At 43.8% G+C, this 116778-nt stretch overlaps 2 protein-coding genes across 3 annotated transcripts; one reads left to right on the forward strand and one right to left on the reverse strand.

Annotated features, from left to right (window-relative positions):
* Window positions 1-6122: 6122 nt before the first annotated feature.
* Window positions 6123-32378, reverse strand: WDR13 (WD repeat domain 13). Of its 2 annotated transcripts, none has more exons than XM_073600008.1 (10): window positions 32254-32378; window positions 27486-27572; window positions 24079-24316; window positions 22316-22425; window positions 21865-21995; window positions 13970-14277; window positions 11548-11728; window positions 9283-9424; window positions 7118-7236; window positions 6123-6413 (listed from the first exon to the last, which is right to left on the reverse strand). In XM_073600008.1, exons 2-10 carry the CDS (start codon window positions 27524-27526, stop codon window positions 6229-6231), a joined length of 1455 nt encoding a protein of 484 aa, XP_073456109.1. In that variant the 5' UTR covers window positions 27527-27572; window positions 32254-32378; the 3' UTR covers window positions 6123-6228. The 2 variants fall into 2 exon arrangements, with proteins under 2 accessions (XP_073456109.1, XP_073456108.1); XM_073600007.1 differs by having other exon boundaries at window positions 32238-32370.
* A 371-nt stretch (window positions 32379-32749) lies between these two features.
* ZWINT (ZW10 interacting kinetochore protein) lies at window positions 32750-88455 on the forward strand. Its single transcript, XM_073600009.1, has 10 exons — window positions 32750-32907; window positions 56118-56214; window positions 69273-69390; window positions 70115-70281; window positions 74395-74415; window positions 74512-74648; window positions 76477-76636; window positions 78069-78208; window positions 86853-87012; window positions 87088-88455. Exons 1-10 carry the CDS (start codon window positions 32888-32890, stop codon window positions 87157-87159), a joined length of 1092 nt encoding a protein of 363 aa, XP_073456110.1. The 5' UTR covers window positions 32750-32887; the 3' UTR covers window positions 87160-88455.
* Window positions 88456-116778: the final 28323 nt, after the last annotated feature.

The following is a 116778-nucleotide window of genomic DNA, read 5'->3' on the forward strand; positions in this document are numbered from 1 at the left end:
GGATGTTTGGATAATTCATCCAAAGAAATTCTAGTAGGAAAATTTACCCCCTTTTGCCATTTAAATAAAGGAGTAAATATTTTTTAAAGCTCCTTCGTTTGTGCCAGGGGCATCGGCCTCCAGGCAGTCACGATGGCTTCCGCCGTCAGGTTCAAAAGGTAATCCTCAGAATTTAACCCCAGGGACAAAAGAGGTCTTGGGGGAGGAAACCTACAAGATACTGAAGCCTCCTTATGAGGAGGCGTCCCGCTTGCTCAATAGGGGGAATTCCTCTGCAGTTCTCAAGGCTCTGACGGGAAGACTAATAGGGGACATCCTCAATAACTCCAAGGTGCAAGCTGGAGTTCCAAAAATTCCCATCTCGTTTTTTCTCAGGTCAAACGTTCCTAAGGATCCAGAGAAAAAAAGAAGACTTTCTCTCAAGCATTTTTTTTTTTTTTTTTTTTTTTTTTTTTTTTTTTTGGCAAAAGTCATGGTGGTCCCCATGTAAGAGCAGAGGTTGGGGTTTGGTTAAATCCAAATGGACATTCTGGATCTAAACTCTTTTTCGCATGGAGGCTATCTATCCGATCAGGGGGAGAGCGTCTGTCGTCGATCGACATCAAGGATGCTTATTTCCATGTGCCGATCTTCCCTGCTCACCAGAAATTTCTACGCTTCAAGGTAGAAAATCTTAATTTCAAGTTTGTAGCTCCTACCTTTTTCAGGCTAGCTACTGCACCTCGAATGTTTTATAAAGATCCTGCCTCCTCCTTTGGCCAGGTTAAGGGCTCAAAGTATAACGATACTAGCCTACTTGGACGATCTACTCTCGGTAGCCCGTTCTAACCAAAGTCTGGTCACCGCAGTCTGCTACCTGGAATACTTAGGTTGGATCAACAACCTAGAAAAATCCTCCTTAAAACCATCAAGGAGATTGCAGTACTTAGGGCTGATCATAGATACAGTCTAGAAAAGGGTATTTTTGCCCCAGGAAAGAATCGGTTCTTTAAAGGAACTGATTTGGTTGGTCAAAACAAAGAAGCCTTCTATTCATCTTTGCATGAGTTTATTGAGAAAAATGGTGGCTTTTTTTTTAGGCCGTTCCTTTATGCGCAGTTTCATTCAAGACTGCTGCAAAACAGTATCCTGTCAACTTGGAACAAGAAGGTCCAAACTCTGGACCTCCCAATGCGTTTATCCGCCAAAGTGCGTCAGAGCCTCAATTGGTGGTTAATATCCAAAAATCTTCAAAAAGAAAAATCCTTTCTACCGGTTACCTGGAAAGTAGTAACAACAGATGCCAGGCTTTTGGGCTGGGGAGCAGTCCTGGAAAAAGCGTCTGTCCAAGGAAAGTGGCCCAAATCAGAGTTGACCTTGCCCATCAATATTCTAGAGATTCGAGCAGTATGTCTGGCCCTAAAGGCCTGGACGCTCAGACTATGGAATTATCCTGTCAGGATCCATTTCGACAATGCCACAGCTATGGCTTATATCAATCACCAAGGGGGCACGAGAAGTTGTGCGGCCCAGAGAGAGGTAAATCTTATTCTTCACCCCAACATCTTTCTGTCAATATGCCAAAAATGGGGAGTTCCAGACGTGGATCTGTTTGCATCCAGGTTCAACAACAAGATCGACAACTTTGTGTCAAGGACAAGGGATCCGATGGCATATGGAACAGATGCCTTAGTCTTTCCATGGGATCCGTTTTCACTGAACTATGCGTTCCCTCCTGTTCTGCTGCTTCCGCATCTCCTACGCAGGATCAAGCAAGAGGGAAAGGAGGTGATTCTGGTGGCCCAGGAGATCTTGGTTTGCCGAGATCATAAAGATGGCGGTAGGGGATCCTTGGACCCTGCCCCTGTGGCCAGACCTTCTCTCGAAAGGTCTGGTGTTCCATCCTACCTTAGAAACGCTAAATTTAACGGTTTGGCTATTGAAACCCACATTCTAAAGGACCATGGGCTGTCAGCTTCAGTAGTTTCTACCTTGGTTAATGCTAGGAAGCTGGCCTCCAGAATCATATTAGAGTCTGGAAGGCATATGTCTCCTGGTGTGAATCCAGGGGTTGGCACCCCAGGAAATATCATGGGTAGAATCCTTGAGTTCCTACAGATGGGATTAGAAATTAAGCTGGCCTTGAGCACTATCAAGGGCCAGGTGTCGGCCTTATCTGTGGTTTTTTTCAGCGACCACTTGCTGCACATTCTCTGGTTCATAACCTTATTCAGGGGGTAACGCGGATTAATCCCCCCCAATTAAGTCACTCCTGAAACCTTGGGACTTGAATTTAGTTCTGTCGGCTTTACAAAAACAGCCTTTTGAACCGATTTCAAGATATTACCTTGATCCTCTTGACGAGGAAAATAGTTTTCTTGGATGCCATATCTTCTGCAAGAAGAGTATCAGAGTTGGCTGCTCTTTCCTGTAAAGAGCCATATTTGATTATTCATAAGGATAATGTTGTAATTGCGGCCTCATCCTAATTTTCTAACGAAGGTAGTGTCAGGTTTTCATTTAAACAGGATATTTTTCTGCCTACATTTTTTTTCCAGAACCTCGTTCTGTGAAAGAAAAGTCACTACATTCTCTTGATGTGGCGAGAGCGGTCAAGGTCTATTTTTTAAAATCGACTGCTCAGATTCGTACAACAGATGTTTTGTTTTTGTTGCCAGAGTGTCCTAAAAGAGGACAGGCGTCATCGAAATCTACCATTGCTAAATGGATTTGTCAAGTGATTGTTCAAGCTTATGGTTTAAAGGGGAAAATTTCTCCTTTTGCTATTAAAGCGCACTCCACCAGGGCTGTTAGTGTTTCTTCGTCAGTGTATCACCAAGTCTCAGATCTTCAAGGCTGCAACTCGGTCTTTAATACATACGTACATTTACCAGATTCTATCAAGTAGATTTAAAAGGTCATGAGGATATCGCCTTTTGGGAGCAGTATATTGTAGGCTGCAGTATAAGTCCTCTAGTCTCTTGGTGCCCTACTTTTGTTGTCTCCCTCCCTTTCAGTTGGCATTGCTATGGGACATCCCACATAGTAACTACTATGGCTCTGTGTCCCCTGATGTATGGAAAGAAAATAGGATTTTTAAAATGGCTTACCTGTAAAATCCTTTTCTTTGAAGTACATCGGGACACAGAGGTCCCTCCCTTCTTGGTATACACGTGTATTGCTTTGCTACGAAACTGAGGTACTCGTAGTAGTGGGAGGGGTTATATAGGGAGTGCACTCCTATTTTTTTGCAATACAGCACTGCAATGCTTTTAACTGACAATTGCACAGTTGTGCGACATTGTACCCAAATAAAATTGATTACCCCCCCCAAATAGAGCTTTCTTTTGGTGGTATTTGATCGCCCCTGTTTTTTTTTTTTTTTAAAAGTCGGATTGTGCTGGACGGATCAGACACTTTTTTTTTTTCTTTGGGACCAATGACATTTATTACAGTGCTTGGAGCTAAAAATAGCCACTGATTTACTATATAAATGTCACTGGCAGGGAAGGGGTTAAAACTAGGGCGATCAAGGGGTTAAGTGTTCCCTAGTGAGGTGTTTCTAACTGTGGGGGGAGTGTACTAACTGGGAGTAGAGAAAAAAAAAAATGCTGTTCCTGATCACTAGGAAAAGATGCTCACACTACGTCAGAACAGGGATTTGCTTTGTTTACAAAGGCAGATCCCTGTTCTGCCTCCGAGGAGTGATGGTGGGCTTGACTTGCATGAAACGACATACGGGTTTTGTGCAATTGGGTGGTCCATAAGTGGTTAATACTTGGTGCAAGTGGGCTTTGTGATCAAAAGGAATTGATGCCCCAGTACATACCATACAAAAGTCCTTTGTGTTCATTCACACTTCAGTTGTATATAATGTGTAAATACTTGCCCAGCAGCCCCAGACCCTTTTAAACACTAGGTCCTATAGAGCAGTGGTTCTCAACCTTGTCCTCAAGTACCCTCAACAGGCCATATTTGCAGGTTTTCCTTTAATCTTGCACAGGTGCTTTAAATCAGAGTCAATGGCTTGATATTTTTGACAGCTATTTTTTATTTAAGAGAAATTCCCAAAGCATGGCCTGTTGGGGGTACTTAAGGACACTGTTGACAACCACTGCTATAGTGTGTACATGTTCACTTTGAACCAGAAAAATAAGTTAAAATTGTGGGTAGTTGATTTTTGTACCATTGAACATAGACAAATTGGCTAGTACACCCTGCAATTTACAGCTTCCTTGCTCTTCTTTTTTTTTTTTTTTTTAACCTGGGTAAGGCTTACAAGGGGTGCTGATATCAGACATGATTTGGTGGCAGCGGTTGGTTTTTATTTTTACACCTATTGTAGACTACCCTACTGTGGGCCTGATTTCAAATGAAGGTGATGTTTGGACTCTAAAAGATGATGACATTGGGCAGAATTCATGAAGCAGTGTTTTACATCAGAGTATGTGGTAAAATAACATGCATCCGTTCTGTTTTCAAATTATGCCTTAAATACTGCATGAAATGTGCGCTAAGTTGTTGCAAGCATCTCTCTAGTGTAAGGCAGCCAGTAATTTAATCCATGGCTGTTCTGCGTTCAGGGCTCAAAGTACCCTATGAGTTGGGTATACAGCTCCACGATTAGTGGAACGTCTTCTTCACGGTATTGGCATCTGAATTTATTCAGCTCTTTCCTTTTAGGAGGACCACTTGAGATCGTCTCCTCTGCATTACTTTAAATTCCAGAAGAGTGGATGGAAAGGGCTCCATCCTCTGTCCTATGCTATCTACCAGCCTCCAAAGAATCTAGCTCACACCTGCTCCAGCTTGTATTTTCCAGCCTATTTTTTTTTTTTTTTTTATATAAACCAATCACGTACCTCAAACCCAAAATCTGACTGTTTTCACAAGCTTGGATCAGTAATTAATTGCCGCATGCATTTATTTCCTTCTGTGAATTGACTTTAATGCAGTATTTAACAAGTGTTTTTAGTGTGTGTGCTAAATACTGCATACAAGCAAGCGTGAATTTATAAAAGTGACATTTTCAATATTGAATTGGGAAAGAGTAGACGTGGTGCTATTTCTCCTTTGATCTAATTGTAAAAATTGAAGTGTTACACCCTCTGCCTGTTGATCAAAGTGTATTTAGAAGAAATATATATAGGTGCAAAACTTCAAAACAGATATGACCAACTACCATGTGACAACCTCTGGTGCAATGAACCACTAATGTGTTACACCCCCTGGGGCGCTAAATTTTAAAAAAAGTGTCACACCCGCTGCCTATTGATTAGTGTATTGCAAAAATACAGGTGTAACTAATGGCTGTGCTACACCCTCTGGTGTAATGTAAACCACCTGGTGTGTTACACCCTCTGGGGTATGCAAACCAAAACCTGATCTGTACGTGAACTAAAATTATGGAGAAATAAAAGTTCTCTATTCCCTGTGTGCGCAGGTTTTGGTTTGCATACCCCAGAGGGTGTAACACACCAGGTGGTTACATTACACCAGAGGGTGTAGCACGGCAGTTAGTTACACCTGTCTGATGTTTAGCACTTTTTTTGCAATACACTCTAATCAACAGGCAGAGGGTGTGACACTTTTTATATTTTTGCACCCCGGGGGGATGTAACACATTAGTGGTTCATTGCACCAGAGGTTGCAACACGGTAGTTGGTCATATCTCTTTTGAAGTTTTGTGCCTACATCGATTTCTTCTAAATACACTTTGTGATCAACAGGCAGAGGGTGTAACACTTCAATTTTTACAATTAGATCAAAGGAGAAATAGTGCCACGCCTACTCTTTCCCAATTCACCTTGTGCTCTAAACAAGTTGTAGTAATTTGTAGAGGCAGCAATTCTCTCCTTTGGAATATCAGGGCATTTTTTTTCTGCCCATTCATATTATTATCATACTGTGTTTGTGGATTCCGTGGTGCAGTATCACCTACGTTTTACATTTTCAATATTGCATGCACTAAGTGGTCACATGACTGTCATAACGCACACCATAACCTTTAGTGAATTGTGCCCAATGAGTAAATCTTACAAACCTGTTTTTCTTCCATCTACATGCAAGAAAATTCAAAATGGAAGAGAGTCAAGTCAGCAGTATATTGTGGATTATTTGTGTAATGATCTTCCTTACAGAGGTTAGCAGGGATTAGAGTTTATTCATAAGACATACAGGAAATATAAATAGGAGTCAGTGATAGTGGTGGATAGAGAGTGCAGTTCTGACCATAAGATAAACGACTGGTTACTTCTGTTCCCGTCTCCAGATAATGACCATCCCCTTTGCATCACTGGAGGCCAGCAGACTCTCATCACAGTTGAAACTGATCCCCAGGACGGCTGCACTGTGTCCTTGTAGTTTATTTACAATGGCCTTTGTGGCCCGTTCCACATCAAAGAAATAAACGCACATATCTTCACTGCCAGTCACTGTAGCAAAGAACAGAAAAAGCTTAGTAGGCTATTAGCCCTGACACCAGCGTGAACAGATTAGGTAAAAGGGAGTAAGGCTCCATTCAGAAACAGGTGTAGAAAATACTGCTCCTCATTTTCCAGAAGCGTTATTATACTTCAAATCAGTCCTACATCAATCTCTCTTCATATTCTCTATCACAGTCAGCCCCCTCTTACAAACTGAAATTTTGGTTTATGCATAAGCAAGTTATTGCAGTCCCCGTGCTAGGCCAACAGTTAGTGTAGGTATAGCAAGCTCACATAGTACTGGTTGTATCTGCACCTGTGCACTTATCAAAGTAGGAGGCTGGCATCCCTAGAACCTTGGGAGCATGTGCTGTAATGCAAGAAGCAATTGAAGTCTTATATCTGCAACTGCTATGAAAGTTTCTTATACTGAACCAAAGCAAAAAATGTCAGCCCCACAGATCTGTGCCAGAATGTTAAAACACTAAATACACCAGCATGGTGACTGGGATGCTTTGACTTGTGACTCAGCTACGCACTCATGAGAACACCTTTGTCAAGGGCACTCTGTTCTACACAAATGTACAATCTGTAGGTTTTTTTTTTCTGTTTGGTAAGAGGTGATATAATGCAACTAGAAGCAATGAAAGACTGATGCAGAGAAGTTGTATGCAAGAGGAACATCCTAGAGATTTGTTACAGAATGTACGTACCAACACAGGCTCCCTGCCTGAATGACATGAGAGGGCAGAAAATACTCCGGATGGCATTGTTGGTTTGTTGTATCTGGAAAGTACGTTTTAACTGTAGTGTTCCCTCATTATCCACAACCCTGGAAAAAAAAAAAAAAAAAAAGGAGATTAGAGAACTATATACCCTTAAAAAAAAACAAAAAAACACATTAACATTTTGCTATGTGTATTGGCAGATTGTTTTAAGAATATGAAAGAGATTGCACCCAGGCTGTACTTTATTTTGCCGCCGTTTTGCCCAGCTTTGGTCAAGCGTATAAGCTCTTCTGTAACAACTGCTAGAATGGCCAGGCATATCATAACTATTGTAAAATTTTGTATTGATGAACCCTCAGACTAGATGAAAAAAAAAAAAACAACTGGCCTAACGCGAATCCTGTTTTGGATATGGACAAGTAAAAGGTGCAATGCACCAGTACCTCGTGGAGTACCCTATAAAGTCCAAAATAATATGGAATGAGTAGTTGATCCAAATACTCAAGGCTGCCACAAAAGAAAACCAAAAGCCAAAATTCCAGAAAGCCGAGAGAGAAACAAGGAGTGGGGCACCTCTGCTGTTAAAATTAAAACACTTTAATAGTAAAATACCAACTCACATGGGAGAAGGTAAGGAACAGCACATCTGTAGGCTGAGAAGTACAGGAGCAAGATGGATGATCAAGTCACAGTTGTTCACTGGTGAAGGAAGGTGGGGGCAGTGAGCTGTCAACACTGCAGGTTCTCGAGTCCACGCTGAGAACTGCTATAGGTGGTTGAGTGGTGAAATGTCCAAAGCGAGGCTTGGATTGCATGGGACAGTGCTCACAATCAAAATCGCGTTGCACGATTGTGACGTCATCGCCCTGTGCCACGCCCATGCACTCCAAGCCTCACTTTAGACGTTTCACCGCTCGTCCGTCTTCCATCCACCCACGGTTCCCAGCGAGGACTCCATGACCTCCAGTGTTGACAGTCAAGGCTTTGACAGCTCACCGCCCCCACCTTCCTGGGATATCTGAGGTGCCTGCCATATCTCCCACTTCACCAGTGATAGACAAGTGGAACACAACTGTGACTTGGTCATCCATCTTGCTCCTGGACTTAGCCTACAGCTATGCTCTTTATCTTCTCCCATGTGAGTTGCTATTGTTTTAATTTCTACATTCAGAGGGGCCCCTCTCCTTGTTTCTAGAAATTAACATTACCACTGTTTTAAAGTAGATGTAAACCCCATTCATAAAAATCTGACCTGGGTACATAGTGTTTGACTCTCTCCAACAGTCCCATGGCTTTCTGCTGCTCCGTTTTGACAAGCTCTCCAACAAAGGAGATAAAAGAAGCTGAAAATTTGTGTAGGGGTGGGTGCATGCATAGAGATTTGCAGAGAGCTTGTCTAGTCACACTGCAGCTTTGCATGTTTCTTCATTCCTCTGCCTATGTGGAGGGGGGGGTGTGTGCCTTCCCTCCAATCAGCTGTCGCACAGTGTATGCTAAGACTCCATACCCAGTGGTGGAACAGCAAGAAAAATTTCTAAGAGGATGTTCCCTTTCTAAACAGTGTAGAAAGCTGAAGACAGCAGATATGGAAATAAAACGTATGTAGGGCGATTTGTTTCATCTACGTGTATCATCTGAGGGTTTACATCCGCTGTAAGTGTAAGCTCTGGCATTGTCATTATCCATATGTTCAGTGCTTGAAGGTCTGTCTGGTCTTGTATTTTTACAGGAATAAGATCCTTTTAAGAGGGCATCTGAGCCTATGTGCAGTAAAAACCATCTACAATGGACATACTCCTATTTGCTGCTCCTTGGTAGAACAGCCATCCAAGTGCAGATGTGCACAGAGGTCTTCAGACTACTGCTTAAGTTCATGAACTTTATTAGTAGTGATTGCAGATATGTTCTGGCTGCAGAGAATATCTCAATGCAGGGTGTGCTCAGATGGCCTCGTGCCAGGCCATCAACACAAGCCAAATAAATATTAGAATTTAAAGTAAAGTTGCATGGGTTTTATAAATGCATGTAGGAGGTGACTGCACATTTTATACCGTCTAAAACCTCTGAGCATTTGAATATCCTTTTTAAGAATCATGGCAAGTTTACTGTGTCCCATATAAAGTGATGGAAACTCTTTTTAGGAGACTCACCTGTACAGCAGCAGTTTGTTGATGCAAGCATTTACTAATAAAGAAGGATCCCGGGCCTCACGGCTAATCCATGAACGAGCAGATATGCTGGTTATGGCACTGCCTTCCGAAACCACCAGACGTTTGGCCTTAGTCAATTTGCCTGCAAGGAATGATTACTAAAATTTAAACAGGCTTTTGTTTTTTAAAGCCCAACTCCAACCACATCCTTTCTAGTTGGGATCTGCCACTTGTGACCTCCTCCTGAAAATGCTGTCTTCTTAATTTGTCTTCAGTACTAACACCGATCTGCAGGCTTTAACCTTAGTACTTTGAGTCGCTGACTGATAAGGAAATGTATTTTCGGAAGCAGTCAGCAATGGCAGCCTATTTCTCTCAGTACCAGTTTCTTATAAGCACATTCTGTCAGTAGAAAGTATTTATGGCCTTCTGAACTGTGGTTCCGCTCATTTGGACTAGCACCCCAACAGAAAAATACAATAATACATAAATGTGGTGCACTGCATGAAAGAAAAAAAAAAAGTTTTTATTTGTGTCCATTACCAAGTACAGTATAAAAAAAATGACTATATCTTGGGAATAAATGTACGGTGACACGTCCCATGTACATGTATTGTCTATTACCATGAATGGGCTGCCTTTATAACGTAGGTGCAACAACCAATCACAAAGGTATAAATGGGCTTATCTCTGGGCAATAAAAGTTAACTGGAAAATTATAGAGGGCCTAAAGTTTGGCCCCCAACATCTGCAGAGGGCCACACCACAACACATTTCTGCTCTTCAACACCCCAAAATTTTGGTCCAACACATTTTTTTTGCAGAGTATCACAATTCACACTGACTAGTTTGAAATACAATAACCCTTCGCATTGGTGTCATTGGCCACGATAACTCCCAGCATTGGTGCCAGTACTATTAATATTAACACACATTGGTGATCAGGGGCAGTGAAAGTTAACCTTCATCTCTCCCCTGCATTGGTAGTCGATGGCAGTGAAATTTACCCCACCCACCATTCTCAAATCTATAGTCATGGTAGGTGAAAGTCTGCTCAGCTGCTGCCCCCCCCCCCCCCCCCATTGGGGGTCATGGCAAGTTAACCCCACCCCCTGTATTGGTGATCTTGAAAGTAAAAGTTAACCCCCCTCCACTTCTGCACTGGTGAATATGGCAGTGGAAGTTAATCCCTATATTGGTGGTCATAGTAGTGAAAGTGTTAGAACCCTCATGCATTGGTGGTCATGGCAGTAAAAGTGCTAAATGCAATCCCATTGTTAATCACCCATCATGCGCTCCCATGCTGCTCTTGTGCTGTACCCAGGCAGAGATAACTGCGCATACTACAGTCTCTGTATGGTGACCAGAAGTCCCAGATATCTGGGAACAGTCGCTGGGTAAAAAGATGTATTCCTGAATTTCTGTGACTGACTAGGAGGTGCAGTTGGCGTGTGTCTGCGGTTCTTATTACATGCTGATATCACCCGGTCTCTCCCTTCATGACTTGTGTATACTTTCCCGAGAGATAAGGATATGGCTTATTTGCTGCCTTGTTCGTGATGGTGACCTGCAGTGCACACCTGGGCCTGAAGACAGTAAATCAACACTACACTAGGGTCCAGGACAAGGGAGTGGGAAGATGCCCCTTGTAGTGGATCGTTTGGGGGGGTGGGGGCCCTAATTAAATCAGTAGCAGCGGCACTTTATACCATTACTATACCGAACTGGATTGTGATAGGAGAATCCTCTGTGGGCAGCCATCTCTAAATGCAGCCTGGGACTGGGATGTCACATGAGCAGGTTGATGATTGCCTGTGCAGAGAAAGGCATGGGAATGCTCCCCAGACTCCTTTGTATCCTACAAGTAAATGGTGCCTGCTGGAGATGAGGGAACTCTTCAGCAGTGGGTAAACTATGGGGACTCACCAAAAATGCCATGTCAAGGTCCGGTAAGTACAATTCAGGGAAGGAGGAATATGAAGGGGGAGGAGGAGGATTGTATTGGGAGGATTATTGTTAAGGAGGCACTCTGTGCTTTACTTCTGGTTTCTACACATTATGCACACTTGACCCAGAGCAAAGTAGGCTCAGGTGTTATTAAACCATACCCCTATAAACCCCTCACAACATTTGGTGTAGCATGCTTTGCTTGATTGTAGGGATGTTCCTGGTTTAATTTTGAAATCCGGTCACCTTACTCTTTACCATTCTTTTATATTACAGCCATTTTTCTATGGATGTTCCCTGTTGTAGCTCTTTGCTCACCTGTAGCCATGTCAAAAAGGAATGAGTATATACTCCCACGATCATCACCAGTCCATAGAATACGGCCTGCAGAATCAAAGGACAGGGACAGTACTCGGCCTGTCAGCTTACTGCTGCCCCCTTTCACTTTTTTACCTGTGGATATGTTCATAACATGGACGTTATGTTTCCCATTGCCTACCTGAAAGAGAGGAGAGCAATGAGGGAATACCATGAGGGTTACATTTTCAGGGTGTATGAAGACATTTGTGTGAATATATTGCCTTCTCAATCCACGTTTTTCTTTCAGAATTGATTAAATAAAATTAAACATGATACAGGTAATCTCTCCTGATCTAGTGTGAACAATACTAGGACAACAGCTGGCCAGAAATGGACTAGTCCGGTCATGTAAGACTCCTCCAGCAATTAACTTTTTTTTTTTTTTTTTTTGTATCTTCAAGATAATTAGTATTATAAAAAAAAAAAAAAATAGTTTCAGAATATTTGCTTTCTGAAAAAAAGGCATACTTAATTAAATCCCTTTTAAGGCTTCTAGAAACCAAATCAAATATGCCTCCTTTTGGGTTTGGGAAGTATTTTCAGAGGACTGTGAGGTTGAGTTACTAAGAGTGCAAAATCTGGTGCAGCTCTGCATAGAAACCAATCGGCTTTAGAGCTGGACGATTCTGGCTAAAATGAGAATCGCAATTTTTTTTGCTTAGAAGATAGATCACGATTCTCTCACAATTCTTATGGTGTAACATCATCTTTCACATTAAACAAAATAATTGGGCTAACTTTACTGTTTCATTTTTTTTTTTTTTTTTTTTATTATTCATTGAAGTGTAGTTTTCCCAATAAATTGCGTTTGAAAGACCACTGTGCAAATACAGTGTGACATAAAATATTGCAACAATCCCCATTTTAATCTCTAGGGTCTCTGCTAAAATATATATATATATATATATATATATATATATATATATATATATATATATATTTGGGGGTTTCAAGTAATTTTCTAGCAAAAAAAAAAATCAGATTTTAACTGTAAGAAACAAGTGTCAGAAAAAGGTTTAGACTTTAAGTGGTTAAACTTCCTGCATATTCACACAGAAGTTTCATTCCATTGATCTAAGAGGGAAGAGTTACAATGTTGTTAAAATCTTGGCAGAATGCCCGGTTTGGCAGAATGCCAGAGTAAGCAGAGAACTCTATACTTGTAACATGAAAGAATCGAGACACTCAGCAACATAGATCATCAGAGGGGGTGAATCGAGATCGTGATCTTTTAACGATTAATTGTGCAGCTCTAATCGGCTTCCAGGTTTTTGTTTTTTTTTTTTTTTGTCAAAGGTTAATTGAAAAAGCTGACGTTAGAAGCTGATTGGCTATCATGCACAGCTGCGCCAGATTTTGTACTCTCCAGTTTTAGTAAACAACCACACTATCCCTTTTTAAAGTGACCCTGAGATCTCTTGAAAAAAAAAAAAATAAAATAAATTGTCTCAAATCTTTTCTACAGCTCTGCTCTGTTAAAACTTTTGGTTTGATTGCAGCTTTCTAACATGGTCATCATCTGTCTGGATTTTGGAGTACCGGGTTTAGACCCCACTGGACATGCAGGATCTGCGAATGCTACTTGTTTAGCATTCGTAAATGCTCCATTTACACCAGGGCGTTCCCAAACCGCAAGCGATTCTGCCAATGATTCCAGATTTGCGGGGGGGGGGACGCGTTTGCGATGCCATTACTTCTACTAGCACCCCAATTGTGGTGCGATTCTGCTGCAGAAAATCGCGACACTTGTCACTCAAAAAGTAGCAGGAGTCTTTTGGGCGACAGCTTTTTGAAGCGCAGCATGATTTATCGGGGCAAAATTGCACTGGGATTGGGGTGCCATTAGAAGTAATGGCATCGCAAACACTTCTCGCATTTGCCGCAATTCTGGAATACCCAGGTGTGAATGGAGCCCGAAGTCTAGTTTTGTACTCTACAACAGGGATGCCCAACAACTGGCCCGTGGGCCACATGTGGCCCACCACCTCCTGCTCTGGGATGGCGGGTGAGCAAGCCCAGATCGCGGGTTCTCGACCCGCCATGCCTTGTCCCTTGCAGCCTGTTGAACAGAGAGGCAGGTTTTATCCCTCCGTTTACAATCATGCTTCAAGTACTGCTTTGCTACCAAAAACTTTGGCATTCTGGTAGTAGGAGGGGTTATCCTAGGCTGCCCTACAGTTTTGTTTTCTTTTCTGTTTGCAAGTGTTCAATCCTCTTGGAGGCATCATGTATAACCTAACTGTTTAAGGCTCCCCATGTCTGTCAACTCAACCCCCTCAATGGACTCCAACAAAAGAATTTTACATCCCATAAAAGAAAAAAACATCTGAGAATGCAGTCTATACATGCAACGGCAGGGGGATGACTATGTTGTACTCACCACAGTGAGATTATTGTTGATTGGCTGGAAAATGCAACACAGCATCTGTGCAGAGTCAGGGTCAGGGATCTGTCGTATGCAGCGGCCATCATGGGTGTTCCATATGCACATGCTGCCATCCAAGGAGGTGGACACAATAATATCATTGGATAAGGACCACGCAAAGTCACTGACCGCACCTGTGTGTCCTCGCAGAGTCTGCAGTACTGTTGGGGGTGTTGGCACCAGCTGGCACACAGATATCGTACCATCCAGAGAACAGCAGGCAAGGAGGTGCTTGTCATCGTTTGCAAACTGCACCTTAGGGACTAGAAACCCACATGGAAGTAATTAGAGAAGCTGAACTCCATCGATCTAAATTCACACATGAAAAACATACTGGAGGGGAATCAAAACTATAGCAGCCAGATTCTGGAGCAACCAACCAGCTTCTATCTTTCATATTCAATACCTAACTGATCAGGCTGAAGATAGACGCTATTTGGTTGCCATACACAGCTGCTCCAGTTTTGATTAATTCCCCCCCACTGTGTATGTGAATTATTTTACTTGACAAAATATTTGTCCTGTGCCCATATTTCTTGAGATCCTGAAACCCCTGCCAGACAGCTCAACCAGGAGGGTGACGGCACACTTTTACAGCTGGCAAATAGTGGTCTCACCTCCTTCTCACAACCTGCAGTGTAAAACTGGAGGAACAGCAGCATCCTGGCAAATTATTAAGTGGAGTTCCACCCACTTTTACAACTCTTCAGCATCCCTCACTAAACTGTGCACTGTAAACAAATTGCATATTTTTAAATTTTTTTTCTCAGCACTTACTGTATATCTGCTGTATTCATTTTTCACTTCCTCCTCCCTGGCCGTGGCCCATTGCATCATTTCCTGTTTGCAGTGCCTTCTGGGAAGGGGCAGCAACTTCCTCTGACACTGCCGTTGCTATGGAAACCTGACCTGAAACCTATTACACTGCTTGTGCTGCACTGAGCATGTGCGAGATCTGCAAGGATGAGATCCAGGAAGAAATACAGTCTGGATTCAGATGCCCAGACTTAAGATGGCCACGGCCTGCTGTAAGTTTATAAAATAACAAACTACTGCTATAAACTAACAAAACAGACCTTAGTTTACAGACTAACTTTACTAGAATACATTAAAGCGTTTGTAAAGGTGTTTTTTGTTTTTTTTTAAAATAACAAACATGTTATACTTACCTTCACTGTGCAGCTCGTTCTGCACAGAGTGGCCCCGAACCTCGTCTTCTGGGGTCCCTCGGCGGCCGTTTCAGCTCCTCCCCGCAAGCATTCACCACCTTAATGCGAGCTCCCTCGCACGGTGGTGAGTGCTTGCGGGCGCGCTCCCGTGATACAGCCGGCGGCTATAGCCGCTCGCTGTATCACTCGGCCCCGCCCCCCGGCGCGCCGCGTCATCGGATGTGATTGACAGCAGCGCGAGCCAATGGCTGCGCTGCTTTCAATCCATCCACTGCAGCCAATCAGCGGCCAGGGTGAGCGGAGGAACAGATGTCGGGAACGCGAAGCTGACTTTCGAGGCGTCAGGTAAGTAAAACGGGGGGGCTGGGGGCGGCGGTTCTGTCAGAAGTTTTTTCACCTTAATGCATAGAATGCATTAAGGTGAAAAAATGTTTACCTTTACAACCCCTTTAAGCTTGTGTATTATATGGGTATTTTTATTTAAAACGTATAATTTCGGCCGGAACACCACTTTAGCTGTGCTCTCCACTCCAGTAAGTGGACATAGCTGGCATCCCCTTCCCCAGAGAAACTAGCCTCATAATCATGTATCCTGGTTTGCTTCTGGGTCCCAGAATGCTCTATAGGAGAATCAAAGTAATGGGCAGGAACATGGTTAATTGTGATTTCAAGGCATTTGGGTCCCATAAGTTTGTGTACATAGTTGGTAAGGTTGAATAAAGACATGAGCCCATCCAGTTCAACCTATGTGGGTGGGTGGATGTATGTATGTCTCAACCATTTCCCATATCCCTGTATATTGTGTTAGTTGAGATGGCCATCTAAAAAGGTTTTTGAAGTTATTAACACTTACTGCTGACACCACCGATTGTGGAAGGGAGTGCCACATCCTTACCACTCTAATGCCGTGTACACATGGGTGGACTTTTCGACCAGACTGGTCAGACGGACCGAATCCGGCGGACAATCCAACCGTGTGTGGGCTCCATCTGACTTTTTCGGTCAAAAATCTGACGGACTTTAGATTTGAAACATGTTTCAAATTTGTCCGACGGACTTGAGTCTGGTTGAAAAATCCGCTCATCTGTATGCTAGTCCGACGGACGAAAAGCCACGCTAAAGGCAGCTATTGGCTACCGGCTATCAACTTCCTTATTTTAGTCCGGTCGTACGTCATCACGTACGAATCCGTCGGACTTTGGTGTGATCGTGTGTAGGCAAGTCCATTCGTTCAAAAGTCAGTCGGACCAGTCCGGTCGAAAAGTCCGCCCGTGTGTACGCGGCATAACTGTAAAGAACCCCTTACGCAGTCTAAAATGAAACAGCTTCTCATCCAACTTCATTAACTACTTGCCTACTGGGCACTTTCACCCCCTTCCTGCCCAGGCCAAATTTCAGCGATGTCATATTTTGAATGACAATTGCACGGTCATGCAACACTGTACCCATATGAAATTTTTTTTTTTTTTTTTTCACAAATAGAGCTTTCTTTTGGTGGTATTTAACTGCTTGCCGACCAGCCACCATATAACGTTATATGGCGGCAGGTTGGCTCTCCTGCGCGAATTGCCATAGCTGTACATCGGCTCACGCAGGCGGGAGTGTGCCCGTTGGTCAAACGGACTCGATGTCCGCCGGCGACCCGCGATCGCCTAGTACAGAGGCAGAACGGGGGACCTGCCTTTGTAAACAAGGCAAATCCCCATTCTGACAGGTGACATGACAGATCTACTGTTCCCAGTCATCGGGAACAGTGATCTCTGTCATGTCCCTGGCAGCCCGTCCCCCCCTACAGTTAGAACACACCCAGGGAACACAGTTAACCCGTTGATCGCCCCCTAGTGTTAACCCCTTCCCTGCCAGTGTCGTTTATACATTGATCCGTGCATTTTTATAGCACTGATCAATGTAATAATGTCACTAGTCCCCAAAAAGTTTTTCGTTGATTTGAGACTATACACCCCCTAAATGGGAATTACTTTTAAGCATTACTATCTAGTGAGAACCATGGTATCTAAGGAACAGCAATTTCATCAATACTAAACGTTCAATGCGATTCTATTTTTGAGCTTTTTCTGCTTCCCTGTTTTTAAAAAATCAACAAAATATACCAGATGAATCTCTCTTTTCTGTTACACCCCTGAAGAAGGACTGAAACAATATTTATCCCAAAACGCGTTGGGTGTGAAAAGAGTCCCTATAAAGAGCATTATCATTTGGTAACCAACCACAAATATGTCTAATATGTAATATATTTCGTTGAATGTAATGTCCAGAATGTTTTTAAACACATGATATCTTCAAATAAATAAAAAACCTTGTTTTTACTCTTTATACGTTGTTGTACTCATCTACTGTTTACAACCCTTTATAAGTGCCGGTAAAGTCCATTTAGGGAAACCCTTCTTTATATGTCAATGGAAACGTAGTGCTTGCATTTTTTATGCGTTTCTGCTGGTTTCTCCCACAAAAATAAAAAAACTCTTAAAAAATGTGCCAAAAACACATGTCAAAAAACTGCACTGGGAAAACATACACCACACAAACTCTGGTTGTGTTTTTGTTTACAGTTCTTACCACAAAAACCCACTCCAGATGCATTTCTGCATGCACGTTTTTGATGCGTTTTCAATGCATTCCTGTGCATCCCCCCCCCCCCCCTTTTCTTAAGGTTTCCTTGGGGTTTTTGTTCATGTGATGCATTCTGGTGCATTTAGACGTATTCCAGTACAGTTCTGTGCAGAAAAAATGCTCTATTTTCTACTTTTTTTTTTGGCACTGGTGTGAACCCATATAATCTACTGTCCATGCTCTTTTGATGCAGAAAAAAACCCCCACAAGACTGCATCAGGTGTGAACGGGCCCTAATGCCCTGTACACACGATAGGATTTTCCGACAACAAAATCCATGTTTTTTTTCCGACGGATGTTGGCTCAAACTTGTCTTGCATACACATGGTCACACAAAGTTGGTTGGAAATTCCGTACGTCAAGAACGCGGTGGCGTACAACACGTACGACGAGCTGAGAAAAATTAAGTTCAATAGCCAGTACGGCACTCCTGCTTGATTCTGAGCCTGTGTGGAATTTTGTACACACGATTGGAATTTACGACAATGGATTTTGTTGTCGGAAAATTTGAGAACCAGATCTCAAATTTTGTGTGACAGAAATTCCTATGGAAACTGTCCGATGGAGCCTACACACGGTCGGAATTTCCGACAACAAGCTCCCATTGAACATTTTCCATTGTAAAATCCGACCGTGTGTACGGGGCATTAGAGTCTACATTTACTTCATGCCCCAGGGACATTTATCAATCCTGTTGCAAAGCAATGCCAAATGGGAGCAGTGAGACAGATCTACCAGGTTACAGCTTGATTCATACAAGCCTCGTTAAGCTGCTCTAAATTAGCACTGCAACAGAAAAAAAAAATCTGACCGCTGTTTAAAATGAAAATCTCTGTCCCATAACTTTGCAAACTCTAATGCCCCGTACACACGGTCGGATTTTCCGACGGAAAATGTGTGATAGGACCTTGTTGTCGGAAATTCCGACCGTGTGTGGGCTCCATCACACATTTTCCATCGGATTTTCCGACACACAAAGTTTGAGAGCAGGATATAAAATTTTCCGACAACAAAATCCATTGTCGGAAATTCCGATCGTGTGTGCACAAATCCGACGCACAAAGTGCCACGCATGCTCAGAATAAATTAAGAGATGAAAGCTATTGGCCACTGTCCCGTTTATAGCCCCGACGTACGTGTTTTACGTCACCGTGTTCAGAACGATCGGATTTTCCGAAAACTTTGTGTGACCGTGTGTATGCAAGACAAGTTTGAGCCAACATCCGTCAGAAAAAATCCATGTATTTTGTTGTCGGAATGTCCGAACAAAGTCCGACCGTGTGTACGGGGCATTACAGTTGGCTTCCCAGTAAAGGTGCACAGAATGCAAATACACTGTAAACCTGTCACAGAGACTTTGCTGAACAAGAGGAAGCCTGATTTGTGACTAATTGTACTGCTAATTTGTTTTATACATGTCTCCCAGTGTAACTTCCTTCTTGTGTGTTATTTTCTCATTCTAAAGTCCAACTCCAGGCAGATCTATGTATTAAAATAAAAAAACTACACACAATATAATGCATTTGTGTATTCCTAGCTGTGCGGTCTTCCAAAAGCGGCTGGGCAGAATAAAAAACCTTCGACTGTTCCCAAACTTTTTTTTCTTCTATTTTGCTATTTGCCCAAAAGAGCTTTAACCGCTTCCTACTGCTCCTTTACCTGGATGTTAACACCAGGCAGCTTCCGGATCACTGCGATTGGCTGCCACAGCGGTCAGGTGATCAAGAGCTGTCAGTATCCTGTGAGCATGCTCTTAGTACAGAACCTTGGTTCCCCCGTGGACGCATATGTGTGGTGGCTGGGCATCAAGGCCCATTCACCTTGCCACTGCAATTCTATGTTACATGGTAAGCAAGAGGTTAACAACCAATTGTTTTTTCATTTCACAATAGGGTCGGTTTATAAATGTTTTCACACTTAAGCGCCTTTCACAAGGGTGCCTCCATGAAGCCGGACCTGATTGCTCAGTGGAGGATCTCTTCGCTGATCCCCGCTGAACAGGAGGATGACAGGTCCATTCCGCTTTGCAGAATTGACACGGACACAGCCCGCTCTCATCTATGGGGCAATCGGATGAAAACAGATCACCTGTCCGTTTCCATCCAGTCCACCAGATAGATGGGGAATAGGTCCCCCCCTCCATCTGTTAGAAGACAGGATCGGATCAGATCGGATTGGCAGCGGGTCATGTGTTTGCTGACATCCACATCACCATAGAAGAGACTGAATTGAATATCATGATACAAAAATTATCATGAGATAAAATAATGAACGAATGTAAAATAACTTATGCAGCCTTGTGCATTGACACTACTATGTTTAATCTGATTATTTGCATACACACGAACAGGAAGTATATCTAATACATAAAGCTACAGTGCCTTGAAAAAGTATTCATACCCCTTGAAAATTTTCCACATTTTGTCATGTTACAACCAAAAATGTAAACGTATTTTATGTGAAAGACCAATACAAAGTGGCACATAATTGTGAAGTGAAAAGAAAACGATAAATGGGTTTCAAATTTTTTTACAAATAAAATATGTGAAAAGTGTGGCGTGCATTTGTATTCAGCCCCCTTTACTCTGATACCCCTAACTAAAATCTAGTAGAACAAATTGCCTTTAGAAGTCCCCTAATTAGTAAATAGAGTCCACCTGTGTGTGATTTAATCTCAGTATAAATACAGCTGTTCTGTGAAGCCCTCAGAGGTTTGTTAGAGAACCTTAGTGAACAAACAGCATCATGAAGGCCAAAGAACACCCCAGATAGTTCAGGAATAAAAGTTGTGGAGAAGTTTAAAGCAGTGTTAGGTTATAAAAAAAAACCTATCCTGAGCTTTGAACAGCTCATGGAGCACTCATCTGAAAGTGGAGAAAGAGTATGGCACAACTGCAAACCTATCAAGACATGGCCGTCCACCTAAACTGACAGGCCGGGCAAGGAGAGCATTATTCAGAGAAGCAGCCAAGAGGCCCATGGTAACTATGGAGGAACAGCAGAGATCCACAGCTCAGGTGGGAGAATCTGTCCACATGATAACCATTAGTCGTGTACTTCACAAATCTCCACAAGAGTGGCAAGAAGAAAGCCATTGTTGAGAGAAAGCCATAAGAAGTCCTGTTTGCGAGAAGCCATGTGGGGGACACAGCAAACATGTGGAAGAAGGTGCTCTGGTCAGATGAGGCCAAAATTGAACTTTTTGGCCTAAAAGCAAAACGCTATGTGTGGCTAAAAACTAACACTGCACATCACCCTGATCACACCATCCATACTGTGAAACATGGTGGTGGCAGCATCATATTGTGGGGATGCTTTTCTTCAGCAGAGACAGGGAAGCTTCTTGATGGGAAGATGGGTGGAGTCAAATACAGGGCAATCTTAGAAAATAAACTGTTAGAGTCTGAAAAAGACCTGAGACTGGGGCCGAGGTTCACCTTCCAGCAGGACAACGACCCTAAACATACAGCCAGAGCTACAATGGAATGGTTTAGATCAAAGCATATTCATGGCCCAGTCAAAGTCCAGACCTAAATCCAATTGAGAAACTTGAAAATAGCTGTTCACAGACGCTCTCCATGCAATCTGACAGAGCTTGAGCTATTTTACAAAGAAGAATGGGCAAAAATGTCACTCTCTAGATGTGCAAAGCTGGTAGAGACATCCCCAAAAAGACTTGCAGCAATAATTGCAGAGAAAAGCGGTTCTACAAAGTATTGACTCAGGGGGGTTGAATACAAAATGCACTCCACACTTTCATATTTATTTGTAAAAAAAAAAAAAATTAAAAACATTTATCATTTTCCTTCCACTTCACAATTACGTGCCACTTTGTGTTGATCTATCACATAAAATCCCAATAAAATACATTTACGTTTTTGGTTGTAACGTGACAAAATGTGGAAAATTTCAAGGGGCATGAATACTTTTTCAAGATACTGTAGCTTTATGCATCAGATACACTTCCAGTTTGTGTGTGTAATGTTTATCAGCTGCAAATTAGAAATCCACACTACCACACTATCCAGATACACCTTCCACGTTTCTTACCAGCTTGGTCCACGTGTTGGTCAAATATATGATACATGCCAGCAAAGGCATAATTCTCACTCAGGGTAGTGTCACCCGCCATCGCTCTGCTTGCTTCAGCCAATGGTGTGGGCACCACGCTGCCAGGAGCCCTGAGGGTAGAAGGAAATTAAGAACCTTGTGAAGGCGTCAATCACCAGTTAACTTACATAATATACTAATTTACAAACTTACACAATATTACATTATGTTCATGTCAATTCTTTGTATTGCTTGTGAGATCTAGGAGTCTGTACTGAAGCAAATATCTGCACTGAAAATTTACAGAATTTGCCCAGCACCTAATCCGGCAAAGAAAATAACTTTAAATCTTTTTTCAATCTTTAGACTAAAAACAGATTTTTGTTGCACACAGGTACAAATATGTGAAACCACAGTGCCACAACTATCATCATTCGTTGGTTCCTCTTACCGTTCCTCTTGAGCCACACGGTTCATCTGTGCCTGCAGTTGGTAGGAGCCGCGACTGACAGACCGCCTGTGACCTCTTGCCCCCTGAGCCCGTGGCTCTTCATCCAGATCCTTAAAGAATACATGAAACAATAATGAGTACTAGGTCATCATCCTTCCATTTGCTCTTTATTCACTTAAAGCCCAACTCCAGGAGTTGGGGGGGGGGGCAGCAGATACCTGTCAAAAGCAGGTACCCGCCCCCACTTCCAGGTAAGATCGCCGCACAGCGATTGCGGCGATCTACAAAATTTCCGGCCCCTCCTCAGCTGCCTTCTGGGAGACACACAGGACCATTCAGAAAGTGCAGCGCAGTAGGAAACAGGCTGGGAAGCCGCAAGGTTTCACTACGTGTTTCCGTTAGTGAAGATGTCGGCTCCTGCACCTGAAGCCGAATGAGCAATCGCCTAGGAGTGCCGACATCGCAGGATACCTGGACAGGTAAGTGTCCTTATATTAAAAGTCAGCAGCTAAAGTGTTTGTTGCTGCTGATTTTTTTTATTTTTTTTTTTTAACAGGCTGGAACTCCGCTTTAATTTCCTAAAACAAAATAGATAAAATAAAAGGTGCCACACCCTGGCGATCTTTACTCTCTTTCCCGTTTTTCAGGTAGATCTCCACCTCTCAAAGGTTGCCTACCCCTGGTGTACAGACAGGCACTTTGCAAATCTATGAACTGGAGTAGAGCTGCACAATTAATCGTTAAAAAAAATCGTGATCTCGATTCACCTCCCCTGACGATCTCTCCTGCTGAGTTTGACAATTCTTTTATATAAACAAGTGGAGAGATTATCTGCTCACTCAGCTGTCAAAAGAAAACATCCAGGCATTCTGCCAAGTTTAGAACTTGAAACATTGTATCTAACTTCCTTCTTAGATCAAAGGGATAGAACTTCTGTGTAAACAAATAACCTGGGCAATCTGCCAAGCTTTAAACAACGTGTAAATGCAGGAAGTTTAACCACTTAAAGTCTAAATCTTTTTCTGACACTTCTTTCTTAAGTTAAAATCAATATTTTTTGCTAAAAAAAAAATTACTTGGAACCCCCAAACATTAGAGATAATATATATATATATATATATATATATATATATATATATATATATATATATATATATATATATATATATTTATTTATTATAATATTTTATAATATGGAATAAAATGGCAATTGCTGCAATATTTTATGTCGCACTGTATTTGCCCAGCAGTCTTTCAAATGCAATTTTTTGGGAAAAAATACACTTCAATAAATAAAAAAAAAGAAACAGTAAAGTTAGCGCAATTTTTTTTGTTTTAATGTGAAAGATGATGTTACGCCGCGAGAATTGTGAGAGAATCGTGATCTATCCTCTAAGCAAAAAAATCGTGATTCTCATTTTAGCCAGAATCGTGCAGCTCTAAACTGGAGGCAATTATTTTTTAATTTGGTGCAGTAATAGCACCACAAAAAAAGCATTTAGCAGAGGCAGAGGGCAATAGAAGGTACTTTGAGTTAAGATAACATACTTGAATAGAATTTTTATTGTAACCAGACTTTGGTGCCACTTTAAGTCTTTGTAGGTACTCTTTAAAAGGGGTTTAAAAGCATGGATGTACATCGAAGGAAACCAGTTTTCTGTTCATTTAAAGCAGACTGTATACTATCAATTTCTGATGGCGTGTTTTGGGTTAGGGACAGTTTCTATACTGCTTCTTGAAAAAGTCCCTAGAGTCAGGCTCACCTCCATGCGATCCAGAGTAGTTCGAGAGCTACGGATGCTGTTACTGTGTGCCCGGAAGCTGCTCTGCTCAGACAAAGGCCCGTAGCGTTGCGCCAAGAGCTGGCTGCGCAATTTCAAGTACTGACGTCGCAAGAGTGGATCATACCCCGCCTTTGCATTTTCGCGGAGGAGCTGGCTGCGTCTTCGGATGTACTGTGTGCGAAACTGGGGATGGGCAGGGGTGCGGTATGCGTTGTACCTGGCAAGAGTTAAAACGTGGGTTAGTTACTGCAATAGTGCAAATTCAACTGTACACACGTCACTAGAGAACAAGTTAGTTACAGTATAGTTGGGCTTATGGCGGAATTTGAGTATTTATTATTAAATGATGCTATCTGATCAGGCTTAATAGTATATGGAGCTTGGAGTCCCCTCATGTCTGAAGAAAAGTTTCTGGCCTCATTAAATATCTCCCAGCTGCTGAGTACGCATAGCAGTGTCAAATAATGGAGCAATGGGTTTGTTTACATTGTTCTTAACCCTTTCGCTGCCGGAGCCATTTTTGCACACGTTTAACCACTTACCCACTGGGCACTTAAACCCCCTTCCTAACCAGACCAATTTTCAGCTTTCAGTGCTCTCAAATTTTGAATGACAATTACTCAGTTATGCAACACTGTACCTATATGAAATACTTGTCCTTTTTCACACAAATAGAGCTTTCTTGTGGTGGTATTTAATCACCACTGGGTTTTTTTATTTTTTGCGCTATAAATGATAAAAAGGCCGAAAATTTGGTTAAAAAAAAAAAGGCATTTTTGCAATTTTTCTTCATAAATTTTGGCCAAAATTTAGACTGCTACATATCTTTGGTAAAAATAACCCAAATTAGTGTATATTATTTGGTCTTTGTGAAGGTTATAGAGTCTACAAAGTAGACAGTCCAAGGTATTTAGTAAGAGGCATGGTAATTTTAAAGTTGTAATTTCTTCCCACAATTCTTTGCAAAATTAAGATTTGTATTTATTTATTTACAAAATTGTCATATATACAGGTTATTTCTCACACACAGCATATGCATACTTGCAATTACATCCAAAAAATACATTCTGCTACTTCTCCTGAGTATGGCGATACCACATGTGAGACTTCTACGCTGCCTGTCCCAGAGGCATAACTAGAATCTTCAGGGCCCCAGTGCAAAAAAACATTAAGGCCCCTTTCACACTGGGGCGGTAGGGGGCGTCGGCGGTAAAACAGCGCTATATTTAGCGCTGTTTTACCGCGGTATTCAGCCGCTAGCGGTGCGGTTTTAACCCCTCGGGCTTTCACACTGAACAAACAGCGGAGGCTGTTTAGGGGCAGTTTGCAGGAGCTATTTTTAGCGCAATAACGCCTGCAAACCGCCCCAGTGTGAAGGGGTCTAAGGGCCCCCACCAGGGGCGTTGCTGGGTCTATAAAAGATCTCGGGCTAGAGCCCATAGCAGCGAAGTAAAGAAAGTCACACACACATACAAATTTATATATATAAAATATACATGTGTGTGTGTAATATATCTTGTTACATATCTGGGTTCAGATCCCCCACTTACATCAGTGTCCCCAGAGGGCCCCCCCTTACATCAGTGTCCCCAGAGGGCCCCCCCTTACATCAGTGACCCCAGAGGGCCCCCCCCTTACATCAGTGTCCCCAGAGGCCCCCCCCCTTACATCAGTGTCCCCAGACAGCCACCCCCCCCCCCTTTCTGAGGTTCGCAGTGTACCTGGCTGGTCTCCGCTGTCTGTGCACCTCCAACCTCCAGCACATCTGTGTACCCCCCACCTGGGGAGAGGTGACGATCGGCAGCTCTATAGTGTCCACGGGTGGCGGGATCTCCCTGGGGCTAGCAGTTCTCTTCCTGAGCGTATACAGTGGAGAGGGAAGGGGCCTCTGACCCCAGCATGATAGATTCCCAGGTCAAGGGCCCCTCCCCTCTCCACTGTTTAGACTCAGGAAGAGAACTACTAGCCCCAGGGAGATCCCGCCGCCCACGAGCAACATAGAGCTGCCGATCGTCGCCTCCCACTGCATTCGAAATGGACAGCCATTTAGAATGCCACATCCGTGATGTGGCACAGATGAGCACTGATGTGGCACAGATCTGGGATGGATATAGCATAGATGAATTCTGATATGGCATAGATGTGGCACAGATAAGCATCAAGCTGCGTTTTCACAACTGTAACGCTGGTCTTCAGAATGCGCTGGGTTTTTTTTTTTTTTGCAGCTTGAAAACGCCTATTCCACTTACAGTTTCTAAAAGCCTATGTTTCCATAAGGCCATAGAAGAACATGGAAAGGCATTTTCAAGCTTCAAAAAATGAATAAACGTCCGACGCTGGTAAAAGCAGCTGTAAAAATGCACTGTCCTGGATCAGTGCCTATTGAAGTCAAGGGATCAGCGTGACAGCTAGACAAGTAGCTTTTTCAAAAGGATATATCAACAGCTATAGACCCCATAATTTGGACTTAGTGGTAACATCCCCCTCTAGGTGATCAATGTACATTGCAGGGAGTCTAGCATTGTAGGAAATCTAGCAGATTCCTACCTTTTGTTGAAGAAATTGCTGTGTTTTTTTCCAATATGTCCTTTGCAGACTGATTCTAGAGTGGGAGGGTCTGGTTCATTATAATCAGCTGGTGCAATCTCAGTATTCTAATGAGAAAAGTTGCAAGGTCTGCAAGATTTTAACCCTTGGGGACTATCTCATCAAAACTGAAATTTCTATTGCAGGGGTGCCAACATTCTGAATTGTCTCAAACTTATGGGAAAATCAGTGAGGTAACCACACAAGCATGAGATGAAGTTTCTGGGGGTGTTCCGTGGCACCAACTGTGTACAGAAGGCCTCCAGGTTGCCACATTGCATTGAATTTTATGGCTGCAGATTGGAAAGGATGTTTTTTAAATAACATTAAATTACAACATAGCTTGTGTAGCAATTGTATATGCTAGATTAAGATTTCTTTCTTTGAAAGTGGAGTTACCCTTTAACTTTGGGGTTCTGTCATTTCAAAAACTCAGGCACACTGAGACAGCATGTGTTACTAGCATGAGGTGAGGTAGTTGACAGGGCAGAAATCAGACATGGGGGGGGGGGGGGGGCATCTCAACTCTTTTCTATGACAAAGCAGGTAAAGCAAAAGGGGCCAATATGAATCATAAGGACATCTGTTTAGTTAGAATAGTTTAATATTTTAAACTCTTGCATTGGCTCCATCATGTCTGGTTCTAATTATTTTAGAAAATAAATCTTACCATCTTCCTACTATAGCCCCCACAATGTACATTATAGAAACAAAAAGGTCATCATATAAAATGGTAGACTACCCAGCAAACACATTACAGGTAGATTATTTTAGAAAAGGAATTCTTAAAGTTTTAATACCTTGCATCAACTGCCAGGACCTGCTGCCAAACTGCAGCCATTCCACGAAAAATACAGGTTTCCTCAGCCCGACAGGACGGAGAGATCCTACAAATAAAAATGAGTGAAAAATTAAATGATTGGCCCTATTGTAATGGCATACAAACACTATCTTCACAAGTCAATTATAAACCTAATAAATAAGCCCTATAGAGATTTAGTAAAGTTTGATCCAGAAATGAGACCCCCCCCATAGTAGTACAGCACCTGTTCTAGGTTTCAGATACATTAAGAGACGGACTTCAAGGCCTCAGCAGCCAATAGGAGGATACCTGCACCCAGGGCCTTTGTTCAGCGGCAAAACAGGGGGGGTTCCAGCACTGAAATTATGTAATGGCAAGGGGTGTTTGGGTGTGCTGCAGGGTCTATTTCTGGCTGCTGGGGGACAATCGGTGGTGTAGGATCTATTGTTGCTGGGAGGGATCTGCTATTGTGGGAGGAGTCTATTGATGCTGGCTGCTGGAAAATATATTGTTGCTGGGGTAGATCTATTTTGCTGGGCGGAGCTATTGTTTTTGGCGACAGGTCTATTGTTGGTGGGGGGGGGGGTCTGTTATTGTTGGGGATCTATTGCTGCTGGCTGCAGGAAATTTATTTTACTGCTTTCCTTTTTATCATTAAGGCTACTTTCACACTGAGGCACTTTACAGGCGATACCTGCCTGCATAGCGCCTGTAAAGAGCCTCTCCTTTCTCTCCAGTGTGAAAGCCCCAGTGCTTTCACACTGGAGCGGTTCGCTTGCAGGACGGTAAAAAAAGCGCTGCAAGCAGCATCTTTGCAGCGCCACAGGAGCGGTGAAATCAATGGGCAGCGCCAGCAAAGTGCCGCTGTAGCGACGCTTTGCTGTCGGTTTTGACCCTTTTTTCAGCTGCTAGTGGGAGTTAAAAGCGCTCCGCTAGCAGCCGAATAGCGCCGCTAAAAATAGCAGCACTTTACCGCCGTCGCCCACCTGCCCCAGTGTGAAAGTAGCCTAACACATTGCATACAAATTACATAGCACCACAAAATGATACTTGGTTCTGTATTTTCCAAAAGGTGCGATACTGGGAGGTGGGTAGGGGGTGGAACCAAGGGATGGTGCACAGAGGTGGGTAGGCAGTGGAGAAAAGCGGTGACTCAGAAAGGAGGAGCACCTGTACCTATTCTCTGAGAAGAAAAGCCCTGCCTTCACCACAATGTACATAGTAGGGGGTGCCCAATTCAAAGCACAGCTTGCTGAGTGCTCCCCAGGTCAGGGGGCTCCCAGGATACAGATATACATGTTCATACAGAAGGACACAGGGGAACTATATGTTAATCTATGATAGGACCACAAAGCCGTGCATATTATAATATAGATAAATAACACTATGAGACCCCATCTAATTATTTTTCGACCACTCAACACATATAGGCGGTGGCAAAAGGTTGGGCTTTTACGCCCACGTGTCATACATATGCGTCCGTGGGCCATTGTTGTTTATGTGTTGAGAGCATTGCAGACAGCTCTCATCCCAGGCTACAGATTGGTAGCCGATGGGACTGGCATCCGATCATGTGACCACTGTGGCAGTGGTCACATGATCAACGTTCCTTCCTCCCCCCCCCCCCCCGGTCTTCAGATCTACTTGCGGGAATGCTGGCCCAGACAGGAAGGGGTTAAAGAAAAATTCCAGGGATTGTATATTTTTTTCTTCATAGCTACAGTTTGGGAGCACTGTATATGCCATACCTGGCTGATGCCCGTGGAAGCTGGAAATACTACCCTCTACCTAGACTGGCAATCCTGCTGTTCAAGAGTGGAGACTCTAATAGTGGCCACACTATTTAGTGCTTTGTTTTTTTTATATGATTGATATAACTATGTATATGACATACCTGGCTGACGCCCCTGGAAGCTGGAAATCATTGAAGCAGACAAACTATTTCAGTCATGTGTGTTCAGATCACTCTTTAGACACATTTGACAGGCAGTGAGTGAGGAGATATTGTACCACCTCATCAGCACCTGCTTAAAGGAGAAGTTCACCTTTCATAATATGTTAGACCCATATTCGGGGTGTAACATGTTATCAATGCACTGCCCCCCCGCACCTCCCTGAACCCTGCTGTGCAAGCTAGCGGGGGTTCTTCTCCACCCACTAGCTGTCAAAATGTTTTTTAAAATGTGGCCATGTGGGGCTCCACTCACCCGGCCGTATCACTCACTTACAGCGCTCTGTGAATGGAAAACTACAGGGTCTGGAAGCCTTTGTGGCTGTCGGCTTGTAGTTTTTAATGAACTACCACAGCGCTGTGGAAGTTCATTTATTCTTCCTGTCATCATGTATCGGCTTCATTGTACGAGAAAGCAGATACACTGACAGGTCTGCAGGAGACCTGCATGACACCAGCGATCTGCTGATCGCTGGTGCAACGCTTTACAGGCTCCTGCAACAACAAATAAAAAATGCACATTTTTTTTACCTGCAAAAAAAAAAAAAAAAATGTGTATTTATAATTTTTTCTGAAAAAGTGAACATAACCTTTAAACTCCTTGATTGCTGCTCAAGCACGCCACAAGCCTGTGCATTGCACACGGTTGAGGGGGCACTTGCAGAGCAGCCCCATTGACTCGAATGGGTCGTGTTTATCGAGCGCTACACCTGCTGAAAGCAACATGGGGTATAATTCCTGCTGTGATGCTTTGCATGTGTACACCACTGACTCTAGGTCAAGGGGGTAGTGGTTGGGGGGGTTTAGTGGACCAGACTGGATCAGATGCCTTGTCCGCTGACATCCGCCGCCCCGTAGAGAACGGGTGGCCCGATTGGGTACACCTGTCTGTTTTTCTGGCAGACCACCTCTATGGGGCAGGAGATGTCAGCGGACATGGCATCTGATCCAATCTGGTCCACGAAACCCCCCCAACCACTACCCCCTTGAGCTACAGTCAGTGGTGTACACATGCAAAGCATCACAGCAGGAATTATACCCCATGTTGCTTTCGGCAGGTGTAGCTCTCGATAAACATGACTAAAGATGGGCTCAGGCGTGTTCACAACTCCACACGCCCGCCAGGAAGCTGACACTGCACAGTGCTAATCACAGGCAGTGAGACATTTCCCTATCTGTGGCTGCACATACTGGGAAATGTCTCATTCAAATCAATGGGGCTGTTCTGCAAGCGCCCACCCACCGGCATCCGATCTGGTCTGCTAAAAACAGACGGGTGGGGTTACGTTCTTTATCCATACAGAGGATCGGATGACTATTGGATGGAAAATGACACACAGTCTGTTTCCATCCAACCGCCCCATAGAGAGCAGCGGGCTGTGTCCGTGTCCGCCCTGTATAGCGGACACGGACCGGTCATCAGCTTGCTCAGTGAAGAGAGCAAACAGATCTGTTTGGACAGATTTCACTCTGCATGAAAGGCACCTCAGAGCAAGTTAAAAAATAACAAAAATGACTGTCCAGACAACCAGGTGAAAGTAGAGGAAGGTACGGCGCAATCACAGAGATTGTACAATCACATTGTAACGTATATGACCAGCAATTGGCTGGCTATCATCTCATTTTGTGGCCAGTATAACAGATGGAAGTAAATGATGGACAGGTGTGAATGATGTATTTGGTATCATTAAGTGTTCTTGCATAGCAAGACCACTTACTGCTATCTCACATATATATTATTATTATAGCCATATTTACCACCCTAACTCCTCCCACAGTTTTTACACTACATAGACAAGTAATATACCGTAACGTGCGGATTGTTTCCGATTGGTATGCTATTACTTTTGTGGAACGTTTTGCCAAATGGTTCACGAAATATCATCGTTTTTGCGGCGAAATTGGTCCCATAGGAATGAATGGGGAAATGTTCAAAACTAGAGTGGGAGGTGACAAAAGCTGAAAAATCAGAACATGATTTCTAAACTGCCACCACTCCCTCATTTTCAAGCCCACCTACACAAATCTTATATCAAAACGTTCAGCTATCCCTGCTGCCACTAAACATGTCCACGGCTAAGCCATAGTCCTGATAGTTTTCATAATATGACCATTTGTTTGTAACTCACGCCGTCCATTGACATTCATTGAAACTTCTCTAGCCCCCTCCAAATTTGAAGGGCAATATCTAAACTGCGACCGTGCCTTCATTTTTAATATTTCAGAAACATACTATGCATCAAAATCTAGGTCTGGGTCTTGTGATTCTCACAATATAAAGATCTTCGCTGTAGGATTTATAGTTTTTAAAATACGACCGTTTGAAATACTGCACAGTTATTACATCTATCATGATCCTGTGTATTGTGTGTTGAGCAGTGGTTGTGAAGCATAAACAGGACATGAGCGTTGCTAGAAGACAGTGGTTGTAAACACTGATTATCATCAAACTGATAGCACACCTTCACCTCCATTCTAAGTCAAGATGCTGAGACCCCCCAAATGTATGTGGTCATACCTTCATCTGATAGGCTTGATAATGCTTGTAGACTACTGGTGGAGGCAAGAACACTTCACACAATTTCCCCAGAAATTGTAGCTTTTCTAGTTATTATTATGAGTCATATGACATTGTCCCTATATAGGAGCACAGTGATGTTCTATAACATAGGAGAGTCCCTGTAGTAGTAGTAGTACTGGAGGCAGGACATAGCTGGGAGACTGCAGCCCCCATCACACCCCCTTCATCCTCACAGACCCCCATCCCTACTACACTAGAGATTACAGGAAAACACACACAATATACACAGATAACCTGCTCCGCCGGAAGCTCCATCCGCCCAGACTCCTGCCGTGATGTCATTATTAGCGGTACCTCCCATTCTATTGGCCCCTTAGCTGTCAAAACCTACGCCAATCACATAGCTCACGCCTGGTTCTTGACCAATAGCTCCCCTCTGTGGGCGGTGCTTCTTGCCATCCGGCTTGACTACCACATGAGGTCGCCTCCCTTTTCTGTCATAACGCAAGGGAGCCATTTTACTGTAGTCTACTGAACCTGCTTATTTTTCCCCATAACAGACAACAATACTGAATAATCAATAGGGGTGTTAATCAACCATCCTGACATCAATAAGAACGATATAGATTTTCAAACACAAGAGGGGAGTTTTACGCGGATTTTAAGTCAGCGAGGAAAACGACATTTTGTTGTAGCCCACAAATTAAACCTTTCAGGTGAAACCTTAAAAATAATGTTTGCCTCTACTAAGATGGCCACCGGGAGCTGACGAGTTGGCTATTTCGACAGAACACCGTCTCCATAACAGCAAGCGCAAGGGCTCACGGGAAGAGGCGGGAATTAGGAATTCTGCGGCCAATAGAAACTTTAGACACGAGCGCTGGTAGCCAATAAAATTTGTAGCGAGGAAGCGGGAAGGGGTGACAGGATGGCAGAAGCGGCACAGAGGTAAGTAGTGAACCTACAGGCGGGCTCCGGTCTCTGTGTATGGAGACAAGTGTCTGGTAACTCATCACCGCCCTGCTAGGTGGCCACTGGGGGCGCTGTTTCATTGCAGCATGAGGCCATAGCTGAGCACTGAGGTGTTCCCTGCTTTCCACAATTGCCCCCCTCAGGATATCACTCACCTCAGCGGTCTGCACCGGAAGTCACGTGTCCCTGCATAGAAATCCTGTCTCCATATCCTCCTCCCTCCACAAAGGCTATGGAGCGTCTAACAAGTTCTGTCTCAGCTGGGGTTTGTTGCATAGCAACCAATCAGCTTCTAGATTTCATTTTTTTTCCATTTAGCTTAGATCTAAAAAAAAAAAAAAAAAAAATGTAATCTGATTGGCTGCTCTAGGCAACTGCTCCAGTTCAGACAGTTTGTCCCGGACACTTTTTATTTAACCACTTCAATACCAGGCACTTAAACACCTCTCTGCCCAGGCCAATTTTCAGCTTTCAGCGCTGTCGCACTTTGAATGACAATTGTGTGGTCATCCATCACTGTACCCAAACTAATTTTTTATCATTTTGTTCCCACAAATAGAGCTTTCTTTTGGTGGTAGTTGATCACCTCTGTGGCTTTTATTTTTTTTGTGCAACAAATAAAAAAAGACCGAAAATTTTGAAAAAAAACCCACGCTTTTCTTTTTCTGTTAAAAATGTTTGTAAATAAGTACGATTTCTTCTTCAATGATGGGTACTGATATGGCTGCACTGATAGGTGGCACTTATGGGTGGCACTGATAGGTGGACACGGTACTGGTGGCACTGATGGGTAGTATTGCTGGGCATCACTGATATATAATGGTGCCAGTTAGTGCCCATTTGTGGGCACTGAGTGGGCATAATTTGCACATGCGGATGGCCATGGGGTACATACCTGGCCATCCACATGTTGCCCCCTTCCCTGGTGGTCTAGTGTGGGCATCCGAGGGGGGGGGGCTGTGCTGATAAACAATCAGAGCAGACCCCCCCCCCCGTCAGGAGTGCAACTGATCGGCTTTCCTCTACTGGCGTCTGTCAGATGCGAGTGAGGAAAAGCCGATCAATGGCTTTTCCTATTGACATCGTGATTGGACACGGCTGATCATGTGGTAAAGAGCCTCCGCCGGAGGCTCTTTACCAAGATCAGTGGAGCGGTGTGTCAAACTGACACACTGATCGCGGCGATGCACGTGGCGGCTGTTATCCTGCTGGATATCATATGACGCCCAGTCAGGATAACTGAACCACCGCCTGGCTGTCAATCTGCTATAGGCCGGGCGGGAAGTGGTTAAAGTTGAACTAAAGGAAAGTGTGTGTGTGTGTGTGTGTGTGTGTGTGTGTGTGTGTGTGTGTGTGTGTGTGTGGTTTTTTTTTTTTTTTTTTTTATATATATAAAGGAAGATTTTTGTCCAATGGCCAAAACAGGAAGTAAGAGGAGATCCCTCCAAAGGGGAGGGGGGAGGTCTCCCCAGAACTAGTGATCCCCCTTGGAAGAATTCCCTTCTGTATCCCTGTTCTGGTGACAACCCAACATTTGGAATTTTCTTTCATTTTTGGTGATCACCAGGACAAATAGGGTGACTCCCCCTAACAGGAAAACAGACAGGAGTAACAATCTGACAGTAATCCCTTTAAAACATAACCCCGGTACCGCTTTTTGTGGCTGGCTTTCTCATGAGTGTTCATGACCTTTTGGCTAAGATCAAGTGTAGTATCTGTTCTTCTCAGTAATCCAGTGGAGGCGCTGTGCTATTGTCCTGACCTGATCAAGGTTGGGGTGGTGGCTATGCAAATCTGCTGGAGTGATGGGGACCTGGAAGGTTGGTTTTGTCAGGAACTGAAACTGGAGCGGCTAAATGTAATTGAGGGGCTGGGAGTAAGTTCTCCCTGAGAAAGCTGGAAAGGTCCATTACCTCCTGGTTTGAGCGGTCTAGCTGGTCAGACCATGGGCTGGGAAGGCAGATGATCCGTGGTGTCTGTGCCCCCTGGGAGAGGTTGCTTTAGGGAAGCTCTTAGTAACACTGGGGTGTGAAACCCTATGGTGTGAAAAGAACTAACGGTTACAGACACCAAAGTGTTTTTTTTTTTTTTTTTTTTTTACTATGTTTTTTCACTTTTGTTTGTTTTTTCACTGGATGAAGGGTGTGACTCCTCAAGCTTACCCTGATGTCTAAGGGGAGGATGTGTGGCCTCCTGGTTCCTTCCTCCCCTGCCTCTGGGGTCTCGTCGGGAAAGCTCCCCTGACTACGTATTCGGGGATGGCTTCAGCTGTCCTAGAAGAATGGTGGTCTGCCAAGCCTTCTGGCTAGGCAAGCCATGTTGAAGCTATGTCCCCGTCAGGAGCCTTGCAATCCGGCGGTCAGGATATGAGTCCTACACCTTCAGGAGGTGGGCAAAAGCACACCCTTAAGTGCACTTTCTTGTGTGTTCCCATGCACGTCTTTTGTACACTTGCAGGTTTTTTCATTGTAGAATTTTTGCACCACCGCAGATTTTTTTCTTAAGTGTTCATGACGTCCCTCTCCCTGCTCACTTGGGCTTACTGTTTCGCCCTATACACAATCCGAGGATGCTGCCGGCTGCTCACATAGGCGATCAAAGAGTGATTGCCTCTATGTTCTTGGAGGTATATACATACACACTTTCTCCTCTTCCCTTTTTTTTTTTTTTCATTTATTGTCTTTTCCTTTAAAGGTAATTGAGACATTTGAGGCCTTCTTATTTTTCAGATTTCTCCATAAAGAGGACCTGTCATCCTTATTTATATTCCTAGATTGTAAGCTCTAACGAGCAGGGCCCTCTGATTCCTCCTGTATTGAATTGTATTGTACTTGTACTGTCTGCCCTAATGTTGTAAAGGGCTGCGTAAACTGTCGGCGCTATATAAATCCTGTATAATAATAATAATAATTACAAGGGATGTTTACATTCTTTGTAATAGAAATAAAAGTGATCCCAATTAAAAAAAAAGAAAACATTTAAAATGACAGTATAAAAAAAAAAAAAAAAAAAAAATTGAAAGCACCCCCCCTTCCCTCCATGCTCATGCGCAGAAGCGCACACATGTAAACTGTATGCGCACCACACATGTGAGTTATCGCCACAAACGTTAGAGCGATAATTCTAGCACCAGACCTCCTCTGTAACTCTAAACTGGTAACCTGTAAAGACGTTTAAAGCGTGGCCTATGGAGATTTTTTTAAGTAGCATAGTTTGTCGCCATTCTGCGAGCATGTGCAATTTTAAAAGCGTGACATGTTAAGTGTTTTTTTTACTTGGTGTAACATCTTTTACATTATACAAAAAGACTGGGGAAATATTTTGTTTTATTAACTAAAGTGTATTTTCTTCCCCCAAAAAAATGCATTTGCAAAACCGCTGCGCAAATAACTTGTGACATAAAAAATTACAACAATCGCCACCAGTACTCAGGAGATTTGGTGATATCACTATTATACAGCTCACTGTTCTCCTTTCTGGAGGATCTGACACGAGGAAGTAAAGCCCCGCCTCTACCAGGATGTCTACTTCCACACTGAGCAGAACAAGGCATAAGTCAGTGATGGGAAACCTCAGGCCATACTAGTGACTAATCAATATAAAAAAGCAGCGCTGTGAGTGTTATATGCTTATAGAATTAAGCCAATGTGAGTAAAAGTAGGCCGATGCAAATGGGATAAATGAATAAACCCAAGATTGGGATAAATGATATCAAAAGTTCATAATTTAAACATATATTGTTTGATAACAGTCCTAATCAGTGATCAAAGTCCAGATGAGTGAAGTGAAGTGGAGAGACATAGGCACAGGCCCCAGTCTAAGGCAGGAATACAAATAAAAAGTGGATAAATCCTTCACCGCACCACTGTGATACCGAATAAAAATGCGTGCTTACCAAACGGCAAGCATGGGAGAGCTTGCGACCTTAACCCGGTCGGGGCCTTTCATGGAATGGAGACACCAACACACCACTTCATACACCTTGAGATAAGCCCGCTGTCCACCAAGTAACAAGCAATCCCTCTACTGTGGGGATAATATACTCCTAGCTGGGGGTTGTTCTCACAAGAGATGCCCCGGAGAGAAAAAGGAGAGCAACATAGCGTAATCCTGGTTGAGTATTTATTAAAAGAAATAAAATCACACTTACAATGTGGTAGATACACATAAGCATAAAGAGCCGGCCGGCTAGAAGCGAACACCCGTCCTGCAGACAGTAGAAGCAGCACGTCAGCACGCCCGACGTACGTTTCGTCACACTCTGACGTCTGGGGCACGGGCGACGCACTGACGTGTCGCACCTAAATAGTAAACCACCGTAACCAAGCCTCATATTGAAAACGAGACCGGAAATCACCTTGCGCTCCACTAAGTAAGGGCAGATGGTACAGGAACGCCATCTTAGATAGGGGATTCTATATTACATCGTATAAACGTTACCAGTACAGAAACCACCAAACGTATATAACCGATGCGGAAAAAGGAGTTACCAGTAGTCTCACACATAAATTACAATGTGAAAAAATATAAAAACGAAAATATATATATATATAAATAAAATTGACAGAACATCCATCTAAATTGTACCAGAGCTTTAATGATTCATTCAAAAAAGGAGCTAGTCATATAGAGGGGCCCAACTAGAACGTACTTGGGGGCTTACCTTTCCATTCTCACTTAAGCGAGAAAATTAGCATAAGAGTTTACCATGCATAAAACACACCCAAATGAATTTTAGACTAGATGGATAATGTTAGGGAAGAGGAAGGTGATTTCGTCCCCCGTATGTAAATGTACATAAAACCACAGTACAGCATAGATCATATACATAATGAAAAATATTAATACAAATAAATCACATAACAGATATTCTTATACAGTAAATTAATCCCAAAAGTCAATAAAAATATTAAAAAGACGTAAATTTATGTCTACAGGTACACTAATGGGGCAGATACCCCATTTAGTAAAGAATCTAAGTGTACACTAATGGGGCATATACCCAACCAATAAATCCTGGATGAGTGGTATTGGCCACTTATTAAATGGGTAAATAAAGGTTCTCTCAGGTGTCACAAGACTTAGGTAAACGATTGATGGATTTAATAGACCATAAAACTGAGGGATTTTTTATGAGTTGTCGATAAAAACATTGGTGTCAGTATCCACATTGTGCCCATGTGGGACATAACACTTAATTTTATGTATCCAGAGCATCTCAAGTTTTGAGATGCTCCTGACCAGAGAGCTCCCCCTCCAGTGGGGCCGATACCTATCGATCCCCAGAAAAAGGGTTTTGGAGGGGTCCTTGTTGTGAGTAGTCAAATAATGCTTTGAAACAGAATGTTTTGGAAAACCATTTATGATGTTGGTAATAGGTTCGTTTAAGCGAACGGAAAGGGGTCGTCTGGTCCTGCCCACATACTGTAACCCACAAGGGCACTGCAGCAGGTAGACGACCAGGCCAGGGTACCAAACGACTGGCAGAGCAGGGAGAGGCACCCGAGGGGGCAGACGTATTTGAGCAAAAAAGAAAAAAGCTTTAGCTGGAACAGGAATTTTCAATCTAAGTACTGTAGTTCTCAGCCAGGAAGAAAAACCGGTACTAGATAAAGGCTTAAAGTTTGCACCACCTAGGAAATTAAATAAGTTTGAAACCTATATGGATATTCATAAATTCATTCGCAAAATCAATATCAAGAGATATATGCTTTCTAACCCTGTTCAAGAGAGAAATGTGTTTTCAAATGACTACCAGCATTCAGGATTGGCTAATGCCTCCCTTTTCAATCCTCCAGGGGCTATGGCACCCTCTATCAAGGTTTTCAAAGAGGTGCTGTTGAGGGATTTAGATAAAATGCCCATTAAGAGGGTAAAATTTGACCGTGAGCTCTACACTGGTCTTGATTCTCTTTGTAACAACAAGGAGTTAGTTATTAGACCTGCGGACAAAGGGGGAGGGATTGTGGTTCTCAATAGAGGAGACTACTTCCAGGAAATGTATAGGATTCTTGGGGATAGAGAGACCTATACTCCCCTGGAATCAGACCCCAAAACCTCATATCTTAGAGAACTGAAAAAGTTGGTTGATTGAGGGCACGCTCAAGGAATTCTCAATAAGAAGGAAAAGGCTTATTTGATACCTAAAGCCCCCCGCACTCCCGTTATATATTATCTGCCAAAAGTGCATAAACATCCCACCTGCCCCCCGGGACGTCCCATTGTGTGTGAGATTGATTCCCTTACGTCCCGGGTGGGCAGGTATATTGATTTTTTCCTACAACCCCTGGTGGGGAAAATGCCTTCCCTTATCAGGGATTCCAAGCATACTATCAATATATTAACCAACTTCACCCCTACCTCCACTATGTGGATGGTTACGGCGGACGTAACGTCTTTATACACGATCATTCCCCATGAGTTGGGTTTTTATCCGGTTGAATATTATTTAAGAAGGGACTCAGAATTATATGATGAACAAATCAACTTTATTATGGCACTTCTAAAATATGCCGCATCCCACAATTATTTTTGGTTCGACAAACATTTTTACCGACAAGATCGTGGAGTCGCGATGGGGGCCAAGTATGCCCCCAGTCTTGCGAACCTGTTTATGGCCCTGTGGGAGGAGGATGTCGTCCATGTTTGCCAGAGGCCCCAGCTCAAACTGTGGGCCAGGTACATTGACGACATCCTCCTCCTGTGGGATGGTAGCCGTAGTGATTTAGACCTCTTTATGGAGGAACTTAACCAAAACAATAGGGGCATTGTGCTTAATTTTGAGGCTAGCCAGTCTAATATTCAGTTTTTGGACCTTAATATCGCTATACAGGGGGACCGGTTTGTAACCTCTACGTTTTTTAAGAAAACGGACCGCAACTCCTATATTCCTTTGAACAGCTGCCACCACAGATCATGGCTCTGGTCTGTACCCAAGAGTCAATTTATGCGTCTCAAACGTAACTGTACTGATGACTCACAGTTCTTGCAACAGGCCGGAGTCTTGATGAACCGTTTTGTTGAAAAAGGGTACACTATGGAGTCTTTAACCCAAACCTTGGATGTTGTCAAGGATATCGACAGGAATCAGTTATTAAGCGAGAGGGTACTCCCCAGAGAGAATTCTGTCACTCTCCCCTTTATTACCACCTATTCAATACAGCATAGTAACATTAAAAGCCTACTTAAACATTGGCACCTATTGGGCAATGATCCTGTCTTGAGAGCGATTGTCCCCGAAAAACCACAAGTGATCTTTAGGGGAGCATCATCCCTTAGGAATAGATTAGCCCCTAATGTTCTCGATCCCCCTGTTAAGGGTATTCAGGGCCTTTTCGATAATTTGAAGGGGTACTATAAATGTGGTAGATGTCGCGTTTGTAGGTTTAATTCTGTGCCGCCTAGGCGAACCCAGAAATTTACCTCCTATAGTACTCACGAGGAGCATGACATAAAACCTTTTATCACTTGTGCAACGGAGGGGGTCGTCTACCTGCTGCAGTGCCCTTGTGGGTTACAGTATGTGGGCAGGACCAGACGACCCCTTTCCGTTCGCTTAAACGAACATATTACCAACATCATAAATGGTTTTCCAAAACATTCTGTTTCAAAGCATTATTTGACTACTCACAACAAGGACCCCTCCAAAACCCTTTTTCTGGGGATCGATAGGTATCGGCCCCACTGGAGGAGGAGCTCTCTGGTCAGGAGCATCTCAAAACTTGAGATGCTCTGGATACATAAAATTAAGTGTTATGTCCCACATGGGCTCAATGTGGATACTGACACCAATGCTTTTATCGACAACTCATAAAAAATCCCTCAGTTTTATGGTCTATTAAATCCATCAATCGATTATTTACCTAAGTCTTGTGACACCTGAGAGAACCTTTATTTACCCATTTAATAAGTGGCCAATACCACTCATCCAGGATTTATTGGTTGGGTATATGCCCCATTAGTGTACACTTAGATTCTTTACTAAATGGGGTATCTGCCCCATTAGTGTACCTGTAGACATAAATTTACGTCTTTTTAATATTTTTATTGACTTTTGGGATTAATTTACTGTATAAGAATATCTGTTATGTGATTTATTTGTATTAATATTTTTCATAATGTATATGTATATGATCTATGCTGTACTGTGGTTTTATGTACATTTACGTACGGGGGACGAAATCACCTTCCTCTTCCCTAACATTATCCATCTAGTCTAAAATTCATTTGGGTGTGTTGTATGCATGGTAAACTCTTATGCTAATTTTCTCGCTTAAGTGAGAATGGAAAGGTATGCCCCCAAGTACGTTCTAGTTGGGCCCCTCTATATGACTAGCTCCTTTTTAGAATGAATCATTAAAGCTCTGGTATGTTCTGTCAATTTTCTATTTATATATATTTTTTCACATTGTAATTTATGTGTGAGACTACTGGTAACCCCTCCTTTTTCCGCATCGGTTATATACGTTTGGTGGTTTCTGTACTGGTAACGTTTATACGATGTAATATAGAATCCCCTATCTAAGATGGCGTTCCTGTACCATCTGCCCTTACTTAGTGGAGCGCAAGGTGATTTACGGTCTCGTTTTCAATATGAGGCTTGGTTACGGTGGTTTACTATTTAGGTGCGACACGTCAGTGCGTCGCCCGTGCCCCAGACAACGTCAGAGTGTGACGAAACGTACGTCGGGCGTGCTGACGTGCTGCTTCTACCGTCTGCAGGACGGGTGTTCGCTTCTAGCCGGCCGGCTCTTTATGCTTATGTGTATCTACCACATTGTAAGTGTGATTTTATTTCTTTTAATAAATACTCAACCAGGATTACGCTATGTTGCTCTCCTTTTTCTCTCCGGGGCATCTCTTGTGAGAACAACCCCCAGCTAGGAGTATATTATCCCCACAGTAGAGGGATTGCTTGTTACTTGGTGGACAGCGGGCTTATCTCAAGGTGTAATGAAGTGGTGTGTTGGTGTCTCCATTCCATGAAAGGCCCCGACCGGGTTAAGGTCGCAAGCTCTCCCATGCTTGCCGTTTGGTAAGCGCGCATTTTTATTCGGTATCACAGTGGTGCGGTGAAGGATTTATCCACTTTTTATTTGTATTCCTGCCTTAGACTGGGGCCTGTGCCTATGTCTCTCCACTTCACTTCACTCATCTGGACTTTGATCACTGATTAGGACTGTTATCAAACAATATATGTTTAAATTATGAACTTTTGATATCATTTATCCCAATCTTGGGTTTATTCATTTATCCCATTTGCATCGGCCTACTTTTACTCACATTGGCTTAATTCTATAAGCATATAACGCTCACAGCGCTGCTTTTTTATATTGATTGTTCTATAGTGTGTGTATCTCACTTTTAGCGGCTGCTTCTGCTATTTAAATTTTATTGATTTTGTCACTTATTTGTTTCAATATAGTTTCTCAATTGTGTTGATTTTCTGTATTTATATAGCGCGGTAGTCTTTCCCTTCCACATACTAGTGACTAGTACCCCCCCTTTTTTTTTTAAGGACATGTTAAGTTTTAACAAACGGGCAAAGCACATGCAACCATCCTACAGATCAGCGATAAGATTCCATGTCAAGTACAATGCAATAACTCCCCCCAAACACACAACAATACAATAGGCACATCTGCATAATATATATTACTCTTATCCCTTCCTTAGCCTAGGATCCTATCCAAGACCAGTTCCACAGGAGCAAGACTTAGCACGGCCAACCAATCCCCCCCATAACCTGTCGAATTTACTCAGGCTCACTCTGTGTTGGGAGTATATTTTCTTCAGTCGGAGGGTATGCCCCATATTAAGTACCCATTCTTTGTGGGTGGGAGTCCTCGGAGCTTTACACAATTGCAAAGGCTTACGGGCCTGAAATAAGGCTCTGTTCACCGCTACCACCTGGAGTTCTGTCAACTGAAGGTCATCCAGGATACCCAAAAGACAGCTGGTGGGCTCAAGAGGAACTGTGATATGAAATATGTGACTAGTACCTTAGCCTGCTTTTATTTTGGGCACAGCTACCAGAGCTCCGTTCCTCTTCAAAGTCCAACTCCAGGGATCAGATAAAATTTACACTTGCGTTGGAGCCCTCTCTGCAAAAGATAGACTGAGCAGTTATCCCTTGTTGTGACAAGGGATAACTTCTCATTCAGTCTATGGGTGCAGGAACAAGGTGTAATTCTTACCTTATTCCTCGCTTCAGCAGTGCAATCAATCCCACAAAGCCTCCTCTCTGAAGTGCTCATGGTCAGGTGATGGTCACACTCCTGCCTCTTCTATATACACAGTACAATACAGGGTTGATAAGCCTGCATTGTATGTGATGATGCGGGAACACCCACAGGCCAAAGATAGAGGAGGAGAGCACCGGAGCTGACCAGAGAGGTGGGAAGGTATTATGCTGTCTCTTTAGTTAACCCATATTTTTTTTTTTTTTTTTTTTTTTTCAGCAGGCGATTCCCTGCAATGTAAAAGCAATCCTAGCTGTTGTTCAGCAGCTTGATTGCTTTTACAGGTGGTGGGAGGTGACGCCGCCCTTCGGTGGTTCTTTCAGCTTGCCTGTGTGATTGGTAGACAGAGAATGAATCACCCGGCAGCGGTTTACCATAGAATGGACCAGATTGTCCCCGTCTATCTCCAACCTTCGGAGGCCAAAGCGATGTCATGATGTTGCTTCTGTTGCAAGCAGATGTAAACGCTTATTTTTTTTTTTTTTCTGGGAAGCCTGAGATTGTGTGGTGAGTTTTGTTGTGTGTTTTTTTTTTTTTTTTTTGTTTTTTGTTTTTTTTTTTTTTCATTCTTCAGCATAGACAGATCTGGGGACTTGTACACCCCAGATTTCTCCATAAAGAGTACCTTTCATGCCCTATTCCTATTACAAGGGATGTTTACATCCCTTAGGAATAAACGTGATCAAAAAATGTTTAAGGTAAAGTGTAAAAATAAAATAAACAATAAAAAATTAACTTTAAAGTGGCCCCATCCCCTCATGCTCGCACACAGAAGCAAATGCATACATAGGTCACGCCCGCATATATAAACAGTGTTCACACCACACATGTGAGGCATTGCCTCAAACAATGGAGTGAGAGCAATGATTCTAGCTCAAGAGTTCCTCTAACTCCTAAACTGGTAACCTGTAAACATTTTTAAAGCGTTGGCCTATGGAGATTTTTAAGTACCAAAATTTGGCGCCCCTTCCACGAGTGTGCGCAATTTTCCCCTTATCGTCTTTTAGGACAGCCACCTGAGACCTCCCCTCTGTAGGAAACACCGCGCCAGCCTTCTTTAAATTTCCTCTTCTCCCCTGCTGGGTCCTCAGTTATGTGTTTCCTCCAGAGGGGAGACACCATCTGGAATCAGGACATGAGAGCCAGGGAGGCTCAGGCAAGAGATCCTAAAAGGTGGCTCCTTGGACAGGCCAGGTAAAAAAACATACCTGGTGAAGATCGCCACCCCCGCATCCCTGAGAGCAGATGGAGGTCGGGGGGGGGGGGGCAAAAACCCTTGGGAAAGGTCAGGCCGATACTCAACCTAAAACCTCTAAACCTATCAAGTTGCTATATGGCTTCCCTAGATCTAAAGGATGCGTATTTCCACATCCCGATAAATCAGAGTTGCCAAAAAATTTTAAGATTAGCAATAAGAACAAAGGAGATCATGCACCTTCAGTTTCAGGCTCTACCCTTTGGCCTTTCCTCTTCGCCCAGAATTTTTCTGAAAATTCTGGCAGAAGCCCTAGCGACACTTCGTATCAAGGGCATATCCATCATTGCCTATCTAGACTATCTTTTCCTCTTTGCAAACTCTCCTGAAAAATTACTAGAGAACTTGAAGTATACAAAGGCATTCCTAGAAAATCTAGGTTGGTTGGTAAACAGAGAAAAATCCAACCCAAACCCCACTCGGCAAATAATATACTTGGGGTACATACTAGATTGAGCCCAACAAAGTGTTTCTACCCAGGGAGAAAATACAAAAGATCCAAGAGACAATGAAAGCATTACAGACCAATCAACCATGCTCAATAAGACGAATGTCAACACTAGTATTACTAACCTCGGCAATCCCAGCAGTACAATGGGCAGGTTTACATTTTCGACCCCTACAGATATTCACATTAAAGTTATGGGACCGCAAACAAGAGTCCTTAGACACACAGGTTCTGATATCAACACAGGTAAAAAGATCTTGGTGGTGGCGGAGATCAGAAAATGTAAACAGAGGACGTATATGGGCTCCACCAATCGCCCGAATAATAACTACAGATGCAAGTGGCGTAGGGTGGGGAGCACATATAGGTTCCTGGGTAACACAGGGGACTTGGAAAGAAGAGATGACAAGATTATCAAATTGGAAGTTGAAGGCAGTATTCCTAACACTTCAATCCTTTTGGCAAGAGTTGAGCGGTCATCTAAAGATGTAAAATTTATGGAAATTTTGAAGCTCGGGAAAAAAAACCCTTTTTTTTTTTTTTTTTTTTTTTTGGAGAAAAAAAAAAAGGAAATTTTGGGAAAAATTGAAAAAAATTAGCACTTTTTTGTCTTTTTAAGATTGAAAGTCATTCTGTTACTTTAGGAACATAAAATATGACTATGGACAATTTGACTTGGCATAAAATTATCACAACTAGCATATTAAAAATATAGTGTAGCCAAACAATTATTACAAACAGAATTTACTTTTTTATAATATTTATTTGTAACAAAGAGAGCAAACAATCTCCTGAACTGCTTACTAGTTTACGTGGAACAGAGAAAAAGCCTCCACAAAACAATTTTCAAAACCAAAAGTAACAATTTTTCATATTTCCTCTCCACAGTATTAAATAAAAATAAAAACCCCATTCTCATAAAAAGAATTGAAGATGGGGGAAGTGTTAAGAGAGTGGGACTAAGTTTCAATGGACATTTAATCAGAATCATTTGCTGAGCTGAAATTGTCAGTATCCGTCTCTGCTTCTGCAGCTACTCTTTTTGTCCGTCATCACAATTAGGAACTTCTAAAAACTTAAGGTTTGACCAGACCGGTTCTTGTTACAATAGCAGCACAGCACCTCCTAAAGGAAGAAATGCATACTGTTCTTATATTGGAGGGTTCAGTTTGTTGCCTAGGACTTGCTTGTCCTCACTCAGTGCACAGAAATTAGAATAATCTGATATCATCCCCCTTTTTTTTTTTTTTTTTATTTAATGATTTGGAAAATATTTGAACACCCTGTCTTAAAATATTTTATTCATTATGTTAAAATAAAATATTCCACTTTATTTATTTATTTTTTTTCTTCTTTTTTCAATGTTTCCAAAAACAAAAAAGCCTTCAGAAAAAAACGGAAACAAATTTTTTCTTTTTTTTTTTTTTTTTCCGGGCCTTCACATCTCTCATCACTTACAGGTCAGGTCTGACAATTCATCAGTAATTGCCTACATCAAGAAGCAGGGAGGAACAAGGAGCAGAACCCTGTGGACCTTAGCAGAGGAAATACTAAATTGGGGAGAGAGAAACTTCCTCTCCTTGTCGGCAGTACATTTTAAAAGGGGAATTAAACAAAGTGGCAGATTTCCTCAGTAGAAAGAAGTTGAGAGCAGCCGACTGGGTATTAAATCGGGAAGTGTTCAAACGGATTACGCAAAAGTGGGGAACACCTCAGGTAGACTTATTTGCCTCAAAAGAAAGCAGGAAAGTCCAGGCTTTCTTCTCCCTTGAAAGGGAAGATGGCACACTCTGATTAGATGCACCAGCACAGAAGTGGGCATTCAACAAATGTTATGCTTTTCCCCCACCAGTGCTCATACCAGCAGTACTAAGAAAATTGCGTACAGAAAACACGTCACTGATTCTCATTGCCCCACACTGGCCTAGGAGGCTGTGGTTTTCTTTGCTCAAAGAACTTGCTGTAGAACCCCTTGGTTTTTACCAATCCCGAAGGATCTCCTCTCCCAGGGCCCAGTGTGTTGCCCCAAGTGGAAAGGTGGAGCCTGCTGTCTGAGGAGCAGCTGCTGAAAACGAAAGGATTCTCAAACCGCTTAATTGAGACGCTGCTGAAAAGCACACTCCACTGATCTTGTGGAGTGTGCCCTGATACCCTCTGGGATCTGCATGCCTCCTATCGGGGCACACTCCACAAGATCAGTGGCAGCGTCACAGGCAGAGAGAGCTGGAGCAACGCCAGAACAGATTTGTAAAGCGGCAACATGGTCCAGCTTCGCCACTTTTGTAAAACACTATAGAGTGGATCTGTGGTCGGCAAAGGATCGGACCTTTGGACGCAAGGTCTTACAAGGTGTAGTCTCGCCCTAGGGGTAAGTGCTCGATTATCCTCTCAGGTGGCTGTCCTGAAAGATGATTAGGGGAAAAATTTAAGTTGCTTACTGATAACGTTCTTTCCCAGAGTCTTTCAGGACAGCACAGGTACCCACCCAAATGTATAAAATACTTGAAATTTCCTTACAGGAAATGTGCTATAGTTTGACTGTGTATCGTATGTTCTTGTGTGTCCCCAGAGGACTGGAGGTGCTCTTTTAAAAAACCGAGGAGCCAGCAGGGGAGGAGGAAAATTTAAAGAAGGCTGGTGTGGGGTTTCCTACAGAGGGGAGGATCCAGGGTCTCTCAGGTGGCTGTCCTGAAAGACTCCGGGAAAGAATGTTACTAGTAAATAACTTTGGAAGAGAAAAGCTGCGCTATATAAAAAATGCAGATCAGTGGTGCGTTGTGTTTCCGGATCACTGAAGTACAGTTCAAAACATATGACACCCAAGTGAGCTAATCCTTAACCGTGCCACCACCTAATAAAAAACTCGCTTACCAGATAGTAAGCAAGAGGGAGCGGATGGCTAAAACCCAGCCAAGGCCTTTAATACACCGACAGAAGCGTCCGGACAGGGGCAGTCACTGGTTGGATCCAACCAGTGACTGCCCCTGTCCGGACGCTTCTGTCGGTGTATTAAAGGCCTTGGCTGGGTTTTAGCCATCCGCTCCCTCTTGCTTACTATCTGGTAAGCGAGTTTTTTATTAGGTGGTGGCACGGTAAGGATTAGCTCAAATGGGTGTCATATGTTTTGAACTGTACTTCAGTGATCCGGAAACACAACGCACCGCTGATCTGCATTTTTTATATAGCGCAGCTTTTCTCTTCCATCTACTACGTGCATCCTTTGCTGTGTGCTGCTGCTTTTTGTTTTTGGGACTTTTTACTTATTTGTGATTAATATCACCTAATTTCAATAAGACTATGTACACTTGAGCGCAGTTTTTTTCCCCCTTTTTTATAGTAAATAACTTTGTTTTTAAAGAGTGACATGTTTGGTATCTCTTTACTCAGAGTAACATAATATTTTACATTCTACCAAACATTGGGCTAACTTTAGTGTGGTGGTTTTTTTTTTTATTGCTGCTCAAATACCGTGTGACATAAAAAAAAAAAAAAAAAAAAAAAAAAAAAAAAACAAATTGCAAAGACTGACGTTTTCTTCCTTTTGGGTCTCTGCTAAATAAGTTTGGGGGTTCTGAGTATTTTTTCCAGCAAAAAAAGATGATTTTTATATGTAGGAGATGAGTGCCAGAATAGGCCTGGGCTGGAAGTGATTAAAAAAATCTATATGCTTTTTTGCCTTTTGTACTTGCCTAAGTCTGCCATCACGTATTGCTCACTGGGAACTCTTGCAGGAGTGGGAGAACAGTGCTGCAGTCTTTGTTATGATGCCCTCATGCTACTGCAGTCTTCTGGACCTTGTGGGGATCCCGCCACTGGATAGTCCATTGGACCCAAGCAGTGACATGGGCACCTGGAAGATTTGGGACCTCCTGCATCACCTGACCACAGATTTAGACACTTTTGGGGGGTTGGAGTTGGTGCCCAGAGAACGGCTTTAACTGTAGTATGGACAAGTTGGGTCATCAGTCATGCTGTCTGACAGAATGGATCAACAAAAATACAGATCCTTTGACTGGTAAATTTTACCAGTGTATTTAGCTGTTCAGTGCTGTCAAAGCATTTCTTATCAAATCCCAAGTGGGGAAGAAATGGACAACCAACAGCTACAGATCCATCTAGTACTTAAGGCTGACCTCACTGATGTGTAAGTAGGCAGATGCAGTGTACTTTCTCAACTGCAGGTGGCACTTTTCCACGGCAGCATTGTTGTTGAAGAGGAAATTAGTTCCTCTATGGTTTCTTGGGTCACTGAGGAAGCTCTCGGTTGTATGTGGCTACCCATGTGACCCTGGTAGTCATCTTGGGTCAGGCAGAGCCTTTTTAAGGCCCTGGCTCCCAGGTTTGGCATGCTTTGAGAGTCAGTAGTGTAGGGAAAGGTACCCCGCTTGTTGGGTACAGTACTAGTGGTAAGGGAAATGTTCCTAACAAGGAGGAAAAGCGTAGAGTTGCAACTCCTCTGGGCTTCATCCCGGTTGGGCATAAGACGACCAGGCCGCAGTCTGCTTTCTGAACAGATGCTGTCAGCTTGGCTGATACCTCTTCACATTATTGGAATTTGCATGTGGTTGGGCAGCCGTTCCACTGGGTTTGTTGTGAACGGTCACTGCATTACTTTAATAAGTTTATTATTGCACCTGACTGTGTGTGTGTGGTGGTGTTTTGTGTTTGTGTGGTTTTTTTTTTTTGCTGCTGCTGCACCGCATCTACATGTAGAGGTTTACTGAGCTGATGCTGAGAAGTTTATTAAGTCTAGATTTAAGAAGGTGTGAGGAGATTGGAGGTTTGCTTGATGCAAACAGATGAATTTGCCCCACATTCCGGTATAGGTTGCATTTGTAGTAGATTTCTGGCCTTGCTAACCTAGATGTGTTAACTTCAATGCTACCTGATAACGCCTATCTAGACACTAAAACAAAAAATGTAGCGCTGTGTGATACCAAACCTTAAAAATGCATAGATAGTGCCATAAACAATGAAAATCAATATTGCTAAAAAATGTAACTATGAACATAAAAATATATATATATATATATATATATATATATATATATTTATTTTATTTTTTGTGTAACAAGCAAGCTCACAGTGAAATATTTTTTTAGTATTATTCTTTAATATCAAGTGTCCAAAAGTGTTTTTTTTTTTTTTTTTTTTTTTTTTTTTTTTTTTTTTTCCCCCAATTTTCATTAATCCACAGACAAAAGTGCAAATTGGGGTATTATACGTATTCCTGTCCAAAAAGCGACTCTCTAATGATGATAATCCTGATCAGAAGAGGGTGACTTCATATACGCGCTCCCTCGCCTCCAACAGTGTGACCGCACACTTAAGTTTGGTCCACATAAGCAGTTGAGCCAGTTTCACTTACAGCCCAGGAGTGGTTCAACAGGATCCCACAGGAAAATCCAGAGAAGTTGTCCTCAATTTTAAAATAAGAGGCTGGATAGTGCATTATCGCTAGTTTAAAGAATTTTTATTTAGAAAACATAACATCAGGGTTATATTAGGTGCTTCCAGCGCACCAAACTATAAAAGCATTAATTAATGCACTACCCAGCCTCTTGTTTTAAAATTGAGGCACTTTTTGGCTTTTCCTGTGGGATCCTGTTGAGCCAGTTTCACTTAGAGCCCAGGAGTGGTTCAACCACTTATATGGACCAAACTTAAGTGTGCGGTCACACTGTTGGAGGCGAGCGCATTCACACGGGTGAGGTGGGCTTGGGGAGCACGTGTGTGTGTGTGAAGTCAGCCTCTTCTGATCAGGATTATCATCACGAGTCACTTTTTTGGACAGTAATACGTATAATACCCCAATTTGCACTTTTTTTTCTCTGGATTTTTTTTTTTTTTTTATCCTGTTCCTCCCCCTTCCGGTGTCACATTTGCCACCTTTCAGGGGGGAGCAGATACCTGTCTAATCCAGGTATTTGCTCCCACTTCTGGCAAAAGATCGCCGCAGTATCTGTGGCGATCTATGCCATGTCTGGCCCCTCCTCCATTCCCCCCGCTGTCTCCAGTCTAGTGTCCCCACAATGTAAAACACACATGTCCCCACATAGTAAAAACACCTGTCCCCCACATATGTAACAGTAAAATCACATGTCCCAATGATTATCTGCACACATGTCCGTGGTCACCTGCGCACATCTGTACATGATCATTTGCATAGATCTGTCTGTGATCACACAAACCAATTATACACTTAACAGATTTTTTTTTTTTTTTTTTTTTTTACCAAAAACATGTAGCAGAATACATTTTGGCTTAAATTTATGACAAAATTTGATTTTATTGGATTTCTTTTAAAATAGAAAGAAGAAAAATTTTTTTTTTTTTTTTTTTTTCAAAATTTCTGCTCTTTTTCACTTATATCGCAAAAAATAAAAAACTGAGTCGTGAATAAATACCACCAAAAGAAAGCTCTATTTGTGAGAACAAAATGATAAAAATTTCATTTGGGTACAGCGTTGCATGACCGCAATTGTCATTGAAAGTGTGAGAGCGCTGAAAGCTGAAAATTGGTCTGGGAAGGAATGGGGTGAAAGTGCCTGGTATTGATGTGATTAAAAACCTGTTGAATAAAAAAGAGTACGAGTCCTTAAAGTGGAACTTCCCCCTTTTTGGGTGGAGCTCTGCTTTAGTGGGAGAAAACAAAACTTAGGTCTTTAAATTCCATATAAAGTAGGTTCTTATACTATTTTATGCAATAGATTGGGGAAACATTAGGAATCCTTGTCAGCGTTTGTCCGTGTCCTGATTGTGGCGATATTTCTTTATTTTCTGTCTCCAACCATTGTCAAAGGGTAAATCTTTCAGACAGGGACAGCAAAAAAAAAACCTGACAAAGGTTCTTATCCCTCCCTACGCATATTTATTTTTTTTTTTTTTAATGAAAGGCTATCCCTACTGGGATATGTGACTTGCATATCCTGGAAGGCACAGTGCAGGTGAGTGGTGTGTATGGGGTGGACATTCTTTTATAAAAGAGGTAAACAAAAAAACCCTATTCCTGCAGAGGAGAGCTGGAGAGGCGGGATTGTGCTTGGGAGGCTGAACTCCTGTTCACATTGGTGTGAAATTGCATGTCAAATGGAATCCATTGCCGGCAATAGAAGCATCCCAATCAGTGTGATGCCAAATTTGTGGCGCGGCACTGATTTCCAAAAGTAGTTCCTGCACTAACTTTTGGCGACTTTGTGGGCGATTTCAATGGACATCTGTGTATGAACCCGCACAGATGTCTTTTCAAGTCGCCTCCAAAGTCGGACTGAAATGCTTTTAGATAAACTTGCATGATTTCAAAGTCATGTTCAATGTGAACAAGGGCACAAGGTCCACTTTGATGGATGTCGCTAACTCAGCATGGACAGTTCTTGTACAGACTGGTTAAGTTACATTGTCCATTTAGGTTTTAGCCTGAAATCCTAAGATCAGCAAAAGCGATGTCTGCATGTCCTCTCTAAAGCTGGATACTCTCATCTCAAATTTCAGCAGTTGTAGCAGTCAGCTGAAATTGGAGCCACAGGTGGCCCTGCTGACACCAGAAATCAAAGGAGCCTTGCATAAAAAGTTGGTCAAACTGACCGCAGCTAATCAGATGTTCAGATATTCTGACAGCTGTGGTAGCTGGCTGTCAGAATACAATAGCCCGCAGCAAAAGATTAGTCCATCTGTGTTGTTCAGCATGCATGATGGAATATATGGATTATTCTTGGTTAAAGGTCCGTTCACATGGGCTGTCCGCCTGATCAGTCTTTCAGGCGGACCTGATCGGGCACGGCATTGTCTATTGAGCGGCGAATGTCAGCAGACACGTTTCCTGACACCCGCCACCATCTAATCTGCAAAAAAACAGATGGCTGGTGGTCCTATTTTCCTTCCATCTGGCGCATCAGATGGAAACGCAGGCAGGCTGTTTCCATCTGATTTTCCCCCTAGAGCAGTGGTTCTCAACCTGGGGGTTGGGACCTCCTCGGGGGTTGAATGACGATTTGCCAGGGGTCACCAAATCCTGGGCTGTTCCTGAAGCCCGCACCGCTCTCCCGGCCTTTTCGCGGCCGCCCAGCTTGGCTGTTTTCCTGAAACCCACGGCTGCCCACTCAGCTTCTTCGCAGCCGCCCATTCAGTTCACGGCATGGCTGGGGGGCAGAGACTAGAGGTCATCTGACTGGTGAGGAATGTGAAGTGGGAGGGGCTGAAGGAGACCCTATCTCCTGATGTTGGCATAGGTGTCACTTCTGCGAGACACCACAAAGTCGGAGACACAGTGAGTAACACTACCTGTGATTATAGTTGCCATTAAAAGTCCCCTCTACAGTTCTCAGATCAGCAGATGACTTTGATCAAGAGCACCTAAGTTGACTGATCAGAACCCCCCCCCAGCACTGCCACTCATTCCATTACCACACACACCAAGGAGCGAGAGAAGGAATAAAAATAGAGAATACATGGAAGGGAGGGGAAAGGAAGGGGAGGAACAAAGAAAAGGAGAGGAAGAATAAGAGAACAAGAAAGACGGCTAGAGAGAGGGATGGGGCGGACAAGAAATTGGGATAGAGTGAGATAAAAGGGAAAAAAAGGAGAATAAAGAGAGAGTGATACATCATAAAATGTACCATAAGGGGTTTTAATACTGTACAAGTGGAAGGGACTCGGGGAGCGCTAAATGTTTGTGGGTTAGGGGCGCAAATTACTTGTCTTGCCTTGGGTGCTGACAACCCATGCTATGAAAATAATTTTACTGTTCGGGGTCCCCACAACTTGGGAAATCTTTATCAAGGGGTCACGGCACTAGGAGGGTTGAGAACCACTGCCCTAGAGGAAAGCGGGACCTTCTGTCTCAGCTCTGCGGACATGGACCTGTCATACGCCGGATTAGCGGATCGACTATCGATTTCCTGCTGAGCAAGCGGCATCTGCTGCATGGAGGCGCCTGTGTGAAAGGGGCCTAAGTCACCTGAGCTTGTGTATGGTCAGCTTAATACTACTTGTACTTCATATTGAGAGTCAGTTTGTCTGTAGTTATATCTGTACAGGTAATGAAGTATCTTCTCGACAGTCCTACAAAGGGAAGAGAGAGTTAAAGTTCAGCTTTGCTCAGAACTAGTGACAGTGGCCTGGGAATCTGATTAGAGTCTGGTGTGAGGATAATAGCCCAGCCAGGATTCTCAAAGGATTACCTGTGATCTGGAAGACAGAAAACAAGATTTAAACACCCCTGAGTCATTGATGACATCTGTATATTAGCTGTGCTGCAAGACAGGCCTGTCCTCTATGTGGAAAGGGGCTGGAAGGGAGCCAAGCCTAAATTAAACAAGCTTGTGTGCGTATGTATAATGCATAATTTGGCCCCTCTCTTTTTAGATAACAGCAGTCTATGGCTAGCCCAAAGGTTGCTGCACACGTATAGATGGTTTATTTCTAGTGAATCATCAGCTAAGTTCTGTGTGGCTCAAAAAATGATTTAAATTTTCTTTACATTAAAGTGATTCCAAAGGCTCAATTTTTTTTATTTAAAAAAAAAAATCGTACTTTGCACATAGTAGCCCCGATCCTCCTCTTGGATCCCCCTCCGGCATGTCTTGCTGTGCCCAAATAGCAAGCCGCTTGCTATGGGGGCATTCATATTTGCTATGGAGCCCTGCTCTGTGTCCACGAGATTCATAATTTTTTTTTTTTTTTTTTTTTTTGGGGGGGGGGGGGGGGGGGGGGGCTGGGGCGCAAGAGAGAGAGACTGGAGCTCCTATTTTAAAGTAAATGCAGGACATCAATGCACAGAGCGGGATCAGACTCATGGCTCACAGCAATCTTTGGCTGACTGTATAAATATGGACACAGGACTATCTGGAGAGGAAGAATCGGCCGCTCTGGATTGTGTCTGTAAGAACTGTGTTTAAAAAAAAATAAAAAATTTCTTTCCTGTGTTTCAAAAATTTGTGGCAAAAATTAAATCTTTCAATAGACTCACTATGCCTTTAGGAAAATACCTTGAGTGTTTGCTTTCCGAAATGGGGGTCATTTTGTGGGTGTTTCTGGTGTCCTGGTGCTCCAAAATGTGATGGGTAGTCGGGAAGTTAGATGTGTAATTTATGCTCCTTGCAGGCCCAAAGGTGCTCCTTGGATTTCAGGGCCCCTCTATACATCTAGGCAGTAAAGTCTCATTTGTTATCACCATACTTCGAAGGAGTAGCAGAATGTGTTTTTATTTGTAATTATAAGTATGCCTATGCTGTGTGTGAGAAATAATTTGTTTAAAATTAAATTTTTCATTTAATTCCTTTATTTTCCAAAAAATTACTACAAAAATCTGAACATGCCTCTTACTAAATACCTTGGACTGTCGACTCCTTTTATTTTAGAAAGTAATTTTGGTGGGTATTTGTACTGTCCTGGCATTATATGGCCTTGAGAAATGAGATGGGCAGTCAGTACATCAGGATTGATCAATTTTCAAAAATATATATTTATACCATAGTTTGTAGACTATTTAACTTTCGCACAGACTAAATAACATACCAATTTGGGTTATTAACAAAGAAATGTAAAAGCATACAGTTTGACATAAATTTTGACGAAAGATGATTTATTTGCAAAACTTTAACAAACCACATTGTTTTTTTTTTTTTGTTTTTTTTTTTCTTCACTTTTTTTTTATATAGCAAAAAATGATTAAATATCACCAAAAGAAAGCTCTATCTTAAAAAAACAAAACAAAAAAAAAACTGTTCATTTGGGCACAGTGTTGCATGACTGAGTAATTGTTCAAAGTGTAGGAACACTGAAAGCTGACAGTTGACCTGGGTAGGAAGGGGGTGAAAGTGCCCAGTATGGAGGCGGCCAAAAAAGAGGAAAGGGTGGAAAGCTCCGGACACCATCACTGCACTGATCTTGGCTCTGCCACACACCAGCCGTTGTGTTGCAATGTAGCGGCTGGTGTAAACGACCCCTAAGCAGAACCCCTTAGCAGACCATGTGACTTGCTGTTGCTGAGTTGTTTTTAACTTCCAGGGTTGTCGCCTTATTCAAAATCCACTACTTGGTTACTTGATGAAGCTGGAACAGTTGTGTTCCTCTTATCAGGTGTCAAATGCGTAACCATCACATCAAATGCCTCATGTATGAAACTGAAGGCAGAACCATTCTTCCTAGCTGCCCTACCAATCTAACCACTCCTCCTTTCTTCCCTTTTTTTTTTTGTTTTTTTTTTTTGTTTTGTTTTGTTTTTTTTCTTTTTTTGTTCCAGGATTTTGGATTCCATTGCCAGTAAACCACATTTAAATCTTCACCAAAAAGAGGAGGGCGATGAAGTCTCAGCTAAAGTCCTGGTTCATTATTCTAAGGTAAGAAATCATTTCAATTAAATAAAAGTGCGTCGCATCTTAACATTCATGAAAGCATATTATTCAATGCTGCAATGTGCCAGCATCCTTTATAACAAGCGCAATCAAAAGAAACAGCATAGTGATTGAGACTTTATAGGTGCATAGACTGAATATGTACAGTCAAAAGTAACTTCAAAATCATTTAAAATATCAAATTCTTTTATTCAAATAATCCTGTATAAAACATCTTGGCTGATCAAACAACTTCTACACCCTTGTTACAAAAACCCAATTATGGTATACCACATGGTGCAACAATTACAACAGGTCTTGCAATAGTCCATGTGGGGCGATGCATTTCAACAAACTGTCGTTTGTATGTGACACAAGGGTAAAAAAACACAGCCTTATGGCTCGGTTCACACGGGGGCGACTTGTCAGGCGACCTAGCCGCCTGACAAGTCGCCTCCCGTTCTGTACAATGGAACCGTTCTAATCGGAGCGACGCAAGTCGCTCCGACTTAGAAGAGAGGTTCCTGTACTACTTTGGGGGCGACTTGCATAGACTTCTATACAGAAGTCGTCTTGCAAGTCGCCCCGGCAGTCGTGTGCAGGTCGCCTCGGTGAGGCGACCTGCAAGTCGTGCCGCCTTTGGTGTGAACCGAGGCTAAAGGTTAAAACTGATGGAGGCCTTCACTTGAGGCCCACTAGAACCTACCCAATCCACTAGTACTGGGAAATGGACACAAGCAATACCAAGCATACGTCCAATTGGTCACTTAGGCTGCATTCACACTTCAGCATTTTGCTTTGACAGTGCCGAGGTGTGACTGACAAAACGCGAGACTCACATTTGAGAGGCCACTCATTTGAATGACACCTCATATCGCAGTGTGGGTCTGCCGCGATTGTTACGCGGCTTGCTGCAATCCCAGGACGCATGACGCCCAAAAAAATAGTTCAGGTGCTACTTTTGGGCGACGTGTCCTGTGATGCAGGTTGGCGCAACTGCAGCATGATTTATTGCAAGACAATATTGTGCAATATTGTGCAATAAGCCAGACTGAATGTAATCTTTGCAGGTTTTTTGACAAACACAGGGTGTTTGAAGCTATTAGGAAAAACTGATTCAAAGTACATATAATCAGTACATGAAATGAAATGTATACAGAAAAGACGATGAATAATTAGGCTGTAGATAGCAGTAAGTGATTCTCGCCAGCGATGCTGCCTTTAGAGGAAGTTCTAGTGCTCTGATGGCTGGCTCCTTCTCTCCAGTCTCTAAGATGAAGTCTGAGATCCCAGGATGCACTGGTTTTCCTTTTCTTAGACTGTAAGTATAATGGGAACTTTTATTAAAGCTGAACAGTTTCTAGTTTCTGTAAAACAGCAAATTTATTCTGGGCTCCATCTAGTGGCCACATTTAATATTGTAGGCAGAAAAACAATATTCCTGCTGGAGGCAGAACTTGCCTACATGTAAAACGTGGATCTGGGTGCAAGCATGGAGAGCCAGAAAGGTCCTCAGCCCCGGGAGTTGATGTAGCATACCCTGCGACCGGCCTCCGGCTCTCCATGCTTGCACCCAGATCCATGTTTTTACATGTAGGTATGAAAAACGGAAAATCGTATACTCACCTTTCCGTAATTTTCCTTTCCTGTCGCATCTTCATGGCAGCATACACTTTGGGTTGTGACTCCGCCCCCACAACCTGATAGGACCACATAGCTATAAATTGTAGAGAGGGCCTCTGCCCCAGTATTCTGTGTATATCACCTCAGAAGGGTGGGAGATTGTATGCTGCCATGAAGATGCGACAGGAAAGGAAAATTACGGAAAGGTGAGTATAAATTTTTCCATTTTCCTGTCGCATCATGGCAGCATACACTTTGGGGAATAACTCGCAAAACTGGGTGGGAATGCAAACTAAGTTTATTAACAAAGAATAGTAGAATTGGCCTGGATAACGGATCTTCGGAAATCCACTGTGGATAAGCGAGCAGAATAAGGAGGTTGCCACTGCCCTGGTGGAGTGTGCCCTTAAGCCCTCAGGTATCTGATGGTTACTTAATGAATAGGCCTTCTTGATGGTCTCTACTAGCCATAAAGCAATAGTGCGTGAGGATGCCACTTGACGTCTCCTGAATCCATGTGGGATGATTAGGAGACTTTCCGTCTTTCTGATGGATTCGGTTGCTGAGAGATATTCTAAGACGTTACCTTTGACGTCTAATGGGTGAGGATCGCCCCTATCCGTGATAAGTGCTGGGAGGTTAATCTCCTGGTTGAGATGAAAGGATGAGGATACCTTGGGGATGAAGCGATCCGAAGGCCTCAGTCTAATCTGTCTGGATAGACAATCAGATATGGCTCACTAGCCAGTAGAGCTTGCACCTCTGACACCCTTTTAGCCGATGCTATGGCTATTAAGAACGAAACCTTTAGTGTTAAATCCCAGAGGGAGATGTTCTCAAGCGGGAAAAAAGGTTCCTTAGTGCTTCCAGAACAACTGAGAGGGAGTAAGGTGTCCACCACCTTCTGGGAACAGCCTTGCTCTAAGTACCTAGCCCTTTCAGTCAAATGTAGCTTCTCCGGGTTCGGGTGAAGTAGATGGCCCTGGGAGAACAGGTCCGACAATAACAGGAGGAGCAGGGGATCTGCCATGTTCAGCTGCATGAGGGTAGTAAACCATGGCCTTCTCGGCCAAAAAGTAGTTACTGCTACTACCAATGCCGTTGATTTCTTGAGCCTCAGGAGGAATCTCGCTATAAGGGGAGTCGGAGGAAAGATGTAGCCCAGGCGGAAATCCCAGGGGTGTTGGAGGCAATCCTTGACAGGAATCTTTGGCATTTTGTGTTTTCTGGTGTTGCCGCCAGGTCTGTCTCCGGTGATCCCCAGGTCCGGTATATGAGAGCATAAGCTTGGGAACTCAGAGACCACTCGTTGTTGGAGGCAACATTCCTGCTCAGTGAGTCGGCCAAGATGTTCTGGACCCACGGAACATAAACTGCCCTCAAGTCTGACAGGTTCAGCTGTGCCCATTCTAGAACAGGATGGACCTGCTTCTGGTGCCCCCCCCCCCCCCCCCCCGCCTGTTGATATAGGCGACAGCCACTTTGTTGTCCATTCACAGGTTTCCCCCTCAAGTGAGGACTGAAGGCCAGGAGAGCCTGGAATGCTGCTTTCATCTCCAGAATGTTTGACACCGAGTCCTGTGTTCTGAATGGCCAGCGGCCCTGAGCTGCGTAATTCTGATAGTGTGCCCACCATCCCTCCAGACTGGCATCTGAGGTCACGTCTCTTGATGAGGTGTGACTATGTGCTTGCAACATTTCAAGTTGTGAGGTCGTATCCACCAACGTAGCGATTGTTTGACCTCCTGAGAGATGGAGATCGGCTGGGACATTGTCGTGCCATTCCACTGACGCAGAAAGGAGATTTGGAGGGGCCTCGAGTTCCATTGTGAACATTGGACCACTGGAATGGTGGATGATAAGGTGCCCAGGATACTGAGACATGCTCTGGCTGGTAACGTTGTAGCTGAGATTGACCTCTTCACCTTCTATATTGAGAGGGATTTTCTCCAGTGGAAGCTCCACTGTGTTTACCCTGGTGTCCAGCTCGGCCCCCAGAAAGACCATTCTCTGAGTGGGATGGATGTTGCGTTTCTTCCAATTTATCAGCCACCCTAGGGACTGCAGCGTGGAGAGGAGAATTTCCCGATGTTGGATGAGACCCCTGGCTGTCTGAGAAGCAGGATGCCGTCCAGGTAATGGTGGACCCTTAGTCCCTTTTCTCTCAAGTGGGCTATTACGGGTAATAGGACCTTTGTAAATGTCCTGGGTGCGGTAGAAATCCCGAATGGGAGACTTCGAAATTGGCAGTGCCGATGGTTTAGGGTGAAACTAAGGAATTTTTGGAATTCGGTGTGGATAGGTATATGTATCTCCCCGGTTTATTGCTTGGAGGATTGATTGTAGTCTTTCCATCTTGAACGATTCTATCCGGATTGAACGGTTGAGGCTCTTTAGGTCCAAGACTGGACGAAAATCCCCTGACTTCTTTTTTACTTAGAAAAGTGGGGAGTAGAAACCTTTGCCTCTTTGTGATAGCGGGACCTCCACTATCGCTTGCTTTTGGAGCAGATCTTGAATGTACTGGACTAAAGCCTGCCTTTTTTCTCGGGAAGGAGAGAGCCTGGTTACGCAAAATAGATCCCTTGGGGGACGACCTTTGAATGACCACCTGTGCCTGAAATGAATGGTGGACACTGTCCATGGGCCTTTTATCATTCCTGCCCAAACCAGTTTGAACTTTGTGAGTCTGGCACCCACTACCGCTGGTTGGGCGGGCGTACCTTCAAAAGGACTTATGGTCATTGGAGGCAGGGGTTTTGGGTTTTTGGAATTTGAGGAAGGACGTCTGAGGGTTCTTCCAACTTCTTCTGTATTCTTTCCCAGGTCTATAGGATTTTGCATCCCTGTATCTCTCCGGGAGATTGCGTTTAAAGGGAGGTGTCCTCTGTTTCGGTCTTCTATCCGATGGGATAAAACCTGACTTCCCGCCGGTCACTTTAGAAATTGCAGTATCCAGCTTTGTCCTAAAGAGGTTCACTCCGTCGTACGGAATTTGGCACCAATTGGATTTTAAGGCAGGATCTGCCAACCAGGGTTTAAGCCATAGCGCCCTTCTGGCCATTACAGCGGCTAGCATGGACCTTGATGTGGATCTAATAGTGTCCACAGAAGCCTCCGCCACAAAATCCCCTGCAAGGCTAAGTTCTTGTAGAGCCTTAATTATCTGTTCTTGATCTGCGCCCTCGGCGATGAGTTTTGCGGTACCAGAGGACCAACTGGAAATGGCTTTCCCGACCGCAGCCAGTGTCACTGCTGGTCTGCAGGCGCCTCCTGCAAATAGGTAAGACCTTTTAAGATCTGTATCGACCTTTCTGTCAAGCACATCCCTGAACGTCACTGCGTCTTCAATGGGGAGCGTCACGTGTCTGGCTAGATGCATCAAAGATGTGTCTACCACTGGAGGGGAGACCAAAGGAGATGCCTTGGGTTCCTTAAGCGGGTACAATTTGGTAAGACTGTTGGATAGACTAATCATTTTTTTTTTTTGGATTTTGCCATTCCTCTTTAATCAGCTCATCTAATTCATCGATGAACGGGAAAGCCTCCGGGACTCTTTTGAGATTTGGGAAATACTTCCAGTTTATCGCTTCCTTGACCGATTTAACGAAAGGTTCTATAAGCGAAAAATCTAATCCAGCTGATGCTTCCAGCTCTTCATCATCCGACGGGAATTCTTGTTCCCTTGATGTACTGGGATGGGTAGGTGAGGCGCTCTGGGCTGTAAACTCCACTTCGGGAGTAGAGACTCCAGTAGGTTCTATGGAATCCAGCTCTTTCTCCCTGGTGGCCTCATCAATGCATCTGCGACAAGCCAGTTTGTCTGGGAGGGCTGTGGCCCCGCATACCCAGCAAGCGTTGCCGGGCGGGAAGGGTGCACAGGAGACTGGTGTCTACGTGCAGGGGATATTCTGTGGTAGGAACGGCTATGCCTTGAGTAGGATCGACTCCTTCTACGGCTTCCCCTGTGGCCTGAGTGACTTCTTCCGCATGAGCGGCTGTGTCTATGGCCAGAGCGGCTTCTCCTGTGCGAGGTCTCTCTTCGCCTTGATTTGGACGATCTTGAGGATCTGATAGGGCTGACCAATTAGGCAACGTTAGTACGATCCTGCTCTCTTTTTCGATCTTCACTACTTACCAATGGGAATCTCCCCCCCCCCCCCTTACCTATTAGGCTGATGGTGATCTGCTGGGGCAGCGGCCTCCATAGGAAAAGAAAGGTGATGCACCTGAGAGAGATACAGGAAGGTAAGAGCATGCAAAGCAGACAAAGTGCATGGAGATAAAGACACTTACCCGGGGGGGTACATCAAGAGTGCAAGCAAAGCTGAAAATGCAGTCAGAATACCTTCAGGAAGCAGGAGGAGGACAGAATGACAAACTGGAGCTTTTTAAAATTGCCGCCATGGCCGCTGAGGTCACGTCCCGCTCGCGCAGTAGCCACGCGCAACGCTCGGCGCCATCTTGGAGCCTGGCAAAAACGAAAGGACGCCCTGAGGCTGTGTACTGCGGAAGCGCCGAGAATACTCAGCGCGCTGTGGGGGGGTCATACAGGGACTACAATGCCCAGGAAAAACAAACACAGTGATGAGAGATTCTGGAGACCAATGCACAACAACTAAGCCTGTTTAAGGCTTATACTGGAGCCGCAACATACCCCTGAGATCACCAGAGCGGGGTTCCTTCCATCTAGCTCATTTAGAGGCTGTACAGGTAAGGACTTCCACCCAGGAGAGGCTAGAACCTGGCTGGAGCGAAGCGGTAAGGGGTTGCTTCTTAATCCGTTTGGTCCTGACAGGTGAGGAAAAATAAGAGAATACTGGGGCGGGGGCCCTCTCTACAATTTATAGCTATGTGGTCCTATCAGGTTGTGGGGGCGGAGTCACAACCCAAAGTGTATGCTGCCATGATGCGACAGGAAATACATACATACAATTTAATTTTACCGTCTCATTCTCCCTAGTTTGACCGGCTATAATTACTCACACACCATAGTGATCTTCAATATTATTATTTTTAGACTCCTGCCTTTCTCTGCTCCTGATGAGTGGCGTTGGTCACGAATTGCTTCAAGCTATCGGATACCCCTTTTGAATACAATTCAAGAACATTATCATATCACTATTACATATGCTAGGCTTACTGGAGAGTACCAATTTAATCAAGATGTTATTTCTATACTATGGAGACACAAGAGTGTGGTTTTTATCTTTGCTATTATTATTATTATTATTATTATTATTATTATTCAGGTTTTATATAGCGCCAACAGTTTGTGCAGCACTTTACAACATGATGGCAGACATTACAGTTACATTACAATTTGATACAAGAGGAATCAAAGGGCCCTGCTCGTTAGAGCTTACAATATGAACTTGCATGTTGCCTTGCTATGCCATTATCATGTTGTTTGTATGGATACAATACATTGTATTTATCTACTATTTATACATTGTGCTACTATGTAACATATGTGGTTCTTAATAATTATGTACTACCTACCAGACACACCCTGTCATGTCATCTTCTTGGCTACATGATTCATACAAAGTCCCATTTCCTTCCCCCCTCTTCAAGTTGATCCTACTTCAGCCCATTGAATATCACTGAAGTCGAATCGCCTTCTTAACCGACCCGACTTTGGCATGCGACTTGTGCTCTGAGGATCTTGAAGGGGAACTCTCCAAATTAAAAAAAAAAAAGCATGGGTTCCCCCTCCAAGAGCATGCCAGACCCTTCGGTCTGGTATGCATTTTCAGGGGAATCCTCACACTGAAAGAACGGCGTTTGGGTCCCCCCAAAATCCATACCAGACCCTTATCCAAGCGCACAGCCCAGCAGGTCAGGAAACGGGGTGGGGATGAGCAAGCGGCCCCCTCCCTCCTGAATCGTACCAGGCCGCATGCCCACCCCAAAGCATCTTGTCCCCATGTTGATGACAAGGGCCTCTTCCCGACAACACTGGCCGTTGGTTATCGGAATCCCCCCTTTAACAAGGGGGGGCCCCCCAGATCCTGGCCCCGCACCCTATGTGAATGGGGTACATTGTACCCCCTACCCATTCATCAAAAATAAAACACATTACACAGGTTTTTAAATTAATTTAATTTATTAAGACAGCTCTGTCGTCTCTCCTGATTTCTTCTTCCCTCTCCAGCTCTTCTGCCTCCTCCACTGACTGTCTCTGCCGTTTCTTCTCCGCTGATGTCTTGTAGCCCTCTCCGGTTCTTCTCCCTCTGTCCGCTGTCTTCTCCGCTACCTTCTTGCTCTTTTGCTGGGTCTTTTCTCCTGTCTTCTCCAGAAAAACACAAGGAGAGAGGCGCCTCTAAGTGTAGACGTTTTGAAACTTTAATAAAGCATACAGTTTATGAACTCACATTTAAGTGATACCAAGCATATCGGTCCCAGCAAAGATGAGTCCTGGTGACGCTCCTACTTCCTCGAACTTCAACGCTCTGACGCTGTCTGTGTATGTGTCCCCCGTTGCGGATGGAAGGCCAGCTGCTGTGGAGGAACTCGTAACGAGGCGTGAGACGCAAGGCAGGGATGGCAGCAAGGGATGACGTGGATGTGTCTAATGGATGTGTTTCGTGAGCATGCATGCTGCGATATTCCGGCAAGCCGCGCTCCTTTCTCAACGGACTTAAATGAGGGAACCATTCTGGATCATTATAAAGGAAGTGAACAAGGGAGGGGAGGAGAGTATAACTCAGAGAATGGGCCACACTAATTAATATGTATGGAAAAGCAGTCAAGGAACAATAGACACACATATACACATACACACACACACACACACACACACACACACACGTTGTAATATCCTAATTTATGTATAAAATATGCCCATTATAAATTTAATAGCCAATTAAGAAATGCTTTCATTGATTATTTTTTTTTTTTTTTTTTTATTAACTTTGTATTCAGGCATTTATCTGTTAAGATTTGCGTGTGTGTGTTGTAGTGATTGGGTATATTAATGGGTGTATAGATGTAGAGTGGGTATGATAATTAATATTTAGGTATTATTATAATGATGATGTAAGTACTCTTCCGCAGCAACCCAATTCTTCCAGAGAGATGCACTTTATTGACTTCCAACACAGAACAAAGTCCAAAGTCCACAGATGACAAAGAAATCCGACAGAGGAAATATAATTCAGAAACCCATCTCCTAGGTCTGTGTCTTCCCAGCCATACACAGACAAGCCTCACCCCATACACAGACAGGCCTCACTTACAACCTATAGACTGAATGCCGTGTTATATTCACTAAATATTGAATGGCTGAGCAATTTGATTGGCCGTTTCAATTTAGGACTTTGATTAGCTTTAGTCTTTCAAACAGACAACAACCCCCAGCCGTGAACAGCCGTGAACCACCCCAATTTGCACTCCCGCATATCAACATCAACAAGTCCCCTTTGGCACAAAGTTTCTTAAAGCGTTTGGCGACCGAAAGAACTGGGTATCCGTTCAATGACCCACACTTGTGGGCCATTGGTAGAGTGTTGGTGGGTCTCAGCAAAATGTCTTGGGACGCTATGTGGATCAGTCCCTCCTTCAATTAGTCTCCTATGCTCCCCAAACCTCGTTCTCAAGGCTCGTATGGTGCGGCCCACATAAATTAGGCTGCTCGGGCAGGTGAGCCCATATACCATGAAGTCTGAGCAAAACTCTTTCAGGAGGTAGGTTTTGCCTTTCGTACTGAAAGATTTTTGGCCATTTCTAACGACATTGCATGTCTTGCAGAGGGCCTTGCGGTACTGGTACATTCCTATAAGTGGTATAAGGACTTGCTTAGTAGAAGGAACTGAACTGGGTCTGATTTTACTAGGAGCAATTTTGCTTTTTAGATTTGGTGCTCTACGATCGGTCACCCTAAGATGTTCGGGGATGACTGTTTTTGAGGTTTGGATCCTGTTGTTGGATAGGATCCAAACCTCAAAACAAGTCACCCTAGGATGTTTAAAGGGATGACTATGGTAGAGCGCCAAATCTAAAAAGCAGAATTGCTCCTAGTAAAATCAGACCCAGTTCAGTTCCCTCTACTAAGCCAGTCCTTATACCACTTGAAGGAATGTACCAGTGCCGCAAGACCTGCAAATTCATTAGACATGGCCAAAAATCTTTCAGTACGAAAGGTAAAACCTTTGGATTGTTTTGGATTTTAGATGTTTACATGATTAAAACAGGTTTTTTTGTTTTTTTTTTTTTTTTGCTAGAAAATTACTTAGAACCCCCAAACATTATATATGTTTTTTTTTTCTAATACCCTAGAGAAAAAAAATGGCGGTTGTTGCAATACTTTTTTTTGCACCGTATTTGCGCAGCGGTCTTATAAGCGCACTTTTTTTGGAAAAAATTCACTTTTGTGAATTAAAAAAAATAAGACAACAGTAAAGTTAGCCCAATTTTTTTTTTTTTATATTGTGAACTATAATGTTACACCAAGTAAATTGATACCCAACATGTCATGCTTCAAAATTGCGCCCGCTCGTGGAATGGCGTCAAACTTTTACCCTCAAATGTCCATAGGCGACGTTTAAAAAATTCTACAGGTTGCATGTTTTGCGTTACAGAGGAGATCTAGGGCTAGAATTATTGCTCTCGCTCTACCGGTCGCGGCGATACCTCACATGTGTGGTTTGACCACGGTTTTCATATGCGGGCGCTACTCGCGTATGCGTTCGCTTCTGCGCGCAAGCTCATCGGGATGGGGGGTTTTAAAACATTTTTTGTATTATTTTTACACGGTTTAAAAAAAAGTAACTTTTATTCCTATTACAAGGAATGTAAACATCCTTTGTAATAGAAAAAAGCAAAAGCATGACAGGACCTCTTAAATGAGATCTGGGGTCAAAAAGACCTCAGATCTCATATTTACACTAAAACGCAATTTTAAAAAGTCCTTTTTAAAAGGGAGGGCACCGGATCGCGGCGGGGGGGGCCCCCCTCTCCCGCCATCGATAAAAGTGATCTCGCGGCGAATCCGCCGCAGGGACCACTTATCAGAAAGCCGACCGCCGCATAAAAACGGGGATACTGGGGTTATGGCAGCTAGCTGCTGCCATAACAACGATATCTGCTGGCAAAGTTTGGACGTACATCGGCGTGCGGCGCTCCGGAAGTGGTTAAAGCGGAGCTCTACCCTATTTTTTACAAGTTTTTGCTCAATCACATGCCATGACTGTATTCAGTTATAAAGTGTGTGTGTGTGTGTGTAAAATATATATATATATATATATATATATATATAAATTTTTTTTTTTTTTTTTTTTTTTTTTTTTTGTACCTGTGTTTTTTCAATGTTAATCTCTGCTTCCTGTCTTAGTTCTCTGCGGGTATTACGCAATTTCCTTTTATTCCTGCAATGTCTCCTGGGAGCTCTTGTCATTTATTCCCAGGAGTCATTGCGTGAATTCTCGTGGGATTTCGATCCCGCCCGTTGTGATGGCAACCCTGAAACACTGAGCATGCGCGGTGAATGCTGGGAGCTCAGCATTCACCAGATCCCGGAAATCCATGCTTGTGGGCTTCATATGCCCACAAGCAACATGGGAACGGCCACGATCGAGTTTTATAAATCTTTATTTAAAACGAAAACGGACAACAGCAGCTTAAAACAACCGAAACAGTTAGTGTCACTTTATGATTGTACGTGTGTCAGAATGATTTAAAAAAAAAAAAAAAAAATGGGAATGGTCGCGGGAACCCTGCTTTAAGATTTGCAGTTGTATGTGTATCTATTGTTCGTTGACTGCTTTTCCATACATATTAATTAGTGCTGCCTATTCTGAGTTATACTCCCCTCCCCTCTCTTGTTCACTTCCTCTTTATAATGACCCCAAATGGTTCCCTCATTGAAGTCTGAGAAAGGAGCGCGGCTTGCCGGAATATTGCAGCATGCATGCTCGCGAAACTCATCCATTAGGAGTGAGGTCATCCCTTGCTGCCATCCCTGCTTTGCGTCTCACGCCTCGTTCTGAGATTTGAGTTCCTCCACAGCAGCTGGCCTTCCATCCGCAACGGGGGACACCTACACAGACAGCGTCAGAGCGTTGAAGATCGAGGGAGCAGGAAGTAGGTGTGTCACCAGGACTCATCTCTGCTGGGACCGATATGCTTGTTATCATCACTTAAATGTGAATTCATAAACTGTATGCTTTATTAAAGTTTCAAAATCTCTACACAGCGAGGCACCTCTCTCCTTGTGTTTTTCTGCAGTACCTTGGAACCTGGTTTCTGTTCCTATATGATGGCTGCCTTAAGTGTTCTGGACTTTACTATTTTCTTATAATATTATTGATTTTTCCACATGGACTAGCAGATTTACAACAGACCTTGTTGCTATTGGGAGATTCACGGGTTTAAGACATTGCACCTTCACTTGTATTTCTGCTGTCTTCTCCCTCTGTTCTTCTTCCGATGTTGACTCGACACTCTCTCCCGCTCTAATGCTAGGTGTGCGGTGTGCCACCACTTATGCTGGCATGGGGCAGGGTTACCAGAGGCCTGCCCCATCATGCGCCGTCATAAGGGGCGGGCCTCCGGATGACATCACCTATTGACCCTGCCCCATGTCAATAGTAGTGGCACACTGCGCACCCAGCATTAGAGCGGGAGAGAGCGCATTGAGTCAACATCGGAAGAACAGAGGAAGAAGACAGCGGAGAAAACCCAGCAAAAGAGCGAGAAGATGGTGGAGAGGGCTAGAAGACATCAGTGAAGAGAAGAACTGGCAGAGGTAGAAGATGTCAGTGGAGAGGGGAGAAGAAATCAGAAGAGACGACAGAGCTGCCTTAATAAATTACTTTAAAAACCTGTGTAGTGTGTGGGGGAGTTTTGACCAAAGGGCCTGGTATCTTCTTGGAGGGGGAACTCATGCCGGTTTTTTAAACGAATAAAATATATATATATATATATATATATATATATATATATATATATATATATATATATATATATATATATATATATATATATATATATATATATATATATATATATATATATATAAATTTTTTATTTGGCGTGGAGTTCCCCCTAAAGATTCATACCAGATGGTATTGTCGGATCCTTGTTCATTGAAGTCAGACGCATGTCAGGCTTCAAGTCGCAGGGCAAAGTCAGATCCAAAGTGGTACAACTGTCATACCAGTGTGAACCTGGCCCGAGGGGATAATGTACAAGTTTCTACATTTAATACTAAAACATAGAGGAGCAAGGATATTAAAATTTTGATGTAAGATAAAATCTGCAGTAATAACTTAAATGCACTATACATGACCATTTTGATTATCAGAATATTCTACACATTAAGTCGCACACAAATGGCATTCTTTACATTTATGTGAACTTCCAGAATAGGAATCACAGATGAATACTATTAATAGATGTCGCACACATTTTTAATGTTGCATTATCACTCTGTCTTTTAGAAAAGATGCAAGAAGCAAAAAATATTGTGCAACCAGCTGCAAGTTCTGCGTTTTCTGCTCGAGTTCCTGCAAGAAGCCAGCACTGTTAGCTGGGAAGAATCCAATCCTGAACTGCTAAGTGAGTCCCCTGATCCCTCTTCTGGCATCAAGTTAATCCTACTTATAGTTGCATTAGGATGCATTTGTAAATCATAGTATAGATCTAAATTTGGGGCAATGGGGAAAAGTTTTGTAGCAGAAACAAATTGGGGCTTATTGTTGGAGACTACGGCATTTTACAATCCATAGAAAAAAAGAATGAAGTGGAGTTGAGTCAGTCACCAAAGGGTTTTGAACTGAGGGAACACGGGAAGAGAGCTATTTGGTGCAAAGAGCAACCAGGAGTAAGGCAGACCATACACAGCATCATGGACAGTGTTGACCGGGTAATCCCTCCTGTCAAGCCATTGTATTCTACCAGGGGGGTGAGCAGTCCCCACTGGGAGAAGACAGTGATTATTGCTAGTGGCTATACCTACTGCTATAAATCGCATGTAAAATCTGGCGGGCTGCTTGTTCAAACTTGATCGATCAACTTGGTACATTCAGCTTGCCCATATATGGTTTGAATCATCTATGGGCGGCCTAAGTTTGTACGAGGGGAGAGAGCCACCAGAAGTAAGCATGGTGAATGTGTCAGTAGAAATTGAAGGAATTTGCCTGAAGTGAGCGATTTAAGTGTGGCAGAGCTGCCTGAAAGCAATCAAAGTAAGGAGCTTGAAATGCTGCTGAAAGGGCAGCTTTTTTTTATCTTGTGTGGTTTTTTTTTTGTTTTTTTTTTTTTTTTTTCCCTTTTCTCTCAGACAAAGAGAGAGAGATGGTGAGACAAAAGTGGAAAGGGCTTAAATCCGAGTACCTGAATAAAGTGAAGGAGGTGGAGGAACTTCTACCCCAACTGATCGAGAAGATTGAACTTTTGCAGGAGAAGAAGAACCAATTAGAAGCAAGTCTTCAAAGGTACCAAGACCAGGTCAGGACAAAAAAGAAGCTTGTGATGTTAGCTGGTTACATTTGTATTTAGATACATAAAGCCAGGTTTTTTCTTGTTTTACCATAATCTGTCATTAAATACACTATTTTAAATGTAGGACAACTGTCTACACCAGACCTTGAAGAGAATACTTTGCAGTTAGATGTGAGATCATAGGTTCTCTTGTATTCTGCTGTAGAGTGGCTGCAAAGTCCTGGCCTGTTGTGTGCATATGAAACAATTGGAGAGTTCGGCTCACAATGCTGTACAACTGTATGAACTTTGCTAAGCTTCCATAGATGTTACTGCAGCAGCAGCATGAAATTGCCTCCATGTCATGTCCTTTTATATACCTGCAGCCTAAATTTCCAGCCTCCCCTTACCAGCTTACCAATGTTTTACAATCACTTTAATGAGAACCTGACAGGTGCTTTTAATGGCTTGTGGTTTTAAGAGCCCATTCTGTGTTATCATTGCTGCTCCTCGTAGGACGGGGGGGGGGGGGGGGGGGTGTGAATTGGAGGATCAGATTTTCTAGCCCTAGCTCCTGCATGGAACCATTGTGCAGAAAAGTAAGGTAGGTCTTTTAACATTTAAGAAGCACCCTGAACTCTACCTTCTGGGCGTAATATTTTGGATACAGTAAGGAACGCATAGAACCCATATTGGGTTATTTTATGCTGTTTGTGTCCTGATAGGGAGATTCCCATCACATCCTGTCTTGTAGCCATAACCAGAAGTGAGAGGAAATCTTCCCAAAGTGAGGGAAGTCTTATTTTAGACCAACCTAGTAAAACTAAATCAGGACTTTTAATATGCCCTTTGAGAACCAAATTAAGACTGGTTTATGTAAAGGTGTGTGTGGTGTGTGTTTTTTTTTTTTTTTTTTGTTCTGTTGGTCAATGATCTGATCAGATCAAACGATGAATTTGTTTGATCTGTGTTTCACAGGGACACTCACTTCATCAGGACCATATAATAATATTTAGATCAGGGGTTGGCAACCTGTCGATCGCCTGCAGGTGACAGGTAGACCGTGGACAGGTTCCTGTGCCGAAGACCCCACTTTCTTGGTGCCAGTGTCTTGTCAAATACGGTCCCCTATCATATAGTGTCCGCCCTGTACTGCGCAGGCGCAGTACGGAGGACAAACGAGACGCCGAAAGTCTCCGAAGTTTAACAGCTGATCATCAGCTGTACACGGCGCCTGCGCTTTTATTCTCACCCTATGTCCAGGTTCATTCCCTACTATCCAAGTGGACATAGAGTGAGAATAAATAGTTGCCGAGCGCAGCGAGGCCGTGCCCGAAGCGTGGCGAGCGAAGCGAGCCCGCGAGGGGCCCTCTTACACAGCCATCGCTAACAAGTGCCAAAGTGCCGTGTACAGCTGATGGTCAGCTGATCAACTTCGGACACTTTCGGCATCTCCTTCTGCTCCGTACTGCGCAAGCGCTGCGCCTGCGCAGTACGGAGCGGACACTATCCGATAGGAGGACAGTATATGTCAGAACACCGGTCCTTGACTTCCTCCCAGCCTCCTTTTCGGCTCCTCCGCACCTTGTGTCCCGGTCCTCTCTCTCCCTCCCACAGCCTCCTCCGCTGCTGTTATCAGTGAAACTGAGACCGGGAGGAAACGCAGCTCAGGACTGAGGGCAGGGGGAGGAGCCGGCCAAAAGAACTGTTTAAGTTAAACCGCTGGTGATTGGTTGCTAGGTCACAGGGTGAAAATTGACTCTGCCAGCTCATGCCCTCTGTCCAGAACTGTGCTGCCTCCCGGTCTCCTGTGTGTTAACGGGTTGGACACTGCTATGGGAGGAAAGCTGGGGTCAGATTACTGCTAAGGGGGGGGGGGGGGGTAAGGATGTGAAGGGGGCAGAGGATACTGTTATGGGCAGGGTCACCCCCATAGCAGTCTCCTATATCACCCTCCCCCTGATCCCTGCATTCTGAGCGAAGTGCACGTATGATCCCTGCATTCTGAGCGTAATGCGGTAAAGTCCAATTCATTTTAAAAAAATGTTTGCAGTAAATGGAAAAAAAAAATGTCGGTAAATATAGCAAAAAATTGTGCGGTAATCTGTTAAGTCTAATTCACAGACGAAAGTGGAATTAAAAAAAGCACAATATTTAACATCACCTTTTGGTGGCAGTAACCAGTGCAGTACCAGAAAGAGGGGCCTATTCAAACCCTCAGACAGGGGCATTCCATCCACCGAGAGCCTACAGAAACACTCACAGGATGGGGTGCAATACTACTCTCGGAGGGGTTTAATTCCACCCACAGAGGACCCACAAAGTTGACCTTATTCCACAAGCAGTGGGCACACTAATGTGGCATTATACATCATGAGTATACAAGTGTTTCTGATTAAATAAATAAAAAATGCCGTGCAGTGCAAATTAAATGCAAACATTGACTGAAATTTTAACTTTGTATAAAAAAAAGTGTACAAAAGTTCAACAATTGAGTATGTAAACCATGACCATTACTCCAGCTGGAAGTGACCTCTTGAAGTGGCCACTGTAATACAATTGGTTATATGCACCATTAAAACAGGTTAAACTTGAATAGGAGCATAAAAAATGTTTAAAAATAGTCACGTTTTCTTTAGTTTCCACAATATAAACATAGGCAGCAGCACAGATTTGGGCCAAAAACCTAGAACAATCTAATAAAGAGCACTTTTCAACAGCTCCAGTAGGCCAAATATTTACAAAAAGAAAACATTTTTATGAATGTATGGCAAGATGGATTTAGTAAAGGAGCGCAATACCGCTTAACAGCTATTTTCAGGCAACACAATTCCACATGGGGAAAGACACGGCTTTAATTATCGGAAAAATACCGCATTTGTTATTGAACGCCAAATTCTTAGTGAATTGAACTTTCACAACTGATTTACCGCATGCGTTATTTTATTTGCTGTTTAGCTCTCAGTGAATTTACCCCTATAAAAAAAATTAAAGAGATTATTACCAGATTGTGTGTGTGTGTCACAAAGAAGAATTAACAGACTGCAAGGCAGAGGGCTCTCACTTTGTAAAAAAGTTTCCTTTTTGCAGTTCTGGGTGCTACTCTTTTGGCTGGCGTGGGATGACATCACTCCTGCACATGCGCAGGAGTCGGTCATCCTGGCACACAGGGGGCAGGCTATATGCGCAGCTTAGTTTTGAATGCTACAAGAAGGCAGGTAGGTGTGTTTTATTGCAGACTAGACCTCGCATGTCTCTTCTGCAACAAAGAGCCTGCCTGCTCATAGTTGTGTTAGGCTGTGTTTGATCTGCGTTAATTACTACAATGACAGAGCAAATACTATTGCTGTCTATGTGCCCAGCTCACACAGCATTGTATTGGCTTACACTAGGAAAAAATGTAGACATACTGCATATATAATTTTTTTTTTTTTTTTCCCTCAACAAAGCAGTGCACTTCATTGGATTCACACCACACAATAGTCTGGTGTAAATGAGCCCTAAAGCAAGAGGATTTCTCATTCATAACAGCATATTCCATATTTTCTGTACAGCTTCTGGGATTCTAGATAATTTGTCTATGAAGGAACATGTGAATTGCGTTGTCGCTTTCCTATGACAGCCCTGATGTTGTGCAGTGCTGGTGGCAGGGATAGTCCTCAGCCTTGTGCAAGCTTTAGGTAGAGCAAGTAGGAGCTTACACAGGTCTTCACTCCCAAGGGTGAGATAGAACAAAGCAAGGGGAATATGTTCTGCTGGAAAGGGAACAATTAAGCAAACCCCTTCTTTTACCTTGAATGGGCAAAGCACATTTTTGCTTTAATTCCTCCCCAGAAAATGCTAAAATACCGTTTTCTAAATTCTATTGGTGTGTGTTTTTTTTTTTTTGTTTTTTTTTTTCGTTTTGTTAAATACTAGTAGATTTACCAAATATATGTGTGTGTGTGTGTGTGTGTGTGTGTGTGTGTGTGAAATGCTGTCCCTTTTTTAAATATGATTTTGATTAAATCAAGGCCCTACATATTGATGTAAACTAGAAAGTGGCTTGACCCAGCATACAGTGACTCTGTCCTCCCATTAAAGAAAATTATGTTTAATAACTTTTTTTTTTTTTTTTTATGCTGTCCTTCTGTCATCTAGAGAGCAACTAAAGAAAAACAGGTATGTTGGCTCTGCCTGTTGTATGTTCGTCTCTTTTTAATATTGCACTCTATCTTCTCTTCTAACCTCGTCCTTTATTCTTTTGTTTCTTCCCAGGCTAAACAGGAGCTGGGGGAAGCACTACAGAAGCAGCAGCAGGTGGTACAGAAGTGTCAGGACCATATTCAGCAGCTAAAAGTCGAAGTTGAGAAACTGGAGCAATCAGCGGAAAGCTGGATTCAGTCTGTTAATAAGTAAGGCCTATTTTACCCTAGCTGTTGTGGAAAACTAAAAATAGGCAGTTGTGCTAAGTATTTAGGCCCCCCCCCCCCCCCCCCCCACTTACAAAGGCAGCTGTACAGGGGTCTACACATGCTGTAGTCATGATGCTTTGTGTCACAGCACAGCGAAATGTATCCCTTTGTTGCATCAGATGAGCATACCCTATTCAAGTAAATGGGGCTGTGCCGCAACTGCAAGCCAAACACTAGGCTTGCACTTGTGGCATGGTATTCCCATTGAAAAAGCCCATTTGGCTGTTTAAAAGGGGGAAAAAACAGGCATCCAGGAGGCGATAGTATCTTCTCTCCTCCCTGAATGCCTGTCAGCTGCCCTCTTGCCACTCAAAACGCAAAAGTGATCCACCGTAGATCGCTTTCCAGACAAACCAAGTGTAAATGAGGCCTAAGGCTGAAGTGGCCACAGGGCTACTCCATTATCTGCATTTGATTGGTGTCAGAATCTATCACATTTCTCTTTTAATTTTGGGATATTTTAAAATAAAATGCAAAGAGCAACACTCAGAGAACTGTCTTGAGTGGACTTAAAATACAATTTGACCAGCAAGCTCACAATACACTATACAATCTAACCATACAATCCAATAGATTCACCTAAAAGGAGGGCCTACTTTAAATGATCTAATCAATCTGTATCTGGTCAGGCAGGCTCTTGTACTACACAGTTGTTAGTTCATCTAGAGGTGATTGTACCATCAGATTACAGCCCACGTAGTTTCACCCTATTTGTCCTGTTTACTGTTCTCATCAAAAGTGAACGTAAAAAAAATCACTAATTTTAGGTTGTCCCCAGAAAAGTAATGGAGGGAAATTCTTCCAATGGGGCAGTAGCAGTGGCGACCCATCCATTAGGAGCCTATGGGTGCCGCCCAATCCCCCCTTCCCCAGCCAAGGAGGAGAGCAGAGAGCACGGCCGGAGAAGACCAACCCACCAGCTGCCACTGACCATGGATGGCTCACTCACAGCAGCTCATCCATCCGGCACTCCCCAACTCTCGGACAGGGGAGGAAGGGGAGATCAGAGTGTCATCCCGGGTAGGTCCGTCGTGCGGGGGGGGGGGTTCGGGGGTAGTGCATTCCCCGCACTAATTTCCCCCTCGGGGGTGAGGGTGCTTGTGTAACGGCCTTGTCTCTCATTGGGGGGGGGGGGGGGGGGGGGTGGCGTTGGTTTGCTCCAAACCACCCCCCCCCCCCCCCTCGGATTATCGTGCACCAGCTGGGGACACTAGTTCTGGGGGCCCAAATTCCCTTAATTTGCAGGGATTTCCTGCTACTTCATGTTTTGGCTATGGGACAGGAATTGAAAGGTAATCTCCCCAATGGGACACAGATGGTTAAAGACAGGTATAACCCTTCCCATACTCTATCCAAAAAAAGGGGAAGTTTTGCCTTTTTAGTTCCACTTTAAGTCCAGTTGCAGCCAAAACCTTTTTTTTTTTTTTTTTCTATAGAAGTAAAGGACTAGAATCTGTCAGGTCATACAGTAATTGCGATTTGTGTCTCTAGTGGGGAGATTTCCCGTCTTCCTGTTCTGTCTGACACTTATTAGCTGGACAGAAGTACATTGCTGACTGTATCCTCAACTAGGAGATTTACAAACTTTTTGAATTGGGCTCTATCCCTTCTCCGCTTCCTTACTTGGTAGGGGGGGGGGGGGGGGGGGAGAAGAGATGTGTCCTTGTTTGGTCTGAAATGGAGAAGAAACTGTTTTAACATCCTTTTAAAATGTTTGTTCACACTATATAGTGATTTAGACTTATCTGCAATCTATGTTCTGTCCTAGGGACTCTTCACTCCTTGAGCTCCTGAGGACACTTCAGGGAATGTCACTGGTGTCAGTTGAGGACAAGAAGATGGTTCTAGATTTGTATGCTGGTGAGACGGCAGTGGACCCTTTGAGGATTAATGTGCACTTGACATCAGAAGAACAGTTTCACATAAAGGTGAGAGACAAATGATGAACAATGTGGCAAACGCAAAGGGGATGTAGGTTTCAAACATTTTAGGCTTTTTGAATGTCTTTGTGCTGCTAGAAAGCAGTAACAAATTTTGGGGGAGGTTCCCCAGTGGGAAAAATTGTATCAAATACTTAATAAAAATTTTAGCGCCAAGCCGTGGTAGTATTCTATTCAAAAGTTGTGCCACGCTACCAAATGCTAATGTGTTGGTATCCCTTTAGACTGGGATGTGGCTCGCAGCAGGGGTCCGGTGTGTCCCTGTTTTCCGTATTGGGGCTGAATTTTTGCCTGAATTGGGCCCTGAAACGTAGCCGACCCGGAGATGTGTGAACCGGCTCCATAGAGAGCCGGTCACCATTTCCTGTCATGAGAATTGGATGCAGGGAAACCCACTCTCAAATCGCACTACTGTGAACTCAGCCTTAAATCTGTTTGAATAGCACTTTTCAAATTTAGCATATCATATCAAACCATATATAACAAACAAAAAATACCAATGCAACAGTCCATAAAGTGTCCTTTTGGTATGCATTTGTTTGCATAATGCTCCATCTTTCATTAAAAAAAAAAGGCTTTTGTTCACATATCTAAATGACTGTTTCTTTAATTAGTGTTCACCATTATGTGCTCCAGTCATCCACTTGCACTAGTGATAATTACCTCGATCTGATGTGCCCTCACCTGGGGGATAAGACCAACAAATGTTCTATATGTGCTTTTGTCCCCCTCTGGGGATCTGTTCTATGCTGTGTCACTTCTTTGCTGGCAATCCTGAGAATCTTCTTTCTCTTTTACACTTCTCTCCATATGCCCTATTCTAAAGAGAAAGCTGGACATGGTGCTTTATCTTTTAAAACAACTGCTTTATTAAACGCCTTTTCCTGGTGCTTAGAGTGCACCAAACTGTAAAGCGTTCAGTCCTCATAGTGCGGGTAAAAGACAAGACAGTATTTCCAGGCGCGCATTGTGAGCATACCGTGGAAATAGCTCTTTACACTTTGGTGCCCTCTAAGCACCAGGAAAATATGAGTAGTTTTTATACTTGGCGTTTAATAAACCGGTTATTTTAAAAGATAAAGCACTATATCCAGCTTTCTCTCCTCATGATTTGGGCATATGGAGAAAAGTGTAAGAGAAGGATTCTAATCTCAGGTTAAATGTTTTCTTACAAGCCCGAAATGCCCCCAAAACATCAAATCCACTTTAAAGTGGTACAGAAATGCGCAGACTACATTGAGCAGCCACAGCATATGGAGACTGATTTTTCAGGGCTAAGCAAGCCACACTTATTTCAGCAAGGAGCCAGTAGTCATTTAGATATGGTTCCTGCTGATTTGATAGGCTGTATCCTGTGGGATAGATCTTTCTCATTTGTCAATGGCCAAAAAATACACATTGAGATGCATTGTTTTTGCAGACTGAAGATTCCACGCCTGTTCTACCCCCAGAGCTACAGCATGGGGCCACCTCTCATATCACATCTGTTATCCTGGAGCTGCAGTGTTGGTATAGAAGCCATGGCCAACTACTGGCAGAGATGAGAGCATTGCAGGACAGGTAATATTACACCTTTTCATTGTTCAGCTTCTGTGTCCCCAATTTGATCATTGCACCAAATGTTCTGTGTGGTGTTTTATAAAGATATTCAAATTGTAATGCTAAAAGTACCCCTGTATAGGGTGGATTTCTGTTCAAAAGGTATGTGATCCCCCAAGGCAATTAGGTTTTGGACACTGGTATAGAACATAAACAGAGCAGTCCTTTATATCACTTTAACCCCAAAACCCCTGGGAGACTCTTTTTTTGCATGAACCAATCCCATCATTGACTATGAGCAAAAGAAAGCTGGTGGGGTTCGTGTTCCTAGCTGCCTGGCAAACCCCGTCTAGAGCATGCAACTGTTTCTCAATTTAATAAAGTTTGTCAGAGGCTCATGGGCAGGTTCGTAAACGACAAGCGCGCCTCCATTCTAGAGAACACCCACTCCATCTTTATCAAAGTTTGGGATCCTTGGATCCCCTACAATACCCTGGTGACTGTGGACCGGACCTTGCTCTCAATTTCTTCCTGTTTAACCCTTTGGGAGAGACTCCCCCCCAGCTCTCCCCCCTCTCCTTCACCCCTTTCTTCCTTCCTCCCCAGCAACTTTTCTTACACTCTATTACTTCCCTTCTCAACCGAGATTCTCATGCATATTAGGCCCCGTGTTTTACCTCTAACCTTGCTGATATGGGCCATCGTGCGCTTGCAACCATTGATACAGTGTGCTTTTCTTGTCCCATTATTAGTGCTCTTTTCTTGTACTATTGATTGCAGTTAATGCCTTTTTCTCGAATCGTCTTCCAGGGCAGCATCCGAGAGATAGGCTCCTCCTCCCTAAAACAGGAAACACATTAGTCCACCATTATAAATTTCACACTCTTACCTGTGTGCCTCAGTTGTTTGTGTTTCCTCCGGACCCACAGGAGCTGCAAGAACGTTTGTTATTTTATTTTCACCTGTCTCTGTGCTTGTTGCAGGAGACCCCCTGCCAGCATCCCATACAGCCCAAGGGGCTTTGGGAGGGCGAGCAGGCGCAGCACTGGGCAACATTGCTCAAAGCCTGAGATTTCGCCCCTACTGAGGGGTCTGCAATCATCCCCCCAGGCTGCAGGAGGACTCTGTCATCCCCACCCCATGCCGCTGTTAGGCCTGTGTATGCTTCCGCAAGCACCCCCCTCTGGCTTTCCGCAGAATCTGGAGCCCGCCAGGGGGGATGGATACATGCATAGATGGGCGCCCCCCCCCCCCCCCGCCGCCGCCGCCGCCGACCGCTGCCGAAAACCTCAGCAGCAGAGGGTCTAGCAGGGAGGGTTTTGCACCTTCTAAATTAGGTCCCTGGTGGCTGCGGCTGTCCCCCCAAACGAATCCACCGCTCTCCGGGCGGCGCAGCAGCGTCCTCACCGCCACAGGCCGCTACAGGAAGTCGGGGGTGTACCAAGATGGCGCCGAGGAAGTTCCGCTTCCGGGTTGGCGGCCATTTTCCCGTAGTCTATCTACTGCGGAGATAGAGCAGGGACACCTAGGGGCGGGAAGTTTAAAAAAAAAAAAAAAAAAAAAGAGAAAGAAAACAGAATACAAATAGCAAATTTGTTCAATGCTACCCTTCACTACCAGCACAGTTACTCTACAATACAGCGGCATGTGCAGGTGTGTCCACCAACCTGCACGGGGTCAGCCGGGGGCGGGGCCGGAGCTTATGCAGGAAGCAGATAAAAAGGCCTCTAAGCAGAGGATCCTGGTGGCTGATCATGTCTGACGCTTCCCCACCCTGCCCTGCAGATCCTGCAAATCAGGACAGCTCCAAGGTAAGCCAGAATATTCTTGAATTATCTCTGTCTTAACCTCTTTACTGCCTATCTACAGGCAGTTCCTTTGACCACCTAAACTCACGGGGTTTTTTTGTTCTCTATGCTCGCTTGCAGGCAAAGACCCCTGAGGAAAGGAAGGCTAAAGGCAAAACATGTGCCTCATGCAGCCACAGGCTTTCCCCAGATTGGAAAAAGCCCCTGTGTCAGAAATGCTTAGACAAAATGGTGGCAAAAGAATCACAGGGATTTTTGAAAGACCTGCTCAATTCTTTTAAGAAAGAAATTCAGAGCACCATGGCACCACTACGCTCAGCTATAGAGAAATTAGAAACGCCAGCAAGTGTCGCTCAGGCCAGTATCCCATCTACCAGCGGCAGAGAAAAAGCTTTTCATCCCCGCCACAATCAAACGCAGATACCCGTTTGCGGAAGCAGACACCAAAACCTGGGCTAAATGCCCCAAGGTGGATGCCTCTCTGGCAAAAATCACGAACAAATCGGACTTGGCTTTTGATGACGCAGGTACCCTCAGCGACCCCATGGACAAGAAAATAGAAGCTCTCCTGAAAAGGGCATGGGAAGCAGGGGCGGCAAACCTAAATCCGGCTATTGCTTCCACCTGCACAGCCCGAACCTTGCTAATCTGGCTAACCCAGCTGCAAGATCTATTGGAGAACGACACACCCAGGGAGGAACTAATTAAAACCATCCCCACACTAACTAGAGCGGCAGCTTTCTTGGCAGATGCTTCAGCAGAAACTGTCAGAATATCCTCTAGGACCACGGCACTACTAAACTCGGCCCGCAGAGCCCTGTGGTTAAAATCCTGGGGGGGGGATGCACCTTCCAAGAACCGTTTATGTGGCATACCATTCACTGGAGACCTACTGTTTGGTCCCGAACTAGAAACAGTCCTGGATAGGACTGCAGCAAAAAATAAGGGGTTCCCTCAAACCAAGAAGAGACAAGGGAAGGCGCCCTTTCGGCATTTCAAGAAATTCAATAAGCCAGGGGCAAAAAAGCACTGGGGTCAACAAAACAAGAAAGGCAAAGGTGAATTCATCCTCAAGCCTAATACCCAAAAGAACAAAAAACAATGACTGCCTTCAGGTGGGGGGCAGATTGGCGGCTTTCTCCCACCAATGGGAGGAGATAACAGAAAACAAATTCATACTGCGCACCATAGCGGACGGTTACGCAATAGAATTCTCCAACCGCCCCCCAACCAAATACTTAGCGACCATGCTACCCAAGGACAGCAATCAAGCAAAGGTGTTTCTAGAATCCCTACAGAAACTATTAGATCAGAAGGTGATTTGTCACGTTCCCCAAGAGGAGGAACAAAAGGGTTTCTACTCACACATCTTCGCAAAAAGAAAACCATCAGGCAAACTAAGGCTGATACTAAACCTCAAACCACTCAACCGAGGAATAAGATACAAGAGATTCAGAATGGAATCTATCTATTCAATCAGGAACATCCTACCGCAGGAGACATTCATGGCAACACTAGACTTACAGGATGCCTACCTACATGTCCCCATAAGGAAGGATCACCAAAAGTTTCTAAGGTTCGCAATCCAGGGGCCAGCAGCTACGCTGCACCTACAGTACACAGCTCTCCCCTTCGGAATCTCCTCAGCTCCAAGAATATTCTCAAAAATAATGGCGGAAGCGCTAAAAGGTCTAAGACAGGAGGGTATTGGAATAATACCATACTTAGACGACCTCCTGTTCTTTGCGGACTCAGCAGCAATCCTAGAAAACAACCTGCGCAAGAGTATGATTCATCTGCAAAACCTGGGATGGTTAATAAACGCAGAGAAATCGCAAATGATCCCAAGCCAGAGAGTAGTGTACCTGGGATACGTGCTGGACTCCAGACTGTCAAAAATTTTCCTAACAAAGGAAAAAGACGTAAAAATGACACAAGCAATTACGTCCCTGCTAAGGAACCATTCCACAACGATCAGGCACGGAATGTCCGTACTAGGACTGATGACGTCTTCCATTCCAGCCATCACCTGGGCACAAATTCACATGCGACCCTTACAGAACTACATTCTGTCCCAATGGGATGGCAGGCAAGCATCCCTAGAAAAATCCATTCCCGTCCCCGCCACAGTCAAACAAACACTCTACTGGTGGCTCAACCCACTTCGGGTCATCGAGGGGCGCAGATGGGCTCAAGTCAATCCAGTCAGCATCACCACCGATGCAAGCGCCCTAGGATGGGGAGCCCACATGGAAGGGCGGTTCTCGCAAGGGAAATGGACACCCAAATGGGCACAAGCCTCCTCAAACTTGAGAGAGCTGAAAGCTGTGGGGGAAGCGCTAAAAACCTTCAAGCCAGCATTACAGGGGAAGGATGTAAAGATACAATCAGACAACGCAACGACAGTCGCATACCTAAACAGACAAGGGGGCACAAAATCCCAAAAACTGATGAGACTGACACAATCTATCCTACTGTGGACAGAAGTGAACATAAGATCGATATCCGGTATTCATCTAAAAGGAACAGACAATACAGTGGCAGATTTCCTGAGCCGGAAAACGATAAAACACACGGAATGGTCGCTAAACCAAACAACCTTCACTCAAATCACCCAGAAGTGGGGAATACCCGAAGTAGACCTATTTGCTTCCAGGGCGAACGCAAAATCTCCGATATTTTTCTCCCTGGACCCTACAGATGGCAACAGCGGGGTGGATGCTTTCAACCAAAACTGGAAATGGCATCTGTGCTATGCATTCCCTCCAACTGCCATAATCCCAAAAGTAATCCAAAAAATCAAGGCAGAGAAAACAACAGTGATACTAATAGCACCACACTGGCCCCAGAGAGCATGGTTCAGTCATTTAAAAAATCTCAGCATACAACCTCAGCTGACACTGACGGACCGCCCGGATCTACTGTCACAAGGCCCAGTCAACCATCCGAACCACAAAATCTTGAAGCTCTCGGCTTGGTTACTGAGAGGGTAAAACTCCAGAACAAAGGCCTGTCAGACAGAGTAATCAACACCATCTTAAACAGCAGAAAGCCGGTAACGAGAGCCATCTATGAGAAAATAAGGGAAAAATTTGTTTCTTGGTACGAAGACAGACCAATCTCCAACGGTGGGATAATTCCAATAGTTTTGGACTTCCTACAAGATGGTGCAGACAAAAACATATCACCAAGTACCCTGAAAGTACAAGTTGCAGCACTTTCCTCGGTCATGGATACTAGACTAGCGGAAGACCCGCTGATAAGACGATTCCTCATAGCTCTTAAAAGATCCAAACCAGCCAAATTGTACAAAACTCCCACCTGGGACATGGGCACAGTACTTAAGGGCTTTCTTTCCCCTCCGTTTGAACCTATCGAGGACAGCTCAGACAAAAACCTCACGTTAAAAACTGCGCTCCTTCTGGCCTTAGTATCCGCCAGAAGAGTGAGTGAGATCCAAGCTCTATCTTCAATAGAACCATACTGTCTAATACATCTGGACAAGATAATTCTCTCTCCAGATCCGGCCTTTCTACCCAAGGTCTCTTCTACATTTCACAGAACCCAAAACATCGTCATACCCTCACTTCCAACAACCATGGATAGTAGGAAAAGAAACATTTACAGCAAACTTGATGTAAGGAACACGCTCATAGCGTATCTCGAAAGAACAAAAGAATGGCGTAGAACGACCTCCCTCTTCATCCTCTATGCAGGAATCAACAGAGGGAAACAAGCTTCAAAAAGCACCATCAGCAGATGGATAAGGATGGCCATACAGATTACCTATAAGGCACAGAATCTCACTCCACCTAGTGAAATCAGAGCGCACTCAACTAGAGCCTGGGCAACCTCGGCCGCAGAGAAAGCAGGGGCAACTCCGGAGCAGATCTGCAGGGCAGCGACATGGTCGAGCTTCAGTACTTTCGCTAAGCACTACCGCATAGACCAGCTGTCTGACCAAGACCAAGCATTTGGTCGTAAAGTGCTCCAGTCTCTAACCCCACCCTAGTAAGTATTGCTTGATATATCCTCTCGGATGCTGCCCTGGAAGACGATTCGAGAAAACAGAGTTAGGTACCTGGTAACTCTTTTTCTAAGAAGTCTTCCAGGGCAGCACTAGTTCCCACCCTTGAAACAACAAAAACCAGGTACAGAGGGGGAGCTTGCAGCTTACAGGGAATTCCTTCGGTGCTTTAACATAACTGAGGCACACAGGTAAGAGTGTGAAATTTATAATGGTGGACTAATGTGTTTCCTGTTTTAGGGAGGAGGAGCCTATCTCTCGGATGCTGCCCTGGAAGACTTCTTAGAAAAAGAGTTACCAGGTACCTAACTCTGTTTTCTATTGTAAAACTTGAAAATCAAATTTTTGTTGTACAAAAAAGGAATATGATTAAAGAAAATATATGTTTTCAAATGAATGCTTAGTGCATTTGAACAGCAGTCCTTTTTTTAAAGAAGATTGTCGTACGTAACAGTGTTTTTTTTTGTTGTTTTTTTTTTGGGGGGGGGGACTACTAGGATGGCCTGATCTTGGTGCCAATCCCCCAGTATCTCTCCCTGAGGCATTGTCAGGGAATCTCTTGGAGCAGGACACCAAACTACATCCCTAAGCTCATGCAAAGTCTACTCTAACCCCCCCCATTTTAAGGTCTGCCCTCTTATGGCACAAGTCTTATTACTCTGCATATCTGAATGGTTGCTTCATATTTGCCATATTCTATGGTAAGGTACATGTTGACAGCTTTACTGTCACTTTGCCCATTAAAGTTTCAGGTTCTCCTGGCAGGCCAACTCTCCATCCACTGATGCTTGCTTTCCAATCCCTTCCCCACAACTGTCAGTCTAATCCCAGTATAAGCTGCCTGTCAGTCTAAGGATGTGACCTTCCTTCTCTCCCCTCTTCCCTACATAAGTGATTGCAACTGGTGTTTGGCTGCTCTGGCCTGAGTACTGCTTCCCGGGAGGTAAGGGAGTCTTTGTTGATGTGACCTTCTCCCCTCCCCTACACGACAGTGTTTTGGCTTCTCTGGCCTGAGCAGCACTTCCCGGGAGGAAAGGGAGAATGGCACATGCTCCCCCCATACCCACAAGTACCAAGAGCTCAGACAGATCAACCAAGCAGTGGAAAAGTGGGTATAGTTTAAGTAATCTACAGCTGTGAGCTCCTCTTAGTAAACCAATATAGGGTACTCTTCACACAGCTACTCACAAACCAAATAATTGTCTTCTGTGAGAGATGGAATCTGGCAATATATCACGGAGAGGAAATTGCATTTGACAAGTCTCAGGAAACCGACCTGTCCCATATACGAGGATCTTGGTCTGGTCAATGAAGATCACATAGCACTCTAACTTCTAACTTATGCAGTCTTTGCTGGAAAGCATTAGCTGGTTGGTGATTGAGCATTGTCAGGTAGATAAGCATTCCATCGCTTCTTGATAACATGCAGTGGTTTCAAGTTAAGACTTATCTGTTCCCAATTATCTCCCTAAGGCCCACTGTACACGGGCGTCATACTTTACTGATGTTTACTCGTGTGCAAGGGGCCAGGCGAGGAAAGGTGCGTAAGTGTATAGACGAGTAAAATCATCTTCATTGACAGTATTGTAATATACTCGTGTAAACATTAAATGAGTAAATTGGTGCACTCCAATGTAACATTTGCTAGTTTTGTTTACTGTTCTGTACTCAATGCTGTATTCTTGATTTTTGCTCAGCTGTGTGCAATGTCCCCTAGACGACAATACATCTCATTTTCAGATCAGTAAACTCAAATTTTTTTTTTTTTTTTATTTTACTCCCATGTGCAACAAGCCTTAACCTCCTCACGCCGCTGAATGGGGAAATGACAGAGGGTGGGATCCCCTCTCACTCTGACTTTGCCTCCAGTGTCACTGCTCTTGCGCTCCTGCGGGGGGGCACAGCGCAACTCTGATCTTGGTAAAGAACCAATGACTCGGCTCTTTAACCATGTGATAGGCTGTGTCCAATCACAGCCGATCACATGTACATGCGGAAGTGCTGTTTTATCAGCTCTCCTCACACTGACCCTGCAGGGGAGACTGTACAGGTAATCAGGGCACTGATCATCGGTGCTCTGATTACAGTGGTGTCACTTGCTGGAGCTGCAATCAGTGCAGCATATTGGTGCCGCCTCATCAGTGCAGATTAAATATCACCAAAAAGCTCTATTTGTAAGTGAAAAAAAGATGTCATTTGGGCACGGCATTGCATGACTGCGCAATTGTCAAAGTGTGACGGCGCTGAAAATTGGCTTGAGCAGGAAGGGCTTGAAATTGCCAAGTATTCAAGCTGTTAAAGTATGCCTCTTATTTAATTACCTGTATAAGATTCTGGTCTTGCTTCAGTATCTGTTAAATTGGTGACCCAGATGATGATCAGGATTTAGTTTCATAACTTTTTATAGATCAGTGACTCAGCAATGAAATTGGTCACTGGTGTGACAACCAGGTAAGTGCTACAAGAAGCTAGCCATAGCAGCTCCTGTATTTTTATGCGACAGGTGTGCTTTCATATTGTGTGTATTGGTTCATCAGCAGATTGTTGGCAGTACTAGTTGTCAGTGTGCTGACACAGCGCAGTGGGTAATTGTAATGTTCTGTGATTTTTCTCATTTTTAAGAGGTAACTTGCTTCTTTTTTTTTTTTTTTAGTTTAGAGAAAAACTTTTAGCTTTGTAGATGAACTTTACTTTAGCAGATGCATGTGTGAAGACTTTTTAGCCTCAACATGACCCATCAAACAGGTTTTATCTAAAGTTAGAGGACATTAGAGGCTAATCTTGCATTTGAAGTTAGTTTTTACATTCATATTTTGATGTTATCACCTAGGTTTTCAATTGACTGGCTCCCAGTGGAACGACAGGTCCTCTTACTGAAAGACAGCAAACAGTACACTCTATATGTGGAGCCTGGTTACCCTCAGAGTGGAGGAGTCAAACTGCTATCTGTCAAAGAATCGGAGATGGGTGCTTCTTCCAGTCATTTGAAGGTAACAATCCAACCTGTATAGGAAATGTAGTCTCTCATAACTGTGCCTAATAAACCTGTCAATTTCTTTCCTTAGCCTCCGGATGAGCACCCATCATTGACCACATGGCTGGAATATTTGCAGACTTTACACCAGCTTGGCAGATGAGTCAGATTATACGACCTGTACAGAACAGACATCAGTAAGAGCTCCTCCTTTTTAAATGGCCTCATATGCCCGTTGGACTATGTGTATTTGTTGATTTTGAACTGAAAATTCTTATTTTGTTTACTGCTACCATTACATACAGAGACTGAGCAACAATGCTATGAGACTAAAGTGGATTTATTCCCACTGTGCCGCTCTGCACCAGAACAATGAACAGCCGTGTCAGCCGAACCCCAGCACAGGAGACTTTGTCAGCCTTCCTGACATGTAGCTGAGTATGTGCCAGACAGGAGATCCTGTTATATGCTCAATTAAACTTCCTGACTGAGCAAATTCTACAACTCCCCAGCCTGGCACACTGCAGCTACTCAATCCCAGATTCTGCTCTTCACTGGCGCAAAAGAACTGGCACGGAGGGGTTAATCCAACGGCGAGGAGCAAGCTTGGACAAATTGGATTAAAGGTTGTAAAGATGGGAGAGGGTGGTGACTGGGATTAATGCACAGAGGGATTTCAGACCCACGTATGTTTCGGATAAGAAACTACTACGACTCGAAATAATTAATCCGGTCACAGGAACAAAGCTAATTAATTCTGATCATTGGATTTTAAAATGTGTATAGCCATTGGAATTTAAGACTGAGAATGTTGTTTTTCACAGATCTATATTGTGTATATTGTCGTGTAGGAAAACTGCTGTCAGGTATAGGCACCTAGAGATGTGCATACTTGCAGCGGCCTCAAAGCCTGTCTGTTATCATCTATTGTGGTCACCAAACTTCTGTAACTTCCTGATGGTGTCAGTTTTCTTGTCCCCTTCAATACATTCTTACTGACCAGAGAAGCAGCCCATCTTATTAACAGGCCAAAATGTGTGGAAAGGAGAGGGCAAGATTCACCATTACCAGGTAGTACTGGAGCTTTGGCCATCGGAATAGCCTTGAATAATAGAGGGGCTTTTGAGGCTGCTTCGGGTATGTTTGGGTACCTCTGTGCCTGCACTTTATACCAGGTAGCAGTTCTTAAACCATGACAGATTTGCTTTAAAATTAACCTGTTCTTCACCTAGTCAGTGAAAGCATATTTCCAGGCCAGCAATTGGTCCATCAGGCCCTGAGAAGTGTTCTGTGGCAGTGTCACCTGTATGCATTATCCATGAACTCTGGTAGTGGGAGGCATAGGAATGGAAATATAAACTCCTCCTTATGAAAACGGCAAACCTGTTACTTTATATAATAAAAATAGATGTATAAGTGTAGTAAAATACAGATTAATAAACCTATCAGTTTCTGTTGACATCTCTGGTTACTGTTCTTTCAAGCATGAAATCCAGCCACTACACAGGTAAAGTGACGTGTTTTTGTTTTATTAAAATAATAAATGTGTTCTACTTGCTCTGTACAGAATTGTTGCACAGAGCAGCCCCAGTCCTATTCTTCTGGGGTCCCACTGCTGATGCTTCTCTTTGGCAAGGGTCCCCATAAAAAGCCACTTTCTATGGGGGCACCCATGCGGGCTTGCTCCTGAGCCACTCTGTCTGCATCTCTAGACCCAGACCGGGCAGCCTATGGCTCCTGCTACCAGTCTGTCCAGTGAGGAGGGAAACAATGGTGGGGAGGGGGGTTCTGTTTTCATGCACATTGCTGGATCAAAACTGAGCTTGGGTAAGTATAAGGGGAGGTGGGGGCTGGGGTGATCTTGCAGCACAGATTTTTTTTTTTACCTAAAATGCATGGAATGTATTTAAGAAAAAAATTCTTAAGGCTTTAGAACCACTTTTAACCATGTGTATGCAAATGTGCTCAATTGATCAGCAAACACAACAAATACAGGCTTTGCCTTTTTTGATTCACTGCAAACAAATGTGTAACGGTTTCTTGTCAGTGCAATACAGTCTTTAAACAGAGGCAGATATGCACTTAGCTTCAGCACTGATGCATAGTACAAAAGATCAGGCTTGTCAACCAGGAAACTTCAAGGCATACAAGCAAGTCCTATGTCAACTTTTACCAAAATTCAGACTGAAAATGGCTGTTTTCATAGCAACACCATCTCTCTGTGCTTACCTGTTTGATAGGCAGGGCTGTAGGGCAGTATGTGCCCTCTAAAATTAATCCCCAAGTTCTATTTTGCTACTGCTACTTTTTAACTTTCTGAACTACTGTCAAAGTGTTTTGGCTTGGGGTAGGGCTTTCTCTTTGTGGGCTGGAAGATAGGGTTGCCACCTCATCCCTTTAAAACCAAACACATATTAATTACACAGGTTCTGTGGCTGATTAAGATGGTAATTAAACTCACTTGGTGCCTTATCTGTGTTTAATTAGCCTCAGAACTTTGTATAATTCATATGTGTTAGGGTTTAAAGGGATGAGTTGGCAGACCTTATGGAAGACCTTATGGTTGATCTTTCCAACTATCTCAAAGGTTCCCTGTCATTTTGCTAGGAATTTGCTCTCCACTGTTGGCACCAGGACCCGATCTGACCTTGGTGAGCCAATTTTATAACATACTTTGAGGCTCTTGTGCAGCTTGCAAATGTTCCCTGACTATAGGCATAGGTCTGCCATTTGGTCCTGCATTTGTTCCATTACATACACATATAGCAAGAAGAGGCTATGCCCTATATTTTTCTTGAGCACAAAACCCTTTAGGGTTTTTGTTGAATCTTTCCTGCAATTCATCAGTCTGCGGATGATACAGGGAAGTCTGCAAGTGTAATTTTAAACAATTTACAGAGCTCTTTGAAAACCATAGACATAAATGGGTTGCCATGATTGGTCAGGATCTCAGATGGGAGCCCTGTTCTTGTGAAAATACTTCTAGATATCCTAATGCATATTGCTGTCCCCTAGCTGACTTGACTATGCAGCCCTCCAAGTATATGTGATCAAAGGGTGCTTTGATAAGTGGTACCAACAGACCTAGAAAATTCAGTGTCAGGGCTGTTATTTGACAGGTTGGGCAGGACTCACAGAAGCTATTGGTTTCCCAGTATCCTCTGTGTCAGTAAAACTGTTGCAAAACCTGTTGAGTTTTAGCGGCCATGAGATGGCCCTCAAGCAAATTGTTCATTGATTTCATTATTCCATTTGGTTTCTTTGTACAACAGATCACGAATCACACCAAAAATGGGGGAACTACACAGCCACCCCATGTTGCTGTGATTCACTTTGACCTGGTCCCTGGCTGGGATCTTATGGGGTCCCTCATCTGAAAATAAAATTTTCTTGGGAGACCTTCAAATTGGGTAGGTCTGGGGCCTCTGCTGCTAATCCTGCAAAAAACACCTTCTGGGGTCCTGGGTCAGTTTCTGCAGGGTCACATTTCTCATGACACATTAACCTTGTTTGTAACCCTCTTATATACTTACTTCATTAGATGGTTTCTGCTTTTTATGAAAGGCTTCCCGAATTCTTTAAATATAAGTCCTAGAATATGTGGCAGTCTTGCCTGATCAACAGTTATGTTGCAACCATGAATCAACCAAAGTTTTAGTAAAGCAGTTCCCACTGGATTGGACATGGCCACAGCATAGACTTTTACACCTGCTTGTGCTCCAGGTATCGGATTTCCATGCAACTGGTTAGATTGGAGAAGGATAACAACATTCCCAGAGTCCATTAACTCTCCATTAACCTGTACCACACGCTCATGTGGATTTATGCATTTAGCAGTACAGACTTTTATATGTTGAGGTGTACCAACTCCTGGCACATTCCATTAGTTCGTCCTGCTTTGGGTACTGAGCTGCCAGATAACCCATTTTATGGCAGGTCCAGCAACAAATGTTGTGGTTTTTTTTTAGTATATTAACCCCCAGCTCTTGGGAAAGGTGCTATGGTGCTTTTGGCATCAGTATTTTGCACCCAGGCAGACACATTGTGATCATCCTTGGACATCTTGGTGCCTGGATGCACCTCTTTGCGAGTATAGATATCCATTTACTGTTGATTGACTACCTTTTCTGGAAGTCCTATTCCAAGCATCAACTACAGTTCTTTGGGAAGATTGCACACAAGAGTCCTAGGTGACATGCTCCACAATTATAGTGAAGGTCAGCGCTTCAGGTTGCAGCCAATCTTGGAGCAGGTGCATCAGGCTATGCAGCTGCTCATGGGCAGGTTTAGCCTTGTCAAAGCACTAGCAGGACCGGTGCTAGACTATTTTGTGCCCTAGGCAAGACCAACTACTTGCACCGCCCCCCCCCCCCCCCCCAAAAAAGAAAACTTCTATACCTTTCTATGTGGTATAAAAAAGGGCACTAAATAGTCTAGTACTGCCCCTATCTATACTCCACCCCCGTCATGTGTGTTGCCCCTTCATTGAATTGACCTGAGTTGCCTTGCTGGAGTACCTGGTCTGTCTGTCCCTGCTAAGTCCCGCTGCCTGGGTCAGTATGTCCACAGTTCCACCTGGCAGCTGAGTTTGTTCATCTGCTAACGGAGTCTCTGATTCTCGCACTGCAGCTCGATGGCGGACTGGGAGAGGGGTCCCACCAGATGTTGCATGCCCTCCAGCTGCCTCTCTACCAGGCGCCTGAACTCCTCCATCTTGGCTTGCAGCCCCTGCACGGTCCCCCGTAGCGGAAATTCTTTCTCCTCCTCTGGTACACTCCTGCAGACTGGCCACACTAACACCTCCACCACAGGCTCCATGCTGGCAGGCGATGACAGGCGGCAGTCAGGGCTTTTGGGCTGACTTCAGCTGCAGCAAGTGCCGGTTGCCATCTTTTCACAGTTGTGCGCAGGGGAGGGACGCTGGCTCCAGAGATGACAGTTACTGGGGATTTAGGGAGGTGACAGGCCATGGCTGCGCCGAAGGTGGCTGCCTAGTTTGCCTAGTGGTAGCAGCGGCCCTAAGGAATAGGCATATGACTTGCCCTTAAAGTAAGTGTCACCCCCAGCCTGAGCAATAGTTCAGCCCTGGGTTCTGCACATCTGTCCAGTCTGTCTCAGGCAACCCCTCCTTTTTAGTCTCAATCTGCTAAAGAAGTGCCAGATACGCCTCAACACTGATTGTGGAAGAAACTGCTGCATGGTTTTCTGCTTGTTTTAAAGAGCAATATCAGTGGGACTTTATATGAGCCATGACTTTACAGTACACAGGTTTCCATCCCTATTTGATTGGCAAGAAAGGGGAAAGGGGGGGGGGGGGGAGGAGACAATGGCACTTTATATGAAACAAAACACTTGGGTAGATTCAATCAATCAGTATATTCAGAATGGTTTAATTATAAACACAAAAGAGTGTAGTGCAATAGATAACATTAATAGTAAATCCATATGCAATTGGCAGGATTATTAGGCATGATAAATACATGGCACAATAAAATTCATAATATAGTAGCATTGTTACACATGATTGGTAATGAACCTGCAGTACACTCACAAGCATATAAAAATAGTATCCAAAATAAAATTAACTAATGATTCAAACCCATAGTAGACACATGGTTAATGTGGCATAACATCCAATAGGAAAAGCTTGATGTGTTTCGTGGATTGTTTCCACTCATCAGGAGCAGCTATACCTTGGGGTACCTATGGTAGATAATAGATTAATTATCAATTGTAATTGATTATAGAAGGCAGAGAGGGAACAACAACTAATGTCCTAGCAACTCTCACCTATGGTTATAGAATAAAATTTGTAGATAATGGTAATGATTGGAGGAGGTGAGGAAATCACCCCCCCGGGAGCTGAGGTGACATCCATGATAGGCAGGCGGGCCAATAAGTGAAGTGGGAACCACACGTGAGTGGGGGTCATCCTTAAAGAGCTGGGGTATTAAGGGTGAACCCTCAGGACTACTAAAACAAATAATGGTAGAGTAGTGTTAATAAGTGTGTATGACAAAAGAGTAGATAGTGGAGACTGAAAAAGAGGGAAGGAAACTACGATGCACTTCAACGTAGATTGCGGAAGAAACTGCTGCATGGTTTTCTGCTTGTTAAATAGTTTAACAGAGCAATCTTGGAGCCGTCCAGCTTACTTAGTCACCGCAATCTATAAGGCCGCCATTTGCTCAGTCAGCAAATAGTTAGCCTCTTGTGGGCTGTGACTGCCTGTGTGGGTGGGGTCATCTGTGCATGCAGGGGTACTTCTCGCACAGAGCATGCTCATTTAATGCCTGGGACCAGGTGGAGACTGTGGCCATGTCAACAATCAAACATTAAGGCAGTTCCCTGACTTAGAGATGAACCTTCACTGAAAAGTGACTTGTCTCATGTCACCACACTGTAACTTGTATGGTTTCATTAGGAGGGACATGCTAAGCCTGCACCCAGTCCATCATACCTCTGTTAGAGCGCGCTCAGTAACAGAATGGGGTCTGGCCGAGCAAAGGGCGGAACTCGTGTGTGTTCTCACTTAACTCCTTCCTTCCAGTACCTAATGACCAGGCTGTAAATCTCTGTAACGTGGGTTTGGATTTGGTTGCTATTGGATACCGACCGCTAGGGAGGGAGCCAGAACATCGAACCACACACACACACACACACACACACACTACTGGAGGACCTGTCACCTTACCAGGTACCATGCCTAATGACTGGTTGCTTTGTCTTGAACTTGTACTTGGTTACTCCTAGCAACTGCACTCCTCTACTTACTGAGTTAACCCTTATGTAACGGTGTTACTTCATACTCTGTAGTGCTGTTACAGACCCAGGTTCCTTTGGATGCACCCCTTTGAGTAACTTCAGACCAGGCTCATAACGGTTAATGTAACTTTACTGAAGAGATGCCGCATATCCGTTCAATATGAACCACATGCTTTCCCTAATCCTGACTAGAACCGTGTAGTGGCCCAGGCATTGCTGGCCAATGCTCCATGGCTTGAATGTCTTCTGAAAGCCCTGGTTTCTTCAGTAGCACCAACAACTGCACTCGCAGGTGATGCTGGAACTCACAGGACCCTCTGCAACCTGCCTCTCCCCCAGTCGTCTTCCAGGCAGCCCTTGAAAGATGGAGCTCCTCCTCACACACAGGAAACACTTTGCCAGTAATTTCTTTAAAAGGCAGTCCCCCAGGTCCCTGGTCAGTCTTGGCGTTTCCTCCGTCCGGAGGAGACATGTTGCCAAAGGACCTGAGGGGCTCCATCTCCCAAGGGCTGACCAGGACAGGGGTCCAGCAGGTGCAGCAGCCATAGCACAGGAAGTTTGGAATAAAGTGGAGTGGAGCCTCTGAGCGGCAGGGGGTCAGTGGACCTTTCCGGAGCCATTGTACTGGCGTGGAGGAGGACAGATATGTGATCGCGGGCAATGCTCCTTGGCAGTGGGCAGGACGTTTCCCGAATATCGTCTCTCTCTAAGCCCAGGTGCAGAAATAAGTGCCAATAAAGCGTCCCCATGACTAGCTCCGGCAGGGGGGCGTGTACCCGAGCCCAGAAGCTGTTTGACTCGGATGACGCAGGGAGTCACTTCTGGGGGTGGACGACGTCATCGGTATGCGCTGGGGAAGCTGGTCCACCCCCCCTTAAAGGCGTGGAGATCAGGAATGGCCGGCTGGTGCAGTTTTTTACGCGTCTGCCCAGGCTCCCATGGACGCAGGCACCAGTGGGTGACTTTTTTTGGCCATATAGGGAACAGCAGGCTAGCTGTTGGTGGTTTCTAGCAGGCTGGGGCACTACAGGTTGTAATGGCTGAGTAAATGTTGATGCTTTTTTCAAACCGCCATGGGCCCCGTGGTATTTTTTTTTTTTTTTTTTGCAAGACCCAAAGCCCACTCTCAGGAAGCGCTGTGCAAAATGATGCTCTTGGGATACACAGAACCGCTATGTCAAGTTTGCATAGACAGACTGGTTAAAAAAAACAATCTGGTGCAATTTACACAAAGATTTTTGGATCCTGTAAGGGATGACATGGCTACCACCTTTTTATGGATCTTAAAAAAATTATTTACAGAAGTAAAACAGCTCTCTCCGGAAGTTCTTCTCTCATAGCCTCGCCAGGATCAGTTGCCTCAGGGTCGCAGGAAACGCGAGGGAACGAGAGGGGTAGCAAAGCAGTTAGCGCAATAGCCACCGACCGCTCAGATTTAGAAGCAGGAGGATGGGGGAGAAGAGAAAAAGGGGCCCAAGTTACAAATTGTCCCTAGAAGACGTAGAGGACTTACTTGGGGCCATATATGAGACTTTGGGGATTGAGGAAGAAAAAGAACTTCCATCAAAACATGACCTGATGTACCAAGGTCTTAGGAAGAAAAAGTCCAAAGTATTCCCGATCCACCAGGTGATGTCGGACGTCGTGAGGAATGAGTGGGCAGACCCGGAAAAATAAGCCCTTCTTTGCAGCTAATCATAAGAAGTGGTTCCCTTTCAGTGATGATCCACAGGAAGTGTGGAATAAAAATTCTAAATTGGATGCGCCACTATCCAAAGTTTTCAAAAAATCTTCATTGGCCTTTGAAGATATGGGGCATCTTAAGGACAAAGCCTCTTTTTTGAAATTTGTTGTTGACAAGTTAAAAACAGTTCTTCTTGCTAGAAAATTTACTTAGAACCCCCCCAAACATTATACATTTTTTTTCTAACACCCTAGAGAATAAAATGGAGGTCGTTGCAATACTTTCTGTCACACCATATTTGCGCAGCGGTCTTACAAGCGCACTTTTTTTTTTTTTTGGAAAAAATAAACTTTTTTGAATTAAAAAATAAGACGACAGTAACGTTAGCCCAAATTTTTGTTGATATTGTGAAAGATAATGTTATGCCGAGTAAATTGATACCCGACATTTCACGCTTCAAAATTGCACCCGTTTGTGGAATGGCGACAAACTGTTACCCTTAAAAATCTCCATAGGCAACGTTTAAAAAATTCTACAGGTTGCATGTTTTGAGTTAGAGGAGGTCTAGAGCTAGAATTATTGCTCTCGCTCTACTGATCGCGGCGATAACTCACATGTGTGGTTTGAACACAGTTTTCATATGCGGGCGCTATTCTCCTATGCCTTCGCTTCTGCACGTGAGCTCGGCGGGATAGGGCGCGTTTAAAAAATTTTTTATTTATTTTTTCTTATTTTACCTTTTTTATTTTTACACTGTTCTTTAAAAAAAAATTGTCACTTTTATCACTATAAGGGATGTAAACATCCCTTGTAATAGAAAAAAAGCATGACAGGACCTCTTAAATATGTGATCTGGGGTCAAAGTCCTCAGATCTCATATTTACACTAAAATGCAATAAAAAATTTAAATTTAAATTTAAAAAAAAAAATGTCCCTTTTAAGAGCTATGGGAGGAAGTGACGTTTCAACGCCACTTCCTCCCTGCAGTGGTATGGAGACGGGTGGGGGGCATCTTCCCCTCACTCGTCTCTATCCACTTAAGGACCAGCCTCGTTTTAGATTTTAGGTAATTACATGTTTAAAACAGGTTTTTTTGCTAGAAAATTACTTAGAACCCCCAAACATTTATATATGGGTTTTTTTCTAACACCCTAGAGAATAAAATGGCTGTCGTTGCAATACTCTTTTTTTGCACCGTATTTGTGCAGCGATCTTATAAGCGCACTTTTTTTGGAAAAAAAATTAACTTTTTTGAATAAAAAAAATAAGACAACAGAAAAGTTAGCCCATTTTTTTTTAATTTTTTTTTTTTTTATATATTGTGAAATATAATGTTACGTCAAGTAAATTGATACCCAACATGTCATGTTTCAAAATTGCGCCCGCTCGTGGAATGGCGTCAAACTTTTACCCTCAAAAATCTCCATAAGCGACGTTTAAAAAAATTCTACAGGTTGCATCTTTTGCATTACAGAGGAGGTCTAGGGCTATAATTATTGCTCTCGCTCTACCGGCCGCGGCGATACCTCACATGTGTGGTTTGACCACCGTTTTCATATGCGGGCGCTACTCGCGTATGCGCTCGCTTCTGCGTGCGAGCTCGTTTTTTAAATTTATTTTATTTATTTTTACACCGTTTAAAAAAAAAAAATGGTGTCACTTTTATTCCTATTACAAGGAATGTAAACATCCCTTGTAATAGAAAAAAGCATGACGGGACCTCTTAAATATGAGATCTGGGGTCAAAAAGACCTCAGATCTCATATTTACACTAAAATGCAATAAAAAGTCATTTAAAAAAATGACATTGAAAAAATATGCCTTTTAAGAAGCGCGGGCGGAAGTGACGTTTTGACGTCGCTTCCGCCCAGGAGTGTCATGGAGACGAGTGGGCGCCATCTTAGCCTCACTCGTCTCCAGGCATAGAAGGGAGACAGACGCGATCGCGGCGGGAGGGGGGGCCCCCCCTCTCCCACCACCGATAAAAGTGATCTTGCGGCGAATCCGCCGCAGGGACCACTTTTATCAGAAAACCGGCCGCTGCACGAAAACGGGGATACCGGGGTTATGGCAGCTAGCTGCTGCTATAACAACGATATCCCCCTTCAAAGTTTGGATGTACATCGGTGTGCGGCGGTCCAGAAGTGGCTATGCCACTGACATGAGATGATTGGATTACTGCCATCGGCTCCGGTAAGCGGGCGGAGGGCACCGGAGTGCGGTGGGATGGGGGGCCCTCTCCCGCCACCAATAAAAGTAATCTCATGGTGAATCCGCCGCAGAGACCACTATTATCGGAAACCGGACTGCCGGCCCAAAAAGAGGATACTGGGGTTATGGCAGCTAGCTGCTGCCATAACAACGATATTCCTCTTCAAAGTTAGGACGTATATCGGTGTGCGGCGGTCTGGAAGTGGTTAAAGATTGCATGGATAAGAGGGGCGACATTATCCTAAAGAGCTTGGGAAACAAGTGTCACCAGCCTGAATCCGGCACTCGCCCCGACTTGCGTGGCAAGAAACCTTGAATTTTGGCTCTCCTGACTGCAGGACCAAATAAAAAATGGCACGCCTAGGGAAGAAATTTTGAAGACCCTACCGGTCGTCTCTAAAGCAGTTGGCTACATAGCAGATGTGTCTGCAGAGTCCGTCAAACTGGCAGTAAGATCAGGAGGCCTAGCCGTGGCAGCCAGACAGGCTATTTGGATGAAGACCTGGTCAGGGGACCCGGCATCCAAAATGAGACTATGCAACCTCCCATTCTTTGGAGATTGTTTGTTTGTTTGGGACAGGCTTAGACGAAGCCCTAGAAAGAACGGCAGAGAGTAAGAAAACCTTCCCGACCGAAAAGCGCAAACCTTCACAATAGAGGTTTTTTCGTAAGTGAAGAGGGTGTACACAAGAAGAAAAGAGACTACCCCAAAAGGAACTGGACGGGTCACAAGGGGAAGCCGAAGAGTAACCTCTTTGACTCTTCTAACCAAGCCCCAAAACAATGACGACTGATTGCCAGTAGGAGGAAGCCTGTCTACCTTCCTACATCAATGGCAGAAGACAACATCCAATCAATTCATTCTAGACATCATCACAAGGGGTTACTCCCTGGAATTCAATTGTCGTCATCCTCCAGAGAGATTTTCATTAACAAAACTTCCCTGGGATCCTGAAAAAGCAAGGGCTCTCCCATTGTTGCTGGGGGAGATGGCATACCAGAAAGTCCTTACTCCAGTCCCAGAGGAAGAGAAACAAAAGTGTTTTTTACTCTCTCGTTTTTGTGATCAAAAAACCTTCTGGGAAGTTTAGGTAAAAAATGTAATTCAAAAATGCCCTTCAACCGGGAACTTTCATGGCGACAATGGATCTCAGGGATGCCTCTCCACATTCCCATACTAGAAGAGTCCCAGAGATGTCAGAGGTTGGCAGTGGAGATAGAGGGAAAGGAGTATCATTTCCAGAACAGAGCTCTTCCTTTCGAGCTATCCCCGTCTCCGAGGATATTTACCAAAGGCCTAGCAGAAGCCCTGGCCCCTCTGAGGTTGAAGAAGATGATTGTAATACCGTACCTAGAGGCTCTACTATTCGCTGCTTGTAAAAGACATGGCTGAAGTCACTAGGCTGGATTTTAAATATCAAAAAATCCAACCTGTGTCCCACTCAGAACATCTGGTTTCTGGGATATATGCTCAACTGCATAGAGCAGAAGACGTCCCTACTAGAGGAGAAGATCTAAGGCCTCGTCAAGAGAGTAAGTTCTGTAAAGAACATCCTCCCGATATCCATCAGGGAGCTGATGTCGGTTCTGGGTCTGATGACCTCAACCATACCAGCAGTACAATGGGCCAAATATCATCGAATGCCCCTGCAAGTCTTTCTCTTAAGAAATCAACAAGAAGATCTGGGCAGGACTCTCTTACTCCCTACCACCATGAAGAGGTCGCTCTGGTGGTGGACGATCCACACAAATTTAAACCAGGGTCTGGCATGGTCTTTCCCAACCTCACGGAAGTTGACCACAGACTAAAGCAGTTGGGGATGGGAAGCCCACCTAGCAGGGCAACCTGCTCAGGGGAGATGGTCCCCGAATGAAGCCCAGGCATCTTCGAATTGGAGGGAGCTTATGGCAATAGCCAAAGCCATAGAACACTTCCAAGACCAACTAAGGAGTCATCACACCCTGATCCTGTCGGACAACGCCACAGCGGTGGCATATGTAAACAAACAAGGGGGCACGAGGAGCCCCTCCTTAAGCCACATCTCCAACCAGATATGTTGATGGGCAGAAGGGAACCTATTGTCGTTTGGGAGCGGTCCATCTAAAGAGGGAAAACAATCAAGTGGCGGACTTCCTCAGCCACCAGGAGATTTGCCTAGAGAAATGGGTATTACACCCAGAGGTGTTCAGGGGAATTGCAGCCCACTGGGGGATACCAAATATAGATCTGTTTGTATCCTGGAAAAACACTTATGTGAAGCGTTTCCTCTCGCTAAACCCACAAGACCGGCCTCTAGGGATAGACACACTCCAAAACCCATGGAATTTCAAGATGTGCTAAGCCTTCCCTCCGGTACATCTGATTCCTCGAGTAGTGAAGAAATTCCTACAAGTGCAAACAAAGCTCATACTGATAGCCCCACATTGGCCCAAGAGAGCCTGGTTCTCTCGGCTCCTCAGTCTCTCAGCAGAACAACCGTGGCTACTTCCTCACAGGGTCGACCTGATGTGTCAGGGACCCCTAACAGGCCTAAGACAAGAAAGCTTCAAATGGGCGGCCTGGTTACTGAGGAAGACATCCTGAGATCAAAAGGACTCTCAGATAAAGTGGTGGCGATGCTTCTGAGCGCTAGGAAGCCAAACACCAGGGCCATCTACAGAAAGACCTGGAGAAAATTCAACAGCTGGTGCGCTGAAAATAACAGACAAAAGATGGATACACCGACTATTCTTGAGTTCCTGCAGCAGGGTGCTGATAAAGGTCTAGCGCTTTACTGACACTACAAGAAGACCCGTTGGTCTCTTGCTTTTGCAGAGTGTTGGCAAAATACAGACCACTCAAGACACAAAAATGTCCCACATGGGATCTGTCGGTGGTACTGTGGGGGATCATCAAAAATCCCTTTGAACACAAGACAAGAAACATCTTTACGCCTGCTGACACTCAAAACCGTTTTCCTCGTGGCTATCACTACAACACGTAGGATAGGGGAAATCCAGGCTCTGTCTGTCAGAGCTTTTTCTAAAAATTTATTTAAAAATTAGAATCGTCCTTCAAACAGATCTGGGATTTACACCAAAAGTGACGTCAAATTTTCATAAATACCAGGATATAATACTACCTTCATTTTGTGATTCACCAGCTAACAGCAAAGAGCAAGAACTAAGCCTTCTAGATGTTAGATGTCTCCTTCAGTATCTGGAAGTCACCAATGAGTTCAGAGCATCAGACGCTCTATTTGTTTTGTACGCTGGCAAACGGGTAAACAAGCGTCCAAGAAAATGCTAGCCAGATGGATCAAGGCAGCTATACTAGAATGCTATGGAGATAACGACACCAAAAAAATCTAAGGGCTTCAGCAGCCTCATTGGCAGAGAAGGCTGGAGCCACTCTGGAGCAAATTTGCAGGGCAGCAACTTTGTCAAGATTCTCGACCTTTTGTTCAGCACTACAGGATGGATCTGATATCTGGCCAGGACCAGGCTTTTGGTAGGAAAATCCTCCAAGCCTTTATCCCACCCTAGTTTGGTGAGTACTTGGTTATCCTCTCAAGGGTTGACCTGGAAGACGACTGGGGAAAAGCAGAGTTAGTTCTTACTAGTAACTCTGTTTCCAGTAGTCTTCCAGGGCAGCGCGATCCCACCCTAATGTCTAACCTTGTGGGGTTGTGTTGTGTTTTTATGACTTTCAAATTCCGGCCTTCAGTTCTCTTGGATGACTGACCAGGGACCTGAGGGACCGCCTTTTAAAGAAATTACTGGCAATGTGTTTCCTGTGTGAGAGGAGGAGCTCTATCTTTCAAGGGCTGCCCTGGAAGACTACCGGAAACAGAGTTGCCAGTAAGAACTAACTCTGCTTTTTTGGACCTCAGCGTCCCCCTTTAATAGTTGGGCTGGCTAGTACCAAATGCTCAGGAACTAAGCAAGAGGCACGTAACCCTTTCCCCAACCTGGGCTGGCTGTTGGTTCACATACTTCAATCTGCTTACACCTTTACCAGGGCCTGCTCTTGTGCAGCTGCCGCCTTCTCATGACAGGCCTGCGCTTGTACATTGGCTGTGATTGGACACAGCAGGAGCCAATCAGCGGATCAGGCAGACCTGATGTTCACCGGCACCTTGCGATCATTCTGAGGAGAGGCAGAATGGTGATCTACCTATGTAAACAAGGCAGACTGCCATTCTGTGAGAGGGGAAGATGGAGATCTTGTGTTCCTGCTAAGCAGGAACACGGGTCTCTGTTTTCCTCCAGTCAAAGCATCCCCCACACAGTTAGAAAGCACTCCCTAGGAGCACATTTAACCCTCTGGTCGCCCCTGAGGTTAAAGTGATTAAGTCACTTCCATAAAATCCTCCCATCCCCTCTGTAACATAACAATAAGTGTCTGTGTTACATAAAAAAAAAATGCTGATTTGTACCTATATCACAGCGGCTCCCGACGATCAGGTGACTCCTCGGCTCTCTCCTCTGCCCGGCTAACCGCTCCAGCGGGCAGGGCCGAGCACTCCCGCTGACGTCAGCCGGGGAGGAGGGGAAGAGAGGAGAAAGAGCCGAGGAGTCACATGATCGCAGGGAACTGCTCTGATATAGGTACAGATTGGCATATTTTTTTTATATAGCACAGGCACAGGGACACTTATTGTTTATTTTACAAAGGGGATGGGATTGTTTTATAGTAATTATGAGAGCAGCAGGGGCGGAGGCGGCAAGCACTGATATGAGCAGACCGGCAGGGAGGGGAGGGAGGAGAGGACAGAGCCGAGCTGTGGCTGACAGAGGCACGTAAACTGACCACAGTGTCAGGGCTCAGCAGCCATGATAAACCATGGTCAGTTTACAGGGGGGAGAGTATAGCCAGGTATTTTAGGTGTTACAGGGGACCAAATGACACAGCACAAATACTGTGCTGTATAACATGTTTTAAGGGAACAGGGTCTGTGTTTGTTAACCTAAAAAAATTAATTGAATTAAAAAAAAAAAAACGCTTTGACCCCTTCCCTACCAGTGTCATTAGTACAGTGACAGTGCATTTTTTTGTTTTAGCACTGATCACTGTATTGGTGTCACTGGTCCCCAAAAAGTGTCACTTGGTGACGCAGATTTGTCTGCCACAATGTCGCAGTCCTGCCAAAAATTGCTGATTGCCACAATTACTAGTAAAAACTAAAAAAATAAATATTCCATAAATATATCCCATAGTTTGTAGACGCTATAACTTTTGCGCAAAACAAAAAACGTATTAACCACTTCAGCCCCGGAAGATTTGGCTGCTCAATGACCAGGCCATTTTTGCGACGCTTTAACTGACAATTGCACGGTTGTGCGACGTTGTACCCAAACAAAATTGACGTCCTTTTTTTCCCACAAATAGAGCTTTCTTTTGGTGGTATTTTATCATCTCTGCGTTTTTTATTTTTTACGCTATAAACAAAACAGAGCGTCAAGTTTAAAAAAAACACAATATTTTGTACTTTTTTGTTATAATAAATATCCCCAATTTTTTTTAAAAAAAGCTATTTTTTTTTTCTCAGTTTAGGTTAATATGTATTCTTCTACATATTTTTGGTAATAAAAATCACAATAAGCGTATATTGATTGGTTTGCGCAAAAGTTATAGCATCTACAAAATGGGGGAAAGATTAATGGCTTTTTTTTTTACTAGTATTGGCAGTGATCAGCATTTTTTTTTTTTATCAGGACTGCGACATTGCAGCGGACAGATCGGACACTTTTGACACATTTTTGGGATGATTGACAATTATACAGCAATCAGTGCTCTAAAAAAAAATTCACTGATTACTTTGTAAATGTCCCCGGCAGGGAAAGGGGTTAAACACTAGGGGGCGATCAAGGGGTGTTCCCTAGGGAGTGATTCTAACTGTGGGGGGAGGGGACTGACTAGGTGAGGAGACTGATCGTTGTTCATACTTGGCAGGAACAACAGATCACTCTCCTCACCCCTGACAGCATGGAGATCTGTCTGTTTACATTGACAGATATCCGTTCTGTCTCTGTGTGGAGCAATCGCGGGTGCTCGGCGGTCATCAAGACCGTCGAGCACGCACATCGGCTCCGGCGTTGCGCCCCCTAGTGGTCAAAAGGCAGACCAATGTACAGCTACATCGGTTCACCCAGGGGAGCCAACCTGTCGCAGTTCAACTGCGGCGGCTGGTCGGGGAAGGAGTTAAAACATGTAGAAGAAAGCATATTGGCCTAAATTGATGAATAAATACGTTTTTTTTTTTTTATTTCTTTATTAGGTATGTTTTATAGGATAAAGTAAAAAAATGTTTGTTTGTTTTTCAAAATTGTCGGTCATTTTTTGTTTATAGTGCAAAAAATAAAAACTGCAGAGGTGATCAAATACCACCAGAAGAAAGCTTTATTACTGGGGGAAAAAAAAGGACATCCGTGTTATTTGGGTACAGCGTTGCACGCCCATGCAATTGTCAGTTAAAATACCGTGGTGCTATATTGCAAAAAAGGGCCTAGTCATGAAGGAGAGTAAACCTTCTGGGGCTGAAGTGGTTAAGCAGCTCGTCTATCAATTTATCTTTTTTTTTTTTTTTTAAAGCCTGTACTGATTTAACCCAGGACCTAGGATTGGCCTGCACCTCTCAAACTGCCACCATTCTCCCTCAATTGTCAGGATCAGAGGGGAAACAAGTGCCTGCAACAGTTTATAAACCTTCCTATCTCAAAGTCCTCTTAATTGCTCAACAAACAGGCTTTATCTTTTGCTTCAACACAAAGTGTAATTGGTTCTTGTCATTGCAAAACACAGAGGCAGAAATGTGCTTAGCTTCTGCAGAACCATTCACCACTTTGTCAAATCTCCAGGTAACCTGCTGCAAACGGCTAAAAATAAATGGAGCACGTCTAAACACAAAATACACATTTTCTGGAATGATGTTGGAGTCAGATTGTTACCAGTTTAGATGTAAAGGTGTTTAGCGGAGTTCATCTTTAAGCCGTGTTTTCAGCTTCTCTTTGGCTTTGCTATCGGGATGTAATTATGGCTCCCTCCACAGCTGTACCGTTCTGCAAAGAATTCTTTCTATGAAAAGCTCTTTCATTCCAAATGACCTTGCTTCTTGTGTGGCTTTTTCTCTTTTGTCCCCCTGTTATAAAGTTGCAGCATATCTGTATTGGCTTTCACCTTGAGTCCTTGGCTATGTTCTTAGCAAATAATTATGTTCCCTGTGCAGGTTTTTTTTTTTTTTTAATAACACTAGAATACATCATTTTTCTTAATAATCACTCATTCTGCACAATGTGCAGTCCTTGAACCGCATCATTTCATAGATCTTGCACCATATTAAAAAGGCTGCGCCCCACAATCATGTGACTTTCCTCTTTTGTATCCTCCTAAAACTCCATTAGAAATAGAACTATGTTTGGGTTAATCAGTCGCTTCATCCAGACCCAGTGGCCGTAGACGCTGGGAAGTTGAAGCACAATTCCAGCCTCCTACCTCATGCCATTTTTTTATTTTGTGTTTGTATACAAAAAAAAAAAAAAAAGCCATAATACTAAGATCACTAATGGGTAAAGTGAATACCATTGTTTATCTCATTACAATGGCATCTGAAAGCCGATGGTATATATTAGGCAGCAGGTAAATATGTTGTCTATGAAGTTGATGTGTTGAAAGCAGAAGAAATGGGCATCGCAGTTAGTTGTGTATGGGGCTTCAGACCAGTCGGGGTGCCCAGGCTGACCCGTGTCCACAGCAAAAGTTCATATAGTGGGCAGGTGAGCATTAGACCTGGACCACAGAGCAATGGAAGAAGGTGACCTGGAATAATGAATCTTGATTCTTTTACATCACGTGGATGGCTGGTACGTGTGTGTCACTTACCTGAGGAAAAGATGACACCAGGAGGCAGTATGGGAAGAAGGCGAACCGAGGCAATTTGATCCTATATGCAATGTTCCAGTAGGAAACTTGTTCCTGCCATTCATGTGGCTGTTACTTTGGTATGTACCACACTGCAAAAATGGGGCACAACTTCAAGGTGTTGACTTGACCTCTAAATTCTCCAGTTCTCAATCCATTGAGCATCTGTGGGATGTGCTTAAAAAACTAGTCTGATTCATGGAGGCCCCACCTCACAACTTAAAGGCACTGTTAGCGCCGGTTCACATTAGAAGCGGCACGACTTGCAGGTCGCCTCACCGAGGCGACCTGCACACGACTGCCGCGGCGACTTGCAAGACGACTTCTGTATAGAAGTCTATGCAAGTCGCCCCCAAAGTAGTACAGGAACCTTTCTTCTAAGAACGGTTCCATTGTACAGAACGGGAGGCGACTTGTCAGGCGGCTAGGTCGCCTGACAAGTCGCCCCCGTGTGAACCGGCTCTTACTGATGGCTTTGTGTTGTTACAATATTTTAGGGGTAAAAGGGGGACCTACTCAATATTAGGTGGGTTATCACAGTGTTATGGCTGATTGGTATATGTGTATAGTTTTTTTAACCCCCTTCATGCCTAATGCTGCGTACACACGAGCGGACTTTACGGCAGACTTTGCCCGGCGGACTTTTTGACGGACTTTCTGAATAAACGGACTTGTCTACACACAATCAACCAAAGTCCGACAAATTCGTATGTGATGACAGACTTAAATAAGGAAGTTCAAAGCCAGTAGCCAATAGCTGCCCTAGCGTGGGTTTTTGTCCTTCGAACTAGCATACAGACGAGCGGACTTTTCGACCGGACACGAGTCCGTCGGATAGATTTGAAACATGTTTCAAATCTAAGTCCGTACAACTTTTGAGAAAACAAAGTCCGCTAGAGCCCACACACGATCGAATTGTCCGACGAAGTCCGGTATGCCGGACCAAGTCTGCCGTAAAGTCCGCTCGTGTGTACGCGGCATTAGCCTTTTTCTGACACTTGTTGCTTACAAGTTAAAATCTGTAAAAAAAAAAATTTTCGCTAGAAAATTACTTAGACCCTCCAAACATATCTATATTTTTTTTAGCAGAGACCATAGAGAATAAAATTTAGATCGTTGCAATATTTTATGTCACATTGCATTTTTTTTTGGAAGAAATACACTTTCATGAATTTAAAAAAACAAACAGTAAAGTTAGCCCAATTTGTTTGTATAATGTGAAAGATGATATTACGCCAAGTAAATAAATACCTAACACGTCACGCTTTAAAATTGCGCACACTCGTGGAATGGTGAAAAACAACGGTACTTAAAAATCTCCATGGGCGACATTTTAAAAATGTGTACAGGTTACCTGTTTAGAGTTACAGGGGAGATATTGTGCAAGAATTGTTGCTCTCATTCTAACGATCGCAGCAATATCTCATGTGTGGTTTGAACGCTGTTTACATTTGTGGGCGCAACTTATGTATGCGTTCACTTCCACACGCAAGCATGGAGGGATGGGGCACTTTAAAAAAACATTTTTTTTAGTTATATTTTTTTTTTTTACATTGTCCCTTTTTAATATTTGTTGACTTTTATTGCTGTCACAAGGAATGTAAACATCCCTTGTGACAGGTACTCTTTATGGAGAGATCTGGGGTCTATAAGACCCCAAATCCCTCCTTTGCACTTAAAAGCATTCCAAATGCAAAGTTTAGCTGTTTTGAATAATGTAATTTTTTTTTTTAATCTGTCACCTTAAGTCTTCAGTAAGCCGGAAGTGATGTCATGACATTGCTTGCGGGTTACTAGATCCTAGACCCGATGAAAGCCGATTTCAGGCATTGTTTGGGTCTCCGGCCAGCCGGCGGACATGCCTGCTGGTCGCTCGGGCCTCCCGGTGGGACTGGAGAGCCTGGGCAAGGGCAATGTCCCCTCCCACTGCTTGTAATAACAGTCGAGCGGCTGCTTAGCCACATCAGTTGTTATTACAAGAAAGCCGACCACTCTAAAAAACTGGTACCAGGGTGATACCTGCAGTTGCAGGCATCACCCCGGTACAACCCCTTGAAGCCGAAGGCTGCATATTTTGTGTTACACCGGCGTCAAGGGGTTAAAGACGACTGATCTACTGAAATTTTCCACACACAAGCATCGCTAGGGTTTACAAAGAATGGTCTGAAAAAGAGAAAATGATTCAGTATACCATCTCTGAATGCACAACACATCAAACCTTGAAGCAGATGGACTACAGCAGCAGAAGCCGTTCCTGTCAGCTAAGAACAGGAAACAGAGGCTACAATTCACACAGGCTCACCAAAATTGGACAATAGAAGATAGGAGAAATGTTGCCTGGTCTGATGAGTCTCGATTTCAGCTGCGACATCTAAATTGTAGGGTCAGAATTTGGCATAAACTGCATGGATCCATCCTGCCTTGTATCAACCGTTAAGGCTGCTGGTGGTGATGGTGTATTTTCTTGGCATACTTTGGGCTTCTTAGTACCAATTGAGCATCATTTAAACGCCACGGCCTACCTGAGTATTGTTGCTGACCATGTCCATCCCTTTATGACTACAGTGTACCCATCTAATGATAGTTCCTTCCAGCAGGATAATGCACCATGTCACAAAGCTCAAATCATCTCATCGCTGGTTTCTTGAACATGACAATGAGGTCACTGTACTCCAATGGCCTCCACAGTCACCAGATCTCAATCCAATAGAGCACCTTTGGGATGTGGTGAAATGGGAGATTCACATCATGGATGTGCAGCTGACAAATCTGCAGCAACTGCGAGATGCCATGATGTCACTATGGACCAAAATCTCTGAGGAATGTTTCCAACAAGGGGGGTCCAACCCAGTACTAGCAAGGAGTACCTAATAAAGTGGCCAGTGATTGTATATCAAACACAGACAAATGCAATCATGTGACTCACTGGGTCCTTTTTGCCTCTTCTCTGCTGCTACATGGTATTCAGTAATGAAGAGAATGTCACTACTGTGATGACCACACCTGCATGATTGTACTGTTAGTGCAGGATGGGTGCTGTAGTGACACTCTTCCCCCCTCCCATGTGGTGGGTACATGAGATACTACACTCACAGGGAGTGTGTTGAATGAACAAGAGAGTCATTCAGCTCTGAAGAGGACCAGTGCTCCAATTTTATGCTAATCAGGGAAACACTTTCTTCCTGGTTCTGAAAGATGCCTTCAGAGCCCGCTGCCACGTCTGTAACGTCATCGCGGCTTGGCCATTCAAATGGCTGGAGCCATGCTATCAGCAGTGACAGCATGCCACTGAAAATCTTAATTTTAAGGAAAGTCTTTAGTTTGCAATGCATATTAGCCCAACAGATCTTTTTTTTTTCTTTCTTTTGGGCAAAAGGTTTTACATAAATAAAGAAAAGGTGATCAACAGACTTGCTGGCTGGATCACCAGATGAAAATAGAAGAAAAAAAATGAATACAGCCATCACATCTAAGGATTAGTAAGCTACAATATAATAAATATTTGCTTTTCAGTTTAATACCACATTCATTTTTTTACTAGTCTTGAACAGCAGAGGGGTAAGGATTTGACCTTGACCATACCAGTATTCTAGTATAATGATGGTGCACTCTATCTATAGCCTCCCTACTGAGATTCAAACCCAAAGCTGTTAGGGAAGAACCCAAAGCTCATAGCACTGTGCACCTGTAATTATAGATAAGAATGTGTCTAAGTGCCTCCCTGTGCACTGTAGTGTTATCCGGCATACTTCTGAGGATCTTCTTCCTGGCAGTACGTAAACTCTGCCGCTACATTTATTTCTGCTGAAGTGACTCTATAGAAGGTAGAAGATCCACTGTCCTTTTATCCTGATATATAGAAGAGCCATGAACTGGTGATCTCTGGACTATGCTCCTGTCCATCGAGGCACATATAAACATATATATAGTCACTATATACAGTATCTCACAAAAGTGAGTACACCCCTCACAATTTTGAAAATATTTTATTATATCTTTTCATGTGACAACACTAAAGAAATGACAATTTGCTTCAATGTAAAGTAGTGAGTGTACAGCTTGTATTACAAATTGTAAATTTGCTGTCCCTTCAAAATAACTCCACACACAGCCATAAATGTCTAAACCGCTGGCAACAAAAGTGAGTACACCCCTAAGTGAAAATGGCCAAATTGGGCCCAAAGTGTCAATATTTTGTGTGGCCACCATTTGTTTCCAGCACTACCTTAACTCTCTTGGACATGGAGTTCACCAGAGCTTCACATGTTGCAACTTGGGTCCTCTTCCACAATTCCTTGATGACATCACAGAGCTGGTGGATGTTAGAAACCTTGTGCTCTTCCACCTTCCGTTTGAGGATGCCCCACAGATGCTCAATAGAGTTTAGGTCTGGAGGCATGCTTGGCCAGTCCATCACCTTTACCCTCAGCTTCTTTAGCAAGGCAGTGGTCATCTTGGAGTGTGTTTGGGGTTATTATCATGTTGGAAAACTGCCCTGCGGTCTGGTCTCCGAAGGGGGGAGGGGGATCATGCTCTGCTTCAGTATGTCACAGTACATGTTGGCATTCATGGTTCCCTCAAAAAAAAGTAGCTCCCCAGTGCTGGCAGCACTCATGCAGCCCCAGACCATGACACTCCCACCACCATGCTTGACTGTAGGCAAGACACACTTGTCTTTGTTTCAATCGAAAGGGGTTGTATGGCTCAGAGCAGTAGAAAACAAAGTCTTACTTTGGAAGTTGCAGTCAGGGTGTCCATCCCATACACCAATAGACGATGTAGTCATCAGGAAAAAGAAGCAGCCGGTAACTCCATATCATCAAGTGTAATTATTGTAAAGAGTTCACAGTGAGTACAGTCACTTGTCTTTGTACTCCTCACCTGGTTGCCGCCACACACGCTTGACACTATCTGAACCAATACATTTATCTTGGTCTCGTCAGACCACAGGACATGGTCCTAGTAATCCATGTCCTTAGTCTGCTTGTCTTCAGCAAACTGTTTGCAGGCTTTCTTATGCATCATGTTTAGAAGAGGCTTCCTCCTGGGATGACAGCCATGCAGACCAATTTGATGCAGTGTGCAGCGTATGGTCTGAGCACTGACAGGCCCCTTCAACCTCTGCAGTAATGCTGGCAGCACTCATATGTCTATTTCCCAAAGACAACCTCTGGATATGACGCTGAGCATGTGCACTCAACTTCTTTGGTCGACCAGGGCGAGGCCTGTTCTGAGTGGAACCTGTCCTGTTACACCGCTGTATGATCTTGGCCACCGTGCTGCAGCTCAGTTTCAGGGTCTTGGCAATCTTCTTATAGCCTAGGCCATCTTTATGTAGAGCAAAAATTCTTTTTTTCAGATCCTCTTTCATGAGGTGCCATGTTGAACTTCCAGTGACCAGTATGAGAGATTGAGAGCGATAACTCCAAATTTAACACACCTGCTCCCCATTCACACCTGAGACCTTGTAACACTAACGAGTCACATGACACCGGGGAGGGAAAATGATTCATTGGGCACAATTTGGACATTTTCACTTGGGGGTGTACTCACTTTTGTTGCCAGCGGTTTAGACATTAATGGCTGTGTGTTTTACACTGTTATACAAGCTGTACACTCACTACTTTACATTGTAGCAAAGTGTCATTTCTTCAGTGTTGTCACATGAAAAGATATAATAAAATGTTTACACAAATGTGAGGGGTGTACTCACTTTTGTGAGATACTGTATATGCTAGATAAATCTAACCTCTGCCTTTATTTACACTCAGGGCTGGACTGGGACAAAAATTTGGCCCTGGATTTCATCCAGACCAGCCCACTGTGATTTTGCAAGCACGCACAAAAACAGTATATACAGTATACTGTTGGGGGGGAGTGGGGGACACAGGAGGATGCCGTGGGGGGGGTGGGCGTAGGACACAGTGGGGGGTGGAGGACAGAGGGGGACAACGTGGGGGGGGCGCGGAGGACACAGGGGGACACTTTGGGGGTGGAGTACAGAGGGGGACAGTGGGGGGGTGGAGTACAGAGGGGGACAGTGTGGGGGGGCCCCTCTGCTCTTCTCGTCTGTCCCGGATGATGTCATGTACAAGCACCTGGGAAGGAAGGAGGGGCTGGCAGGGAACAGCACGCTGTGAGAGGTCCTATTGCAGCCGCTTCCAGTGCTAGTGCTGCAGAGCCTGTCATGGGGCCCCACAGTGCAAATAGGTCAGAGGACCCCTGCAGTACAGCAGTGCCGCGGGCTGCGCAGCCATTACTTTGACAGGCTGTCACTCAAACTGGTCCACTGAGCCATCGGCCCACCGGGAAACTCCTGCTAGTCCTGATGGCCAGTACATGCCTGTCTACACTAGGAATGAAACCATTTCACAAGAACAACCCTTTAACACTCAATCACACAAATAACACCAAATTACTGGAACCTGCATACGATATTCAGTAGCTGAGCAGATGTAACCCAGGTTTAAAGCCATGTGCTCATGAAGAACCATTGAAACCCTAAACCAGTATGACAGCCGGGCATCTATCCTTTTTAGAAGAAGCAGTAGCAAACTACAGTGCCTTGAAAAAATATTCATACCCCTTGAAATTAGAACCAAAAACTTAAATGTATTTTATTGGGATTTTATGTGATAGACCAACACAAAGTGGTACATAATTGTGAAGTGGAAGGAAAATGATAAATGGTTTTCACATTTTTTACAAATAAATATCTGAAAAGTGTGGAGTACATTTGTATTCAGCCCCCTTTACACTGATACCCCTAACGAAAATCTAGTGGAACCAATTGCCTTCAGAAGTCGCCTAATTAGTAAATAGAGTTCATCTGTGTGTAATTTCATTTCGGTATAAAATAAAGCTGTTCTGTGAAGTCCTCAGTCAATACTTTGTAGAACCACCTTTCACTGCAATTACAGCTGCAAGTCTTTTTGGGGACTTCTCTACCAGCTTTGCACATCTAGAGAGTGACATTTTTGCCCATTCTTCTTTGCAAAATAGCTCAAGCTCTGTCAGATTGGATGGAGAGCATCTGTGAACAGCAATTTTCAAGTCTCGCCGCCGATTCTCAATTGGATTTACAGTAGGTCCCAATAAAATACATTTACGTTTTTGGTTGTAACATGACAAAATGTGGAAAATTTCAGGGGGTATAAATACTTTTTCAAGGCAATGTATATTTCCTTTGGCACACATCCCCATTGGGAGAAAGACAGAGTAATTGAACTGAGCCATTGAGAGCTCCCACTAGTGGCTAATCTGCAGATCTCTATAGTCCTAAGCATATTTAGGGTGTAACATGAAACGTGGTCACATTCCTCATCCCCCCCCCCCCCCCCTCCTGAATTGCAGGGTGCTTCTTTCTGCACAAACCTGTCTTGTTTTGAATTTAGCAGAACGATGCGCAGCCATGTCATCAATTCACTGATCTATTTACAGGGATCTTCGATTGGAAAGGCTACAAGTCTGGTCTGCCACCACTGCAGAAAGACAGGTAAATCTCAGTGGGGTGACAGCACAGCCATTACAGTTGCTGGTTTCTTCTTTTCGCTCCATAACTAAAGGTCTGCACCTTGGTTGGTGCTGTGGGAACCATCTGCAGGAGCCTGTGCATTACGCCCGTCGTTCACTGATCAGGTTTGCAGTGCCCTGCAGGCACTTTTTTATTTTAATATTATGGATGCGTTTATTAACAAAGACAAATCTTTTTTTAGTTTTGGATAGAGTGGAGAAGGGTTGGAACACCAGTCAGGGTTTTATTGCTATAGACAAAAAATGGCCACCACACCACATATTACCATTGTACGGAAATTGCAGTCGCAAGGTATGCAGGTAAAAAGAAAAAAAAAAAACTTCTGGAGACTCACAAATTCCTTTTTTCAAGGTGACAGACAATACAAACAAACTGAGTACATATTTATATACCTAAAATAATCAAAATACAACCCAAATGTGTACCTAAGGTTTTCCAATGCCCCTTAGTCCTACCTCTCATGGCCAGTAATGCCTAAACTTATTGGTACCTGTTGCAATCCACCTAGGTCTTAAGTGGGGGACAAATAGCTGTAAAGATCTAAAGGGTAAAATGTATGTCACTGTGCATTTCAGCCTTCAAAATTCCTAAATCTGGATGGAGAGTGGAGGTCTAGACAACAAATCGCTATTGTGTATGCCCGTCCGCATCAAATGACATCACTGGAAAACTGGAAGTGATATATCTGGAACTGTTCTAACCTGGATCTAGACGAAAAAGGGAAAAAGTAAAGGAAAAGAATAAACCGCACATAATCAGGAATGCAAAAAGTGGCAAACCAAACAGTGAAAGAAACATTTGTAAAAAATTGAAGCAGTATTATCCACTTGACCCCCATAAGGTTTTACCCACTTAATGAACAGGCCATTTTTAGCTGTTCAGCACTGCGCTGCTTTAACTGGCAATTACGCGGACATGTAACACTATACACAAATTACATTTATAATATTTTTTTCCACAGAAATAGAGCTTTCTTTTGGTGGTATTTAATCACCCCTGGGTTTTTTTTTACTTTTTATTATATGAACGAATAAAGACCAAAAATTACAAAAAAAAAAAATGTTTTTCTACTTTTCTGTAATAAATCATACCCATTAAAGTCAAATTTCTTCAAAATGTATTCTGCTACCTGTCTTTGGTAATAAAAAAAAAAAAAAAAAAAAGCGTTTTTGGGGACACTATACTATTATACTATAGGGACACTAATATAGTTCTAAACCAAAAAATAAGTTGCACAAAAAGTGTCATTAGGTAGTAAAAAAGAATAATTTCTGAGTGACAGCTGCACTCACAAAATGTCCACATACAGTGCCCTGAAAAAGTATTCACACCCCTTGAAATTTTCCACATTTTGTCATGTTACAACCAAAAACAAATGTATTTTAGGTGATAGACCTTCCTGATAGCGCTTCCTGTCACCTGGTGGGAGAAGCTATGATCTCTCGTGCTGTCCTGAAAGATGCTTTGAAAAATTATTCTATCGTAACCTCAGAAGTAGTCCTACTGGTAGAGGCACGAGCCTTCTTTTTTCTGCTGAGGATACCCTTACTCTCTGATCTCCTTGATGTACCTGTATGTCTTTGCACTTAACCTTGTTGCCATGACAAAGAGGCCAATAAGCCTTATATAGGTGACAGATTGTCTCTGCTCCAGCCAAACAGACTGTGCTTGATCAGCGAGTAGTTAGGCTGCATTCGCACAGGCATTTAGACACACTGTAAATCCTAGCGGTGAGAATCTGATTCCAGCAGGCTGGGATTGACAGCTGTGTGCCAAAGGCTGCCGCCACCAACGTTAAAATAACTTATTTTTACAGTTTGTTTCTTTTATTGCTATCACAATGAATGTAAACATCCTTGCGACAGCAATAGGGAATGACAGGCACTCTTTATGAAGAGTTCTGGGATCTATTAGACCCCAGATCTCTCCTGTGGCCTCCAATGCAGCCGATCAGACACAGATCGTCTGCTTCACTGGCTGTTAACCGGCCAGTAAACACAGAACCAAAACAGGAAGTGACTAAATCCTTGTCACTTCCTGTTTCTGATGTCACAAATGGGAATATCAGTTACTCCCACTGTGTCCAGGGGAGTTGATGCCACTGGTTGCATGTTTACTGTGCTCCCCAATCGCACGGGAAAGCCTGGTAAAGGCCACCTGTAAAAATAATCAAGCAGCTGCTTAGATTACTAGGGAATCTCCAGCTCTAAAGAATGATACTGGGATCATAGTTGTAGCCTCAACCATGATCCTGGAATATCTACTTCCTTACCAGGCCATATATACAGTGCCTTGAAAAAGTATTTATACCCCATTTTCCACATTTTGTCATGTTACAACCAAAAACGTAAATGTTTTCCAACACAAAGTGGAATATTATTGTGAAGTGGAAGGAAAATGATAAATGTTTTTTTCACATTTTTTACAAATAAATATGTGAATAGTGTGGCGTGCATTTGTATTCAGCCCCCCTCAGTCAATACTTTGTAGAACCACCTTTTGCTGCAATTACAACTGCAAATCTTTTTGGGGATGACTCTACCAGCTTTGCACATCTAGAGAGTGACGTTGTCCATTCTTCTTTGCAAAAGAGCTCAAGCTCTGTCAGATTGGATGGAGAGCGTCTGTGAACAGCTATTTTTCAAGTCTTGCCACAGATTCTCTATTAGATTTAGGTCTGGACTTTGACTGGGCCATTCTAACACATGAATATGCTTTGATCTAAACCATTCCATTGTAGCTCTGGCTGTATGTTTAGGGTCGTTGTCCTGCTGGAAGGTGAACCACCGCCCCCAGTCTTCTGCAGACTCTAACAGGTTTTCTTCTAAGATTGTCCAGTACTTGGCTCCATCCATCTTCCCATCAACTCTAACCAGCTTTCCTGTCCCTGCTGAAGAAAAGCATCCCCACAACATGATGCTGCCACCACCATGTTTCACGGTGGGGGTGGGGTGTTCAGAGTGATGTGCAGTGTTTAGTTTTCCACCACACATAGCGTTTTGCTTTTAGGCCAAAAAGTTCATCTGACCAGAGCACCTTCTTCCACATGTTTGCTGTGTCCCCCACATGGCTTCCTGCAAACGGGACTTCTTATGACTTTCTTCTTGCCTCTCTTCCATAAAGGTCAGATTTGTGGAGTGCATGACTAATAGTTGTCCTGTGGACAGATTCTCCCACCTGAGTTGTGGATCTCTGCGGCTCCTCCAGAGTTACCATGGGCTTCTTTGCTGCTTCTCTGATTTAATGCTCTCCTTGCCCGGCCTGTCAGTTTAGGTGGACGGCCATGTCTTGGTAGGTTTGCAGTTGTGCCATACTCCTTTCCATTTTTAGATGATGGATTGAACAGTGCTCCGTGAGATGTTCAAAGCTTGGGATATTTTTTTATAACCTAATCCTGCTTTAAACTTCTTCACAACTTTATCCCTGACCTGTGTGGTGTGTTCCTTGGTCTTCATTATGCTGTTTATTGCTGTTTATTCACTAAGGTTCTCTAACAAACCTCTGAGGGCTTCACAGTTGTATTAATACTGAGATTAGATTACACACAAGTGAACTCTATTTACTAATTAGGTGACTTCTGAAGGTAATTGGTTCCACTAGATTTTAGTTAGGGGTGTCAGAATAAAAAGGGGCTGAATACAAAGGCATGCCACATTTTTCACATATTTTATTTTATTTGTAAAAAAAT

The sequence above is a fragment of the Aquarana catesbeiana genome, linkage group LG09, assembly GCF_042186555.1.
Source record: "Aquarana catesbeiana isolate 2022-GZ linkage group LG09, ASM4218655v1, whole genome shotgun sequence".
Taxonomy (NCBI): domain Eukaryota; kingdom Metazoa; phylum Chordata; class Amphibia; order Anura; family Ranidae; genus Aquarana; species Aquarana catesbeiana.

Coding starts and splice junctions, on each gene's coding strand:
- WDR13 (XM_073600007.1), bottom strand. CDS start 32,320: ATGGGAGGTACCGCTAATAATGACATCACGGCAGGAGTCTGGGCGGAT. Junction 24,317..27,485: donor GTCCTGGCAGTTGATGCAAG/GTATTAAAACTT, acceptor AACTCTTGCCAG/GTACAACGCATACCGCACCC. Junction 21,996..22,315: donor CGTGTGGCTCAAGAGGAACG/GTAAGAGGAACC, acceptor TTCTACCCTCAG/GGCTCCTGGCAGCGTGGTGC.
- ZWINT (XM_073600009.1), top strand. CDS start 32,888: ATGGCAGAAGCGGCACAGAG. Junction 32,908..56,117: donor ATGGCAGAAGCGGCACAGAG/GTAAGTAGTGAA, acceptor TTTTTGTTCCAG/GATTTTGGATTCCATTGCCA. Junction 69,391..70,114: donor ATCCAATCCTGAACTGCTAA/GTGAGTCCCCTG, acceptor CTTTTCTCTCAG/ACAAAGAGAGAGAGATGGTG.